The sequence below is a fragment of the Propithecus coquereli genome, unplaced genomic scaffold (genome assembly GCF_000956105.1).
Source record: "Propithecus coquereli isolate 6110/MARCELLA unplaced genomic scaffold, Pcoq_1.0 Scaffold10, whole genome shotgun sequence".
Classification (NCBI taxonomy): Eukaryota; Metazoa; Chordata; class Mammalia; order Primates; family Indriidae; genus Propithecus; species Propithecus coquereli.
Genome location: NW_012133858.1, coordinates 18,917,238 through 19,060,558, shown reverse-complemented (window position 1 = coordinate 19,060,558; position 143,321 = coordinate 18,917,238). Strand labels below are relative to the sequence as shown.

Genomic DNA, 143,321 nt, shown 5'->3' with positions numbered 1-143,321 from the left:
CAAGTTATATCTCCTTTCTTTTGCTGAACAACTCTTCTGATTTTATCTCCACGGCCTTTTGTTATTTCTTTGTGTGTACCCCTCCTTCGCGACCTGGCCTGGTTTCCACTTTCTTTGGCATTATCATTTTAGTTCTCTGGGAAGCTTTCTGCATAACTAACATGTAATCTCTGGGTTCCTTTTAGCTGCTTTATGCATCAGGATAGTTTCATTCTCTTCTAATTTTGTTGCCTTATGTGGAAATGTCCAGTTCTCCTTCGAGAGTGCCTGTGGTTTTCAGACTCAGTCTTTGTGCTTTTCGTCTTCGTTCTCAAAGCCTGGTGCAGAAAGCTTTTAGGAAGGGCCAATATCTGAATCTTGTTTGAGTTCCCGCTTTTCTTCCCTTCTCTCAGGTGGTGTTCACCTTTCTCAATACTCCCTTCCATTCCCCAGCGCCCTTAGCATGTGAGTGTCAAATCCAGTCAGCACCTGTTCCCTGGGAGCCATGCTCAGGGTAACCAAAATGGGGAGGGGACCAGCATCTGCGTCTGGGCCCTGGAGCCCAGAGCACGGATGGGGACACTGACTAGGAGTGTTTGGTTACCATAAGGGGCTCTCTCCTTTCACGGACCCATCTGTTCATTCTCAGACTCCCTCATTCCCTCCAGAAGCTCTGTTTTTGTCTGGGTCCCTGCCAGCTGTGAACTCATAGGGCAGATGAGCCTTCCTGAAAGTTAGGTCAATAGTGGCCTGGTGCAGTGCACCAACTGGTAAGGTACACAGACCTAAAATCAGGTTAATTACATAGAAGGGGGCGAGGGCAAGGCATAGTGATGATAGTGGTGAGTGATGTGCTCTGCCTCTGGACTGGAAAAGCCATATTTGACTAGGGTCTTCAAAGTTAGGAATGTGTTTGCCAAGAAGGGCATTCCAGGCAGAAAAGGATGTGCAGAGGCAGAGGGGGACGCCTGGGCCTGGCCACCTCAGGCAAACTGAGCCTCCATATACCATGAAAGCCCATGGTTTTCTCAACCCTCCACTGGTCTGGATGGACCATGTCAAGATGGCCCTGCCAAGGCCCCTTTCACTGCCTCCCAGGGTGTCCCAGCACTCCCAGAGTCATCTGCTGTCATATCCAAACTTGCCTCTTCAGTGAAGGCTTTCTCCACCCAACCTGGTCATCTCTGGGAGGAGGCTATGGACCTTGTAGCCCCCCTTTCCTCGTGGCTATGACAGTAGGAGGACTCCATGAACCCCTCCTGGGCTCCCCCAAGGTGGGGCTGTTCTCTTGTCCCAGAGGATGCAGCTAAGCTTCCTTTACGTTCTTGGTTAAATTACTTACATCTAGAAAAACTAGAAAATACAGATTAGTAAAAGTGTTCAAATAGTTTAAAAAATCAGGCATGATCCTACCACTCAGAGTTAACCTTGTTAGCATTTTGATGTATATCTTCTCAGATGTATAATTTCCTTTAGCAAATTGGATGTCCACGTGAACATCTTTCAGAAGTACACACAGGTCCTGCCTGGTATTTTAAACAGCTGCACAGTACTCCACTATGCAATTGAACTGTCATTTGTCTAACCCTGGAAGCTGGAGGAAGGGTACTGACTGAATGAACGCAAATGAGTAAGGGCCTCTGTAGAGTCGCCGCTGCTTCTTCTGTGTTCCTTTGGAGCCCCGTGTTTTGAAGGTGGTAGAAAGTGCACTGGTCCTGGTCAGGAGGTGTGACTTTGAATGCAGCCTGTTCCACCCGCGTGTGTGGGTTCCGGGTCCTTCCACGCATCTCTCCGAGCCTCATCCTCTTTGACATTTTTTGAAGTATTTAACACAACTGACCACTCTGTCCGTTGACTTCCTTTCTCTCTCTGGCCTCTCTGATGACACTCTCCAGCCCAGCGTGCCTCCTGTGTTTTACCTTTCCTTCTTAGTTTCTGGAACTGGAAACATGTCCTCTGACCAGCACTTAGATGTCGCTACTCAGCATGGCTCTGTCCTCCCCCACCTCCCTTTCTGCCTCTTCCCGCCTCTGCACATTCCGTTTGTTCCCTTTGGATGACCCATCTAGTTCCAGACATTTAAGGGCTCAAACTCTCTTTGGCCCATCTCTCTTTCCTGAAATCTAGGTCCACATAGTCAACGGCGCAAAGATCATTTCCATCAGAAACTGAGCATTTCCACATCTGAGCTCGCTTTCCCCAGAACTGCACCTCCACTGGGGCTCTCTGTCTCAGTGACTGCTGCCAGAAGCCAGGAGCCATTGTGAGTCTTCTCTTTGCCTTCCACCACCCCCTCTCCAGTGCCCTAAACAACTTTGTTCCTGATGCCACCGGGACCTTCCTCTGGCCCCATCCCCCTCTGCTCCCACATCGGCTGCAGTCAAGCCATGGGGTCTTCCTCCTGGGCTGTGCCCACAGCCTCCTCACTGTTCTCCACCTCCAGATTCTCCTACAATCCACCTGCTCACGGGACACTTTTCTTAAAAAAAATTTAGACATTATTTGCATACAATAAAATGCACATATTTTAAGTGTACAATTGGATGAATTTTAACACATATATTACATCCGTGTAACTACCGCTCCAGTGAAGATATAGAAAATTTCCATTACCCCTTAACATTCCTCGAGACTCTTTTCAGTCAATCCCTTTTCCTATGGGCAATCTCTCCTCTGATTTCATCCACAGCTTAGATTTGCCCAGTTTATAGAAGTTCTCATAAATGGAATCATATAGTTTGCATTCTTTCTTCACTCAGCAAAATGTTTTGAGATTCCTTCATGTTGTCACCATAATTATTTAAAAGTGAGTATTTATTTAAGTCAGTCTCCTGTTAAAACTTTTCATTGGCTCATCAGCCAAATTCCAGGCCCCTGAATGATCTGGCCTCATCTCACACGCTGCCCACCCTTGAACTTTAACCTTTAAGAATACTGAACCATTTGTTCACCTGCACAAACATGGCTTTTCATGGGCCGAATCCTGCGGCTGGAATCCCTCATCTCCAACGCAGTCTGCCTGGTGAACTCCTACTCATCTGGCAGTGTTCTGCTTGGACGTAGATTCTGTGAGGCTTTCTCTGACCTGTTCCCACCCCCAGGACAAAGAGTCTGTCAGCGCCACTATAATGGACTATGTCCACTATCCTCATCACCCCTGAACCCCCACCCTTCATCCACTGAATAGAGTCCTTTCTTGGCATGACTCCTGTGTCTTGCACATTATTTATCACTGTGCCCAGTGTGCTGTACATGTTTATGTACTTGTGTAACCCTGTTGCTATGCTCAGAGGGATAGAAAGATTCATTCTGTTTCCAGAAATTCTTCCTGTGGAAGGACACCCTTGTTGTGTACCCAAGAGCCATTCCCTACAGTCATCTTTGCCAACAGACCCTGATCTTGTTTAAGCAGCCACCTGCCTGGAGATGCCTTTGCCAGTAATTGGTTGAGGAGTGATCTTGTTCTAGCCAAGGAGACATTAGGAGGACATCTTCAGGGGACTTATGGGATAGCTCTTTCTCCCTGAAAAGAAGAAATGAGAGGTTCCCTTTTATGCCTTCCCCTTTCCTCTTGTTTGGGACACTATGGTGTGAGGGTGTGATGTTTGGAGTTGTAGCAGCGACCTTGTGACCATGAGGAAAAGGCCAAGAGAAGTACAGAGACATCAATCCGAACCCTGGCATTACTGAGGATCTAAACAACCCCTGCCCCCACCTTCCAGCTTCCTGTTATGTGAGGTAATTAAATGACTTTACTGCTTAGGATATAATTAGTTGGATTTTTTGGTATTTGTAGATGAAGGCATTCTTAACTGATAAATTTTGTGAGTAAACCTTTTATTTTGAGACACTTGTAGAACCTATACATTTTTATGAGATTACAAAGCACTTTATATCCAGATGATGATGCAGAGCAGTCTGTAGTTTTCTCCCCGAGTGAGCATATCCTGTCTACCTTGAGTGGGCCTCTGGGAACTTCTCCTTTCCATCCTTGTTTCTTAGTCTTTGGACGTTTTGATCCTCACTTAGGAAAAAGGAAAAGGCTTCCTCCTTTGTGTCTGATCCAGGCTGTCAGTCAATCAGTTCTATCTAGATTTCTCCCCTTGGAGCTGGGGAGAGAGGGTTTCAGGTCCTAGATGATCTTCTTAGCAACCCACAAAAGAGGTATTGTTACTTCATTTTGTAGAAAAGTTGAAAGTCAGGTTAGTAAAAAGCCTGATCAAGATCACACTGTTAGTAACAGAGGATCCCCACAGTCCGATCTTCCCAAAGTCATCTTCTTCACACCTTAACACCTGACCTCCTGGGCTTAAGTCATGTTGATTTCAAGCAGGGGGTGGTGCACATGGCTTTGGGTGGTGGCCGTGAAAATGCACCTACTGCAGAGAGTATAATTGACCCAGGTCCCCAGCTGCTGAGGCCACATTTCCCATGTGCTGCCCCCCTCCAAATGCTGAGCACAGCAGGGGGCTAAGACAGGACCAATCCTGTGAGATGCAGGACCTCTGAGAATAACTTTAGCCCAAGGACTCCATGCTGGCCTGGCCAAAACCTTCCTGGGACTGTGCTGAGTCTGGAACTCTGCCCATCAACCCTCCTTCCTTTCCCCTCTTCCTCATGGGGCTCAGACCCACATCCTGATCTGATAGTTCCCACCCCGTCTGGCTCATGTCCCATTTCCCTTCACAGATATTTTCCCCAGTACATCTTTTGTCTATCTAATCCTGTTCTGGGGTCTGGTTTCTTAGAAGACCTGAACCATGTGCTGTGTTTTTTAAAACCCCTCACTCAACCTGGCAACCTGTGTGTAAAGCACCTGGCATACCCTGGGTTGTTATTCTTCTTTTTTCCTCTCAGAATGTGAGTGTGAGCAGTGGCCAGACTGTGAGGCTATTCCTGTCTCCCAGAGGAGCAAGGCAGACCACCCTGAGACCAGGAGAATATGCATGTACCTGAAAACCTATATATCCTGAGGGTCAGAGACACTGAGGGACTCACCTGAGGGCACACAGCTCACGCCCAGGTGCCCACACACATACACACACTGATGCATGGAATGGGGAGAAGAAGTCAGGGTGGAGAGACACGGGGCCAGGATGTCGTGTGGGGCAGGGAAGGGGCATGAGGAAAGCAGCCCCTTCCTGCCCCTCCCACCTGACTTCCCAGGCTGCTCTGTATGTTTTGGTGTCATGACAACTGGCTGTGAGGGCTGCATGTGGAAAGTGAAGCTTAACCTTAGGACGCTGGGGAGCTAGACAGGCCTAGAAGATATTATGTCCATGACCTTCCAGCCTCTCAGCCTTGCCTCAACCTGGAGACATTGCCCAGCCCGTGTCTGTCACGGGAAATGCCTTTCTCTGCTCAGTCTCACTGCCTGTCTAGCCTGTAAGGCTCACCTGCGTGGCTATCCTAACTCTGACCCTGGAATGCTCTCTTGCCTTGTTATGTTTTTCTAAATCCCCTCCATCTAGTCTCTCCTCTTCCTGAAAGCCTTCTCTTATTTCCTCAGTCCACAGAGCCCTTTTCTTCCTCTGAACTCATTGAGCAGTTACCGCACTGTCCGTAGCATTCACATTATGGCATTTGGGTTTTGTCCCCCTCCGCCGCCCCCCGCCGATTCGACAATCTCCTAATGTGTGCTAGACACTGTGCTAAGTGCCAAATGCGCATAGAGGTATCTTGGGGCTAAGTCTACTCCAGGCTCATCAGACTTCAGATGGGAGCAGCAGACCATTTAGCATTTATGGGCCACTTACGCACCACCAGGAGAGGCTCCCATCAGCACCCAAACTAGGCAGGACAGAGGGTGCGGGTGGCAGCTTATTAGAGCCTTGGACGGGGAGTCCAGACAGGTCACTGTCTGAGTCTTGTTTTTCTCAGCTGTAAAGTGAGGATGATAGTACCTACTTCATAGGCTTGTTTTGAAGACAAATGATATGATGAGATAATATATGTAAGGTAACAAACAGTAATTGATGTGTTAGTTCTCTGCCTTTCTCTGTGCCACCCCCACCCCACCCCCACCCCCTGAATCCACCTAAGTACAAACACTGTGCTCCCCTCAGGGCTGTTCAAAGCACTCCCTGTCTTGGATCATGGAGTTAAATAAGGAGAGGCTTGCCCTCTAGAAGCTCACTATCAGCTCATCACACTTGCCCTCACGGAGTCCTCCGTCAGCTTTGGGACAGGAAGTAGTATTCCTGCATCAGAGATGATGGAGCCGGGGCTCAGAGAGGCCAAGTCCCACCCAGGTCATGGAGCTAGTAAGCAGTGTAGTTTATTCAGACTCAGAATCAGGACTGAGATGTAGGATAAGCCCTAAGTAAACAGGGAGCCCTTGAGTGAGAACACTTAATACTGTGAAGGTGTCAGTTTTGCCCAGAGAATTCTATCAATTCAAAACAGCCAAGAAATATTTGAAAAAGAAGTACAATGAGAGGAGACTTTCCCTATCAGATATCAAAACACTACCAAGCTGTACTCATTAAGATAGTGTTGTGCTGGCATAGGACAAGGCAAATGGATCAGTGTCACAGAACAGAGAACTTCAGAAAGGATTCTGTATCAAGGGGAATTCAGTATATGATAAAGTAGCATTTAAAAGCAGTAGGACAGGCTGGGCGCGGTGGCTCACGCTTGTAATCCTAGCACTCTGGGAGGCCGAGGTGGCTGGATCGCTCAAGGTCAGGAGTTCGAGATCAGCCTGAGCAAGAGCAAGACCCCGTCTCTACTGAAAAAATAGAAAGAAATGATCTGGACAACTAAAAATATATATATAAATTAGCCGGGCATAGTGGCGCATGCCTGTAGTCCCAGCTATCTGTGAGGCTGAGGCAGAAGGATTGCTTGAGCTCATGAGTCTGAAGTTGCTGTGAGCTAGGCTGATGCCACGGCACTCTAGCCTGGGCAACAGAGCAAGACTCTGTCTCAAAAAAATAAAAAAAAAATAAAAGCAATAGGACAAACTTTCAGTATAAGATTAATAAATTATGGAGATCTAATGTAAAGCATGGTGACTATAGTTAGTTATACTGTATAGTATACTTGAAATTTGCTAAGAGACTAGATCTACAGTGTTCTCACTGCACACACACACACTCACACTCACACAAAGGTAACTATGTGAGGTGATGGATGTATTAATTAGCTTGGTTGTGGCAATCATTTCACAATGTAATGTATGCCAAATCATCATACTGTATACCTCAAATATATACCATTTTTATTTGTCAATTATACCTCCATAAAGCTGGAAAAAAAGCAGAAGAGAAAAGATGGACTCTTCAATAATATTGTAGAGACAATTGGCTCTCTTTGTGGAAAAAAACCTTAGATTCCTGCTTCACACCATTCACTGAAATAAATTCCAGATGGATGAGAGAGCTAAATGTAAAAAATGAAATCCATGAAACTATTAAAAAATACAGGAGAATTTGTTTATAACCTTGGGGTAGGAAAGGCTTTCTTTAGCAAGACATAAAACACAGAAACTGTAAAGGAAAAGATCACTAAATTTGATTATGTCCGAATTTAAAACTGCTCTATAACAAAAGGCACCGTAAATACTGTTAAAAAGACAAGTGACAGACTGGAAGGAAGTATCTATAACATTTGCAACAAAAAAGGATTAATATTCAGGAGCTATAATGAGTTCCTACAAATAACAAGCAAAAGATAACCCAAAAGGCAAAATGGGTGATAGGAACAGACAATTCACCTAAGAGAGATTACAAATGGCCAATAAATGTATGAAAACATGCCCAGCCTCACTAGTAATCAAAGAAATGCAAGTAAAAACAACACAGAGTTAACATTTTTCACCCATCAGATTTGCAAAATTGAAAAAAAGACTCACAATAGCCACTGTTGGGAAGAATCTAAGGGCAATGAACATGTTTTTCATTGTTGGTAAGAATGGAAACGGTCATGGTGTTTGTACAGGACAATCTGGCTGTGCCCATTAGAATGGAAAATGCCCAAACCCTTCACGAGAGCAATGCCAAGTCTCTGCTGGGATAAATGCTCCAAGTGCACAAGGGGGCACATTCACAGGGGCTCGTGGTGACAGTGGCGGAATTTTGAACAATTAGAAACAACCCAAATGCTCCTTGGTGGAGAAAGGGTTAAACACATCTTTGAATATATACACTAGTAATGGTTTTCTGGAGTCTAAACAAATGAGGTAGACCTTCACATCCTGAAATGAAAAGGTCTCGTTACAGAAGAAAAGCAAGTCACAAAACAATATAAATAAACATGGATGTACACTTTAAAACTATGCACATGAGAAAAAATATTCTGGAAGGGTACTTACCACACTGACAATCCCTAGGGAGGGCAGTGGGATGGTGTGAGAGCCAAGGGGGGCTTTACTTGAACTATATAATTTTTTTTGTTGTGAACATGTAGACGTATTTTACTTACACAATTATAATAATACATTTTAAAAATACATTTAAATAACTAGAAAGATCAGCTGTTACTCAATGCCAAGTGGTTTATGCCTCTACTTTTCAAGCCCTGCTGACTACCGGTGCCCTGGACTTGTTGCCTGGGTCCCATGCCTGGTTCCTAACTGTACCCATCCCTGACCCCTCACACCTTCACTACACTAGGCTCTCAGTCTGGGTTCTTGGCCTATGCCACTTGGCCTTCTTGATTCCTGGTGCCTATCACCATGGGGCAGGAATAAAGAATTGGGCATGGCCATAGCCTCAGGAGAGCACGTGGTCCAGTAAAATAAGAACTTCAGAAAAGATGTGGTTGGAAAAAGCAAGGAATGTTTCTAAGAGGAGGTAGCATTTGAGCTGGGATTTGAAAGATGGATAATTTTTATCCTAACCCCCTCCAATTATGTTAAAAACTACATCACACCATCACAGAAATTTTGAATAACAGACAGAAAAACGATTATCCATAATCCCTTTACCCTAATCCAACAACTTTTGTGAATTCCCTTCAATTCTTTGTGCACAAGGCATATATTGTTTAAGTATGCAATCCAAATAATGTATTCGATTACCATTTTTTTTTTTTTTTGAGACAGAGTCTCACTCTTTTACCCTGGGTAGAGTGAAGTGGTGTCATCACAGCTCACTGCAACCCAAACTGCTGGGCTCAAGTGATCCTCCTGCCTCAGCCTCCTGAGAGCTGGGGGTATAGGCATGTGCCATGATTCCTGGCTAATTTTCCTATTTTTAGTAGAGATGGGGTCTTGCTCTTGCTCAGGCTGGTCTTAAACTCCTGAGCTTAAGCAATCCTCCCAGCTTGGCCTCCCAGAGTGCTAGGATTACAGGCGTGAGCCACTGTGCCCAGCCTACCCGTTTGTTTTTTTATAGACAAGGTTTCACTATGTTGCCCAGGTTGGACTAACTCCTGGGCTCAAGTGATCCTCCTGTCTCAGCCTTCCGACTATCTGGGATTAAGGTACATGCCACTATGCAAGGCTGGTTTTTTTTTTTTAATATAACATTATATCATAGCCCCTTTTGATGTTACTAAGTGATATTTATAGTGATCAACTTTTAATGGCTGTGCAATATGCCATCCAATGAATGTACTAAGATTTAATTACCCATTCCCCTGTCGTTGGATGTTTAGGTTGTTTCTTATTATTAATGCTGCAATGAACATCCTTGAGCATGTAGGCTTTTTTTCCCCTTCGTCCTTTTAGGTTATTTCCTTGGAACAAATAAATTCTCAGAAGTGGAAATACTGGGTCACAATTTATGAACATTTTTATGGCTCTTGAAACATGTTGCCAAATTGCTTCTAAAAGTGTAGTTCCAGAATACACTGAGGGCTTTGTTAGGCAAATATGAGAGGTATAGGAATTGGATGGGGGTCTCAATTCCAGGAAACAGCATGCATAAAGGTGCATTGACCAGGACAGACTTCTGCAATTTATCCCTTGAATGTCATGACATGGCCAAAATGTAGAATTTTATGGCAGGTTCTGTTGGTTGGCAAACCAAGAAGCCACTCTCAGCCTCCTTCTTTCTTGTTATTCTCCCACCATAGAAGGTAAAAGCCAGATAATCTCTTGCCTAGCTTCTTTTGCAGCTAAAAGTGACCATGTGACTCCATTCTGGGTTCTGGGGAGAATTCCTTCCCTCCCTCTCTCCCTTCCTTCCTTCTTTCCTTCCTTTCTTCCTTCCTTCCCTCCCTCCTTTCATGTTTTCAGCAAGTTTATTAAATCTTTCAACTGAGAAGTTCAAGGTTTCTGATTTCTTGATTAAAAGGGAAAATGGCACTGGCATTATCTTTTCTTCTTCCTCACATGAATGCAGATGTAACGCCTGGAGCTGCAGCAGCCACATCAACACTATAAAGTTAGACAAGCTGGAGGATAAAAAGCCAACACAGTGAGGGTGGCAGGAAGGAGACAGAAAGCACCTGGGTCCTTAATATCACCGTGTGTATGGCTGAATCAACACCACCAACCTCTAACTTTTTCACATGTGGGAGAAATAAACTCCTGTTTGATTAAACCATTGCTAGTCAGATTTTCTGTAACTTGTAGTCAAAATCTTCCTAACATATATAAGACTCCACCACTTGGCCTTGTCTCTCTCAGACAGCACCTGGGATTCAAATTCCTGTCCTGATAGACTAGAGTTTAATGCTGTCTCTTGGAACTGGTGACTTGGATCTCTGCAGCCTCGTATATGTACCGTCTGCCCACTGCAGTCTGAGTGGAATCCTCTTCAAGGCTGTGGTTGCTCCCAGAAGGCCTCAAAGTCTGCAACCTGCTCCTGTAGTCTCTGAGCCCTGTTTGTTTTTCAAGAGCAGCCACCAGGCCAGGACCATGTGTACAAGGTCACTGGCTCCCTTTGAGGTCTCAAGAGAATCTTGAAGAGCCCCGGATTCATTTCTGGCCTTTTCCCCTTGCCAACTGTGTAGTCTTGGTCAAGTCACTTAATCTGTCTGAGCAATAATCTCCTCCTCTAAACTAGAGACAGTTAGGGTAGCTGGCAAGATACAGAACTGCAAATCTGGTAACATGGTAAGTGCTTGATGAAGGTCTTCCATCTGAAGACTCAGAGAGGTACAGCAATGAGTCCCAAATCATCATATAGCAGAACTGGGGACAGACTCTAGTGTGCTGAGTCTCCATCAAAGTGTGCTCCAGTGACCATGTGGTCTCCTCTATGGAGACTTGGTGCTAGGAGTGACACAGGGTCTTCCAGTCACTCAGAATGGAAATCACAGCCAAGGGTTGTCCCTGGGCAGGCAACTCTGCTGTGCTGGTGTTCACCACATTCCGCAACAGACTCCCAGGGGAGAGAAGGAGCCTCCGCTTCTGGGCCATGGAGACTGCAGGGCTTGCTTAGGCCTTGGGAGCTGGATGCTGTCCCCAGGCCCCCGGGGTAGAGCCATAGATCCCCTGTGTCCCTCCGAGTGGCCAGAGTCAAGGCCAGCCTGCTCGCTTCCCTCCCACAAAGGCTGCAGCCGAAATTAGGATATGGCTCAGTGAAAGGATTCTTTCCATGGCTGAATGTATTTGAAATTTCTTAGCAAGGAATAAAAATGAAATCCACGAGAGGTTTAATGAATCACTTTAATTGGAAGGAACACAAATATGGGCAAATTGGGTTGTCTTGGACATACTGAATGATGGCAGGAGAGGTTTCCTTCTTAACAGCTCAGAGGTGGAAGCCTTCAGCCCAAGGGCAGAAGTGGACAGGCAGAAGCGGGTGGCCCTGGGCAGAAGTTACTTGCCTTGAACAAATTTTCCTAAACTAGCAATTTGTCAACAATTTCTAAAGAGAGAATAGACGCATGTGTATTAGTGAAACCAGAATGAAAAGATGTAAACGGATGCAGTGTGAAAGTAAATCCAGGGGCCACAGAGAGCAGGTGGTCAAAGGCTGGTGCTGTTATTTTATTCACTGGCCCCTGACCTCAATTTACCAGCAGTGCGGGTCCTGCACCCGCCCCGCCCCAGATTTACCCATGTAGTTACTCACCCTGACTGGTCTCTGCACTGGGGAGGCCAGCTTCCCACCCTGCACAGACTTTCCATCTCTCTTTAATTTAATAGTCACCTGCAGCTAAGAGAGGGAGAGAGACGGGCGGGGGGTGAGGTCCAGGATGAGAGAGCTCTTTTCAGCGCAGCACAGCCAGGTCATTCTGATGGAGTTTCTGCCATCCCAGAATAAGGCTGGAATCCCCTGTAAGTCTGCTCGGCATTGTGCCTGCTTTAGGGGATACCTGACTCATTTCCCCCCATTTCTCCTCACTTACCAGCCTCTCAGACAAAGACCTGTGCTTGGATGCCTTCTAGTTCTGCCTCAACCCCTGAATCCCTCTTGGGGAGCAGCCCATCAAGGGACAGCTTGTCACCTGAGGCCAGGGGAAGACAAAGGGGCCTGGGTGCAAATCCTTATTCTGCATCTTACTCTGATCTCAGCCAAGGTACTTAATCTTACTGAGCGTCAATTTCCTCTTCTGTAATAGGAACCTAATGATCTCCACCTTACGGGCCTAATCATACACGCAGAGCACCTATTTCATTGTCTGGCACACAGTAGGCCATTGATAAATAGTGACTATTGGTGTGTAAAAGCCATTAAGACATATGAAAGTATAAGGGATAGCAACATTAATAATAATTATAGCAATTACCCCACCCTCCCCATTCCCCCAGGCAGAAGGAAGCCAGGAGAGAGGACGATTATAGCCCTTCAGCCCGATGACTGACTTCTAACAGAGCAATTCACGTTGCTCTTTGGCAGATGGGCTCTGACTGATTTCCACAGCAGCTTCAAGACCCAGAAGGTGGCCTGACCCTCTTCCCAGCTGGATGGGGTCCCACTCCTGCCCACCGGCCCCTCCCAGCTGCCCCAGCCCCAACATCCCTTGTGAGTGATCCCTTCTCGTCCCTCCTCTGCCCTGCTCAGCTAAAGGAGGACTGGGCCGCTGTGACCCCAAGAAAGACGCTCACTGGCATTGAGCTTCACTGAGGCAACGCTGAGCGCATTCGGAGGGAGCCGCAGAGAAGGCCCCTGCCTCCTGCTCACTGTCCGCCCTCTCCCCAGGCCCCAGGCTGGGCCGGAAGGACCCCTGCTAGATGTCCTTAGTCTGGCTTAGCCTCTTAGCTGATCCCCCTTTCCTCCCCCACCTCCTCCAGCCTGCTAGGGGTGGGGGACAAGGGGGTTTCTTAATTTCTCCTGCTTCTAATCAGCACAGCTGGGAGGACCAGCAGGCAAGGGCAGGAGAAGGTGAAAGGCCACAGGCCTGATCTACCAGCCACCCAGTCACCAGAGCCCAGCTTTCCTCCTAACAAGCCATGGAGCAAACAAATTATCTTTGTTGTTCCTGGGAAATCTGCAAGTACTTACCCGTGTAATTAGCATCTGTGCCTCGTGCCGGCAGTTCAGGTGAACAGGCCACGGCTAGCCGGTGCCAGGCCGCTTGTAATCAAAACCAAAGCGGCGGCCAGGGTGCTCTCAGTGAAGACGATGTCAAACTCAATCGGGCCCTCACCTGGGACGGCTTCCCCAGGAGCCGTGAGCACGTTGGGGCCTCAGTAGCTCTGAAATGTGAGAAGGGGCTGGGAGCCCAGGGTGGCCCAGCTGTTCCACAACTGCCCCTACTCTGAATCCGGGCAGATGGAGGGCCTGAGGCCTGACACACTGATGCAAAGCCTCGGGCTCAGGGGTCCGTGTTTTAAGCAGCTTCCCAGTGACTCTTAGCACACTCAACGTCTGGGCAGCACTGGGTTTGCTCTACGATCCCCTCGGTCGGTATAGTAGCAACAGTGATGTGTACCATTTATGAATGTGTCCTCGGTGCAGGGGCTTTATCTATTAATAAATCCTCCTCACATCCCCTCGAGAAAGGGGTGAATATGCCCTCTTACAGATGAGGAAACTTGAGAGAATAAACAACTTCCCAAAGTCACATGGTAGCAGAGTTGAGAGTCAAACTAAGATGTGCCCAAACCCTGTTCTGGGCCCTTCCCCAGAGTCATGCCCCACTTGAAGCTCCCTGTTCCATGCAGTGTGGAGGTTAAGTGGAGTCCCTGTACATGGCGTGGCAGCTGCCTCTGTCATGGGGTACAGGGAGGGAACAGCACGGGAAGCTTGAGGTGTCTTGCTGCTGCCCAAGGGGCCAAGCTGTTCTCAGCTTCCTGCTCAATGCAGGGAATAGCACACGGCTCCCTTTGTTCCACCGGGGCAGAACGTGGAGCAGGAAGGACAGGCCAGAGACGGGCAAACAGTGCACACAGGCTGCCAGGACGAGGACAGAGAGCAGAGGCTCAGCACAGAGCCCACAGAGGGAGGCACTCTCTGGTGACAAGAGGTGGCTGGCATTTGCAGAGAGAATACGGGTTGAGGCAGTTCTCCTTGATACAACCGCAGAGGTTGTGTTTAAATGACCCCAAGTGAGTGCACCCTCAGAGACCAGGGGCCAGGACAAAACTCTGGAGTCACCAGCATGGAACTGGGGTCGGGGGAGCCTTGGTGAGAAGCAGCAGAGCTTGGCTGGACAATGTGAGAAGATGTTGACTCCAGTCTGGATAGCACTGAGGCTGGGCTTTCATCAGTTCCTCAGCAAGGAGGAAATTGGAAATTAATATCGAAATCCCACTGAGTAGCGTCCATAGTTTCCATATGTAATCATGCTTGGCTTAGCTAGGTAGTAAAATGTTTATGATTTTCTTTCCAAGGTTGAGTTTAGTCATTCTCAACGAACCATTTAGTTGGCTTCATAAAGTCCTGAATTAAAGAACCCCTCTAGGTGATGTTATAGATGGGTAGGTACCTAGGCTAGGTGGACTGTCACTGGCTGTTGAAGTAAAGGCCTGAGGCCCGGGTTGGGCTGTTCGGGAGAAGCTGTCCCCTCAGAGGGCTGCTTTGACGAGGCTAGGGTGCCACACACCACATGAAGCACTGATTTGACAAAAAGTGGTCTGTTTTAAGGACCTCTGGTGGCATTTGTGATCCCCACACAGAAATTCAAACAGTATGCCCCTCCCTGACGCTTTCAGTAAACTGAGGCATCACCACACAGCCAGCTGATGACTGCAGTGGGTATGGTCACCGTGCTCAGGCAGACACTGGCACTTGTTCTTCCTGCTCCATCCTGGAAAGGGCGAGAATGCAGAGGCCACCTGCCCCCTGGCCCTGATCTTCAGCTCGCTCTATCCGGAAATGTGGAGACAGATTTAAAGGCCCACCTACAAGGTCCGCTCGCCATCTTCCGGGAGCCAGAGGCTAGTGAGGGCAGGTGGGCAGGATGAGGGTTCCATCGGGTGTCCACACACACACACACACACACACACACACACACACACACATAAACAGTTGTACATACACATTCAAACACACAGATGCACACATTCATTCACAAACACTCATAAACAGACCATGCACACATACATACAGAAATAAACATGTACGCACACACACAGAGACACATTTTCTAACACACACTCATACACAGACACAGATAGTAACACACTCACACAAGACACACCCTTAGATGCAACACACAGACACTTGTTCACAGACCCCCACGCGCTCAGACACACGTGCACACACACACTCCCTCTTGGTTGCTCCTCAGACGGAGAAGGTGGGGCTCGGGCTCCCTCTGCCTCTGACTGCTCTGGGCAGAGCCCCTGGCCCAGCACCCGCCTCGGCCACTCGCACACGCGCTGAGGATGCCTGCACACTTGCGCCCGGCCCTGCCTGCCCGCCCTGCCTGTCTGGGTGTCTCTCCCTCACAACAGCACGCCCTCGCGTCCCCCCAAGCACACAGCCTCCGACACAGGCACACTCGTGAACACACGCCCCGGCACACAGAGCATGCGCGCCCTCCCTCTGTCACACGGGACTGCCCTGTCTCCAGCCTCTCCCAGCCACATCCACGCCCAGGGTGGCCCCCACAACCGCACCCCCAGCTTCGGTCTTTGTCTCACACACAGAGACGCCCAGCCCCACGCAGACACCCTGTATCTGTCTGTCTCCCGCATGCAGGAACAACTTGAGCCGTGGCAAGTGGGAGAGGGTGTCAGGCCTGATGGGAGCGGTTATTCTTAGCCCTGTCATTGAACACTTGCACCCCGCCCCAGCTCAGCCCCTGCCCTGCTCATCACCCTCCCCAAGAGGCAGAGCCGAGGTCGGTCTAATCCTCCATCTGTGGAGAGGGAGGGGGGCAGCTGGGATTTATTCCTGCTGCCCCCCCACCCCGACTCTGCCTCCAGCTGCTTGGGAGAGCAGTTGTGTGGGGGCCGGGTGGGGTGGAGGGGAGGGAATTCGCCTTTGAAATACTTGTTGGTCAGCCTGAAACATTTGGTGCCATTGCTGATCCGGTTCTGTGTGTGTGCACACACGTGTGTCAGCGTGTGCACACGTGTGCGCATGTGAGGGGGGTGAGGCACGTCAGGGCTGTGAGTGAGAAGACACTAAAGAAGCAGATTTGGAGAGGGCACGCACTGGGCAGCGTCCTTCTGAGCCGTTCCCTACCCCTTTCTTGCTTTGGAGCTGGAACTGCCACAAACAGATCGGACCCAAGCTCAGCTTCTGCTTGGCCTCATGAGCTGTCAACTCCCAGACCTCGCTGTGCCACCCGGGCCATCTCTAGGCCTCCACATCTCATGTCCAGCTGCCAGGAGGGGAAGGGGAATGGAGGGAGTTCTACCCAGGAAGTCCCACGGACACCCAAACCCAATGTGCTTGGTCTTTTTCTCCAAACATCTCCTCCTCTTCTGTGTTCCCTAAGCTGGAAGCTTCAGACACCCCAACGTCTTCCCTGCCCCCAGCTTTCTGGTCTACCTCAGAAAGCGCCCTCCAAGTATCCTCTTGTCCGCACTCCCGTGCGCACAGCCCTGGTCCTGCTCTTGCCAGGACCGTTGCAGTAGCTGTGAGCTGCTCTCCCAGCCCTCGGTCTCCCTTCCTGCCAGCCCATTTTCCGACAGCTGTGATTTATTAAAAAGTTGAAAGCTAACAGTGTCACTCTCCTGTGCAAAGCCCCTCCCTGGCAGCCAGCAGGTAGAGTCTAGACCCGCTCCTGGGGTCCCACGCCAGGGCCCTCGTTCTGCTCCTCATCCTGACGCCTTTCTCTCTTCCTGAGCACTTCTGTTCCTCTCTGCCTTGACACGTGCTGGTTCTTTAGCCTGAAATGCCTTTTTCCTCTCCTTCACCTTGAATGAATTCAGAATCCAATTCAGATGTCATCGTCACCTGTGAAAACTTCTGCCACCCCCACCTACCTCCATGAGCATAGTTTTGAATCCTCTTTTTGTTCTCAAATGTTTGCGGGAACCTTAATTCTAGCCCTTAAACCACTGCCCCCAAGGGACCCTTAATTATCTGCACCCCTGTGCTTTTGCCAGGCAAGGTCCTCTCATCTGATGCCCTCCCTTGCTTTCCCATTAGCCTTTGTCCTGCCCAGCTGGAACCTACCTGCTGTGACATAGACTCTGGTCCCCCTTCCTTTGGGGTTTTCGGCATGTGGCCCACACTGGGCCTGGATTCTTTTGCCCTGTGCTGCCCGCACTGTGTTCTATGTAGGGGTGTGGGGCCACCCCAGCGAGCTCCCGAGAGGGCGGGGGTGGAGTTCCTGCTGCAGCGCCCCCATGGAGCTCTGAGCGGTGCTGGGCTCACAGCCAGGGCTCAGCGTCTTCAGAGCTGGGGCTGGGGGTGGGGGCACTGAGTTTAAGCTGGGAGAGGGAGGAGGGGAGGGAAGAGAGGCGCCCTCAGCAGGTGCTGAGTGAAGACAGGCTGCAGCCCCCTGGGACTCCACTCACGGAGTGGGGCTGGGGAACACCTGGCCTGCTCTCGCCTGGCAGCTGTTGGGAAAGCCTGTCCCCAGGGGTGATGCCAGAGGTGGGGGGCCCCAGGGGCAAGTGGCCTGGCTGCGGGCAGGCTCTGGCTCTGACTTGGCCTGCTGAGTGTCCAGAAGAGGGACTCAGAGAGAAAGCCAGAGCCAGAGACTGAGAGACAAGGCAGGGACAGTGAGTGAGAGGGACAGAGACAGAGACAGAGGGACAGAGAAACAGAGAGAAGGAGACAGAGACACACACGCCGAAAGAGAGACTGACAGATTCAGAGACAGACTGAGAGATTGAGAAACACACGCAAAGATAGAAGCACAGTGACAGAGTGACAGAGAGAGTCAGATAGCGACAAATGGAAAAGGAGACAAAAAGGAGGGTGGGCAGAGAGGACAGACAGAGGCAGAGAGAGGAGCGGGAGACAGAAATAGGGAGAGCAATCCAGACACAGACACGTGGGTATGGAAGAGCCTGACAGAAGGCCGACAAACGTGTGTGTGCGCACGCATGGAGGAAGCAGGGAGCCACCGGCAGAGACGGGGAAGGCGTCAGGGGAGGAGAAGGCCCATGCCTGGTGCTCAGGGGGCCGGGGCAGGCCTGCGGTGGGGGTGGCAGGAGGGCAGGACCTGTTGGGGGGCTCCCTCTCCTTGGCTGCTTGAGCTGGGGTGACAGGCAGGCAGACCAGGCAGGCCTGAAAGTGGGGCTGGGCGGAAGGGCTCCGCGGGGTCCGGGGACAGCCTGGGCCCAGCCTCCACAGCTCCAGGATCCTGGGCTGCCCCAGAAGGAGCCCCAGGAGAGGGAGCCTGAACCAGAGAATGGCATGTGGCAAGAGGCCCAAGCTAAGCCTTGAAGTAGGAAGGCCCAGCGGCTACTGGGTTCAGAAAAACTTTTTGAACGTGGAGCCTCTCACCGCAGCAGGTAGAAGAGCTACAGGAACCACAGGACTAAGCCCTCAGAGTCCCTGCTTGGAGACTGTATCCCTGCATCTGTGCCTAAGCTGCAGGTAGACTCCCCAGGGCCTTGGGTGGGACAATGGAATGGGTTGCCTGGGCCAATGGCAACCCATTCTATTGTTCCACCACCCAACACAGAGAGCCCATTGGAAGTCCTCCCTGCTGTCTAATTCAGATACCTCTTAGTGCAAGTGCGGCCCACTCAGCTCTTTAGGAGGTTAAAAAAAACCACACAACAAAAACCTCTCCGCTGAAATCTGAAATGCCACACAGTGCTCAGACAAAGACCCCTTTCTGTATAGTTCCACTCCCTCCTACACCTCTTTCCCCTCCCCACCCCCTTCCTTACTGCAGGCTAAATTGGCAGTGGGGAGGTTTTGAGTCAACAAATGCAGTGGGTTGGGGAAGGGAGCCCTGAAGGGGATTCCTGTCTGGGCAACATTTGCTGACAGAGGTTACTATGACAAGGAAGGCCTACAACAGGCCCACAAGCAGCCCCTGCCCCCTGCCTGCTGCCTCTCCCGGTTCTAGCTCTCCACCCTCTCCCCCAACCAGTTCATTCACTTACTCATTCAACCATTCCATCATTTACTCAACTCCACAACCTTTGGACACCTACCATGTGTCCAGCACCTGCTTGGCATTTTTATGTTTACTCTTCCACTTAGTCCTCGGGACAATCCGGTAAGTCATCTGTTATTTTCCCTTTTAACAAAATAGAAGGTTGAAACCCAGGATACTGAAGTGACTTGCCCAAGGTCACACAGATGATGGGAGGCAGAGCTGGGATTTGATCCAAGGTCTCTCTGGCTTCCCAAATCTGTGTGCAGGGCTCTGGACAGCATCAGAAAACCAGGTGCCAGATGCTGAGCTTCTTCAAGGCTGAGACTTCATCATCTTCGGTTCTACATCACTAGAACCGTGCCCAGTGCCTGCACACAGTCAGTGCTCGGTACGTGCTTGTGCCATGAACATTAGCTTTCTGGGGGGAGGGCAGGAGTTAGCAGAGGTGGGAGCTTTGAGAAGAGAAGGCCTTTCTGTCTGGAAGCAGCTGCAGCTGGGTTCTGCAACCCAGGCACTCAAGTGCCTACTGTGTGCCACGCACTGTGTTAGGACCTTTGAACGCAAAGATTTAAAATATCCAACTGTACTTTGCCCTAAAGGAGGTCTTTGTTTTAGTTGAGGAGGCAGACATATAAACAGAGCGAGTTAGCGGTGCCACAAAATACGTACCAAGTGCTGTGGGAGTCCAGGTGGAGTATGGACCTAAATGTGAAAAGTGAAACAATAAAGCCTTTATGAGACAACATAGAAAAATATCTCCATGACCTCAGGGTAGGGGAGGATTTCTTAAACAACACACAAATATAACAGTAACCATAAAGGACAAGATTGATAAATTTGAGTACATTAAAATCAAAAAGTTTTGTTCTTCAACAGACAACATTAAAAGAGTGAAAAGGAAGTCACAGAGTGGGAAAAGATTTTGCAATAAATAAATACAACCAGCAAAGGCTAAAGAACTTTCATAGATGGGTATGAAGGAGATTTACAGCTCAATGGAAAAACTGGACCAAATAATTGAATATGCAGAAATCCAAATGACCAATAAATACAAGAGAAGCTATGCGACCTTATTAGGTATCAAGGAATTGAAAATTAAAATCCCGATGAGATTCTACTACCTACTCACCCAATTAGGAAAAATGTAAAAGTCTGCTAAAACCAAGTGTTGGTGAAGTTGTGGATCAGGAGCTCTCAAAAATATCTCTTTGGAAGCAGCCCGTCAGTACCTAAGTGGTCAAGTGAGAGATACGTGCCCTCCAGCGGTGAATTCACGTACAAGAATGTTCACGGTGGGCATTATTCATGAAGGCCCCAAATCAGAACCAATGAATACCCAACCACTGTAGACTGGATAAACTGAGCACAGGGGAACAGAGAGAAGAGATAACCAATTCTACTGAGGACCTGGGGTTTTCGGGAAGGTGACCTTGGAATTGGCTCTTGGAGGAAGAATGGTTTCTGAGTCAAGGACGCAGGAGAGAGGGCATCCCAGACGGAGGGTTCAGCAAGTGCAGCCCCAGCTAGTCCAGGAGGCAGCTGGGTGGGGCTGGCAGGGAGAGAGGCAGGGAAGGAGAGCAGGGGCGTTTGGACATGTTGAATGTGAAGGCCTCTGTGGGCCATTGTAGGAAATTTGGCTTAAATACAAAAGTGGGAGCTAGTCAGAAGCGAAGAGCAGTAGAGGCTATAGATGACAAGCACTGGGAAAGAAGAGTGGCAGTGTGATGGAAGGCATAGGGTGGACTTGGGAGCCATCTCTGAGACAGAAGAGATAGGACACAGTGCTGGGTGGGGGCAGGGGGTTGGCTGGAGCTGAGGCAGCTCCCAGGTGTCTAGCTGGGTGGTTGGAGATGCCATAACCCAACACCCAGAGATGGCAGAAGGAGGAAGTGGGAGTTTAAGAAAGGAGCTAAGAGGATTAGTTGGGGACATGCTGCTTTGGTGATGCCTGCAGGATAGACAGGTGAACGTCCAGGATACCAGGACGTAGAGCCTGGACACAGAGGCACAGATGCCAGTGTTACTGGAGCAAAAAACTGTGGGTCTAGATGAGACTACTCGGGGGACAGGGCCCAGGCAAGGCCAGGAGCCATAGATGGAGGTCTGGGGAGCCACGATGCAGAGGCAGTGGGCAAGGGGAGAAGCAGGCGAAACAGACGGGGAGCTGATTGCTGATCGGAAAGGAAGAGGAGGTCTGGAAGGGTGGGTGGTGCCACAGCAGCTAAGGAGCAAGTTCCCCCGGGGCTGGGAGGGCGGCCAGTGAAAATGAGGTCTTGGCAACGGGTGGGGTCAGGTCTGTGATAAGCCAAGAGGAGGAGGAGAGGGGACTCGAGGGAGTTCTGGTCTGAGGATCTTTATTTTCTCTGTCAATTATACGTGAGGGGGGAGGCAGCCGGAAACCTGGAAGAGGGTAAAGGTTTAGAACAGGAGCTGACCACCAGGGGCCCAGCAGCCTGGAGGACTGGGCTGAAGTCAGGGATCATAAATCTGGAGTGGCACCAGTTTGCACGGTTGGGTGATTTTGCTGTGCCTTCCAGTAGCCTGGGAATCATGATGGGGAAAGCAGACGGCGGAGTCCTCCAGGGCTAGGAGAGGCAGGGCTAGGGGTGTGGGAATCGAGGGTACCGGGGAGAATGAATGATGTGGCCAATCACGGCAGGTTGGCAGGTCAATAGGGGAGACAGGACAGCCAGGAAGGAGCCAACAGCCTGGCAGAATGCCCCATCCAAGGCCAGCACTCCAGGACTGCAGCCGAATGAGTGGGACAAAACTGGAAAATAGGAGAAATACCTGCGAGTGGAGACCAGGCTTCATTGAAAGAAGGGAAAAAAGTTGTGGCCCAAGAGAAGGATGCTGGAGTTTAAGATTTTATAGGAGACATTCCAGGTGGTATGTGAGTGGCTGAAGTGGAGAGAAGGTACTGGAGAAGGGGAGGTAGAGGAACCAAGAAGTGAGGGTGTTGGGATGTCCATGTGCACATTCCAGGTACCCAGGACCACAGCGGGAGTTGGGAGACAGAGGAAGACCATGAGCCAGGTGCCCAAGTCCTCAAAAGACACTGGGTGACCTCTGGGTGGCTAGGTGATATTGGCCAGGTTGGGTAAGGGGTATATGGCTGGATGGGTGGCAGACAGAGGTGAAGAATGCTGCCTCTCCAGCCTGGCCGGGTGCTATGTCCTGCAAGCTCATCTGACCACTCTCTCCTTGACTTTCATTGTCCTTGGAGCCTGAAAGACTCCACTCACCCCTGGAATAGGCACAGCCCCAGTATTTGTTTCTCTCGCCTCAAGACCGTAGAGCAGAACTTCACCTCATGGGTGGATTGTGGCCCAGTATATTCTGAGGAATCAGTCATGGACACTGGGCAAAGCCTTGACTGCAGCTTGGGATGGTGAAAGTGTGGCTGCTCTGGGCCCAGCAGGCCACCTCCTCTGCCCCTGCCCCTCTCCCCGGGATGTGCAGAGCCTTTCCAGCCTTCAACCTGCACATGGAAAATTAAGCCAATATAAAGAAGTGTTGGATATGAAGGCATGAGCTGAGGCACGATGGTGTCTGGTATCATGGCGGTTCGCTCCACCTGAAGTACCAGATTCCCTTCACCTGCTAGCAAAATCCTGCTCAGACTTCAAGGCCCAGCCCAGGAGGCATCACCTCCTTCCTGATCTCCCCTTCTCCAAGTCAGTTACTCTTGGTCCTTCCATTTGACATCTGTTCCCACCAGTCTTAAAGTTGGTTGCTAAGGGTTTGTGTTTTTTGTAAGACTTCATTCTTGAGGGCAGGGCCTCTGAAGGGGCCATGGGGACAACTCAGCCTGGTCCTTGTGGGGAGGAGCTCACTTTCCAAACATGGTGCTAATGGGTCCCACTGATTTCTGGATCTCCAGGACTAGGATTTGCAAACTGAAGACCCGTGGATCCCAGGGCAGGGTGGGGGCGGGGGCAGCGAAGGGGTGGAGAAGCCACTTGGAGACCCTTTCAAGATTAAAAAGGCCGTACCAGGGGTTCTGATACAATGGGTGGAGGCTGGGGGAAGGGACAGGAGCTCTGAATTTTTGGAAACCTCAGGTGGTTCTGAATCTTACTTCTGGCTGAGAACCACGATCTGGGGAAATACAGTGGGGTGCATTGTGGGACTAACAAAGCAATATGAGAAGACCTAAACTCAGCTGGCCCTGGGATGGGCATAAAAATGACAGTCATTATGAACCCTGCATGCAACCCAGGCTAATCACTGTGAAGCACAGTAACAACGGGACATGTCATTAAAAGGTGTCAGGTCATTTTCTGTAGGCAACATTGGATTATAACTAAACTTTTCAGGACTGGCTGCTGTTCGAGGCACTGAGTGCTAACCACAGCACAAAGGCGCTTTGGTGTGCTTTGAGACTCTCTCATTTTCAACCTGTCTTTGAATCTTCCAGTTTCTGGAGCTAGAGATCCAGAAAGAAGAAAACTAATGCATACCGAGCACCTATCATATCAGGAATTTGGAGTGCTTATCTCATTTAATCCCCACAACTTCCCTATGATGGGGAGCAGTGTGAAGGAAAAAAGGTTCAGAGCAGTGGCCTCTGCTGACTCAGGCTCAAGCCCTGGCCCTGCAGCTCTCTACCGCAGAGCTGGGACAGTCTAACCTCCCCAGCCTCAGTGCCCTTGTCTGTAGAATGGAGCCAAGATGATTATCTTACCAAGCACATGGGAAGTGATTAATCCATTATAGCTCTTTATTAATATCATCTCCACTTTACAGATGAACAAACTGAAGCCCAGCTGTGAACAGCTATAGGTATTTGCACTCCTGTTTGCTGGATGCTCCATGTTCTTTCCTCCACGGCTCCACCTCTGGGCGCCTGGCCTTGGTCTGGGGTGGGTGCCATGGGGCCCTGGCAGAGGCTGTAACTATTCACAGGGACATGGCTCTTCCCTGGGGCTGGGGGCTGGGTGGGGGGAGCACCTGTGGCCATTAGGAGTGGCTTTTATGAGCCTGTTACACCAACTGGCTCCCTCCCCCAGGTCTGCAGCACATTGAAGCTCTTCCTGTTTGCTCCCAAGCAGATGGTGCCGGAGTCTCTCTACACCAACTCCCATTCATAAATCACAGCCGTTCCCTCGATGCCAGAGCGACCGTTCTAATCACGGTGGGGAGAGTGTGTGTGTGCGTGCACAAGCGTAAGTGTGTAAGTGTGTGAAGAGACACAGAGAGAAGTTGCTGGCCAGGAGCTGCCACCTTTTCCCCCTCAGGGACCCTGCCACCCCCGCTACCTGCCCTTCAGCCCACCCTGCTTTTCAGAGAGAAGCCTGGGGGGTCCTAGACATGAGGAGGGAGGCCCTGGTGGGGGTGTTTCCTGCTTTATGTGACACCCCCAGCCCCCTCAAGGGGCCTTAGGACCAGGCAGCCATTCTTAACCCCATACTTTCAGGCCTAGGCGCTCTGCATTAATGGCAGGGGAGGGGAAGTAAATAGTAACAGAGCCCTGGTGTGTCCCAGGCGCTCTGACGGTTCTTGAGGGGTTGGTGAGGGGGTGCAGAGATAGGGCTGGAACTTGGTCCCAATCAGGTCAGCTCTTATCTGCCCGAGGTGAGAGAGAGTGGAGGGGCTGGCAAGAGAGCGACAGGCTTGAGAGAAGCCTGGCGGGGGATCCCTTGCTGGGCAGCTCCACTCACCAACTCCAGAGCCCTCTGAGTCCTGTATCTCAGGGTCACTGTGTGTGACCATTATGTCCATGCATATTCATATACCCAAGTGTGCAAGTGAGCTTGGATTTGGTTGTGGATCTGGGGGTGTTGTGCTTGTGAGTACAAGCAGTTTACAAACTCTAAATCACCGTGAGTACTGTTCACACTGGTGTGCAAGCGTGAATGGGCTCCCGTGTAGGATTCGATTGTGTGAGTCTGGGTGCACGTACAGGATCTCTGAGGCGTGTGTGTCTGTGTTTAGGGTGGGAACAGAGAAGTTACGTGTATGTGTTAGAACCTAGGTGAGCAGGGATGAGATGCGTCTGTTCTTGCCAGGTCCTTATGCAGGTGTTTGGAACAATGCGACACTACATGACCGAGTATACTTGTGTGGGGGACCTGTTCCCTGCACCCTCTTCATTCTGAACCCCCGACTAGAGAGGTGTGTCAGGGGTTCAGACTCTCTCCCTAGTCCCTGGGGCTTCACCTGCAAAGGAGGGACAGGAACGTGGGAGGGGGCAAGGTTACCTCCCCACCTGGGGCAAGGCAGTGTGTGGCCTTCAGTCCTTCCAACATCCTCATCTAGGGATAGTGGCTTCCTGAGGGCTTATGGCTGACCCTCAGTCTGTTTTTACCCAACCTCCTCTTCCTCCAAGTCTGCAGCCCCTCCCTTTGTCAAGAGCCTCCTGTACGTGTGATTCTGCCCAGGACGCTTCCTCGGGTGAGTCTACCCTCCAGGGGGTCCCCTTTCTCCTTCTCCTGCTCCAGACGGAGAGATCCAAGACTTCATGAGTCCATGTCCCCTCACCTGTCTTATGCCCTCCCTCTCATTAAGTGGCGCACTGAGGGGAGTGGGGTGAGACCACCATGACAGATGCTGCTGAGAGGGGACACTTTCATTTTCCTTGCCCCTCCCTCTCCACTGCTCCCCTTAACCCCCCGACACTTCCCAAGCATCTCTAAGCTGTCCCAGGGGAAAGAGCACCGCGTTTGCCACTTGCTAGCTGTGTCCCCAGCCACAACTCATTGTACTTCTCTGAGACTCAGTTTCTTCATCTGTAAAATGGGGATTAAAGTACCTGCCCTGCCTACCTCACAGGATTATTGCAAAAATCGAGGGAGGTCATGCATATGAAAGTAGCTGGAAATGATGACAGACGATATACACGTGCTAGCTATTACTTCTGGTTTTCCTTTTGACTAACCAGTACTGTATCCACTTTGCAGATAGAGAGACTGAGCCTTGGAGAAACTTGACCCTGTGTTGCTCCTGTGGCTTTTGCCAGGGTGCTAGCCCTGGCTGTCCACCTCTCACTCCCAGTCCGTCGGCCAGGGAGGGCCCCGGCTTTCCGCCTGCCCACGCTGCCTGCTCTGAACACTCCAGCAGCCTTCAGGCCCAGCTCGAATGGCACCTCTTCCGGAAAACTTCCCTGGTCCTGAGCAGTGCTGGAGTCTGCTCCTCAAAGGCTTCCTGGCTCTCCGAGCACACAGCTCATGGCAGCTCTTATCAGGCTGCTTGGTAATTATTTGTTTTCCAACACTGTTTCACAATTAGTGTGCAGTTTACAAACACTGACAATGCAGTGTGATCCAGCTACTGCAGCTACTGCAGAGGTCCGCCCAGGTGCCAGTTCCTGCAGGGCCCGCCCTGCCAAGGAAGAAAGCACCCACTCCCAGCTCTTACCTGTGCCCGCCCCTACCCCGGGGCCTGCCCCAGCACTTGGCTGGAGGAGGCACTCGGCAAAAGTTTATTGATGGAAGGAACACACGAACGAGGCAAGGAGCGGAGACTCTGGGAACAAGACAGAAGGGAAGAGATGCTTCTCGTTAACATCTCTTCATAAAAGCCAGTCAGTTCCTACATCCAGCTGGTGTCTGAATTGGGGCCAATCATAAAACAGGGAAGCCCCTGAGGCTGAGGGCAGCTGGCTGGCCAGTGGGCTTTATAAGGCAGTTTTATGGACTCAGCTGAGATGTGGTGATGAGAAGCCAAACTTTAAACATCCTCTTAAAGTTCGCTTTCACTCCCCCGGGGCTTCTAGCTGAACAGAATTGAGGAGAAGACCTTTGGAGGCAGCAGCAGAGGGATGATGAAGATAGCATCATGCGGAGACCAAAAAGAAGTCGGCACTGATTGCAGCAGGAGGGGTGGAAGTCAGGTATGAGGAAGGACTTCCTTCTAGGCCTGGGGTGCAGCAGGGGGTGACGTGGGGTGGGGAACAGACGGAATGACTTGCTCCCCTATTACTCTGCCACCAAAGGGGGTGTGTTTGCTTCCTGCAGGCGTCACTGATCTTTGTTTAAGGAGGTCTGCCACCATCTCAACCTGCTCCCCCTTGACTTCTTTCCTGTTTTGGGCGTGGGCCAGGCAGAAGCTACAGCAGAGGGGAGAAGAACAGGAGCTGAGGGCAGTACCGAGATCAGCTCAGGAGCTGGAGGCCCACAGCTGACCCGCAGCAGCCAGGCCTTGTGAGCCCAGGGGCCCATGGTCTGAGATGGGAAGAGTTTTTTCCAGCTTCCCACATGTGTGATGTTTGTGGGAAGGAGAAAAGCAACCATCCTAAGGAATTGAAGGAAGTGCTGAGAAGGGTTTTCGAGCTGAAAAAAGCCAAAGAGACAAGGAAAGAAAAATCAAAGAGAGAAAAAGCAGAAGAGAAATACAAGAGGGTATTGACATATACGGAGGATGATCTCAGCAATCCTCATGACCTTCCAGGGAGTGATATCATTTTAAGGATGGCGAACCCCGTGTCAGAGGGCCTGTGTAGCTCGCCGGCGGTTCCCCGGCTGGTGAAGGGGGCAGCTGGGTCTTGAACCCAGGAACATCTGATGAAGCCCAGGGCAAGTTCTGTCCCTGTAGACATAGGGTTTCTATGTGCCAGGCTCAGAAGCCTGGCATGGTCCCATCTCCTGTGAGCTCTAATAGCCTGGGATGCTTCAAGCCCCTGGTATTTTGCAGCCAGCTGCAGTCTCCATATCCCCCTGGGCCAGCTTGGGCCTGCTCTCCGAGGCTGGGCTTGTGGCCGGCCTGCCTGCTAGGGGGACTGACAGTTATGCTTGGGGAGAATTGAGAAGTCAGAACCCAATTAAAGGCTTTTCAACTCGGGCCAGAATCCTCAGCCACAGAGAGGGTGCCCTTTGCTGTGGAGCCTCCAGTCTAAGCAGGATTCAGCCCCGGGGTTCACAGATCCTGCCTGCTGAGAGTGGTCAAGGTAACAGAGGGGGAGGGGCGGCCCCTCTGCTCCCTAGGGGACAGGCAAGGGGTGGGCAGGCTGTTGGCAGGAAGGACAAGGAGGGGGGAACCCCATTCATACCCAAGCATACAGGCTGGGGCTGTTCCTCCTACCTGGCCCAGACCCTTCTGATTCCCAGGGCAGAGAAGGGGAAAGAGAAGGAAGGGAAAGAACACCGGGCACCTATCACGTGCCAGGAGCTTTACATGCATTAGCACATTTAATCCTCACCGCAGCGCTGAAGGGAGGGTCATTATCCTCACTTTATAAGGGACAGACACGAAGTTCAGAGGGCGCTCCCCCAGGCCCACACAGCCACTTGGCTGTGGAGCCAAGATTCAAACTCAGGTCTGCTGAGCTCCCAGCCCTGCTCTTGCACTCTGGGAGATGGGACTCGACCACCCTTCCAGAACTTCCAAGCCCAGGGCGTTCCCAGGCACACGCCATGTGTGCATGTGGCCTCTGGGGGCCCGGGCCTCCCAACTCTAACAAACGCCCTTCAGACGTTTCCGGACACTTCCCACCCCAGCTCCAGGGGCCTTGGGAAAACTGGGCTGCCTTTGAAGGGCCCCCAGGCCCATCAGCATCTCTACTATTTCACACTTTCCCTTCAGGATCATCAGATGAGGAACAGCTGGGCCTGCAGATTTATTAGGGTTTTGCAAGTGATTCCATCCGCTCCCCAGTCCCCAGCTAAGCCCCGCCCCCACCCCGCAGTAGCCTCTGGAAAGCAAAGGGAGTGTTTTTTCCAATGCCCCAAACCCACTTAGCTGGTGTGATGTTTGCCTCTCCCACTCTTCACAGCAACTGGGAGCCAGTCATGTTTCTCCCCAGAAACGCCAGAGACAAAGAGGGAAAAAGAAAAAGAAAGGAAGAAAGGAAGAAGAATGAAAGAAAAAGTTAGTTTTACCTCTCCATTTCAGAAAACAAAATATAGAAAACCCCTGGCTGGAGAGAAAGAGACTTGGATTTTCTTCCTGATTCCCTCAGTTCCCTAGGCCTCAGTTTCATCTGTGAAGTGGGGACAGTATCTACGCTGAGTACCTCCAAGGAGGCTACGAGCCTCAAGGCCAGTGTTTTGTGTTTTCTAAAAGCCTGCCCAGGCCCTGCTCCCCGCAGTCCTGCACACGGAAAGCTTAGGTGGGTATGCTGAGCTGTGAGCCCACCTGGACGGCCCACGCGCCTACGCGCCGGAGCAGTCTTCCCACTAACAAGCTTCAGAAACATTGAGCATTTCCCCGCTTTGTTCATCAGGGGTCTCCCGTTGACCTACACCTGTGTGACGTGCATGTGTGGGAGCTCACGACAGTCACGTGACATGAAGAGGCACAGGAAGAGGGTGTTGGGCACAATATGGACGTTCAGTGCCAAACAAGAAATGAAAAGCTCTTGGCCCCCCAAGGGGTCAGAGTTCTACTGTGTGACCAGTTGTTACAGGTGCCATTTGCAAGGACCAGGCAAAGCCTCAGGGAGTTGAGCGGAGGCACACAGACGGATGGTGATAATTTAATAATGAATCACTATTAATCATTTTAATTATTAAAATATATTAATATTTGGTTAACTACTAAACTACTAATGATGATACTTACGAATTAATGGTTCAGGATGGTCACTGCAAAAATGCTATTCTGAAGGAAATTTTTTTTTTTTTTTTTACCAATAGACTAATTAGAAAGCATTTGAGGTATATAACTGTGATTGCAGGAATGATGTCTAATGGGAAACAAAAATAAGTATGCATTTGTCCAAATAAGTATGCAGGTGTCAAAATGCCAAATGTTAGCCTTGACCTCCATGCTTGGCCTGTCACAAAGAGGCTTTGTGCAGCAATGACCCAGCCTCCAGAGTCCACCCAGGTGAGGGCCATAAGGCAACCCAGGCCTGAAGGAGGCTGAGTCCTGCCAGAGCCTGGAGCACGGACACCGAAGAGATGCTGGCTGCGGGAGCTCCAGGAGCGAGGCCGGCAGAGGGTAACATGAGGAGGGATGAGGGTGAGAAGCATGTGGGGAGCTGGCAGCAGAAAAGCTCTCATGAGCCCTGCCAATCGTGCAGCCAAGCACTGCAATACAACCACAGGTATTGAGAAAACAGAAATAGGGTCTCCAGGCTTCTGGCGACATGGGCAGATGAAGAAAACAGAAACTGACAACATGGAGGGATAATTGAGGTCCAGGGGCAGTGTGCAGGCTCGCCTACCCCTGCCTGGAGGAGCAGGGATGGGCCACTAGAACCGGAAAGACAACCGTGCTGCACACCTGTAATTAGGCAAAATGCTTACTTTAGTTTTTTAATAAAGTTGTAGTTGACTCTTTCTGTGATTTGGCTATTTACCAGGTATTTAGTAATTCCTTTGTTTTAAAGTCCCCACTTAAGAACCTTAAGTGTGATGGATCTGCCCAAACTTCCAAGTGTCCAGGTAGGACCATTCACAGTGCAGGGTCCGGAAAAGGGCATCCTGCCCAGTCGGTCCTGTCCACCTTGCTGTATTCAGAATTCCCTACAGGAGTGAGCCACCCACTTTGTAAAGACTTGGGATAAACCGTACTGTCTCCCACATTGGGCAGAGAAGCAGGGCCACCTTACAGAATTGGATCACTTGCTCAGCGTGTTTGCTTAGCAGGAGCCGAGAGCCCAGAGATCATGGGAGGGGAAGGCTTGGGGCAGTGGCCGCCATACTCCTCTATTGGAGAAGGCTTCCTGATGGAGGCTGGCCTTCAAGAGTTGTTTGAATGTGCTTCGAATTCTGCACAGATCCAATTTTTTCAGGCCCTTTATCAACTAGAAATGGCAGTCACCATGGATGTAGGTAAGGGAAGCTGTAGTTAGACCGGATTGAAAGTAAAAGAACATTTTCAAATACTCAGGCATTTCCTTTAGAGGAAGGGGGTGAGGGGAGGGGTTCACACTCTTCTTGGCTTGAATCCCCAGAAACCTAATGGAAGGCCTAGCACTGTCTTTTGTGATCACACCGACCGCGTGGTGTCAGAAAGAAGTTCAATGCTTTAAAGAGCCAGCTAGCTATTCCGTGTTGTAAAATTGGAAAATTCCAGCCACTAAAAATCTCACAATCCCCTGAGTTCTAGCACCCACAAAGCCTGAGCATCGCCATCCACTAGCAGCCAGCTTGTTGGGGGGATGTGCACACAGTAGGTCTCATAAGCAGCCCTGTCTTCCCTGCCCCCTTCCTGGTGTGCGCCAAAAACACTTAAAGTTATTATAACAGGTCAAGTCTCACTCGCAGATTTGTTTAACCTCACACCATGTTCCATGTGAATTCCTCACTCGAAATAACGGTCACTCATTTTTCCCCTGCCTTGAAACAACAGGCACTTCATCGCCCCAGCTGGCAGCGCCAGGCAGACAGGCTAGCTGGCGCTTATGGTCTGAAACGTGCTGCAGCTTGCTCCTGCTCCGTCTCTCCTCCTTCTCAGCTTGTCTACAAGCCACGTGCAAAGGTCTGGCCCATTACTCGATTATCACATTTCGTATGAAATTAGGTATTGCAGGTCTCATGTCATTCAATTAGCTTGGCGCAGGCTGAGGGCATGACTCAGAGGCACTCCCAGTTTCACCTCCCAGTCATGGACTCCTCCTTTATCCTGACCCCTGGGAGACCCCGTCTTGCCAGGACACCCTTCTTCCTCCTGAGGCTTAGGTCAAATGACACTCTTAGTTCCAAAACAAGGGTCTTTTCTGATCAGCCTCAGTTCCCCTCCCTGGCTCCCTGGTGTCTCCTAGAAGCACGCAGGTGAATGACTTCTGCTCTCCTCCCTCCTCTCCCTCAGGTAGCCCTGAGCCTACCCTGGCCCTTGCCGCTTTCTCATTCTTCTCCCTGTCACTAGACTAATGGTTTCTCTAAAAAGCTTCAGCCCTCCAGGCTGCAGTGTCAGCCGCTCTGGGTGGCCCGGCACACACTTCTTCCAGGTACATGTGAGCGTGCTGAAAATCGTGGTCCCACCCACACATCCTGGCCTGGTGGCCTCCCCCATTCTTTGCAGCCTTGGCATTCTGAACTCCCACATTTACATTTTGTCAGAGTCAACCCCAGACTCTCTGTGACCCCCCATTAATCCACAGTGGTGTTTTTGGCCATACCCGCTGTCCTGGAAATGATTTCCCACCATTCCTGAGGCATACATGAGTGCCTCCTTCTCTTCCCAGCACACTTTCCCTTCTGTGCCTGACTGCCTTCAGAGGGGCCAAGACATGCGTTTGGGGTTCATTCGCTTGTACCTACCATGCATAAGACCAGATTCCTTACCTTCAGGATTTATAACTTAGGAGGAGAGGTGAGGAAAAAAAACCCAGAACTAGTAAGAACATGAGAGAAAGTGTCTCTTAGGAGAGAGACGGAGGAAGACAGGATACTGGTGAGGCTTAATCTACATATTCACGCTGGGTCATCATGTCTGAATGATGTCAGGACATCACTGTGGGAAACAGTGAGAAGGACTTTGGGTCTAATGATTAGGTCCCAGGAGACGGGATGAAGTCTCTGAAATAAAGGCAAGATAAAGGATGAATTAGCTGGGGTTTTGACCTGTGTTGCCAGAATTCACCTTCAGCTAGAAGTGAGTGAAGGGACATTGAAAGATTCAGTTTCCCTTCTCTAGCAATAAGCTGAATCAGATCTCTCAGAAAGGCCTTCCCTAATTCTGAGGTTTCCTTTGCCAACAAGTCCTCTTAATTGCTCTAATACTCTCATGACTGTTTAAAGCAAAAAATGTAACATTGTCCCGTCGTTTTATAATATATGTAGATGTAATACATATGATAGCTATCGCATAAAGGATACGGATAACTCTAAGTGAATTGTGAGAAGTTAAGGATGTATTGTAATCCCTCAGGCAATCATTAAGAAACTAATGCAAAGAGGTATCACTACAAATCCAATAGATAAATTTAAGGGGAATTCAAAAAATCCAAAAGAAGACAGGGAAAGAGGAAGAGAGAAATAAAGAACAGAGGGGGCAAATAAAACTAAATTCAACCTTATCAATAATTACATTAAATGTTAATGGACTAAACATTCCAATTAAAAGGCAAAGATTATTGGAATAGATTGTTTTAAAAAAAGGCCCAACTATTTGCAGTCTACAAGAGATGTACTTTAAATTTAAAGACACAAGTAAGGTAAAAATAAATGGATAAAAAATAATATATATTCAAAAGCTGGAGAGGCTATATTAATATCAGATAAAATAGACTTTAAGACAAAGGGTATCTACCAAAGAAAAAGGGGAACATTTTCTAATAATAGAAAGGTCAATTCATCAGGAAAGGAAAACAGTCATAACCATGTATGCAGCTAATAACAGTGCTTCAAACACATGATAAATATTTGAAGGAATTAAACAGAGAAATAGACAATACCATAATCAGAGCTGGAGATTTCACTGGTAAGGGCGGAGTTGCCCAATTTCACCTTCAAGACAAATGGGTTTGGGAGGCCATTCCCTGGGCTGGGACTGGGCTGTGGGCTGTGTGCTGTGGGTTGTGGGCTGTGAGCTGTGTTGAGACACCTCAGGGAGGAGGTTGGGAGGGAGCCAACAGGGAGCTCAATGACAAAGCCTGGAGAGAATCTTCGAGGTGAGGACACTCGTGGTCCCAGGTGGTTTTACGGAGAGCCTATAGCTCAGGCCCCACTTGAGGTGGGGAGGCAATGTTTGAGGGCATCAAAGCTGGTTTTGAAGGGACTGATGACAATGCCCACGTGGCAATGGTCACTTTTCTAGGCTTCCCACTTTGTAGGTCACTTTTGTAGGATGCTGTGGTGGAATGGAAAGCTGCAGCAGAGGCCAAAAAAAGCTTTGCCTCCTTCATTATTAGCTACTCGGGATTGCTTTAGAATATGCCTGCAGAGGTGGGTTCAGGTTTCAAAGACCATAACAACAAGAGCTAACCTTACCCTTAACGGTCACCAACTGGTATTGGGCTCTGGAGAAGCAAGAAGTGGCACTGTGGTTCTCAAACTTGAGCGTGCATTGGAGTTACTTGGAGGGCTTCTTAAAACACAGATTGTGGGGCCCCACGCCCAGAGATTCTGATTCAGCAGGCCTGAGGTGGGATCGGAGGCTGATGCTGCTGGTCCAGGGACATACTTTGAGAACCACTGAGATAAACAGCATGCTGAGAGGGCTTAGAAGAGAGAAGAGTCTTTTTAGGCACACTGAAGCTGTGTGGAATGTCATAGTTGGAGGTGAGGGTAAGGAGCATGACAGCTAGAGGAGACAGCCTAGGAAGCAGGAAACAGAGGGTGCATTTATGGGGCTGGACGGTAATGTCTGTACAAGAAGCAGAGCAGAGGAAGCTAATAAGGTGGAGCAGAACCCAAATCAGGCATGGCCCAGCTTAGAAATGAAGAGCACAGGCTCAGAAATCAGAGACGTAGGTTCAAATCCTGGTTCTGACACTTATTAGCCATGTGACCTGAAAGAGCTTACCTAAACTCTCAGAGCCTCAGTTCCACAATCTGTAAATTGGGGCTAATGTTAGTACCCTAAGGGTCTTTGGTGAGGGATGCGGGTAAACATCTGGCCCAGGCTGCTGCTGAGCACCAGGCAGGGTGTGCACGGCTGGCGAGGCTGCAGTGCTGGATTTTGTGGGCTGATCTGGTGCACATCAGGCCTGGGCTGGTACTTGGGCAACAAGCTAGTCAGATGGCATTTTGTGAAACCCTCCCTGAGGACACCTGGGCTCAGAGTCCTCCTTCTCAAGGCCATCACACTTCTCTAAGCCAGGTTGCTCCCCAGCCCTGCCCTGGTCCTTCCTGAGCCCCCCGGCAGACTCAAGGGGTAGCTGTGGCAACTCCGCCAGGACTGAGCAAGGAGCCTCCGGATTTGTCTGCCTGGCTTTCGGAATTGCCATCCGGCAGCCAACAGAGCAAATGGCAGCAGCTTCTGGATTTCTTTTTTTAAAGCAAGAAAGCAAAGGGGATTAGGCCATCTGCATTAAGGACAGGGAATTCATTTTTCCCCCTGTGTTCTGAGATAAAATGGTTTATTTCCATGAAAATTGAAACTCAGAGATGAATCCTTACTGCAGTGCCTTTTGGACTATGGGCTAAATGGGGAGGGAGCGATGTGCTCGGGCTGGAGAACCGGCAGTGTCCTCCCCGTCTTTTCCTGGTGCCACAGAGGACCCCAGGGTGTGGGCACTGGCTCCTGAGTGGCCCCTGTAGGGCTCTGAGACTCTGCTTTCTGTCTGTGCGGTTTGAATGGAGCTCAGGATAGAGCCAAGCATGGTAAGCATGGTCATCTTGGGGAAGCATAGCTTGTGGTTGGAAATCGTGAGTAAATTTTGAAAAATAGTCAAAGAAAATCTTGTTTAGGGAAGCAAGTTTCCCAGCAAAGGGGAAAAAAAAAAAAAGCCAACTGGCAAAGTCCACCAGGAATAATCAGAAATAGTCTCTGGATTATTCACCTTTGGCACCATCCACCCACTCCCCAATCTCCCCTGCAGCAGGGTAACCTAGAGATACCCACATTAAGGTGATTGTCTAGGAAGACTCAACTGAGACATGAAGCCAAATTCCTGAGCAGTTTCCACTGCAATCCAGATTCCCTCACGCTGCCTTCTCCAACTCCGTCTTCATCCAAATGCAGTTCACATTATGTATCTGCTCCCCGGGGGCTCTTGGCCCTGGCAGATGTTTGTGGCAGAACCCTGGGATTGATCCAAGGGTTAGACCTTCTAGGTCCTGTGTGGGGAGGTACAGCTTAAAGGTGTAGGTGGATTTATCTCATCAGCCAAGTATTGCCTGAGTGAGTGTCTGCATGAACAAAAGAGTAGTGAATTCCCCTCACTTAGCCTTGCAAATCAGTCCCCCAACTTTCCCAGCCCGTGCGGTGGTGTTATTTTCCTCCCTTCAGACTGAGTAGAATAAATGAGGCAGCAGCTCCAGGTAGGAGGAGGGGACCTGGTTTGGGACCCAGCTGAGTCATCCCTACAGCCCTCCCACTTCTCCCCATCCCTCTCCATGGCTTTAATCTGGCCTCCATCTCCCTGGACCCATTAGCCTCTCTACTTCCACTCTGGGTCTCCAAGCTTCTCCACAGAGCACTCCTTTTATAGGTCTCAAACTCCTGGCCTCAAGTGATCCTCCCACCTCAGCCTCCCAAAGTGCTCGGATTTTAGGTGTCAGCCACTGCACCTGGTCTGAGCAGCCCTTTAATAAAGCAAATCTGAGTGTGTTGATTGCTTGGGATTTATGCACAGGAACAACAAAGTGTGGGGCTCTGCAGAGGCTGGAGGGGAGATGGCAAGTGAAGGCTCAGTCTGGGTTAAGTCCCTTCTATAGCCTGAAGGGGCCAGGTGAGCCTTCTGTCTCCAAGCATCAGTTGGTCCCTGCTGATCGGGGTTGGAAAGGACTTGTCTTCCTTCGAGAATGTCACCACAAGGGACAACCTGAAATACTTAAGCTCCTCACTTCTTTAACTACCCTGGAGGAGGAGGATTCTCCTCTCTGAACCCCCTGCAGTGCCCGCTCTGCTCTGCAAGGTGTGGGCCCGTGTGGCTGTTTGTGGAAGGCTCTGAGGCACTTGGGAATACAGCAAGGTCAAGGCAGCTTTGGAGTGGGGGTGAGGATGTATCACATTTCTCTCCCAAGCACTCCCTGACTCCTAGGGACCTTGGAGTAGCTGGAGCTGCCTCTGAGATGTGACAGGCTTATTTTTAGTTTGGATTCTAGCTCACAAGCCTGATTGTTTTTCGGTTTTGTCTAATTTGGGCCAGGTCTTGGTGGTGTCTCCCAGGACCCTGGCTTCGGCTGTTAAGGTCTGCAGGACACCAGCCATTGGGGCAGGGAAGTCCCACCAGCTTCCTGTCCCAGGGCATTGGCTACCCTGGGGCCTGGGCCAGCTGCCCCTGCTAGAAGAGGAAGGAACCTGGGCCTCCCAGCGCTGAGTCTTTGGTGATGTGGGGCGGGAGGGGTGTAGACTTAACATCCTGTTTAAATTTGGCATTAGTCGAATTTTTTAACAGGGGTTATGACCCTCCCTCCTCCCTCTCCCAGGCCTTCCTTACATATTCCTCTAATCAATTTTTAACTTTTGGCTCTAACTCTCCTCTTCACCTTGGAGCTTTGGGCCTGCCCGAGGGAGGGGCAGTGTGCTTTCTTGAATACGGCCTCTGAGCAGAACTGACCACAGAGAGGCTGCCGTGGAGCCCAGGAGCAGCTGGGGGACCAGAGATGGGAAGAGGACGGGGCAAAGTATAGAGAGGACACTGAGGAGTGGAGGGAGGAAGAGGCAGAGGCGTGGGAGCATTGTGTTGTACGCATGTGAGTGTGCTGGGGCTAAGCGTGCTGGAGCAGGAGGGCCAGAGGAAAGGCAAGAGAGGAGGACAAATGCCTAACTACACCGTGGCACAACGGCCATCGAGCCCAGTCCCTGGCCGGCCATCTGGGCAGAGGCTCGCCCAGCAAACACCCAGCCCCTCTGTGACTCCGGGGTGGAGGAGCCCACATTCCTGCCCGGCAAAGGCCTCTTTAATCAAGGCTCCAGATCCTTCCTGCAGCCGCCCGGGGGGGACTGTAACGCTAAACACATTAGTGTGTGAGATTGAAAGGTAACACATTCTCATGGAAGGCCCCGGAACAATGGGCCTCGGATCTGGGTTTCATTTGGAGGAACTGTGCGGTGGGAATTTCTCTAATCAAATAAAAGGAAAATGAAAAACTCTATCGTTCACAAACTTTAATGCTCTTAATTGCATTAATTTGAAAAACATACGAGGTCTTTCTGAGTATAGTGTTGGAGCCAGATAGGGGAGGAAGCTCGGGGCCTGGCTGGGGGAAAGGCAGGGGTCCGATGGCAGCAAAGGGTGCCCGGGAGGGTTGGCCAGTGTGGCTGGGGCTGGACGGATGGCCTGGCAGAGACCCAAGTGACAGGAGGTTAGTTAGGCCTCTGTCTCCCCATGGCCCCTCCCAACCCCGGTATTTCCGGGGCTCCGAGGTGGCTGAAGAGGCCTGAGAGCCTCGTCCGGCCACTTGGCTTGGACCTGCTGCCGTCACTCACTCCTCATCTGCCCAGCCCCGAGGGGGAGGCAGAGGCTCTCTGTTCTGTCAGCGCCCACAGCCCAGGGCCAGCTGCTCGTCTGACACCACACCCCACCCCAGATGCCTCCAGAAGCCCGAACCCAGAGTGCCCCTTCGTTGCCATTCTGCTGTGCTGGGTCTGCAAGTGTTCCCAGCCTCCGCCCGCACGGACCTCACTGCCCACGGAGGATGGACTAGAAAGAGACGACCTGCACGAGGGCTGGAGCCCGTCAGGATGTGATGGGAGCCTCTGGGGCCTGAGAAGTTGTAGGCTTCCTTGCCTGCCCACCTGCTGCAGGGCCTGGAGCTAGTAGGTGCCGAGCCATTTCTCACCTGGACTCCCTGGGCCTGTCCACAGTGTCAGGGCTAAGGGACAATAACTGGGCCCTGCAGAGGGTTGTAGAGCCTGGAGGTTCCTAACCTTTCTGAGGCACAGCCCTCCTAGAAAATCCCATGAGAGCTAAAGCCTGTGCCTCGAAAAGTGCAGACACGCACGCACATGCACACACATGGGTGTGCACTTTAATGCACGTGCGCGCGCACGGGCACACACATGGGCTTGCACATGATCTCAGAGGTTTCACAAACACCCGGAGTCCAGGTCCCAGAAGCCGAGTTCGGTCCTGCTCCTGCATCCTGGTGAGGACTTTGATTCGCTGGAAGTCCTTCCAGGGGAGTGGGCGTCTGCCCGCCGAGGCTGGGCGCAAGATAGGGGAGAGGGTAGCTCTCTGGAGCTGAGGAGGATCTGAAAGATGGAAGAAGTCCAGGCCTGCAACACACAGGAAGATGGCCACAGACTGGGGAACCCACGGGCCTGTCCACCCTTGACCTGCGTGACCTCGAGGCAGTTGAGCTTTGTCTACAGGAATAACATAAACCCCACCAGGACTGCAGTGAGGATTAAACAAGGTATACTGACTTCGTGCAGGGCCAGCAGTAGGGGCTTAATAAGCGCTGGTTCCCCTTGGGCCACAGTCCTCAGGTAACGGTGAGGGGAGTGAGGATGGGCAGTGTGCACAGAGGAGCTTCAGGGCTTTGTTTTTAGTGGCCACTGCAAAGGGCCCTCTTTCTCTGTCCCACAGTTTCCTCCCAGAATCACTGTTGTCTTATGGCACCCTCAACCTGGAATTCCCATCTTGCCCTTGAACTTGTGGAGAGCTCATCTCCTCTCTCGCCTGTTCTGTGCGGTCCTGGGAAGTCCCTGGGAGAACTGACTTCCCTGGGACGTAGGCTGGGGATATGTTATCATTTCTATTTTACAGAAAACAGACTCTCTGAGAGGGTGGTTGACTTGCCCGAGGTCACACGGCAGCAGAATCAGGACTAACATTCCAGACGATGGCCTCCACTTTCTAGCACCTGCCACGGCTGGTCGCTGTGTTGGTCACTGTGTGTGTGTGTGAGCTTGTTGCATTCCACCAGAACCCAAGTGTCTTGGCTCCAGGTCCACATTCTTTCCTGACACCACAGTGCCTCCCAAAGACAAGGATGGAAAGCCAGGAGGCTTCCAGGGCTCTTTTTAAATCTTCCTTTGTGAAGAATGTTGTCAGCCATCAGCCAACACCACTTACTCAAGCTCTGGGCATGGACTAATGAGGGACAGGGGACATAGTCCTTGCCCGGGTGGAATGCAGACTCTCAGGGCAGCCAGACCTGCTGCCCTCCAGGGCGCAACGTGGGTGAGAGGGGATGCCCTGCGTCTCACAGCAGTATCGCCCTCCCGCTGGTTCTGCCACTGACCAGCCCTGTGACCTCCAGTAAGGCATGCCTGTCTCAGCCTCAGTTTACCCATTTGTACCTCAGGGAGCTGGAGGCATAAGACTCTCTAAAGTCACTCCCAGCCCTAGGATTGTAGGATTCTGTGACTTCTGAGAGCGCTGTGGGCTAGCTATGCCTGGGTGCAGGGGCTGCAGTGATCCACGGGGGTTCCTGTGCAGAGGTGCCTTGGTCTGCTCTAATCTTGTGGTTTCATTGTCTGCCAGAGTTCAGAACTCAGGAGGGGGGCGCTCATCTGGGATAAGGGGGAGCCCTGGTGGGAGATGATTTACAAAAGAAGGATGTGCTCAGGTTAGCAGGGCCTAATGGTGTGCTGGGCAGCAGGCAGATGTGTTCCGGAAGCTGGCAGATGTTAGTTCTTAAGAACTTCTGAGGCAGAGTCCTGGGGGTGGGGAAGAAATCTCATGGACTCGTCTCTCCTGTGACCTGATTGAATCCTCCCACCTGGTATATCAGGGAAGAATATTGCTGTCCCACCTCCCCCCCATCCCCCACTCCCCCATCCCAGCTCAGCAGCCCATAAGGTAGTGTAAGTAAGGCCACCTGGCTGGGACACAGTGGCACAGAGATTCAAACACAGGCCCGCTGTGCCAGTGCCCAGGTGCTGTCCACTCTGCCATGCCACCCACACCTACCTCATCCCCACTGGGGAGGGGTGCAAGTTACAGCACTGGCAGTTGAATTCCAGTATCAAGGAAATTCAGAGAAAGAAACCTCAAATGAAAGGGTCACAGACTGAATAACAGTGTGCCTCAGTTTAAGCAAATCCAGTATATCCAAATCTAAAAATAGCTCCTACCGGAGCTCTTTCCCATATGAATTCATTCCCATATGAAAAAGAATCACTGGTTCTTTTCTTCAAGAAGCCAATTCCATTAATGCATTAAAAATACAACTCAAGTTGCCAAATGTGATTTCATATGCAATCCCCCTCGCCACGCCCACCCCCGCATACTTCTCACTCCCGATCCCTCAGGAATACTTCGCCTTGCGTAAAGAGAGGTTCGCCTGCAGTGAGGAGGGCTGGAACCAACATGGCAAACACATGTCCTGGATTTTCTGAGACCGGCTCACGTTCTAATATTAGGTTTCCATTGTCCCATGAGAACGCTTGGAACTATTGGGCCTTGGAGACTGATGCTGTGGTTCGTACGATATGGTCACCATGGAGAGGAGGACACTGTCCTGTCAAACCCATTTTCCAGCCTGGCAGGGCTGAAGGGCTGGCCCGGTCAGGAGTGGGGGGTGACGCTGGGGATCCCAGGGCCGAGTGTATAGGTAGGGGGAGCCGCGTGGGGTGGGGGATGTCGGGTATGGGGTGAGTCAGCTGAGAGAGGCAGCCCCCTGGGTTCCTGGGATCTATTAGTGAGCCTGCCATGCAAAACAGGCAGCCTGCAAAGATGCACGGGCACTCCTCTGCATGGGAAGTGGACGGGCGGGGCCCTGGAAAGTGGCCAGGGAAGATCAGCCTCCATGATTAAAGGGTTGGAGACCAGGGCTTTTGAAGAAAGACCAAGACCGGGATGGCTGGTTATTTATGCATTCATCTCTGGGCCTCCACCCCACCCCACCCCACCACCCAGCAACTCAGACCTGCAGCCCAGCCCTGGACCCCATAGTGGGCCCTGGAGGTGGGAGAGAAGGCAAGAATTTCTAAAACATTGACTGAGCACCTGGGATGTGCCTGCAAGAACTTTAACACACAAACATCATGAATCCTCCCAGCAACCCTATGAGGTAGGAGTTTCTAGCTCCATTTTACAGGTGGAGACACTGAGTTGAATTCTTTGCTCAAGGTCACATGGCCAAATGGAATAAGAACCCAGGTCTTCTGATTCCAACTCATCACGGCAGAAACAAAAGCGACAGAGGGGGGCTCGGGTGAAAGAGTGAGGGTGAGTGTGGGCAAGTCTGACTGAGCCCCTCCAATGCCTGGGTTGTTTCCCCAGGGCTGTTTAGGTGTGAAAAGGTAGTTCTCAAAATAATAATAGTAATGAGCTTATGCTATTTATTGAGTAGCTACTACATGCATGGTATTCTAATCCTTACAACTCCCAAGGTAGGTATTAGTATATAATCCCCATCTCACTGATGAGGAAAGTGAGACTCAGAGATGTTACCTGGTTTGCCCACAGTCACAGAGCTAACGAAGGGCAGAACGGTTTGTTCTGTGTTCAAAGCCCACAGTCCTTCCGTCACCCCACGCCCTGTGCAGCACCCTCCTAGGGGAGGGAAGTCTGGGAGGGTCCCAGGAGTCATTCTGAGCATGTCGCTGGAGCATGGGAGGGTTGGCCCAGGAGGCTGCTGACGGGCTGTTTCCAGCACCCCATACTAATTCACGTGTGTGCTTTGGCACGTGCTGTTGCCTTATTGCATTTTTTTTCAAGTCAAATCCTACCCACCCTTTAGGACTGAGCTCAGATCTCACTTCTTCCATAACTCTTCCCTGACCTCCTAACCACAGCTGTGCCCTCCCCCTCTGGACTCTCTGCCTTTCATGTAGCAGGTAGGGCCCTGGGCCCCCCATTCACCTGGATCAAATGTGTGGAAGAGAGAGATTGAGCTATGCGGAAAGGCTTCCTGGAGGAAATTTCAGAGTGGGGATTATGGAGTCCCAATCTGGGACGCTTGAGTGGGCATGGAGAGATGTTGGTGAGTTGGGAGGGGGGCCAACGAGGCCTGTGCCTCGCCCAGCATCGGGCACAGATGCAGCTGGGGCCGGGCCTCTGCTTCCCCTCGCCTTCCTCACCACAGCGCCGCTCTGTGTTTGGAGGCCTGAGGCTTCCTGGTGGGCACAGCCCTTCTCTTAACGAATGCTGCACAGCTGCGGCTCCACCGTGGTGTTGTGGAAAGCACTTGGGACCAGGAGTCCCACGGCCTGGGGTTTGGTGGCCTCTCAGCCTGTGTGTGGCTATGTGAATTTGGGTAGGTCGGCTCCTCTATCTGGGACTCGGACCTGGCCAGTGAACTTTCCACTGGGCTCAGGAAATACAAGGATCTATAATAAGGTACTCTTGCCCTTAAGAAGCCGTCAGTGTAGAGAGGGATGCGGCCAAGTACACAGATCATTGTACGTCAAGGTAGTTATTTCTGCAATAGAAGGATGGACAGTACTATACTGAGAGGAAACAGGGAGCAACAGAAGATACAGTGACCAACCCTGCAGGAGGGTGGAGGGGGAGAGTCAGAGAAAACCTTACAGAAGAGGTGACATGTGACATCCTTTGAAGGGTGATGGGAGTTTGTTGGACAAAGAAGAGGTACCCCATTGCTGCTTACTTTGAGGTTTGCGGGTTTGGGTTCATCACCTGAGTTCTGTTCCTGTTAATGATGTGCCCGAGGTTACTACTCGGCTTTCAGGGAAGGTCCTGGCACCCCTGTGGAAACTCAGCCCAGGCGCCATCTAAATCCTGGCCAGGCGCAGTCAGAAAGCAGCTCACAAGGAAATGGGTGGCGGGATTGGAATAGAAACCAGAGAAGTAGGCCAGAGGAGGGAGTTTCAAGAAGGCAATATTCAATAGCATTAAGTGCTACAGGGATCAGGAAAGATGAGGGTGGTGAGAAATAAGAAGGTTTTTGGAAGCAAGAAGAAACACTGGAAGGAAATATGTGAAAATGCTAAGAGTGGTTGCCTCTGGGTGGTGTGACAATGAGTGATCCCTTTTCTGCTCTAACGCACTGCTCTGTACTTGCCAACTTTTCTACAACGAGCATTTATTTGATAATCAAGAAATAGAACAATCAAAGCTTGTTTCAGAAAGAAGTCTTTGGTGACCTTGGCAGCAGCAGATGCAGTGGAGTTGTACCGACAAGCCAGATTGCAGGGCATTAAGACAGTGGCAGGGGGTGAGGAAGCAGAGGAAGCGTGCGGAGCGCTCGGAGAGAGGGCTGGCAGGGCACGGAGGGATGAGGATGGTGCCTGGAGGCGGTGGGCAAGGATGTTCGTTCTTTATTTAATGTGGGAGGACTTTTAAAAGCAATGAAATTTCCTGAATCAAAAATCAGGATCTTATAAAGGGACTTTTGTGACTTTTCTGGATATAAGACACAGAAGGAGAAAATGTATTGGAATTTCTGAGACTTTTCCATGGATTGTGGGGAAAGCAGGAAAAAAAAACCATGAAACTGGGGTTGTCCTGGAAAACCTAGGCTTTGTGGTTGTTGAATATTGTGTGGGTTTCCAGCCCGAGGGGAAGGAACAAATGACGAAGTATAGAGAGGGTGCAGGGGAGACCCATGTTCACACAGCATTATTCACAACAGACGAAAGGGGGAAGCAACCCAGTGTCCATCCGCAGAAGAACGGATAAGCAAAATGCGCTGTCTACATATAGGGGAGTATTAAAAAAGGAAGAAAATCCTGACACATGCTACAGTATGGGTGACCCTTGAGGACATTATGCTAAGTGAAATAAGCCAGTCACAAAAGGACAAATACGCTATGATTCCACTTACAGGAGATACCTGGAGTAGACAAATTTTCAGAGATCAAAAGTAGAATGGTAGTTGCCAGGGGCAAGGAGAAGGAGGACTAGGAAGTTAATGTGTGATGGGTACAGAGTTTCAGTTTTGGAAAATGAAAAAAATTCTGGAAACAGAATTTTTGTGGTGATGGTTGCACAACATATGAATGTATTCATTTATTTATTTTTCTTTTAATTGGAAAGACAATGCCATGGAATGAATATATTTCATGCCACAGAACTGTACACTTAAAAATGGTTAAAATAGTAAATTTTGGGCTGGGTGTGGTGGCTCACAAGTATAATCCCAACACTTTAAGAGGCTGAAGAAGGAGGATTCCACAAAGCCAGGAGTTCGAGACCAGCCTGGGCAACATAACAGGACCTTGTCTCTACAAAAAATTTAAAAAATTGTTTAGGCTTGGGTGTGCACCTGTAGTCCCAGCTACTTGGGAGGCTGAAGCAGGAGGATCGTGTGAGCCCAGGAGTCTGAAGCTACAGCCACTGCACTCTGGTCTGGGCAACAGAATGAGAGCCTGTCTGTAAAATAAATAAATAAATAAATAAAAGTACATTTTATGTTGTGTATATTTTACCATAATTTAAACAAAATAAATAAAAATAATTTCTCCTCAAAAAAAAGAAGTAGGGGAGAAGGGGGAGAGCAAGGCCTCCTGGGAGGCAGAATAGCCCCTGGGTGCCCCAGTGGGGATGGTTTTGGAAAAGTGGAAAGAATACTTTGTATTCAGAGTGCAGGGAGAAGGTGGGAAAGGTTGCTTCAGAAACAGAAGTGTGGTGGAGTATGGGGATGGGAATCAGATCTGTGCCCAGGAGAGTTTGTCCCTACCTGCTATGGCTAAGATTCAGAGCATAGGTTGGACTTATTCATTCGTTTATTTGTTCAGTGAGGTGTCGTCCTTCAGCACCAGCAGGACCATCAGTAGATAAACAGCTCCTTCATGTGAGTTAGGGAACAAGCATCCTTCCCTTCCCCGGGAGATATAGTCTTATGGGTGCAGAGCTTAGTAGGTGGACGGTATCTCTGTGGGAGTCGGGGTTTCAACCCCTACCAGGCCACTCAGTTGAGTGTCTCTATTCTAAGCAGCTTACACAAATGTGTCCATCAGCCTTGCATACCAGGCACTGTGTTAGACCCTGTAGAGTTTTCTGAGCTATAGAAGACCAGTCTCTGGCCCGATGTACCCGATGTTTCTAGTGTCGAGGGAGCAGAGGGAAGAGAGAGTCAATCATTCGACAGCATGACCTTGAACTCCATGCACTTGGCTTCTGCAGGGCTCTAAGTCTCAGTCAGAGAAAGGAGTCAGGGACAAAAAAGATGGCAGGAGCAATTGGCATTGGGCATTAGCATTGCAGACCCAGTGGCAGGTCCAGGAGACAGGCGCATGGGGAGGACCAGACTGAAGAAGCTGACAGCTGACCTGGAGTCCAGGCTTGGGAGGGAGGAGGCTGGTTTGGCTGGGGAGGAGGCAGCCTGAGGACAGCACACATGTGGGGTGCTTAGAAAGTCTGCTTACTGCCTGGAGTAACTAGCTGGTACCTGTAGGCAGGCGAAGCCTCTCTGCACTAAGCCTGGTACACAGAGATATGTGGTCAACTTTGACTACCTCAGGATTGTCCCCGGGCGGGATGTCTATAGCCAATTCTAATCAGAGGCTATGTGGCCTGTGCACTGCATCTGCTTATGCTGCCTTCCACACTGTCAGCCCAGGGTAATGCTCTTTGGGCTGTCTATGGCCTAGAGCAACAGATTTGGGGTTTGGGGAAACCAGGGTTCAAATTCCAGCTCTGCAATTTATAAGCTATGTGACCCTGGATAAGTCTCAAGTTTCCTTGCCTGTAAAATGAGTTCGATGATACCATCCTCCTGGGATTTGATAAATATTGAATGTGTTAATATTTATAAAACACCCAGCACAGCTCCTGTGCAAACTAAGGAATGTTCAGTAGATGTCATTTCATGCACACACGCAAGCACTCTGGGATGTCTACATCAGAAAGGTTTGACACCTGGGCCATGTCAGGGGGGCTGGTACAAGGTGGTAGGGCAGGCCCACGATTCCACCTGTAGCATACAGAAAACCATTTTGTTTGCTTGGTCCCAGGTCCCTCTTTGCCCTCGTTTCCCTCCCCCAGCCAGGCTTCTGCTGGCCATGGCACAGCCTCGCAGAGCTTGCCAACCACCAGACACTGCATTTCTAGGATGCTTGTGGTGAAGCGAGATGTGGTACAGTGAGTGGTGCTGCAACGAACTGGGGTACACTGTGGGGAGGTGAGGTCTGTGGGGATAAAGTGGGGCAGGCTGCGAGAAGCGGAGGCACCCCTGATGGGGTGGAGTCCAGTGTGGGGAGCTGAGGCTCACTGTGGTGCGGGGAGATGCTCTAGTGAGGAAACACGTTGCCCTCCTTAGGTGTCCAGGCAGCACTTGGTAGCAGGCTCTGCTCCCTCAACACTAGAAACATCGGGTATGACAGGGCAGGGACTGGTCTTCTATAGCTCAGGGGCTCTCCCAGGGTCATGCTGGCCTCTGGGGATCAGATGTGAATAAACTCTGGTCCCTGCTTGCGGGGCACATGGGCCCTAGTTTCACCTGGGCGAAGAGCCCTCCCAGAAGCATGAACCACACGCTTATGCAGAGCAGAAGGCAGGCGCGAGTTCTGCCTTGATGAGGCTGGCAGGCTTCGCACAGGTGGTGCCCTTCAAGGTGGGGTTTGAAGGAGGAGTAGGAGTGGAGGGACCAGGGGCTGGGACCTTTAGGCTGGTGCTCAGTGGCTTCAGGAGGTTCTGACCCAGGGAAGATGTGTCCTATAGAGGTTCTCCAGGGACCCACAGTGCTATCCTGATTTTCTGAAACCCAGAGGGACCTAGGCAGGTGACAGGGTCTGTGACAGAGCTACAGCTGTCTCTGTTTAGAGGGAGGCGTTGTTCTCCATTTCGAGAACCTGGCTGCGCCCATCTCGCAGTCATAAGCTGTTCATGTCCAGTCAGGGGAGGAGGGAGGCGTGGAGGGAGAGCGTTCCTTTCTCAGGCATGGGATGGGGTGGGCAGGAGGGGGAGCTGGGTAGGCTGGGCCAGGCTGGGCTGTACCGGCCTGGCCCTGGAGGGACCTGCCATTGGGCGGGAGGATGCTGTTTATTTGACTACGATGTGTATTTAAAGGTCTCAGTTACGGTGGGCCCCGGGCGTTCTGTAACAAGCTGCAGCTGTCTGGTTGCTCATTAGCTTTCCTGACATCTTCTCCGGGCTGGTCCTGGGGGAGCAGCCCCTAAGCCCCTCCCTGCAGGCCCGGGCCCTGAAAGGCTGACTTCTTGCCCCCAGCCCTGGAGCTACCATGATGAATGGCACTGCTGCCCCGTGCAGACAAACGTCTTCCTGGAACAAGCCCTGTTTGCTTAAGACAAACAATCACAATCTACTCCGGGGAAAGCTTCCTCCTGGATCGAAGGCCCCTGCCTCACCTGCCACCCGCCTGTCCCTCTGCCTCTAGTCACTGGGAAAGGACACATCGAGAGGCCAGGTGGCTCTAGGCACTGTCTTCAGAATGGGGACAGAGCAACATCTTTGGAAGTGAGCTGAGAAAGAACTAACCCTCCATGAAGACACAGAGAAGAGGTGGCAGCCCAGGAAGGCAGGGACCTCAGCAGCCTCTGTTCTCTGCACTTTCTACCTGGATCTCTATGCAAGTCACACCTCCCCTGGCTTCAGATCCCTCAAACGTGGAATAGACTAGTTTGTTAGATCAATGGCTCTCAGCCCTGGCCACACAATGGGGTCACCTGAGGAGCTTTTAGGAACGACTGTTCAGTTGGGGCCCAGACATTGCCATTTCTTCCCCTAAAGCCCTTGAGTGACTTCTAATGTGCAGCCAGGGTTGGGGGCCATTGGTGTGGGTGGTTCCCAAGGTCTTTATGACTGTATTGCTCATTAGTTCTTCCTTGAAAATTCCTGGCTCCTTAGCAAACACCTCCAGGAAGCCGTTAGTTTGCAGACTGTGGGGTCCCAAAAGTCCCTGCACTAGGAGTTCCTCTTGAACAAAGCCACCTTGAGCAGGAAGGGACTTCAGAGCCCATGTGGCCCAGCTGGGGTTAGAGGTGGCCAAACTGAGGAACAAGGCTTTAATCGGAAGGAATCCCGGCTCACATGGAAAGTGCTTTGTAAACGCAAAGCACTGACACTGTGGCAAGTTATTCCTGGTGCAGATGGAATAGTTGAGGATGGAGAGCAAGCCGGGGGTCACTGAATTGTAGCTACTCTCTGTCTCCCAGCTGAAGCGTAAGCCTCTTAAGAGCAGGAACCAAGTCTCCTTGGTCTTGTTTCTGTATCCTCCTGACTCAGCAATAAATGACTGTGTGGATGGACGGATGGATGGGGCCTTCCACCAGGTAAGTTTCCCTGACTTCTTTTGGGTACTCATCGCTAGGTTTGGCTGCAGGTCATCTAGGCTGTCATCACCACTGTCACTGCTATGAATAATGGAGGGTCAGGGATGAGGGAGGCAGTCAGGTATTGAGAGAACCTGTTAGCCTTGGGACTCAGGGGAGGGCCATTAATAAGTGAGTATCCCACGCTGGTCCTGACAGGCTCCCGGTGAATGGTGAGGCCAGATTACATGCCCATTACGTCCTGCTGTGAATTCACATCTCTCTGAGCCCTGTCACACAGTGTAGCTGAGAATTTCTCACCCTCAATGTCTTTTGGCCAAAAAAGCCATTTCTGCCAAAGGAAGAATATGATCTTAGAGGCCCCGGGTGGGAAGGAGAGGAGCTCAGTGCTGGGCGAGGGCAGGAGCTGGGGCCCTGGACTTGGTCTGCGAAACTCCAGCAAAATCTCAGTTCCCCAAAGTCCCGCCCAACATGCCACAAGCCACGCTTTATTGAACTCCCGCTTGGGCTCACGCTCTGCTGGGCTGAGGGTACAGAGCTGAAAGATAAAGCCCCTGCCCACAAGGAACTTCGTCAAGAAGTAGAAGCTGTCAGGAAAAGAGCAAAGGACTGGTGAACCGCAGAGGAGGACGTGCCCAACAGGGGAGGGATGCCAGGGCTGGCTTCCCTGGGGGGTGATATCTGAGCTCAGTGGGAGTTCTTCAGGGTGGCTTCCAGGAATCTGAATTGCTTCTTAAATGTAGGGGGAACCAGTCGTGCAGGCGGACTTAGGAAGTGTTTGCCCAATGGGCGGCAGGGAGGGCGTCCTAGGCAGAAGGGCAGCATGAGCAAAGGAAGGGAGGTGACCCAAGGGCACGTAGGCAATTGCTAGCAGTTGAATACGTGCAGATACCAGGTTATCTGGGGAAAAGAAGGGGATGTGACTAGAGTGGGAGGATGGAATCGGAATGCCTTTTTGTTAGAAAGGTTTGAAACGATTCCCCCAGGAAGCAATAATCCACTTCAGTCCTCCTCTCTCAGTGCTGATTTGCCCAAGTTGTTGGGAGATCTGGTGCCGATTACCAGGTTTCGGTGCATTAGGTAATGCAACAATAAAATCTGGGTCATTGCAGCACAAAGTCCCCTTTATTTTGACAAGTGTAGTTTTTACTCTGAAGTGTTATCATAAATAATTAAATTATACCAGTAAATGGCTTGTAGTATGCTTTGCTGAAGTAACAAAGTCTCTGTAACCCCAGACACTCAGCCGCTCCTTTGGGGGATTCTTGGCTCAGAAACATTTGGGAATTTTTCAGAATTCAAGAATATTTGAAGTGATGAAGAGAGAGAGGTAGGGCTGAAGGCTCATTCCATTCCATCCTGCTGCCCCGTCTCTCACTGGGGTTCTGCATTCTGTTGTGCCGCATCCTGTCGTTTGACCTTGAGCAGTTTGAATGAGTGAAAGGATCACCCCTCAACCCTAGGCTGGCCTGGGGTGAAGAGGTGTTAGGCGACCCGGTGCACATACTGAGAAGTCTTTTTTTTAATTTTCTTTTTCATAATGCCTGCTCAGGCACCAGGGCACGTACAAGTAGGTACTTTGGATCTTAGAGTGGAAGGGCTGGCAGCGACTGTCAAGACCATCAGACACCCCGCCCCACCCACCACTTCCACCGTTTTATAGACCGGGAAACTGAGGCCCAGGGAAGTGAAGTGACTTGACCTATGGCTTGCTGGCTGGTGGGTAGGGATGAGCGAGCTGCAGAGGGTGAGCGCGGAAGACTCAGAGACCCACGGGGAGAATGTGCTGGAGAAACAGGGGCTGTGGGACAGAGAAAGGAGGAGTCATGGCGGGTAGAAGGAAAGAGGAAACAATGAAGCAGGAGTGAGACTTGTTGGAGGGTGGGGACCTTTGAACCAAGTCTTCAGGAGGAGACCCTGAAGAGTAGTCACGGGAGCCCTCCAGCACCTAGACCTCTGCCCACTGTATCTGGACAGCTCTCAAACTAAGTAAGAGAGAAGTGAGATCCTTGCAGTGGAGAGGAAAAGAAAAGGTGCTGGGGAGGACACCTAGAGGCTGCACGTGCCGGCTGACAGCAGGGCGGAGTTATCAGTCCTCACTCACGGGGAGTGGACGGCCTCTCACCTCCTTTCCTATCCACTCCGTTCTCCCACCCTCGTGCTGCCATCCTCCTGCCTGCCAGACATCCAAGCATCAGCTTCCCTCATCCTCCTTGGGGTGGCAGATAAGGTAGCAATTGGTGGCCAGATTCCATCGCCCCCTCTTTTGGTGGCATTCAGGCCTGTAGGACTCCGTGCAAGGACAATGCCATTCTTAGAGGCAGAACTCCCAGGGAGAGGTCCAGAACCCGGGCTCCCTCAGAGTCTGAGGGCCTCTGGGTGACCCAGCTCTGGGGAGACCATGACAAACAGGCATTCTGGCCAGAGAGGCACTGAAGAAGGGATGGGCCCGTCAGAATGAGGTGCCTGATGGCGCACGTGGCCTTCCCTCCCGCCCTCCCCAGACCGGCTGTTTTTCATAACACCTTTAGTGGAAAGGAAAGCATATTTTTCTAACTCCACGGAACTCTGAGCTATGTAAACAATAGAGATAGAGCTTGGAACAAAAATCACCTACAGGGCGGACAGAGCTGCACCAGAAATCCCTCAGGGGAGGAGGCCGAGGCCCGCGTGCTGCGGAGGGCTTCCCAGCACATGCGCTCGGACATGAGTGCGCCAGGCTGTTGCCCCAGGGCTGCTGGTCCTCCTCTGGGGGCAGGAAAGGCGAAGGCCTGCATCTGGTGGGTCACATGGCAGCTGCGTCCTTCTCCCTGACATCCATGGCGCCCTTCACAAGCAATGTGCAGGATGCGCCAGGGAAGGGGGAAGTGAGCTCAGGTGATCTGGAAACCCCAGCGAGGCCTGTGCCCCTCTGGGAAGCCATCAGCAGCTGCCCGGCCAGTCCTCTCTGCCTCCCACAGACCTATGGGGTTCTAGGCCACCTCTCGGGTGGTTGTGTCTGGGCAGGTGTGCAGAGGGAGAGGTGCCCTGCCTACTAGGTGGGATTGGCAACCGTCCCCAGAAACCCACCACTAAACTGTATCCTTAGAGACCTCACCTCCCTACTGGCCTCTCCCTTCTCTGAGGCACCATCTACTCTGGGAAGCTCTGAACCCCAAGGCTGCACCCTGGAGCACCCGGCTCCTCTGTGCCCTGCTGCACCCTGTTACACTAAAACTTTATCATCTCCTCTGTCTCCTTAAGGCAAGTCTGCCTGACTTACCTCTGTGCCCACTTCCATACATAGTAGGCGCTCAATAAATGGTTGTTGAACAGAACAGGGCCTCTCTAGACCAGGCCTGATGTCCCTGGTCAGGATGGCTTCAGTGGGAGGCCCAGTCCTCTGGCCCTGGCTGCACTTGGCCTAGGGGGACCAGCAGCAGAGAGGCCGGGGAGGCCAGAGTGGCACACTGCCCTTCAGTGGAGCCATCTCTCTTTTCTGTGTGAGATCCCATCTCCTAGTCACCAAGCAGGTCTGTGGCTACTACATCCCCTCCCTGTCAGGCACTGTGGGATGTGTGTGGCCAGGCTGGGAGGAGGGGATTTTAAACAAACAGCCCATGGCCCCAGTCAGTGCCAAGCCTCACCCCACCCCCTACACCTCCCCTCTCCAGGCAGAGGCAGCTCGCTGGACCATGTGACAAGGAGCCTGCCGAATTCATTTAGCAAAAAAGGATTTGGTGCCCTGCCTCCCACTCCCCCAGCCTGGCCAGATAGTGCCTGAGCACCTCTCCTGCTCTCCCTCCCTCTTGGGCCTTTCACCCCCTAATCCACAGAGTGGGGAGCGGTCACGTGGGCCCCCAGCTCTCGACAGGAAGCTGTCGGCACCACTGGCTCGTAGAGAGCCGGCTCCCTCACCACCGGGAAGGCAAGCTGCCTTCCCCCAGCCCAGCTCGGCTGCTCACTGAAACCCAACCCCTCTTTCCAGCTGCAGCTCGAAAGAGCCCCAGGCCGGCCCTCCCCGGGGACCTTGCAGCCTGCAGATCTCACAGTCAGGGAATTTTCCCTGTGCAGTGTTCCAAGCCGGCAGAGCCTCCAGAACAAAGGGCAGGGAGAGACAACAGCGATGGATCATGGATTGTCTCTTCCTAACCTCCCATTGGAGACAGAGGAGACCCAGATGACAAAGGCCATTCCCTAGATCTAGAGGATGGGGAGGCCTGTGCCTTGGGAAGCACTCTCTGGAGGAACCAGGCCCAGATCAGTTTGGAATAGTCCCTGTTTCTTCTAGCTCCCCCAACCCAAGCTTCCTCCCACCCCTGCCAAACTGACCTACACTGGCCCTGACATCCCAGGGTCCACGTGTGTCAGGAGGCCTGTGTCAGAGTCAGGTGCTGCAGAGAAGGGGCCTGTGGCTGGGTAGCGGGGAGGCACAAGTCCCAGAACTCACTGATTCCCTTACGTGGGGAAAAGGCGATTTACAAAAGAAAAGTTGAGCTTTTTTGTTGTTGTTCCTAAGAACAGGCTGTTCCTCAAACTCAGATAATAAACTGTTGTCAAGCAGCAGTCCTGGTGACAGTATAATAGAGTGGAAGGATCCCACAAAACAAGCATTGGTTCCAACCCTGATTTCAGTACCAGCAAGCCACGTGGCTGGTCCAGCTCTTGGGACACCCCAAAACCCTTGTGACATTGACAGGCTGCATTATAAATAACTCATGTGAGCCTCAGTTTCATCGCCTGTAAGATGGGACTATTGTTATTTGCCATGCCTACCTTCATTCATTCATCAAACATTAAGTACCTACTATGTGCCAGGCACTTCGTTGCTAGAGGCTGAGAATTAACAGGATCCCCACCTGAGGGTCACATCAACTAATGGCTATAAAGGTGCTTGGAAAACTGAAATGCTGAAATAAATAGATAAGGACCAGCTGTAATGATCTCATTAACTTTCGGGGAATGAGGCTGCTAAAGCGATTTTTAAAGTTCTTAAAAACAGTTAAGTAAGCCGGACCTGTCTCTGTAATCTGGCCTGCACTATTTATTTGCTTAGCAAACCGTTTCTTCATAGATAGTGCAAAAGGAAAGACTTCAGACCAGCCCGAGGCAGAATTTATCCCAAATTCAGAGTGAGTGGGGTCTGAATTAATGAGGTCTTTCTGTAGCTTAATGTGTAAACCTGGGCTCAGGAAATTTGGCCTTTAGAGCAGGTGCCCTTTCAAATGAGTGGGTTTCATGTGACTATTTTAACTTCAGCTTCATTACCCTTTATGGGCTGCAGGAATGGTGGGGGAGCGGGAGGGAGGGATCTGGTGTGAGTCTGCTTCCGTGACTGGGGAGCCGAAGGAGCCGTAAAACAGCCTCTGGGCCCCGACAGCCTCCTCCCAACCAGGGGCTCAGGTGACCTGCCTACCTCCCCAGCCAGGTAAATTCACACTTGTGAGGCTGGTGCCCGGCTGGGGTTTCCTCCTTCGACCTCTCATTGTCCTTGGACATCTTGCTCTAGCTTGTGGGCTGCCTCCAAACGCCTTGGCTGTCACGGTGCCCTCTGGGGGCCACTCTGTCACTCAAGTCTGTGGTCACTGTCTCCTGCCTCTCGGTCAACCTGAAACTCCTCAGCCCCCACCACCTGCCCCCCACCGTGCATCTTTCCCACCTTCTCTCATTGTCTGCCCAGAAGTGTTCCAGGTCATTTGTCCCTTCAGCTAGTCTAGTACGTTAGCCACCAGCCACCTGTGGCTATTGAGTGCTTGTGGCAGGTCCCAGCTGAGATGTGCTGGAAGTGTAACATACACACCAGATTTTGAAGATTCAGTGTGAAAAAAGTAATGTAAATATATCTAATAATTTTTATATTTACATGTGGAAATGATATGTGGATATATTGGGGTAAGTAAAATATATTATTAAAATTAATTTCACCTATTTCTGTTTATGCTTTCAACGTGGCTACTGGAAACTGTGAAACTGGACACAGGGCTCCCGTCTGCGCTTGCGTTAGATTGGACAGTCTGCTCTGGAGCATCGTGCAGCGAAAGAGCCTGGGCTGGGGGTGGACACATTTCCCTTTCAGTGCTATTTTGTATGTAACCTTTCTGAACCTCTGCTTTCTTTTGTTTCAGATGGGATGAAAAGTACCTGCTTCGGGTGATTATTTGAAGAACTAGATGAGCTAACAGTTGTGAAAGCAACTAGAATATTAACTCAATACATGCTGGTTTCCTTCCCTTTCCTTTCCAAATTACATTTCAAAACATCTCCTACAGCAGTGCTTCTCAACCCTGAATGCACCCAGAATCACTTACGGAGTTTTTAAAAAATATGTCCATGCCTGGACTCCGTTCTGATTTAATTGGTCGGGTGGGGCCTGGGCATTGGCATAATGTAAAGCTCACCAGGTGATTCTAACACAAGGCCAGAGTTGAGAATTCCTTGGAATTCTTGGAAGAAAGAACTGATTGCCCCTTCATCCCTCAATGCTCTGACCTTCTTGTTTTATGTGGTGTCCCTTAGCATTTTACATGTGTTTTGTGCTGCTTTAATGATAACCAACTTTACTGAAAGCCTGCCAAATGTCTGGCACTGTACGTATATTATCTTTAATCCTTACCACAACTCTGCAAGGTAAATTAGATTAACCCCATTCTGCAGATGAAGAAGCTGAGGCTTAGAAAGGTTAAAGTAACTTACTTGTTAAATAAGTAGAGGGGAGCCAGGGGGAAGTACCAGAGTGAGAGCCATCGATCGCTAGACATGCTGCCCTTGCTTTAAATTCTTCAGTAACTAGAATATAAATGTCCAGGGGCAGGGGTGGTTTCTTCCTGGTTGCAACGCATCTCAAAGGATGCCTTCAGTAGCCCCTCGATAAATATTGAATAAACCTTAGAGTATCTGTTTGAGAGTATCTCTGGTTGGTGACCAGTAAGGTTTGGGGTCTGTGCTGCACTCCAAGCAGTGGGCCAGGGTGGTTTCAGGGCCGCCTTCCTTAGGCAGGCCTCTAGCAGGTACAGGAAGGCTCAGGAAAGGACAGCAGGCAGATGGGTTTGTAATCTCACATTCTCCCAAAATGCTCTCCTGGCAACTCTGGCCCAGGAGCACTGTTGAGAGCCCAGGTCCTTCAGGGTCAAGAAGGCAAGAGGCCTGATTTTGGTGGCTCCTGGGTTGGTGGCAGGTGCCCCAATCCCACCCCACCTCTAGACTCCCTCCCCAATATGCCACAACCAAGGGCCAGCTCTGAGTCCATGTAATTTTATTCTTTTCAAAATAGGCAATTTGTTAAAGGCTTAACCAAATGTGATTCAGTTTTTCTACTTTTGTAAGACTTCAAATACAAATGTTCTTAAATCAGAGGTATTAATAAAAGCCTTTGCCTCCACCCACATGGTGGATGGACTCACCTACAGCCAAAAAAAGGACAAAGTGCACAGTGGCCTGGAAAGACAAAGATGATATCACATCCTGACAAGGGTGGGGATATCTGGATTCACATTGTGGAAATGGCATAACTACAATTATTAAAAATTTTTTAAAAATAAAATTAAAGAGGTGGGAGGGAAGGGGGGAAATGCATGAGAATGTTCCCAGTGGTTGTGTTATGATGGTGAAATTCCAGATAATTCTTTTGTTTATTTGCCAGATTTTCTGTAATGTGTCTATATGACTTTCACAATAAAGGGAAAGAAGAATTCCTTTGGGGTGATCCATCCCAACAAATACCGTAGGATTTGATCCGCACTCCTTTATCCTCTGCCTCAGTCCAGGCCACCTTGTCCCCACCCCTTCCTAGGAGATGACAAGAACAGAGGTGGGAGGCTCTGCAGGCCCTGCTGGAGAGCCCGCCATCCCCTGCCCTGCGGGGGGTGACTCGGGCAGTTTCCCCCCTCCCCAGCCGTCTGGCAGTGGAGGATGGAAGGGCTGCATCCTCCTCAGCCCAACCTGAACTCCAGAGACAGGGACCTTTGGGCCCCACAATCATGCCCTTGCCGTTCTGCAGGGAGCAGGAAGGGAAGTGCAGCAGATGCCATCTCTCCCTTCTGGGGCAACCAGTGCCTCCCTGGGTTCAGAGCCAAGCTCTGGAGTAAGCCAACCTTGACCCTTCTGCCAGTGGCGCAAGGTCAGGGCAGGCCTGCAGTGTTCTTCTGGTGCATGCAAGACTGGCGGGTGTCCAAAACTGCAGCTGCTGAGAGTAAACAACTTTCCCATTTCTCTGAGGCTCTCTCCTCTTCTCAGGGTGGTTGGAGACCCCACTCAGCAGCTAGCCCAGCCCCACCCCCACCGGCCTTTTGGGCTGTCCCCAGATAAAGCAGCAATGGGCAGAGTAGTTATGAGCTCTGGACCCAGTCAGATCTTGGTTCAAATCTTATCCAATTTTGCCACTTTCTAAATGAGCAACCTCAGGAAAGTTACATACAGCCAGAGCCTCCTCTGCAAAATGGCATAATAACCCTGTCTTGCAGGGCCGTGATTAGGGTCAGATGAGAGAAAATGGATGCAAAGCAACTTGCACAGGTGCAGCCAACAGCAGCTGCTGTTGGTGCTTCTGTCTTCCTGGCCCCTCCAGAGCCAGGCTCCTGGGGCTGAGGGAGGACACTGGACTTGACTTTAGGGATTGGCCCCTTTTAGTGGTTTGCTCTCAGGGCTGTGCTTGTGGGGCTGGCTTTGGGAAAGCCATGTGACTTCAGCCTGGCTCCTTAGCCATTTCTTTGTGTCTCCTTGGCTCTGGAGGAATGAGGTAATCCCTCAGAAGTGCATTCTTCCTGGAGAATCTCGCTCTTTCTTAGGGAGTTATAATCACTGTCCCTTCTGGAGGCTAGACGAGGATGGTGGGGGCTGACCTTCCCCTGGCCCTCCCCTCCAGCCATGCCCCACTGCAGGACTACACAGTTAGGAGACAGACTCCAGTCTGGAAGGCTCCACTGGTGTTTCCCTGAAAAATGCACACAGGCATTGGGAGTACTTCTGAGGGAAAGTGGCTGCTTTTATAAACTTGCAGCAACATAATAATAATAATAATAATAATTGCTATCATTACACAGCACCCTACAGTTTGGAAAGCACTTTCTCATACCTCTTCTTACTCTTCTCAACAACAACCTTGTGGGTGATATTATTATCACCATTTCACAAATGAGGCCACTGAGGTTCAAAAGGGTAAATGATGCTGAGACACAAATTCCAGGATTCGTGTCTCCTGACCACAAATCTTGGAATTTAAACATGAGTAAGCGTAGTAAACATGAGCTCCATAGGAGTCTCCTGGGGGCCCCTTCCTATATGCTGAGCTCTCCCCTGCACACACCACAAGGAGGTCCTTTTGGTTCTCCCTTCAGCGGAGAAAGGGCACATTTGATTAATATGAGGTGGGGAAAACGAAGGAGGGGAAGGTAATTCTCCCCAGGCATCGGGTGTGAAATTAACAAGCTAAGAAGGCAGATGCCTCTGTGTCAAGGTGGTGTTTCAGGAGTGTGGAGGGTTAGCGGGTGCCACACCTGGGGCCTGTGAGGTGACCTCCAGCAGAATGTGACCTGGTTCTTCCCACAACCCAGCCTCAACACTTCTGATGTACTCTCGTCATTGAGGTGGGGCTAGGGCAGAAGAGAAATCTCTGGAAAGCCTTTGCAGGGAGCAAGACACCCCACTGTGCTCAGAGTGGCATGAAAGGAACTCTCTCTCCCTTCCATCTTGTCTGGAGTCTGGGTTGAGCGTCCATGTCGCCCACCTGCTACAACGGGAGTGATGGGGCAGCTCTGCTGACATCAGCAGAGGGTTGCTGGCGGCCAGCCCAGGGAGGGCAAGGTGGCCCAGGACCCCACTACCTGTGGGGCCCAAACCCAGTGACAAAATCTTGTTTTGAGAGCCTTTGACTTCCAAATTGCTATGGGGAGTGGGGAGCGGGCAGGGAGGAAGGAAGCGAGGTCCTAGCCTGAGTGTCCTGAAGCCGGCCATCGGTTTGGCTTTGCCACTGCCTGTCCCTCTGCCTTCGTGGCCAGCTATGTGGTGGCGCTATTTTCAGCACGAGTGGTAGGAGCACAAATGTCGTTCTGCGCAGTAAGCCAACTTCCTGATGTGAAACCCTAGCCGGAGGTCTCCCCGGGCCCCTCCCTGGGCGCGGGCAGGCAGCAGGCCCTCAGACTAGCTCCTGGAAACTTTATAGCCCCTTGCACTGCTCTGTTCGGTTCCTCTCTCAGGGATTGCTCAAATAATAAAATAAAATATTATAGTAACAGTGAGCATTTATTGATCGTCTACTATAATCCAGGCACTGTGCGAGGCGTTTCATTGATGCGATCTCATTGGTTACCACCCAGTCCTGCTTGTTCTCCGTCCTTCTTGGGAAAGGGGTATGGTATGTGCAGAACAGGCATGTTGTTTCTAGTTCATTAAATTAGTTGCTGATAGATTGATCTTCAGAAAACATCGTTTTCATGGAAAAAATAGATTTAACATATTCTTTTGCTTTGCAGAAAAACTTCCAGAAACCTCAGTTTCAGCCGTGTCCACAGTGGGCACAACCTCTGCGCTCGTGTCACCTATAATTCATAAGCATCTTTCTGGCCCCAGCTGTTCCTCCCATCAAGAAGGCTGTATTTCAGATGTCTGCTTCTCTGCTCTTTCTCCCTCTTGCTCAACAACTGAGGGCTTTCTTGCCAGAATTGGAGGTGCAGAGATTCTGGGTCCAGCTATGGACTGATGGGCCAGGGGGGCTTGGCAAACCTCCCCTCCCAGCCACTGGGGCTGGGACATTGCCCCCGCAGGAGCTGCCAGGAGAGTGAGGAATCCGAGGGAAGGGTGTTGGTGAGGGTGGAAGAGGGGAGCATTCCTGCAGCTGGGGCAGGAGCTGGCCAGCCAGAGAGGCCTTTTTCACGGCCCAATGCAGTACAGCTCTTGTGTTTATGAGCTTTGTGAGATTTAGATCACTCTGTATTAGCCACAGGTTTTTGGGGGTCACATCAAAGGTTAGAAAGCTGTGGAAAGAGTTCTTTCCCCATGAATCACACTTCCCAAAAATGTAAATCTCTGAGAGGAGCCGGCTTGCTTTATAGAGCTGGCAGGAGAAAGGGGACAGCAAGAACTCCTGGGGAGTTTTCCTAAAGAAACCTCTGGAAGGCTGGACAAAGGAATTCTCAGAGAGGAGAGGAACCAGAGAAGAAGAGAGATCCCCTGGGACCAGGTAGATAGATAGGGTTGGGGGTTGAGGGTTGGGTGAGGCAGCAACAAGGCTTCCCCCAAGGCTGCTGGCCTAGAATGACTAGGTCCCTCTACTGCACAACTCCAGGGGGCACCCTGGTTTTTGCAGTGCACAACCTGCACAACCACACATGGCAACTCTATCTTTCCTTATTCCCTCCTGGATGGATTTGGTGTCTGTTTTTTTTTTTTTGAGACAGAGTCTCACTCTTTTGCCCGGGCTAGAGTGCCGTGGCGTCATCCTAGCTCACAGCAACCTCAAACTCCTGAGCTCAAGCGATCCTACTGCCTCAGCCTCCCGAGTAGCTGGGACTACAGGCATGTGCCACCATGCCCGGCTAATTTTTTCTATATATTTTTAGTTGTCTGATTAATTTCTTTCTATTTTTAGTAGAGACGGGGGTCTTGCTCTTGCTCAGGCTGGTTTCGAACTCCTGAGCTCAAACAATCTGCCCACCTCGGCCTCCCAGAGTGCTAGGATCATAGGTGTGAGCCACTGCACCTGGCTCGATTTGGTGTCTGTTTTGTGGGTTCCTATAAAATCCTCCAGATGGTCGTAGATTATCCATGTGCTTATCTGTACCTGTTCCTGGCCACATCACAGTTATATCTTTGAGTACAAAGGCCATATCTTCTAAGCTTTTGCTTTCCAGCCTGGAATATAGTATATGCTCAACAAATGTGTGTGGAATGAATGAATAAATGTTGTTAAGAGAGTACTAAATTCGGGGACTGGTATGGCTAAACCCAAGCATTAGGAACCAGGAAGACCTTTGCTTTCTTTAACTAAAAAGTACAATCCAAATACACCAACTCCTCTAAGATCACTACTTGCATTGGGAGGCCCCCCCCCGGTGAAATTTTGTTCATTTAGTCCCTCCTTCGTTTCTCAAATGCTTACCAGCCCCTCTGTCAGGCACCATGACGGGGCGCCTCTGAGACGCTCACAATCCTGATGGGCAGCAGACAGCCTCATGGGGTGACAGACACGCATGCTGATCATTAGAATGAAGTGGTCACAACCATCAGGAAGGCACGGGTGAGGCAAGTGCAGGGGCTTCAGGACACTGGGAAGGGAGTCACTCATGCACTTTGCCAGAGAGACAGGCTTCAGGGAGGAGGTGGCAGGCAGGGGGTTGGGGGGAAACCATCCTCTGCTCTGCTCCTATCCATGCTTGGCTCTCGAGCACAGAGAGGTTGAGTGTGTACTGCAAGGTCACATAACTAGTAAGTGGGTTTTAAAACCCCATTCCCCAGTTCCACAGCCTGTGACATACCACCACTCGCTTTCTGTGCTCGTGCTCAGGCTGTGAGAAACTCCTCGGCCTCACAGAGCAGGCAGCAGTGGGAGAGGAGGCCTCAGTTGTGGCTGCAGATTTTATTCCCGGGCCAAGCTGGTGACCTCCTGGGCCTCGCTTTTTCTGTGGCTGCCCTGTGAAGGATCCGGCTCCTCACCCACCTCGCTCAACACTTTGACCCTCAGCTGACCTCCTTCCCAGCTCTCCCTGCTCGGTTCCTCGGGCTCTGCCCGGCGACCTTCTTCCTGATGAATTTCGGTGTCTTTGCACCCTCGGGCACCCAGGTTCTGCCCTTTTCCTGGCCACCCTGGCTGGCATGCTGGCCTCCAGGCTTTCATGGGACACTGGGGACCTGAGCCCAAACAGAGTCCCCGCTACCTGCTGCCAGCGTCCCCAGCCAGTCTCCTCTGCCAGGACTTCTGTACGTCGTCTCTTCACTGGGCTCGCCAGGTGCGTCACTGCCTATCCCTGCTTACTGGGCTGCAATATAAGAATTCTTTTCTTTGCCCTCTAGCAACGTGGCTTAGGAGAGAGGGCACGGGCTCTGTAGACAGAACTGCTTCAACTCCTGCATCTGCTGGCTCTCAGAGTTCCTTAACTCCCTGAGCCTTATTTTCCTCATCTGTAAAATGGGACTACCGACCTCAGAGAAATACATGCACCACTATGCGAAAATGCTCGGTTCTGCACGTCCCAGTTTAGGAGGGAAGTGGGAACCGACAGCAGCTACTGCTTTCAAAAGATTTTCACCATTATTATCAGTCTTGTGTGAGCCTGAGGTGCACAGAGAAAGCTGAATTGTGCAGTTTTTGATGCGGAGATTTGAGCTCAATAAGAACAAGTGGCTTGTCCAAGGTCACATTGCTTGTCAGGAGAGAGCAGGGTGAGAACCCGGGTGTTGTGATTCTGCATTCTGTGGTCCCAGAATAATCTTTCCCCCTCTTTCCCTCCGCTGTCAGGGCTTCCTGGCTCTATTCTGAGGAACCCCGTCTCCCCATGCTCAGAATGCCAGTGAGAACGGGCATAATTCTGGCTCTTTCCATGGTCCCAAGCAGACCGTTCAGGTGGAGAAGGATGAGAAGGACCTTCCAGATAGGTGGTGAGGTGGCTGGGGCTCCAAAGTCCTCTTTGAGACCCTACATCCTCTCTGTGGCCTTCTGGGGGCTGCAGAACCCAGCGCCTGGAGCCCTGGGGAAGAGGATGCTGCAGGCCGAGATCCATGCCTCCTGCCCCTGTGTCGCCCAGACTACGCTCTTCCCACACTGCAGCCCCTGGCCGGAGCAGCCCTGTGGCCAGTTGGCAGCTGCCGCCCAGCCCCCAGTCCCGGCTGCCAAGGCTGGCAGCCTCGCGGCCACGCTGCACAACTCCGCGCCTCTCCTTCTCAGCTTATTCCTTCCAGATACACAGTTGCTGCTTTTTATTTGGATCACTTTTCTGTGTTATGGTATTTGGGTTGTTTTTCCAGTCCCTCCCCCAACCTCTGCCTTCCCCCCGTGGCAGGATTCCTAAGAAGACTAGTTTTTGGAGCGAGCTGCGAGCACATCTGCTCTCTGGCTGCAGTGTTCCAGGAGGGCCCTGTCAGGGGGCTCAGGTCTCAGGGAGCCAGGATGTGTGGGGCAGTGGGGGCCTGCAGGCAGGGTTCAGGCCCCTGGCAGTTGAGGCCTTCAGTGGGCACGTTTGCTGCAGCAGGCAGGGCTGAGCCTTGGGGCCTGAGGATGGTGCCAAAGTCCTGGGGCCGTGGCTCGCCAACTCCCTGGCCCTGCTGGCTGTGGCTGCTGGCTCTCGGCTCACATACTGTAGACCAGACTTGTGGGGAGAGAGAAACCAGCAGCCTTCACCAACACCCTGGCCTTTAGTCTTCTCTTTGGTGAGCAGATCTGAGGTGGGGCATCCTGTGTGTGGTAGGCATCAGCGTCAGCGTGGGTGCACACTCGTGTACTCAGGAAGGTGTGGTGGTCGTGTGCAGGCTCGGAAGTCACGGGGCCTGGGTTCCATTCCTGACTTTCCCACCAACTGGCTGTTACTGTGAAGTGGGGATAATACCATGCCTCCCTCATGGTGCTGTGTGAGGGTTAAATGAGTTAATACCTGAAAATACTTCCTGGCACACAGTAAGTGCGCAATAAATGTTTTAGCTATTGTTATTATTATATATGCAATGGGGTGTATGTGGAATTTAGTAGATTTGGGGTGGTGTTTCTTGGACTTCGGACTGTGAGAATTGCTCCCCCGCTTGCTTAAAGTGCTGGCTTCTGGGCCTCACCGCAGAGATTCTAATTCATGGGTGGGCTCGGGAATTTTCATGTTAATCCACAGGCCCTGGTGACGACACACTGGTCCAGAGTTTGATCTGGAGTCATCTGAGGTGTCTGGATGAATAGAGCCTTGGGAAGGGCTGGGGAGTGTGTGCGTGCGTGTGTGTGTGTGTGTGTGTGTGTGTGTGTGTGTGTTGGTGTGGGGGCTGTGGGGTGTAAGTACCCAGGGCAGGGAAGGACTGGATTATTTCCTGGGCTCTGGTATGTCACTCAGGACTGCTTTGCCAATGGAGCTGGAGGCCCCATGAAGGAGCGGAATGGAACGAGGCCGAGAGGCGGTCAGGAGCCCCTCTGGGCAGAGCCCTGGGGCTCTAGGAAGGAACAAAGATTGTTGGGGTCTTAGGCAGGATTGACACAGTCCGACTGAATGTTTTGGGTGGGAACAGCCTAGTTTATAGCCTAGGGCACAGCAGATGGCAAGGAGGGTGCAACACTGCAGCTAGCTCTAGGCCTGAATGGCAGAAGGGTCTATTACCTGAGAGCAGAAGCAGCAGCAGGATCTGGAGGAAGAGAGGGTCCCCCAGACTGAGCAGCTGCGCCCACCCCCTCTGCCCTCAGGCTGGGCCTCTGAGCTGCTGGCAGAGTGTCCACGCCAGGGCCTGGGCCGTCACCTCACCAGCCCAGCCGGGCCATGGTCCGGCTCTGGGATACTGCGGGATAAGGATCAGGCTCTGTCGACTCACCAACCAAAGAGCTTGGAGTCCCTTGGTTTGTTTTTCTCTGCTTTCTCTCTTAGTAAAGATCTTTTAGAAAAACTCTTTGTTTTGACTGGGCGGAGAAAAGAAGGTGGTGGGCTGTGCTAAGGCAGGAAGGAGGGCCTGCGGCCTGCTCTGGGAAGGAGCCTGGGGAGACCAGCAGTGGGCTGAGGGCGCACGGTCGCCTCTCTAGGAGCAGGCTGGTGGGGACAGCTTGGAGAGATCCTCCCCCCAGGACCTCCTTTCAGACGGTGGAGCAGAAGTGTATTAGGCATAAATGAGAGGTGTGCGTGTGCGTGTGTGTGTGTGTGTGTGTGTGTGTGTGTGTGTGTGTGTGTAGGCTTATATGTACACAGGTGAGTATGCCTGTATTTATTCAATTCATTTAACAACACCAAGATATTTGCTGAGTGTGTACTATGTACCAGACACCATCCTAGGTGCTTGGGATACCTCAGTGAACAAGAAGAAGGTCCCTGCACTCGACGGGGACCTCGAGTTTGTGGGAATTTTGTGTCTGGAGGGAATAGATCTGTGCGTCTGCATGTGAGTCCACTGTGCACACGCACGTGAAAGTTGAAGAATAACGACACACAAACGCACAGGCAGACCTGGGTTAGGGACCATCTGCCATTTTCCAGGCATGTGATCGTGGGCAAAATGCTTTCTAGCCTCGATTTTCTATAAAATGAAAAAAGAATCCCTTTTTCTCACAGCTGTTGTGAGATTAAAGGTGAAAATACTTGGAAAGCCCTAAGCAAAGTACCTGATGTATGACAGTTACCAAATGATCATTTTCTTCATGTTTTCTATGGAGTTGGAGGGGATGTTCCTGCATTTATTATTTTTTAAATTTTTTTCCCTCTAATCCCATGACAGATATATTCCTGCTTCATACACCAAGCACGCGTTTGTGTCTGGGTGGAGTGCCCTGTGTGCCTGAGAGGTCTGAACCATGTGCTTTTCTCAGGATGCATCTTGTGCTATAGAGAGATCCTGGGTCTGATTAAGAATGATGGCATTGCCTGGAAAGTTCCATTCCAAACAAGGAGGTCCACTAATAGAGGAAAGAGACAGGTGGTTCAGTCTGGAATCCTGAGTTGGCCCATTAAAGCCTTGGCTTAGGTCTGTCATGAGTCCTTCCAGCCGCAGTGTGACACTTGTCTGCAGTTGTTTTTAGTGCACACAAAGAATACTCCGGCACACCCTTGTTGACACCCACCCACAACTTTCAGCTTCTCTTTCCCAGTTCTATGACGTCTTGGCCATGCTGCTTCCCTCTGAGACCCTCTCTAGATCCCCTAGGTCATTTGTAGAAGTGGATCTAGAAGGTGGACCCAGGACCAGCTCTAAACAGGCAACTGTGGGAGGAGGCCTCCATTGTTGGGTGATCTGCTTGGGACTCCCAGATCCTTGCTTTCTCCCAGAGTCCGGTTCCTATGCTCCTCCCAGTAGACTCTCCCAAGGAGAAAGCCCACGGTGTTGGCTTTGTCCTCTAAGAAGATGACTCAGTACATCTACCCTTAGCCTCAGTGTCTCTCCTCTGCTTCATCTCTAAGTGTGCACTGGATGTCCAACTGCACAACAGAGATTCAGTGTGCCTGAAGCCATGTTCACCTTCTCACCCCCAAACCAGCTCTCCCTGGGCACCCAGCTGTTCTGATGAGTGACTCCAGCACACGTCCAGACACTTCAGCTGGAAAATGCTGAGTCATACCTCCCATCCCCCTGTTTCATTTCCCACAGTTAATCAATTATCGAATCATTTCAGGTTATCTGCCAACCAGTCTTTTCCCACCCCCATTCTTGCTACCACCATTGCACTGGTCAGCCTGGCATCAACTCCTATCTGGACTGTTGCCAAGGTCTCCCACGGGCCCTCCCTGCCTGCAGCCTGCCCCCTTCACAGCAGCCAGTCCATGTTCCCAGGGCACAGCCATGTGCTCGCTGCTCTCCCTCCACCCCTGCCCCCAGCATTCTCTCCCTCCATGGACCCTGGCTCCAGCCTGACTGGTCCCCTTATTGTTCCCAGGAAAACCACGCACTCCTGGTACCCTACCTTTGCTGGATGGAGTTGTTTCCCTCTGTCTGCTGGAAGGAAACATCTCCCATTCCAACCTTTTACCTAAATCCTAACCATCTTTAACACTAGGCAATATCCCTGGCTGAGTTGCACACTAAGATTTTGGAAACAGGATGAAAAGGTGGAGAGAGCTGGGGGAAGGGAACTAAATTGCTAGCAGTTTGTTAGAGGTTGAGAATTTAATTCACCCCTGGGGCAGACTTTTGCTTTGTTTTGGGAAAATCAACAGGAACCTAAAACTGTATAGTCACTGTCAGCCTGAATACAGATGTTCACTGTTCTGGTTCAGCGATGTGGATAGCCATGCCTTGGGAGACTGGGACTTGCCTTTTCTTTTCTTTTCTTTCCTGAGGTTTGAGGAGAGAACTTGTGGAGGGAGGGAGCCTGGACTGGTCCCCATGGAGGTGGCTATTTTCAGCTGAAGTTGGGAGAGTTGCTATAAGAGACAGAAAGCAGAGACAAGCAGCCTCCTGAGGAATTAGAGGGGTCCTAGTACTGTTGCTTTGGGACCCAGGTGACATGTCTTGGCACAGAGCTGAGGAGAAGGGCACTGCGTGCATCCTTGCAGGGAAGCCAGCATGTCTCCAGAACCCCAAGGGCATCAGAGGAGGCAGCCCTGGAAGCTGGGGGCTGCACAAGGAACATCCCCAGCAGAAGGTCCTTTCATGGGTCTCCACCAGCCCTACTTGTGACTGCAGTGGAAAGATGGGTTTGTGACATTATATGACATACCCCATTAGGAGCTCTCAAAAATATTTGAGGGAAATATCATATGGGATAGGCCTTAGTGTCATTATAACTCACTGTTAAAGTAAGTGACAACAATATATACTAGAGGTAGATAGAAAACCATATTACATTGTTAACCGTTGTTAACCATTGCCTCTGGGTGCCAGTATTGTAGAGAATTCATTTTCTCCTTTACAATTTTATGAAACCTGCCAATTTTTTCACTATAAACATTTGTGATTAGAAAAACAAAAGCTGTGGATAAAGAATATTTTATCTTTCCTTCCCCTTTAAGGCTCAGAGGAAGTCTCTGCACTGCCCAAGGCCGCTCCTACAGTAACTCTCCAGTGTGGTGCTTGGCGCACAGTCAGTGCAGATCAGTGTTTAGTCCTTGCTTCAGGTACATGTGGCAGCTCCGCCAGCTCCTTCTGGACACAAAACATCTCCTTCTACTGAGCCCTCCCTTCCCCTCACTCTGCTTGCTGGACCTCCTCTGCAGAACATGCCTGGCCTGCTCCCACCCTGGGCCTCCATACTGTGCTTCCTCAGCCAGCAGCCCCTCCGCAGTCCCCCTAGAAAGCTTCTGGGCCCCTGCTTATGGCCTTCAGTTGTGACTCAAATGTCACTTCTCAGGGAGGCTTTCCCTGACCAAGCTGTTTAAAATTGTATACCTTTCCAGCATTCCCGTCCTCGTCTGGCTTCATTTCTCCTTATGACATAGCTCATCAGCTATCTGCTTCCACTAGGATGTAAGCCGTATGAGGGCAAGGGTTTTTGTCTATTTTGTCCTCTGCTGTAATCTCACCACCTATATGCATGCCTGGCATATAGAAGATGCTCAACAAATGCTCACTCATTTGTTGAATGAATGAATACATTTTATAATAACAAGAGTTACCACATACCAGCTGCTGTGGTAGGTGCTTTAGTAATTGCCTCATTTAGTTCTCACAGTGTTTGAGGTAGGTAGCATTATCTTTACTTTAAAATGAGAAAACCAGAGCTCAGAGAGGTTAGGTAACTCAGCTGACACCACATTGCTGTCACCGAGAAGGGGACTTGCTGAGAAGGGACTGGAGTGCAGATCCGCCTGCCCCAGTGGCCAGGAGCTTTCCATTTCAGGGCTCCTCTATCTTTATGGTTTGGGTATGTGGCTGTCCCTCTGTCCCTCACAGTGCTTGATACCCCACAGGTCTCCCGAGTCTCTCTTAGGCTGAGGCTGCTTATCCCCCTGCACTGATTTCTGCACCGCATGGAGCGCAGGGCTACTGCAGCAGGGCTGCGAGGTGTCTCTGCGGTACCATTCCTCAACAGTGGGCTCTCTCCCAATTAGGGTCCCTACAAATGGAGAAACCAACTTGCCCCTATCTTCAGCCTGGGTGCTCTAGGCTGATATATAATAAAGGAGCAATGCCAGAGGTTCTCTTTTCTCCCCTCTCAGCCCTAATTTTTCCAACAGGAGGTTGGTTGCTTTCTAAGTACCCTCTGAGGACCAGAAGGTTGGAATACCAGCAAGATCTCAGAAGATTCACGTTCAAGTTCTGGGTCTGCCGCTCACTAAATTATGTCATGAACTTAGCCAAGTCATTTAACTTGTGCACTGAAAAAATGGAAGGAATTACTCTTTCCTCATGGTTTCCTTATAGTATCTTAATGTTGTCAAATGTTGAACCTGCCCCACAGGGCTGCTGTGTAGGTAGGTGGCATGAGACAATGTGGTTATCATACTTACACAATGCCCGGTACATAGGTTTAACAAATGCTGGCTGCTACTGTTATTGGTCAAGACTGGTGAGGGAACTGGGCAGAGTCTCAATCAGGTGTTAGGATGGGGTGTGGGGTGTGGATTATGTTTGACCCCTACTCCAATCATCCATTAAACTATTTCCTAGATCTTCAGTCCTCAGACTGAATTTCCTTGTTCAAGGTCACACAGTGGACTTTTAAAAGGCCTTGATTAGAACTTTTCAGAGTATCTAACCTCCTTAGTCACTACGCTGTTTCTGCTGGGAGGTAATTGTTGTCATCTCTGCTGGGCGGCACAATTTGAGGGATAATTTGCACAAGTATCAGTTGGCACCATGACCAAGCCATGAAGCATAATTGCCTCAAGTGGAAACTGTGATTGAGCCTGTGAATTGAGGCCTGATTTGCAGGGACCGCAAATGAGCTGCCACCTCCTGAGCACTATGTGCCTGCTGGATGCTGGGTCTGTAATCAACCTAAGCCTGTTTCCAAACACCCGTTCTCCAAGTTCCTGTGGGTCAAAAGTCCTGACTCTGGTGAGTGTCATGATCCCTACAGAGTCTGTGGCTGAACCGAGACTTTCCCATTGTCCAAGACATGATTCATAGTTTTCAAAGGAATTTCCTTCACTGGCTTTGCTTTCTAGTTGTACTATAGTAAGTATGATTTGGAGTAATCCACCTGCCATCACTCCCTCAACGAAATCCTCCCCACCCCAAACATACATACAGTGTTTCACTCAGCAAGACTTAGTTCTGTTTGTGTCTAAAGGGGAAGGAGACCGGGGATCCAGGCCTTCCTTCTCTTTCATGTGAATGACCATAAGCAATGAGAGAATTCATCCCTTGCCCTTATCATGGCCAATGTCTGCTCCATGCATAGGCCCAGAGGCTACACTCTACTACTTCTGAGAAGTTGATGATGGCATCTGCGATGGGAGGTCTTTCATCCTGAGGCAAGGGTATGAGCCCTGCCAGCCCTTTGTACCATCTGGAAATAACCCTGGGAACCGTATTTGCAGGTCCACAAATGTTATTTCATTATTCCATGACATGAAAGACTAATTTGAGGCTTAGTGGAGACAGCAGACTAAAGATTGAGGAAGCATGGCCTATAAGGGCAAAACATGCTAAGTTTGAGCAAAAGTACACATTCTACATGTAGTCAGCACTCTAACATGGGGAGAGTTGCCAGAGCTGGGATCAATGTTCACAGATAATTCACCAGTTTTATTTTAGCCTCATCTTTACCCTCCTGCAGGCCAGCCAACTTGTCATAATTACTTTGCTATAGCCCTTGTTTATATCTTCAGAGACAGAGGTGTCTGAAGAAAGGGGATGCGTCGGGAAACAGATGACCAAAGTGTGGAAGGAGTCTCAGCAAGGAGGATATGTAAAATAGTGAAAAGTGTGGGCTTTTGACTCACTCAGACTTCAGCTCCAATTCTTGTTCTGTCATAGACTATGTGTGAGATCCTTATAGCTTCTCTGAGTCTGTTTACTTTGTGTAAAATGGAACAGGCGGCATCTATCCTGTAAGACTGTTACACAGCATACAAAAGCTGGCTCATCTTAGGTATTGAATGCTAAGTATTACTATCATGAGTATCTGTAAAATAGAGATATTTAGTAATATCTACTTTGTGATATGATTGTGAAAAGTAGAAAAAAATGCCTTTGGCCTATGGCAATGTTTAATAAATGGCACCGTTGTTAGTCCTTTCTTTGCCGCGTACATACGCGTTTGATCTTGAGCAAACCCACTTCTGCCATCAGTAAAACGGGGAGTATTTCTAATCTACCTCATTATGACAACTGCAGTGGCAACTGGAGATAATCATACATACCTCACTTGTTCCTTGGAGTTGTGGTAACTAATTGAAGGCCAGGAATGGGGAACAATATGCTAGAATGCAATACACTGGACTGTGGGGCAAGAGACTTGGGTTCTAGTCTTGGTACTATGTTTTACCAACCAAATAGCTTTAGGCAAATCACCTGGTTAATTTGACCCTTAGGTGCACATACTCCTGACCTCCCAGCCACTGTGAGAAAATACAAATGTGAGACATTATCATCATTATTGCTCCTTGAGGGCAAAGCCAGTCTTCCCATTTTAATAACTTTGGTACTTAGCAAAGTTGTTGACACATAGTGGACACTCCATATTTTTGCTTGTTTAATGAATTATAAACTACCCAGAAGTTTTATTTTTAATCATTTTTGAACTTTTTTTGCCCATAAGCTGATAGCTTTTGGTCCCAATCTGATTTGTTGGATCCCTGGGCCTATGTCCCCAACTAATTTGTATTCTATGCCAACCTTAACATACTCAGAAATGTTATTTGGACACAATTGACAGCACAAAAAAACTGACATTAAAGAGAAAAGAAAGCAGCTCTTCCAGTTATGGCAGCTGTACAGGGAACCCATCTCTGGTTTGGGTATCACTCCTCTAAGTTCCCTATTATTCTGTGTACCCTCTTTACAGGATTTACCCCCACACTGAAGATGGTAGGCACTGCAGAGGCCAGAGCTGCTTACAGATGACTCTTCATGGGTAGTAAGAATGTGAGGGATGCCTTACAGGTCTCCTCCAAATGGGAGGTGGCAGGTAGAAAGCAGCAGGTAGAAACATGGATGAGGGCACTGGGCTTGCTTGTGCCAGGGGAGGGAGCTTGAAGTAGAACTCCTTGGTAGTAGGAGACATTGTATCCTCCAACCATACTACATAATATTCCAGAACTGTTACACTATTTGATCCCTGAGGAACGTTGTAGAAGTTGAGAGAAGGGAGATGGAGAGGACCAAAATTCTAATAGTCACCATCTTTGTGCACTGTAACAAACTGCCCTGGAACAAGGGCACTGGCAAACGTGGGGTGTTTTCCAGATTTGTTATGTACCAAGTCTTCTCCCCATGTTATTGAGGAGGATCTGTGATCTTAAGTCATTTTTAATACCATCCCCAACCCCTAGCTTCCCCACTTCCATCTTCTTCCTCTAGTCCTTACCTTCCCCTCCCCCAAACCCTGACTAAAGCTAACCTCAAGCAAGGCTCACCCAATCACACCAGATGGGTTAGGTGTCCCTTTGCAGCCTTCAACTCACTGCACTGTAATTTCTGGTTGATTTACTTACTCTCCAATTCTGGAAAAAGTAGGACCTTTATCTTGTTCAGCATTCTATGCCCCAAACAGTGCATCACAAAAAACAAGATGCTCAACAAATGTTTAATTTATTAAGCGTACCAGGATATACTTCTAATTTATCACATTTTATTTTTTCTCTTGATACTAAGATACCTAAGCAAATGGAGGTACATGTCAATCTTTTTTTTTTTTTTAAATATACAATAGACAAAAAGTGTTGGGAGGCTAGACACCAATTATTTTTTTCCCTGGTACTAGATCATCATACTGCTGAGTTCCTTCAAATCATTAAAGTACAGCATTGCTGCATAATCTGTTCAAAAATCACAGAATAAAATGCAGTTTTTCTATCCATTTTACAAAACCAGCAAAACTCTACAACAAAATCCTACAGAAAAAAGTAGACCAGTATCAGTTATAAACAGCATTTTAACAGTATATTAAATATAACAAAACGTAACAAGATATAAAACCTAAATCCTAAAGTTACACCATTTCTACAGAAATAACGACCCTCGCCCCACCTATACTACTTATAATTCAGACATAGCTTCCATAACCACGGCCCCCCCCCCGCTGGCTACCTTTTCACCAGCGGTGAACGGTGGCCCTAGCATTGGCCCTGGCCCTAGCCCTCATACTGGCCTCAGCTCTGGCCTTGGCTCTGGCCCTGTCGGCCTCGTCTGCCAGGGCCTCACCGTACTGCGCTGGCCAGTGTTGGGGTTCTTTCTTATGGAGCTTGGCCACGAACCCCAGGACTTTCATCTTGCTGATTTCCAGGTTGCTTCGGGGACCCCAAGAGAATTCATATTCCGGTGGATTGGAGTGAGGCTGTCTCCTGTAATTGAGGTATCGCTGCTGAACAAAATCTTCCATAATAAGCCTCTTCGGGTACCCAAAGAGAAAGTGATACTTTGAGGGATGCACCCCCAACCGACGCAGCATCTCCCAGACCTGGGCCTCCCTGGCGCTATTACCTTTCATGTAGATAAGTCCCAAGATCATCATTAAGAGACCCAATTTGGGGCCATCTCCTCCCAGATCCTCCTTCTCCTCCTCCTCAAGAGGTTTTAGTTTGTTGATCAGGATATAAGTGTGGTGCTTGCGGTCAAACTGTTTCAGCCGGAAACCAAAAACATACCGCAGATGCTCTGCGGCCCTTGCGATGATCTCCGGGAACAGAGCCTTCAGGTCTCCAATAACGTATTTCACCATCTCGGAGCGGGTGATGGGACTCTTCTTCTTGTCTTTCACCAGCAGGAACTGCACCAACTCCGCCACCGTCCGATTCAGACGGCGGTAGGCCCTGCGCCGGGCCAAGGCTCTGGCTGCCAAGGCCCTAGCGCCTTTCCGGGTGAGGGCGGGCTCCGCAGATCCCTCCTCCCTCACGGAGCGGAGGTCCTCCTTGGGGCTCTCCTGCAGAAGGGGGCTCGGGGCCTCCTCCTGCGAGGCGGTCAGGGCCTGGGGCTCACCATCATGGCCGCCATCCTTCTCCCCCTTGGCCTGAGGCACCGGGAGACCCCCGCTCTCGGGTTTCTGCAACATGTTTTCGGGCAGGCAGGTGCAGAGCGCGTACACCGGCCGAGGGGTGTTTGAGCCACTGCGCAAACCCTGGCGGAGGGGTTGGACAGCGGCCGGGGCGGCGCGAGGAGGACTAGGAACGGCAGCAGAAGGGCCTTTGTGGCTGCTGGGTGGCACCGAACTGGAGTCGGAACCGCTGCCGCAACGCCGACAGCGACCAAGACCTGCGGCGGGGCTGCCGCGCAGCCTCAGTCCGCGCCCGTACGCCAGGCCACTTCCGGCCACCTCAACCAAGATGGCGGCCCCGGTGCGGCGCGAAGCCCCTCCTCTTTCTGCTCCTTCTGTGGTGGGGGTGTGCTCGGGCTTCTGTTGATGGATGGGGATGTGGGGGAGCGTGCGCCCTGTGCTGCTCTTTAGGCTGGAAAAGCTGGGGTAGGCGGGGAGGGAGGAAAGCGGGGGAATGTAACTAGGGCTTTCCAATCCAAGGCATGCCGAGTGGAGAATGTTTCAGTATACAAGGGATGAAACAGGGATGGAGTTCTAGCCACGTTCTTTCGGCAAGTGCTTATTTCTAAGTGTGTATATCTCAGATTTTGAATGCTTTACTGTGGCTCAAGCGCAGAGTGCATGGAGGCTGGGAGATAAGGCTACACGGGCCAATTAGCGAAAGGCCTCTAACAGGGTGCTAGGGAGATTGAAATTTATTCTGGACGCAATGGGAAAATACTACAGAGGGATTTAAGCAAGGGAGTATCTGGGCCAGAACTGTGTCTTCACGTTCTCTGTGGTGGAAGTGTGGAGGATGGATTAGAGTTGGGCCGCCCCAAAATTGGAATCCAATTCAGAGAATTATAGTGCAGAATAGGAACGGGGACCTGGCCTGTTCACTGGGGTACATCCCCAGTACCTAGAGCGGTGACTGGCACATGGCGGCATTCGATAAATATTGTTCAATGGATGATTATGATGAAGTCGGGACAGCAGATTTTACGGGGATGAGAGGAAAATGATACACTGAAGAAGTATAACTGGCAGGAATGGTGACTGGTTGGAGGAAAGGGGAAATTTTTTGCCCTAGTCAAACTTAACTACTTACATGTTTTTTTTTTTCCTTTTTCTTTTTTAAACTTTCTCTCAATTCTTGTCTCTTCTTTCCTTCCTTTCTTCCCTCTCCTCTCCTCTTCCCTCTCCACTTCCTGCCTGCCTGCCTTCTCGTCTGCCTGCCTTCCTTCCTTCCTTTCCTGTCTGAAATGCCCTACCACTTCCATCTCTCCAAATCCTAGCTACTATTCAGGGCCCAGCTTAAACATCACCTTTCCAAAGCCTTCCTTAGTTACCATGCGTGGAAGTTATTTACTGTAATTTCTGAATCACCATAGTAATTTGTATTTATTTAACATCCACATATACAAGCCCTATGTGCTAGGCTCTGTTCTAAGCACTTTTCAAATATTAATTCATTTGATTCTCACTAAGGTAAGTACTATTACCATCATCCCCATTTTATAGATGATTGTGTCTCTTATGGCATAATTTGCTGTTTACTAGCTACATAATCTTGGGCAAGTTACCTAAACCTCTGTCTTTCAGTTGCCTTATCAGTAAAATGAATGTAGTAGTAGTAACAGCATTGTGGAGATTATGCGAAGTAATGAAAGTAAGCATTTAATACAATGTTTGGCACATACTGAATATTCAATAAATGTTAGCTAATTTTACGTATTTTTATGTGCTGATAATGTAGCCTTGCTGGCTAAGTGATATCCCCATTTTACAGGTGAGGTAACACACAAAGAGGTTAAGTAACTTCCCAACATCGCATAGCTGGAATTTGAACCAATGTAATGTGACTTCAGAGACCTGCTCTTAACCACTACATTAATGGATGTTAATTATTATTATTATTTACCTTGCATTGCTTGGCATTATAATTATTTTTATGCTTATATTATTACCCTCTCAAAACCAAACATCCTAAAAGCTAAGACTATATCTTTAACTCTTTTGAAGAGCCTCTCCTAGTCAGTGCTCAATATATAATTGTCAATGAATAAATGATGGAAGGCTTTGCTTTTTTCCTGAGGAAATAACAGTTATTTATTTTAAGTAAATATCACAGACTTTTCTAGATATAAACATGAAATGTTCCTTTTAAAAACTTTTGAAAATGTATGCTCATTTATATTATATGATTTGACAAAAACTGAAAGTGTGTAAATGAAGCAGGAGGTTGTTTATTATAGTCTAGCTTGAGGCTATTATTAGTTTTCATTGTGCCAAACATTTTACGTGCAATGTAATGTAGTCCTCACAAATCCTTACTAGGAAGGTATTATTATCCTCATTTTACAAATGGGAAAACAGACACAGAGGGGTTAAATCATCTGCTCTGCACCACCATTTGTTAGTGCTAGACTAGAAATGAAACCCGGGATAGGGCTACTCTAAAGCCAGTACTCATAACCACCATGCTGGACTGCCTGGTTATCTGTTTCTCCTGAAAGTAGAGAGAGCCACTCCTACCTAATAGTGCTACAGAAAAAAGTATTTCATTTCCATATTTTCTTCACTGCAAGCATTGCTGAGGAGATGTGCAGGAGATATATTGAATGGAAAGAATTTTGAGGGAAAAATCAACACTAATAGGGCTGGATTTTAAAAACCGATGTATAACATAATACTACTCATGAAAAAAGAAGGAACAAACTACTAATACAACATGGATGAGTCTGGCAGACATTGAGTGAAAGAAGAAATATATAAAATCATATTAATGTGATTCCATTTATCTGCTGTTCAAGGCAGGTTAAACTAACCTGTGGGGATAGAAATGAGGACAGTGGGGGCTGGGGGTGGCATTGACTGGAAAGGGGTATCCAGGAACTTTCTGTGCTGATGGAAATGTTCTGTGTCTTGATATAGGTACACATTTGTCAAAACTTAGATTAAACTGTATACTTAGAGGCTATGCATTTCACAGTATATAAATTATACCTTGGAAGTTATAAAAATACAAAAAATTTTAAAAAATGAAATGATAGGGCTTCAGGTATGGGAGGTGGTGAGGAGTGAGAAAGGGGACTGGACTTGGCTTTGCCACTGGCCAATCCCTGGGTGCTACAGTGTTATACACTGGAAGGGTCCTAACCAATCATTTTTCCCCGTGGTGTTGTGCCCACCCTGGACATGAAGGCTTTTAAAACCAATCTTTTCCTAAGCCATTGAAAGGGAGGAAAAGTGTATCTCTTTGGTTGGGAGGATGGCAAAACTTAATGACTATTGAATTGGAATCTTCTTGAGAGAGGATCCTCTGTAGTCTAGACTAGAGTCTTCGAAAGTCTACACTGATTAGTACTGTTTATTATGTGGAAGGGAGAAGGGAGTTGACACTGGAAAAGCAGAATTGCAGGATGAACTATCCTAGAATGTCTAGTACTCTGTGGAGGTGTGAAGAAGGTGTCTTAGCACAAAGTCCTGGACCAGGTCACTCATCCATTCTGTGACCTTGCACAGGACACTGAACCTCTCTGGGCCACTGTTTCCTCAATTCTAGGCCTGAGAACCCTTAATATGCCCATCCCCATGGACTTATTTTGAGGTTTGATTAAGATTATAAATGTAAGCATGCTTTTAAAGTGCTCTTCCGTTAAGAAATAAAATGTTATAGACTTTTTTTTTTTAGAAAGAGAAGTGGTAGAAAGATCCCAGTAATGATGGTGACTGGCCTCTCATACAGACATTTCGGAATGAGCTTACACATTCCTGGTTGAAAAAACTGTCTGGCCAAAAAGATTAAATAAAGAAATGTCAAGTACTGAAACTCCATTTGAGGCCAGTGAATACTTTGGTGGCGAGCCAGGGTTATCTTGTTGGATTCCTTCTAAACTTGGCAGTAGAGTCCTCCAAACTCTTGAATGCTTTCTTCACACAGGTGCTGAGTAACAACTCACCCCAGATCTGAATGGGCCCCAAACTGCATAGGTCCTTGTGGCTTCCCTATTTTTCCTGACAGTCTTGGCAGTGGAGCAGCTGATCCAGCTCAAAGAAGGGATCAGAGGAAGAGCTTTGTCCCCTATCTCTAGGCTGGGACAAAATGAAGGCCAGTTTTGTCAGAGCAGAGTGGGCAGAGTGTGAAGCTTTGGGTCCTATTTGTGTGGCTGGGATTGAGGCAGGATGGCCAGGCGGATGATTTGATCTGACTTGGGTAATGAAAATTGTTTGTTACTGTTTGAAGAGTAATTGTGTAAGCAACAGTACTTCTGTGTTTGGCTGCCTGTGACTCACCAGTGTCTGTAACATAACACCAAAGCAGAGGAGGAGCAGACCCTGGCCTGCAGGGGAGGGGAGAGATGCAGGGGGCAGAGGGCCCCCTACTCATGCACCCCTTCTCCCTTTTCCACTGTCCCGCCCCCTCTCTAAACCTCGAAGGAGAGTTGGCAAGAAGGCATTTGCCACCTGGACACAATGAGGCCCAGTGCGAGGGGCAGGAGAGAGCTGGCTAGGAGCCAGGGCCTTGGTCTGAATGGCTGTTGCCAAGTGGCTGCCAACAGCCCATCTCAATCCCCAAGAGGCTGGGCCAGGGCTAGGGGGGTGGGGAACGCACAACCCCCACCTCGGAGGCCCAACTCACACCATTTGCTGACCGTGATCAGAATGTGCGGGACACAGGGGTTTTGAGCAGCTGAACAGAGCCGTTTCCCGGCTGCTGGCCGCCGGTTCCCTTGGATGAGAGCAGGCTCTCCAGAGTCCCTTTGTTGGCTGCTTGTTATTCCGCACGCACTGAGCACTGTGCATTCATCTTTATTAGTTCTAATTGCTTCCCCATTCTAATGGGATCTTGATATTCCCATACAATTGAAAGGAAATGTATTCATTAAAATAATTCTCCTAACTGCTGCTTCAAGCTGCTCCTCTAAGTGACATTGTCTCTCTAACCACAGCCTGCTGAGGCCTCTTATTAAGACTATAGTCAAAAGCCAACTTTGGGCGGCAAACTTTCTTTGCAGGAGTTTCCAGACACTGAAGAGAGGATGCTTTTAAATCGGCTCACACACAGAAATTGGAGGCAGCTGGTGTAATTGGGGGTGCTGCTTCGGGTGGATGGAGGGAGAAGGGCTCGCCTCCAGCTCTGCCTCCTGCAACAATGACCCTTTTCTGCACTCTGAGTGGCTGGCTTGGAGAGGGCTTTTCCCCTGTCATGTGTGTGAAACTTTTTGTTTATGCCACAAGCACTTACTGGGTGTGTTCTAAGTGCAAGGCGCTGAGTAAGGTGCTGTGGGAAGTGTGGAGACAGAGCTGTAGTCTCAAGGTGTTTATGGTCTTGGTGGGTGGCTCCCAACTCCAAGTCCCTAGACTTAGGTATGAGAGGAAAGGCTGGGAATGCGCTCAATATTCGAAAAGCATAATAGGATCAAGAACTTAGAAAAGCAGGCTATTATTTCATAAATGTGTTTGATTTAATAACCAAAATCTTTCAAGCCATGGGACCATGAGGGTAATACAAGAAGCTTTTTGGGACATTAAGAACCACTGATCTATTTAGGGGAAATAAGCCATCATAAAAAGAATGACTATGTAAACGTGTGCTCTTTATACAAGTGATATAAATAAATTGCTATAGGAGTTTGGAGGAGCAGAAGGTAGTATGTGCTAGGCACTACACAGTTGCTTGAATCTTATTTAATCCCTAGAACAGCCCTTTGAGGGAAGCATAATTATTCCTCATTTTACAAATGGGATCTAAGAGAAGTTAGGTAACATGTCCACTGTCAAGAGTTGGAGTCAGGATTTGAGCACTGACCTTCTGATTCCAAAACGCGGGCTGTTTTCATGGCACCTCCCACATCGTATCTGTCATGGGCGATCAGAGAAGGTCTACTGTGGAAGGTGGTGCTTGATCATCCTTGAGGCTTTTAGGGATGGCGGGTTGTCAACAGGCGAAGAGTGTGGTCCCACAGGAAGCAAAAACACCGAGGCTGGGAAGAAGCTGGCGTATTAGGAAATGACAAGAGTCCAGGTGGCCCAGAGACCGGAGTATGTATGAAGGAATAGTAGGAGAAAAGACAGGTTTGTGACATCCAAGTTGTAAAGAGTCAGGAGTTTGGATTTCATCCTATAGATAATTCTTCAAGGAGGATACTTGAAGCCTCCAGATAAACACAGTATTTCTTTCAGCAGCATCAATTTTCCTTGAGGTGAATAATTTTAAACATCATATTAAAAGAAATTCAGATATATCATGGGGTAGAATGCAAAATTCTCATGAATTTTTAGGAGAAAACAGAAGACTTCAAAGAGAGTTTGGGTGTACATGCAGAAGTTTCAGACTATGCAGTCCCCTGGGAAAACTTAAGGCATTTCTTTTGTCTTCTGTAGGTGTACTTCAGTGGTAAACTTTGAAAAGCACTGATTTTGGATAGAATGTTTTGAACCCTAGAATAAAATAATTACCTGTATTTCAAGAAGGAAGGCAAGAACTTGGAAGATGGGTTGAACAGGGCAAGGACTGAGGGCAGGGGCCAGTTAGGAGGCTGTTGCAATAAACTCTCAGGAGACATAAAGGGCCTGGAGGCTACCTGGGCTTCAGAGCCCACTTCTGTGCCCTGGCCCTTTTGGAGGGGGCTGCCTGAGAGACACCCCACCTTGTGGCTGGTCCTTCCTTTGAAGGCTCAGCAATAGGACTAGGATGGCCAAGGAGACTATAGCAGAAGCAGCCAAAGGAGGACCTGGGCCAGGAATGAGTCCTTATAGAGAACTTTTGTGCGCTGGCCACTTTGCCACTTCACCAACCATGCTGCCCTCCAACTGCCTTCCCGCCCAACAGGACTGTTATCTTACCTGTGGGAGGCAAGTGGCTGGACTGATGATTCTTGGGGATCCCTTCCTTGTTGCAGCATCGAGCCTTCATATGCTGGTGAGCAGTTTTGTTGTGCCCAGTGTGGTGGCTGACACCCTGTGGTCAAGAGAGACTCAAGGGAAGGAAAAGGGGATGGGCATCTCAGCTGAGGACCAAGGCCATGCTTGACTTTTTGTCATTAGCAGATGGAGACAGCCCACCTCAGCGAGCCAGAATCCCTTACTCATATTGCTCTTTTGGGTGGGTCAATTTTTGGATAGTTTAGAATTTGTTTTTTGAAGCATTTTTTAAGCATTAAAAAATAACTTACTGCTTTATTTTTTTCTCAATTTATAAGGGTTTGTTTATTGTAGAGAATTTAGAAAATCTTGACCATCAAAAAGAAAACAACAAAACCAAAATCACCCATAATTTCCTGACATAGGAGTAGCTACAGTGAACAAATATTTTGGTGGATATCCTCCCCAAATTTTTCTTAACATACACATTTTTATTTTTTAAAAATGGAGTCATCTTGTATATACTGCTTTGTATATATTTTGTATAATATATATTCTTCACATATCCCGAATGTTTTACACTAATAAATATTTTTCCGTAGGGTAATTTGTAATGTGTGATTGAAATTATCCCATGAACCCCCATGTCATTTTTAATGCCTATTGTTATATACTTAGTTTGTTTTCAGTTTTTCATTATTAAATATAATTTGAGGAACCTGTGGCTAAATTTTTCACAAGGCAATATTATAAATAATATTTTCTTTTATACAAGTCACCATTTCAGTGCAGAAAAGTATAAGACAAGAAAAAAATTAAACAGCTGTAATCTTGCCATCCAGAAATCATATCTATATGCCTTTCAGTGCCTATCCTCACAGATTTGTTCTGTGCTTGTATTTATATCTATACATAAATACATACATTGAAAGTCTAAGTCTGGTATAGATATATTTTTATTGAAACAATGCTATTTGCTAACCTGCTTTCCCTTAATACATAATAACTATCCTTGTTATTGAATGGTGTTCAGGCCAGGCATGGTGGCACGTGCCTGTGATCCCAGCACTTTGGGAGGTTGAGGTGGGAGGATCACTTGAGGCCAAGAGTTTGAGACCAGCCTGGGCAACATAGTGAGACCCTGTCTCTACAAAAAATTTTTTAAAAAATTATCCAGATGTGGTGGCACGCTCCTATAATCCCAGCTACTCAGGAAGTTGAGGCCAGAGGATCGCTTTAGCCTAGGTGTTCGAGGCTACAGTGAGCTTTGATCATGCCAGTGCATTCCAGCCTGGGCAGGAGAGCGAGATCTTTTCTCTTAAAAAAGTTATCATTTTATTGCTTTCTAATAATATATTGTATAAGTATACAAACATTTACTTATCCTATTGTCTATTTGGATTTCTCCTGGAGCACTCTTCTTTTCCTTATTTTTTGCAAGAGTTCTTTAAACATAAGGATATTAAATTCTTTATTGTGTGCAAATATCTCTCCTGGGTTATTATTTTTCCTTGAGGCTCGTTTGAGGTAAATTTTTCTCTTTATTTTTATAATTATAGAAATAAAACATGATCATCTTACAAAAGTTAGAAAATACACATAAAAAGAAAAATAATTAAAATGAAATAACCCTAAATCCTACCAACTAGAGATAACCACTATTAATATTTTAGAGTGTATCTTTCATTTCCCAATATAGATGCATAAGACCATATAGCTATGATATTTTAAAAAACAAAACTGGGATTTTTCTATATATGTATTTCTGTGACCTACTTTATACACTAAATCCACTTTGAAAATCTGTGTCAGCACGAATCTGCATCATATATTAAATTAATTTTATTTTAAAAATAGACAGTGCTTTCATATATTCAAAAATCAAAACAATATAAAAAAGCATAACTTGAAAATTCTTGTTCCCACTCATGTCTCCATTCACCTGGTTCTCTGATTTCTCCTCCCCTCACCACTTTTCATAGTTATAGTGCTCCTTTTTGAAAATACAAGCAAATGGGAATATATATTCCCCTTCCTTTCTTACACAAAAGTTTACACACTATACGTTATTGGGTACCTTGCTTTATTTGATTTTGTTCCTTGTGGGTTTTTTTTTTTTTTTTTGAGACAGAGTCTAACTCTGTTGCCCTGGGTAGAGTACAGTGTCATCATCATAGCTCACAGCAACCTCAAACTCCTGGGCTCAAGTGATCCTCCTGCCTCAGCCTCCTGAGTAGCTGGGACTATGGGGTCTCGCTGTTGCTCGGGCTGGTCTCGAACTCCTGAGCTCAAGCGATCCTCCCACCTCGACCTCCCAGGGTGCTAGGATTACAGGCTATTTTTTGCTTTTTTAAAGACTATTTTTTGATCAGTTTTAGATTTGCTGCAAAATTGAGAGGAGATACAAAGATTTCCCATGTACCCTCTGCCCCCACACAGGCATCTTCCCCCATGACCAACATCCCCCACCAGAGTGGTACACTGATTACATTGATGAACTTACATTGACATCATTCTCAGCCAAAGTCCAGATTTTACATTAGGTAGGCTTCACTCTTGGTGTTGTACATTCTACGGGCTTGGACAAATATATAATGATATTCACCTACCATTATAGAATCATACAGAGTATTTTCACAGCCCTGAAAATCCTCTGTGTCTGGCCATTCCTCCCTCCCTCCCCTCTGGCACCTTGCTTTTTTTAAAAATAAACAAACAAACAAAAAAACAATAGTATATAGTGGAGACTTTTCCTTATAGGTACCTAGAGAGCTTCCTGGTATTTCATGGTACGTGTGGACCATAATCTCTAACCAATTCCATATAATTGGACATTTGGATTATTTCCAATCCTTTGCTATTACAAACAATGCTATAATACATACATTTCTGTATGTGTGCAAATATATTTTCAGGAAAGATTCTGAGAATAGGACTGATGAATCAAGGGGTAAATACATTAGGAACATCAATAAAAAGTACCAAATTGCACTTCATAAGGATGTACCATTTGTACTCCTACCAGCTTTGAATGAAGGTGTCTATTTCCCTTCAACTACAATTATTAAATATATTTTGAATATGTGCAAACCTGATAGGTGAAAAATGGGTATATCATTGTAACTCCTATATAATTGCATTCCTTTTATTATAAATGATGAACATTCTTTCATATGTTTAAAGGCCATTTGCATTTCTTTCTTTTTTTTTGAAAATGGGTCCTTTTTCTATTGTTGGGTTATTGGTCTTTATGTATAGGAACAAACTATGTATGAGGGTGATTGACCTTTTGTGAAATGAGTTGTAATTTTTTTTCTAGTTACTTGGGTTTTTTTTACTTTGTTTATGGTGTTTTTGTCATGCAGTAATTTTAAGATTTGAATGTAGATGTATTTGTTGGTCTTTTATTTCATGACCTCTGGCTTTTGAATCAGTTAGAAAGGTCTTTACTATTCCAAGATTATAAAGGAGTTCTATTATTCCTCTGGTAATTTTATGGTTTTATTTCCTGCATTTATATCTTTGATCCAGTTGAAGTTTATCCTGGTATACTATGTAAAATATTAGTCCAGCTTCTATCTTTTTCCAGTTAGCCAAACACCATTTATTTAAAAATCTGTCTTTGCCTCAGTGATTTGATAGTTATCAGAGACCAAATTCTCATATTTATTTGGATCTGTTTCTGGGCTTTCTATTCTATTCCGTTAGTCTATCTGTCTATACAGTATCATTTTTGATGGCTACATAGAATTACTTTTTATGTATAATATATTTTACTGATGTACTTTCATTAAACATTCAAATTGCTTCCAATTTTTCAATATTCTAAACAGCGCATCAGTGAATAAAATCCTTGCACACATTTTACATGTGCATTCATGTGTATAGTGGATCAATTCTGTCCTTCGGATAAATTTTTATACATGAAATCACTGGGTCAAAGGTATGTGCCTTCTTAGGCTTTTTTCAAACATATTGCCAAAATGCCTTCCAGAAAGATTGTACCAATTTACACTCCCTCCAGCAGTGTGTGAGTGCTGATTTCCCCTCACCCATGCCAGCCCTTGGTATTATCATTCTTTTTAATCATTGCCAATCAGATCAGCAAAAAAAAGTCTCTCATTGCTGTTTTAATTTGCCTTTCTTTGAATGCTAGTGAGGTTGAATATTTTTTCAATTTATGGTGGTTTTTGATGTACAGAAGTTTTTAATTTTTTTTGTAGTCAAATCTATCAATCTTTTCCTCTATGGTTTCTGCTTTTGTTGACATGTTTAGAAAGTCCTTCCCCATCCTAAGATTATAAAATATTCACTTATATTTTCTTCTAGTACCTTTATGGTTTCATTTCCATATGCATCTGGTATTCATTATTGAATGTGCGAGCTGGGAAATAACTTGTATTATTTATTTATTTATTTCCCGAATGGATACCCAATTCTTTCATCATTGTTAAAAAGCACATATTTGTGTCTGTGTGTGTGTGTGTATCTGTATAACTATTTCTAAAGTGAACATCTTGAACAGCTGGATACTGAGGGTAATCCAGCTCTAGATTTTGGGTCATCATTACAAATAACAGTTATCTTGCTGAATAGGCAGATATGGCACTTTCAAACACGTGTGAGCTTTTGAGTCAAACCGACTGACATTTGACATTCAAATCCAGCTTTGTAGTTCACTGCTGGTGCAACTTTGAGCAAGCCAGACATCCTCCCCGAGTCTTGCTTTCTTCATCTATAAAATGGGCTAATAATACTTATCTCATAGGGCTGTGATGAGAATTGAATGAAGGAGTGTTTGTAGCAAGTGTCAACACACGCCTTACACATCATGGACAGTCAATATATGTCACTCACCCTTCACGCTACAGCTCTCACGCTCCCTCCCCATCAAGTGGTCCTCTCAGGCCCTTGCTGTAAATAGGATATGCTGGAGGGGGGACAGGGCGAGTGCTGTGCTTGCTTTTTATAGGTTTTCTATCTTTACCCTGTGATCAGACTCTCATGTGTTATGTCTTGCTGCTTTTAGTGTCTTTTCATTAGCAGCCTTTCTCTCCCCTTCTAAAAGTGCTGCTTTTAATCTTATAACAGCTAGAAAACCAGACAACTGGATTGTTAGAAGTATATATCAATTAAGAGTAACTGGGATCTGAGTGAGAGCCCGAGGGCCTCTTCTGTTGTATAACGTGGTGGTTCTCAGCTCTGGCTGCACATTAGAGTCACCTGGGGAGCTTTGAAAGCCTATCCACGCCTGGGTCCTACCCCAGACCAATTAAACCAGAATCTCTGGCGGTGGGGCCCAGGCATGGGTGTGTTTAAAAACTCCACGGGCGATTTGAATGTGCATGCAGGGCTGAGAACCATTGGTTGAGAGCACTGGCTTTGTAAGATCTATATTCACTGCAGAGAGGTCTTCCTCTCTGCTTGTCTCCCGAAGTGTGCCCCAAGTTGGGGAGGTCGCTCTATGGAGCAGATGGCCAGATGGTGGAGGTGTCGGGGACGTTTAGGCTGCTGTGCTTGCTAAAGAGAGCAATTCCAACACTGAGGTCTCTGTAAGGGCACATTCCTCTAGGCATTTGGAAATGATGTCAGTTTCTCCTCAAAAGACAGAGCCATCCTAGTCCCCTGCTGATGCAGTTCCTCCTGCCTCTAGGGGCTTCCTGGGACCACCACGATTTTGACTCCTGAAGGGAGGGAGAGATGACGAGAAACAAACCTTGAGAAAATGCTTTTGGTGTTTATTTTGTTTATTTGTGTATTGGTTCACTTTTTCTCTTGGCCCCTTCCCTGTCCCCCAAAACACATGTAGATGACATATGTCAAGCCTGTTTGGTTCCCAACTTTGCTGGATCTGTTCTTGCTGTGGATGGAGCCACTCTCTCCCAAAGGCAGGCTTACCCCCGCCAACTATTGGTGGATCCACTTTGCCTCCTGGCAAAATGGATACAAAGTGCGCTCCATACAACCCACAAGACGGGCACCAACATCATATCTCTTTGCTACAAGATTAGCCTTTATCTTATTTTCAAGTTTTGTTAAGCTAATGTGGGCTTAGCCCATAGACTTAAGAACCCCTTGCAGGTATCTTGCCGGGTGCATCTAAAAGCAGGGCCTCTCTGGCTCCACCAGACCCCATGGGGAAAGTTACCACCTTTACTAATGAATTAAAGCCAACTCCTTCACGCTTAGCAGTGAAGGGAGAATCTCTGTGTGGAGAGGCGTGACTAGCATTTTCCCTTGGGATTTTTCACTCATCATCTCCACCCTTCACCATGCACATACACCCACACACAGGGCACGGAGACCAGGCTGGATTCTTTAGACCAGCCTTTACCACAGGCTGGGGAGAACAACAGAAATAAACAGAGTAACATGACCCCATAAAATCTCTTTATAAGATATGGCTTGATCATGAGGGCTCAGGGCCCACCCTATCCCATGTCGGGGCTGCCTCCACGTGGTCAGTGCCATCGCAGCAGCCCTGGCCTCGGAGCAGACACTGGGACAGCTGCCCTCTTGAAAGTCCAGATGGACCCCCTAAATAAAGAATGACACCAAGAAGGAGACTAGAGTTCCCCTTCTGTCTGGTGCTGAATTCCAATTCCCTGTCTGAGGATCTGCCTCTTTCTGGGATGATTAGAAATGATTGTTCCTTTTAGTGGTAAATAAGACCTCGGACTCAAGCAAGGTTTTGTTGATCATTAAGGCTGCATATGGGAAGGAATGGGGTGGGCACATGCTAGCTGATTACCTCACCTCTATACTTTGACTGATCTTGCTAGACCTTAGGTTTCTGTCTACAAGACACAATGTTTTTACTTTAGATACATTCAGTTGAGAAGCAAAATGTCACAACACTGCAAAATAGTCTGTCGTTTTGATTTGTGACAGAGCCACAGGTGAGCACACTACGGGTTATTTGTAGAGTGTTGATGACTTTCTTTTCAAAGAGGTCCCAATAATTGTCAAGGGAAGAAAAATGCAAGAGTCTATCAGTTTGCAGAGACTTTTCTTTACTTGGAAGTATCTATGACCGTAGCTCTGTCTGTTTTGGTGCTGATTTCTTCTTTACTCTCTTCAAGAGAGACCTCACCCCCTATCAATTGGGGAATGGCCTTAACCCATGGTCCCAACTAAACAAAAATGCAGCAGAACACAAAAAACAGTCGGGTCCAAGTGTGATGTGCTGATAGAGTTTTCAAGTGCGGACTTGTGGTCTGCATTCCTGGAGTTTGCATGGCTACCACCCTATGTTCCTTAGCGTGCTACCTGTTGGATAACCCCATAAACCTTGGCTCATTGATCAATGGAGGCAGTGCTGCCCCCCTAGAGGCACTTTAGAAACATGTGTATTTGTGTTTGTTACAATGGTTGGTAGCACTAATTGGGTGGAGGTAGAAGGGACCTAGACTTCCTGCCATAGCGGAGACAGTCTTGTACAATGAAGATTTGTCCTGTGTTTCATGTGACATTTGAATGCGCTACCAGATGTTTATGGAGTTACAAAACCTCTTTATATTGGTCTGAGCCTAGAACCTAATTTCATTTTGTATGTAAACACTAAGTACTTTTTGCACAGTTTTGTTTTGTTTTTAGAGACAGGATGTCACTGTGTCGCCCAGGCTAGAGTGCAATGGCATGATCTTAGCTCACTGTAACCTCCAACTCCTGGGCTCAAGTGATCCTCCTGCCTCAGCCTCCCAAATAGTTAGAACTACAGGCATGCACTACCATGCCTGGCTAATTTTTTTTATATTTTGTAGAAACAGGTGTCTTGCTATGTTGTCCAAGCTGGTCTCGAACTCCTGGCCTCAAGCAATCCTCCCACCTTGACCTCCCAAGGTGCTGGGATTACAGGTGTGAGACACTGCATCCAGCCCCCACAGTAACAATATACACTGAATTCGTCATGGATGCTACCATAATATAAACTGAGAGAATACTGTACTTTGTGTTGACCAGGAGTTGTTCACTATTTCAGAAAACCACACTACCAACAGCAAAATGTTCCTGGTTTTGGAGTTGCCAAAACAACATACCTCTCTTCACCTACATTTATAGATAAATAATGATTCTACATATCTGTATGAATATATACTACTTATTTAGTCTTGTTTCAAAATATCAAATGTAAAGAAGTACCCATAATGTTCCAGTGAATATTATTTTACTTCTCTTAAATTCAAACTTACTCATTATAAGTAGGTGCAATCACTGGACTACTTCATTGTTTCTTGTATGTAGTTACGCTCAAACATTTCTAGATCACAATGCATATTATTTTATTCTATTAAATTAATAGATTATTTTCCTTTTAGTTTTATATCTTATAGTTAGGGCAATGTATTGATTTAAAAAATGTATGTAGGTGGGTTATATTGTCTATAAATTTCATTTCAGAATAGTAAAAGTGGTCTTATAAAATATTTGACATGAAAAAGGAGTGTGTCTGATAGGGCCAGGATCCACTGCTCTAGGCGACTTCATGGAGGACTTTTTGTTTCATCTAATTTTTACAACAATTCTATGAGCCGGGTCCTATTATGACTACCATTTTGCACAGGAGGAACCTGAGTCACAGAGATAAAGGGAACTTGCCCAAGATCACATATCTGGAAAAGAGGGAAGCCTGAATTCCTGAGCCCTCTCGCTATCCAGTTCACTCTTCTGCCTTCTACCCACCATGCATGCCCCGTATTCCATGATGTGTCCAGGTGCCCCAAGGCCTTTATACTTGGAAGCACACCCTCTGGGCCTACAAGGCTTCTTACAGGGCCCACTGGGGACTCAGACTGGAAGGAAAAGAAATGACTTTTCCCTTTTGGATAGAATTTTAATTGAGTAAATCAAAGGGAATTGCTTTGCATAAAGCAGATCTCCAATAAACTTTGTTGAATGAATGAATGAATGAATGAACTAGTAGTTTATTGGAGAGAGTAGTGACTTTTTTTGGATCTTTTGGAACAGCCCTTGGACTTTTAGTAATTTATTTCAGCAAACTGATGTCAGTTTGCCAGGGGTTGATGCCTAGGTTCACAGGGCTCCCCACTCAAGGAGGGACACTTCATTGCCACTCCTTTTTCCCAGGAAGCACAGCCATTGAAACGGGATGAGGCGCATCTCCCTCACTCTTTCCCCATGCCCACTGAAATGGGTCCCAGGCCCTGGAGTTGGAGGTGTTCTTTAAATACCAGCCTTTCTTTTGGCCCTTTGGTCTGTCATCTAACTGACTCCCTGTGTCCTGGTCCAGGGGATGCCAGCTTTTGCAGGAGGCAACCACGACGGGATGCTGCATTGTGCTTTATGGGTCTCGGACAAGGTCTCACTTTGAGCTGCAGTTTCTTCTTTCCTTCATTCAGCAAATGTTTTCTGAGGGCTTGATTTGTGCCAGAGACTGGGGTGCAGGATGAGCACCAGCACATGATACCCACCATCTTGGGACTCAGATTTAGTGCAGGTGACTGGCTTTTGCAATGATGTGGAAAGAGCTGTGACAGAGGAACACACAGAGGCTCTGGGAGCCCAAGGCGAGGAGCAGCTGAGCCAAACTTGGGAAAATAGGGAAGCTTTCCTGGAGGAGGTGATACCTGAGCTTAGTCCCAAGGAAAGGCTATGATTTGGAAAAGACAAAGGATGAGTGTATTAGTTAGGGTCCCAACAAGAAACCGATGGCACACTTAAGTTAGGATGATTTGAGGAAGGTTAATGTACAAGGAGGTTATTTGCAAAGGGTTTGAGCAGGGTGTCAGGGGACAACACAAGATAGTATAGAAAACGAGGGCTAGTGGCAGCAGAAGAAACGGAGGAGGGCTGGCTACATACCTTGGCATTGCAGGTCACCTTGATAGAAGAAATGACCCCAGCCTGAGCAAGAGCGAGACCCTGTCTCTACTAAAAAATAGAAAGAAATTAGCTGGACAACTAAAAAAATATATATAAAAAAATTAGCCAGGCATGGTGGTGCATGCCTGTAGTCCCAGCTACTCGGGACGCTGAGGCAGAAGGATCGCTTGAGCCCAGGAGCTTGAGGTTGCTGTGAGCTAGGCTGATGCCACGGCACTCTAGCCCAGGAAACGGAGTAAGACTCTGTCTCAAAAAAAAAAAAAAAATAAAAAAGAAGAAGTGACCTTCGTTCGAGGGATCAGCTGGCCTGATGTAACCTTATAGGGAGGGAATAAACTACCCTGACCTCATTCTCTCCTGTCCTCCAATCTCTTGCTAGTTGTCCCCATTGGCCAAACGCAGCCAGAAGCCGGAGGGCGTGGAGCTTGCTGATGTGCTCTATACAGGGCAGTCTTGGGGGACACAGCACAAGGTGGACAGTGGATCTGGAGGGGCAATCAGAAGCTCTCCAGCATGCTGGGTAGGGAAAGAATAGGAGAACTGCTTGTGAAGGCCTGGAGGTGTGGAGGAGTGTATAAATTGGGGAAATTCTTTCTTTATGGCTGGCGTAGAATGAGTAGGGGTCAGAGGTGTCCATCATGAAAGGCCTTGTATGCCTTTCTAAGGAAATTGAAAATTTATCCCAAAGGCAATGGGGGCCACCGAAGGATTTTAGAAAGGAGGTGACATGATCAGATTTATTTTTGAAATGACCACTCCAGCTCTGGGGTGGAGATGTCCTGGAAGCAACACTTCAGGTTAGAGATGGTGAGGCCTGAACTGAGACAATGGCAGTGGAGAAAGAAAGAAGTGGATGGATTTGAGAAACTTTTAGGAAGTAGTCTCAAAACGTGACAAAGGATTGGATGTGGAGGATGAAGGAGAGGGGGGTGTCAGGGGCAATGCCCTGGGTTTGTCTTGAGCTCAGGCAGAGAAAGGAGTCGAGGGAGTAGGTTGGCTGTCCAGCTGTTGCCCCTCGACTTTGCTTTCTGGATTTGGGAGAAGGCTTAGAGTGGCCTCGTTTGCAGGACCTCAGGCTGTCGAGGGGGCTCTGGAGGGGCTTCCTACTCATGCCACAGGTTGGCCTCACCTCAGCTGTTCCAGGAGCAAACTAGCCTAGAGAGCAGGAGAAGCCACCTTTTCCTGCCACCCGGGGAGCCGGGACCTGCTTTCCTCCGAGCCCCTGCCCCTTCCCATATGGACAGGGGATGTGTTTTCCTTTAGCTGCATTGCAGGGCCAAATGAGGTCCAGCTGAGGGGAGGGAGCCAGCAGGGACAGCAGTACAGGCTTTGCAAGCTGGGGTCCTATCATCCCCAGTTTCCTTCCCCTGTCTTTTCTGAAGCCCCAGTCCCCCGTAGGCTCAGATTTCATCACTAGCAGCTCTGAAGAACCTGCTAGGCAGAAACAGGTCCCATTCCTTGAAGTTCTCTGCCCAGAAACCTGGAATAATTTTCTTTTGTTTTAGAGGAAAATGCTGAGGTAGTTTTTCCTGGTCTAAGAACTTGGGTTGTCATGGCAACACGGAGGGTGGGGTGGGTGAGGTGGGGGCTTCTGAGCAGCGTTGCATTTCACATGCCAGATTAAAGGAAGGGCTGCTTTGGAGTTTGCCTCATTAAGACATAGCGAGGTGCTGCTTTGTGGGATGACTCTCTGGCTCATCATTTTACACAGTACATTTTGCCTACATTTTTCTCCTGATGGGCAGTCTTCTGGGACTTCTCCCTGAGAATTTTGGCTCAGAGTCTTCTGCAAGAATTTCAGCTTGTTTCTGGCAAGAGAGTTGCTGGGGGTGTTCCCTTTGTTCCTGTCTGAGGCCTTGTCCTGTAAACCGCTTGCTTACAATGGGACTGCCACTTAAAACAAAAAAAAAGGTAATATATTTATTGAGGTTTTGTTCTGTCTACCGAACGAAAGATGTTCATTGAGCAGCCATTCCTTCCACACTACACTTGTGGCCCCAGATCTTTCTCCCACAGTCTGACCTGGCCCAAGCGCCAGGGCGAGCCCAGCACTGGCTCTGGAGATACCGGGGGTTCCTCCAACTGCTGTCTGAGGGAACCCTGGAGGAAATGATGGTGGAAATGTTTAACCCAGGGCTCTTCTCCTAAGCACACCCTTGCTGGAGGTGGCTCAAGAGTCCTCCCATGGCAGGAGCCGGACTCCCCATTCTACCCCGGTCCAAATCTTCTCTCCCAGACCCACAAAAGAAAACCATGTTAGAGTTACCCAGCTGTCAACTAAAATATTCCCTAAGTCCTCATGTATTCCTTGCAAGTATCTCTTAGGTTCACCTTGTGATTCACGTTCTTATTAACCACAGCCCCCACGTGGTGAACACTTACTGAGAGGCGGGATTTCTGTGCATCGCCTAATTTAATAGTCACCACCAACCCTGAGAGGCAGGTATTAGTGGTCTCGTCTTACAGAGGAAGGAACTGAAGACCCCAAAAGCTACCTTGTCCAGAGCCAAATAGCTGGTAAGAGGTAGAGCCGGGAGGGAACCGGGTCTGTGTGGTGCACACTCAGTGCTCTTTCCACCATGCAACGCGGCCTGCATCCTCGGTCCCCACCCCATCCTCGGCCCCAAACCCCTTGCCCTGCTTGCCAGATCGAGACACACATTGTCGCCTGCACAGCCCCCACTTCATTTCCTCCCTGCTCTGTTCCTGCCAGCACGTGGCCAGTGATCTTCCCAAAGCTCCCCTTTCATTGTTCCCCTGCTAGGCTCAGTCTTGGGGTGCAGAGACCACGGCAATCTCATTCACTTTGGTGTCTATAGGGAGTAGCCCATAGAAAGTGCACAGGAAGTGGTTACTTATTTGCTTACTGAGTCAATGAAAAGATGTCTTTCCTCCACCAGTGTCTTCTTCCCTCCGTCCCTTATTCTTTCTTTTCTCCTCTCCTTGCTGGAGCCACTGGTGCCCTCTAGCCTGCCCTCCATGGTCACATGCAGCTCACCTGGTTCCTGAATCAGTCCTGTCCAGGCAGGTGGAATCCTATCAGAGAGTGAGCGCATTTGCAGGGTACTTCCTGTGGAGCCCCCATAGCTCTGGCTGCTTCTGCTTCTGCAGAGAGAAAGCATTTCTGCTGTGATAGGTCTAAGATCTGGGGAGCAGGGGGACAGCCCTGGTCCCATTTGCCCCCTGGGTTCCATTCCCCCCCACCTACTTCCCTCATGTATCAACCTAGTCCATAGAGTAATCATTAAAACGCTCTTATTGGGTTGGGCTCTTCACATACATTATCTCGTTTCATTGTCACAACAACCCCAAAAGGCACATACTAGCATCTCCATTTTACAGGGGAGAAAACTGAGGCTTGAAGGGATTAAGTCATTTGCTACAGGTCTCAGAGATAGTGGTAGAGGCGGGATTTGAACAGGGGCTTATCTGTGGTCGCAGCCTTTGTGATCTTCCCTTCCTTACCTGAGCTGGGCTTCTGCTGTGTTCTACCCATTTGGCCAATGAAGTCCTCATTTTCTGAGGACCTGACAGTTAGCATAGGTACAATTTTGTGAGCATCTATATATGCCAGAAGCTTCACAAAAGGCCTTATTTAATCTTCATCCCTGTGAAGTAGGTGCTGGGATTATCTCCATTTTGCAGATAAGGCAACTAAGAGACGTTATGTGTCACTGCCCGTGTTGTACAGCTACTAAGGTGGGGGAACTGGGATTCCAACCGGCTTGTCTGAGTGTACAGCCCATGCTCCTTACCACAGGGGCTGGACTCTGGCAGTCCTCTACTCCCCGCCCTGAACCCCACTTCTAGCTGGGATCCAGCCACCCAGAACCAGGATGCTTCTGCCTTCCCACCACTGGACTCCCGCTGCTCTACCCTCCCTGCCTGACGGACCAGCTTCCAGCTCCGCCTGCACTGAGCATGTCCACCGCCCCCTGCCGCTGTGCTTGGCACACTGGCCACGCTGGCAGCCAAGCCAGTGTCTCCAGCCTAGCTTCCTCCACTCCCCAACCCTGCCCTTGCGTGTCTGAGGAGGTCCCCTTGTATGTGTAGAGGTTCCCATGTGACTCTACCACTGTCCCCCCAAGCTGGATGGGCTATGATACCTGCTCTAGTCCCTGCATGGCTCTCTAAGGTGGCCTACGTGAGCTCGACGCCTCTGCCTGGCTTCCTGGGCTTCATGTAGCTCCCAGTGGCAGCCTCTCCCCCAGGACCCTGGGACCCACCTTCTGAGACCAGTCCCTGTGTGTGGCTGAGCCCCACTCGGTGGCTCCGTGGCACTAGGATTTATGCTTCTTATGGCCCCTGGCTGCCTGCTGACCTGCCAGACACCTGCATTCTGCCCTGTTCTGCCATTCGATGCCTGCCTGAGTCTGTCTGCATCGACTCTGGCTCCTGTCTTCCTCCAGCCCCTGGGTAGCATACACTCCTAAGCTTCAGCATCTCCCCACAAGCCCCGGTCCCTGCGTCGTGACCCTTGCCCCATCTGACCCCCTTGATGGGACATTATCTAGCCTTTTCCTTCAACGTCTTTCAACTTGGGCCCTGCTCCACTTAGAGCAGAATAAATCACTCACCTAATCATATGTGCAAGACATCGCGCAGGGCGCTAAGCCCTCCCAGCTGCCCCCTGCGCCCTCCCAGCTGTCCCCTGCGCCCCAGGCCCACCATCACTCACCTTCGTGCCTGTGTTTGCTGTTTTCCTTGATTCCTACTGTGAATACCGCAGCAGATTCCCTGCCCGCCCCCACCTCACCCAAGGCCTTCTGTGTTTTGACGCCTACTCACAGGTCCCTAAGTGAGGGCTTCTCAGTGTTCTTTGCACATGGGGGAAAGGATACTGTTTGTGTGACACACAGGGGCAATTGGATGGACAGCTGGCAGCCTGAGAGGGGCCAGCCAGGGGTCCAGACACCCAGGCCTGGCCCCAAGGGCTAAAGTGATGGATCAGGTCTCCGCTCACCTGGAACTCATTCTGTCAAAAAGCTGTCCTCTAAGCCATGGCAATAAAAATAGTAATAGCCTTCTTTTATTGGATGATTAAAATGTGCTGGGTGCCATGTTAGACATTCTATATACGTTGTCTCTGTGTCTGAGGTAAGTAATCATTATCCCTATTTTATAGATGAGGACCGAGGCTCAGAGACATTCAGCAACTTGCCCAAGGGCTTTGCCTCTCTGAACCTCTAATGTGCTTAAAAAGCACAGTGTCAGTGTTGTGCGATTTACCCTACATCGTTCTCTGTTTCCTCTATACGTGCTCACCTTGTGACAAAACAGGGACTCTTCAGGAGCAGGGCTGTGTCTGGTTCACACCTTCATCCCCACTCTGCGGGTCACACTTCGGTGTTCCGGGATTACCTACTCTCCAGGTCCTTCTGAGGAGCCCAGGGCAGCGTGAACTCAAATGCCTTCCGCAAAGAAGGCCAGACCCTTGCCGTAGGGCGGGTGTTTGGGGAGAAGGAGTGGGATGCCACCAAGCTGCTTGGTGACTGTGGCCTCTGGGAGCAAGTTGTTTCCACGGCAAAGGCTGCAGGAGTTCCTATCTCTTTGCTTCTCCCGAGCAAGGGATCTCCACACACGCGTGTCCCCGGAAGTGGCCTCAGAGGATCTTTTTACTTCAGATATTGGGAAATCTCAAGTATCTCTGTAAAGATGATCGTATCTTTATACACAGCTTCTCATGGCAAGGGTGGCGATCCCTGAGCCAGGGCACGGGTCATAGAAGTTAGGAGTGGGTCCTGTCACCGCACTCCTGCCTCCCTTCTCTCGTGCACGGTAGAGAGCGTGAGGGTCGTGGGACCCTGGGATAGCCGAGCTGGTCCAATCTCCCCATTTTTAGATACTGGAGCCACGGCCTGAGGACCTTCCCTGCGAGGTCACACAAGGACAGGCAGAAGCAGGAGTGGAACCAGCTCCCCCGAGTCCCCACCCTCTGCCTTCCCGTGGAGCGGATCACATCAGCACCCACCCAGTCATTGCTCAGGTCAGGGGTTAGAGGGGCCACTGGCTTTTCTTGGTTGCTTCTTGGTTGGAGGACTTTGTGCCTCACTTGTGGGGATGGGTATTGGTGGGTAAGCCACTAAAGAGGGCAAAAATTCAATTGTGCCCACACAGCCTTGTTGGCCCCTGCAACACTTGGCAAAATGGTGGGCTGGGCTGTTCGTGCTCATCCTTGCCCACGGTGTTCCCGCTGTAGGGAAGCGTAGCAGGAGGGCAGTTGCTTCTATTTTAAGGACTGTAGTTGCTGTTGTCCCATCAGTGGCACAGACTTTCTGGGGAGGAGAGCTCTGTGCTCCTGGGCCAGGAAAGGTGCCTTGCTATTTCTCAGCCCAGCGGGACTAGAGAGTTAACTGAGAACTGCTTTCTCCCCCATCTTCACTATTTCTTCCACAGGGAAGGAGCGAGCACTCTGCCATCTACATATTTTCAGCTGAGTTATATTTTGCATAAAGTAAACTTAGCAAACAGAGAACACAGTGAGAATATATTTGGCTTTGAAGCGTCAGTGCTCTGACAGGCATTTCCTATTAGCTAGCTCAGAGCCGACCAGCCCGGTTGGGTTTTGCTTAAGTGGCATAATTCTTCTGCAGTGGAGACAGCTCATTCATTAGTCATTCCAAAAGCCAGATACAAAATATCCTTCTCTAAGCCAACTCCACCAACCAGCTCTGCAGCCCCGGCGGAACAATGAAACTGTAGGGCTTACTGGCCGGGCAGAGGTCGGCCTGGGAGCCACCTGTCTGCCGGGCTCTGGAGGACAGCTTTGGCTCGAGCCTTTCATTTCCCTTAGGAACAGGAAGGACACATCTTCCGCCTGTTGGCAGAGGCCTTAGGAGCCTTTTGGAGGGTGGGCTCCTTCCCATTTCACTCCTGAGTCACTTGCGACAACGTGAAGCCCTGATTTAACACATGCTGCTTTGTTTTGTTTACGTTTTCTTTCAGCCTGAAGCAAAAGGTGCCCAATGTAAGAGGAAGCATAAGAATGTGCCCCTTCCTGCTTGGGTCTCTCAGCTGAACTCAACCCTTCCTTCACTGTCATCCTGCGTGTTATCTCTTTTAATCCCTGCATGCTGAGGGCTGATGTCCTCACTTTATAGATGAGGATATTGGAGCCCAGAGAAGTAAAGTGATTTGCTAAAGGTCACACAGCCACGGTTCAACCCTGTCAAGCTCTAAAAGGCATCTCTTCTGTTCTCTCTGTCAGGAAGCCTCTTTTGCATGATTAACTGAGATTGAAAATGAAATTACACATGAAGGGAGGGTCCTTTTCTTAATTTTGGAAGAACTAAGAATGCCACTGTATTGCAGGCACTCAGAGCAGGGTGGGCTGACAAGCCAGCCAGGGAGAAGAAAGCAGGGGAAGGCAGGTTGTTCTAGAAGGAAGACTGAAAATGCCCCAAGGTGTGAACCAGGGAGGGGGAGGAGTGCATTCTCATGTGGGCGGAGCTTGGTTTGGGGTGGGTAAGGAGGCGGGGTCAGAAGAGACAGGAAAGGGCTTATTGTGGTTCCGAGGCCCAGCTCACTGAATGGGCCATCTGACAGAGCCTGACAGAGCAGAACGCCATGGGGCAAAGACCCCACTGATGCCCAGTCAATGAGAGGAACACTGGAGGAGCGCCAAGAAGGTTCTTGAGCAGAGGCAAAGGGCTGGAGTTCATGACCACAGCTGGTGGTTAGCGCCAGCCTCCCTGGAGGCCCTAATTAGCATTCCAGGTGGACAAACACATGTACAGGTGCCTGGGCCAATGAGGACTAGGGGAGAGAGACAGGCCGAATCAGAGGTAGAATATATATGCATAAACTAGGAATGAGAGTCTCAGAATCCTTCCAAAGCTGACCTCTGCTTGAAACTCTCGAGTAGTGCCCTCCCTGGCAGTAAGGCCTTCCTCAGACTAGTCTCTACTCACCTCTATGGCATCGTTTCCCACCCTCCCTGTCATCCCTGCACACTCTGTCTCAAACTATTTGTTATTTCCAAACACATGGAGCACTTTCATTCTATCAGCTCTTCCACATGCGATTTTCTCTGCATGTATTTCATCTCTCGCATCCACAGCCCCCCACCTCCCGGAAAACTCCTACTCATCCTTCAAAACCTTACTTAGATGTCACTGTATCTGGAAGACTTCTCCATCTTCTCAGGACACATTTTTCTGTATTCCTAATCCTTTGTCTATAACTCTAGTAAGTCTTTGATCCTACTGGACTGTCAAGAGCCCTGTCCTACTTTATCTCTGGATTCCCAGTGCCCAGTAAAGATCCTAGTACACAGAAAGTTCTAGATCAATTGATAAAGGAAGTGTAGCCTGAATGGCTATGAATTTGAGAACATGTGCCACAGAACCATTGTCCATCAGACCTGGAAGAAAATGTAGAGTTGATCTACGTGAACCACCTCTCTGATGTTTAAACTCCCCATCTGTATTCCCAGCCTGCGGTAATGTTCTACATAAACCGCCTAATCCAGGAACTGGTGTGTGTTAGGCAGTCAGTGAATGGTAGCTGATACTACTGTTGTTGACTCTGCAGTCAGAGCTGTGGCTTTGCCTCTAAGACTCTGCCTCTACAACTTTGGACAAGTCGTTTCAGCCTCCTTAGTCCTCACTGTCCTCATCTGTAAAGTTTGAGATACAACTAGATGTCTTCTTATTGGTCCCTTCCAGCTCTAATAAAAAAAAAAAAAAACCCAAAACAAAACCAAAGCAAACATCATCACTGACAGATCTGGAGGATTCCAGCTCAGAACTTCCTGGTATCATCTCTGATCAGAAACCAGAGAACCAGCCCTGGCCGCATTGGCCCATCTGGGGTGTGCTCTTCCCCCAGGCAGGACCAGTCCTCGAGGAGGCAGAAACTCTTCCTTGCCACACTCCTGGCCAGTCATACTCGCCATCCAGGAGAAGGAGGGAGATGGTCTGTCGTGGAGCATGTGACAAAATCCCTCTTCCTCCCCAAACATCAGCTATGATTAGCTGTGTCCTCACCACGAAACTGCAGGGGTGTGTGTGAGTGAGTCACAGTTGTTCAGATCACATTTATAGAGTGCTTGCATGGCAGGGGGCTTGGTGGCTTTCAGAAATACCCAGTTCCCTTTCTCTACCCTTAGCAATTGTTGAGATTTTAGAATCCAGGATTACAGAGTTTAAGAACCATCCCTTGATGCCTGCCAGCTTCTAGGGGCCTCCTTATACCAGGCCTCTGCCACTCGGAGCAGCTCCCCTGGAGGAGGACAGGAGCTTCCCCTGACACCATCCCCTCACGCCAGCTCCCCCAAGAGAGCTGTCACAGGAAAGACCCAGGCCTGAATCCTCTCTCTTGAAATGCTTTCTCCCTGGTTCCTGCCATGCCCAGAGCTGCTCCGAAGCAGTCGGGCCATCTCTCCAGCAGTGAACCTCGCAACCTCCAGGGCCCCCAGCTCCCTCCACCCCCGTGCCCGAGGCTCACTCTAGGGCTAGGTACTCTGGCCCCAAATGCCCCCCTCACACTTCCTTTCCACCCTGAGACAGGAGACCCTGAGCTGCCATCAGGAGCTGAGAAAGAGGCGATGGCCTCTTCAGTGGAGGAATCGTGGCAGGCAAGCAAGTCCCAACAGGCCGATGCTGGGCTGCGGTGTGCAGACAGTGAGTCACCTGGGTCCCCGCTGCTTACTGGACAGAGGCAGAGTAATGACAATAATAATAGAGACCCAGGGTGCTGTTATTAACTCCCACCTTTCCTCCCAAGACCGTATCTCCTCCATCCATCTGACAGCCCTTGGGGGACAGGGCGGGGCCAAGGGCAGAGACTTTGTTGCCCTGTCTTAAATGGGGGCAGGGGGGAGAAACTGAGGCCGAAGTTATTTTCCACTGAACCTGGGTAGTCCCAGAAAAGGACTCTGCCTCCTGATGTCCCCCTGATGCCAAGAGAGTCCTGCAGCTCCACAATTAATGGTCCTCCTCACTGACAAAGCACTAGGCTCGGGGAGGAAAGGACCCATATTTCTCAAGTTCTCACAGCCTATCCTCTAACCCTTACTTACAACAGCCCTAGGGGGTAGGTGTGATTATTATTCCCATTTTGTGGATGAGGAACCTGAAGTTCAGAGAGGTTAGATAACTTTCCAAGATCACCCAGCAAAGGAGTGGCAGAGCTAGGATTTGAACCCAGGTTGGTTTGACTATGGCCTCTTGGCCTCCTGTGCAGCTAGATCATCCACAATCCAGGATCCCGGGGCCTCCCAAACCCAACTTCCTGGGCCTTTTGGGCTTGGTCTTTCTCCATTGCCTTCCCCTCCTGGGCTCAAGATTAGGGCTCTTCCCAGGGCTCCCTGGAGGCCAGCTTTCATTTTCATCTTTGAACAGCCGTGGAAAAGTAAAGACTCAACACTTTAATTTTGGGGTCTTGGTAATTATCTGGCATTCACCACCCACTCAACTCTACCCACTAGTTATTATAATAGCAACAATAATAATTTAGAGAAGTGATGGTGATGATCACGGTATTCACAGATCCCCCACCAGGGCTGGACAGAGATAGATGCAGCGTTCCCCTTTCTTTTTATATCAAAACAGTGCTGGACTTGGGAGTAAGGAATATTGGAGTCTAGTCAGCTCAGGCAAGGATGCCATATATTATACAGCTGACTGAGCCTCTAAATCCCTCTGGGCCTTCATTTTCCCCTCCGTAAAATGTGGATAAAAATCTTGCAAGATGATGTGCTTTAAGCTTCTTGAAAGAACATCATAATAAGACAACTTTTTCTTTCTCACCACCCCATAGTCCCTATTTACAATGACCCAGGAGTCTGATGCCCATGTGATGCATTACCTTCACGCTCCTATCTCCCACTGTCTGGCTGCCCAGCCTCTTTTCTGGCGAGAGGTCTCACTGCTTGTGGCCCTCAGCCTTGGGAAGGGTGACAGCCTGGGCTGGGGGCATGCGCTGAGCTCCTGGGTGCAGGGGGAGCCTCAGCTTTTCCAGCTCTCATCCTCAACAGTGGCCTCTGCCAAGGCCCTGGAGCTGGAAAAAGCAAGACCAGTGCCTGAGTGCAATAAATGCTTTTATTAGTCCTTTTATTAATGATGGTTGGTATTTGTCGAGAAGCTGGGACAACAGTTATTCCAATAAGAGGATATTAAGCTCCCTCGAACAGGCCGTGTGTATCTAACATGCCCTGGCCCCACCCTCCCGACGCTGCTTGATTACAATGCAGCACACCCCTGGCCTCCTAGCAACTCCAAGCAGGGGCAGGACGGATTGGGGAGGCAGGGATAATCTGGTGTCATTAAGCACAGAGGCCTTTTCAGAGGTTACCGTATGTCAGCAGCAGGAAGCTTTTTCTTCCTCCTGAGAGTTTGGGGAGACTGTGTGACTTTTGCTTTTTTTTTTTTTTTTTTTAATACCACCTGGGACTCTTGGCTATTTTATACCCAGAGCTGCTGGTGATGAGTTGGTAAAGAAGGAGGACCTCCTTGAACCATTCGTTAAACCATTGGAGCCCTTTCCTGGTCTTTGTTTTTAGCCATTTTGCATTATTTTTTATGTAACAAACATATTTATAATACTTACCATGTGCTAGCAGTGTTCTGAGTGCTTTTCAAATACTAATTTATTTAATCCTCATAACATCTCTATGAGGTAGGCATTATAATTATCCCTATTTTATAAATGAGGGAAATGAGGCCCAGAGAGGTTACGTGACTTGCTCGAGGTCACACAGCTAATAAGTAACAGAGCCAGGGTTTAAACCCAGGCAGTTGTCTCCAGAGTCTGTGCTTTTTATCTGAAAATTTAAAACTGAGTCTGTAAAGAACTGGGAAATATTGCCAAAATTCAGCAGTTTTATTTGTACCAAAGGGAATTAGATATTCTCATGTAGGGGATAGTTTAATAAGTTGTAATAAAGGTCCCCAGAATCCAAGTATGTCTGAGTTGAAAAGGTCCTTAATCCTGATCTAATCCTCTGATGAGTACGAGAATTCTCTCTGTGGCATCCTTGTTATGTGATCCCCCAGCTTTTGCCTGAGTATCTCCAGTGCCGGGGAACTCATTACCTAACCCAGCAGACCATTCCAGCTTTGGGCAGTTCTCACTGTTATTAATAGAAAAGAAAGTTCTTTTCTGTCTAAGGCTGGATCGAAATTTAGCTCCCTTTAACTTACTCTCCTAGACCTACTTTGTCTTCTAGAGTTGGGGGAGAAAAAGCTTTATCCTTTCTGTGTAGAACAGCCCTTATAGTACTTAAAAGCAGCTTTCATGTCCCCCTTAAATCTTTTTTTCTCTTTGGGGTTCAACTTCCTTAGTTCTTTCATGGTCATGGTTTTCCATTTGTTTTAATTTCCAGGTTCTCCATTTTCCCGTTCCCACCCCTCTGGTGCATTAGAGTTTGTCAGTGTTCATCTCAAAGCGACATAGAAATGAAACACGCACATCAGGTGTGATCCAGCAATGCTGAGAACAGGAGGCTCACTTCCGTCACCTCCTTCTTTTGTGCTGTGTATTTCCAATCATGCAGCTAAACTCGCCTTAGGTTTTTTGTCACATCATACTCTTGACTCACAATGGGCTTGCAATCAATGTGTAGCTCTTTTAGCTCCATTTTCCAAATTCTGAAATTGTACTGCTGTGCTGGGTTGGGTCTGTTTTTGTTTTTGTTTTTTTGAGCCCAAAGGCAGGACTTCACATTGACTGCTGGTAAATTTCACCTTGTTACATCCAGTTCCTTGTTCTAACCTGTCAAGGTTTCCTTGGAACCTTATTTTTTTTTTTACCCTACTTAATGATTTCCTACTTGATTTTGTATCATCTGAAATTTTGATAAGTATGCCATGTGTGTTCCCATTTAGGTTGTCATCCATTGTTTTTAAAGCTGAACAGGACAATCTTCCGAGATTGGGTTTGCGGAGGAAGACGAGGCAAAGCTGGAGTGTCTCCAAAGGGAAGTTTTCCGTCTGGATCGATGTGAGTGACAAGTGCTCTGCACCTCGAGGGGTGTGAGTGGCTGGGTAACCAGGTAAAGACTCTACAGCATCACATCTGCGTCAGAGCCGCTGGGCCGTGACGAGGCAGGAAGGCAAACACTGAGCACTCCAAGGCAAACACTGAGCACTCGGTTAATAGACCTGATTGTTTCCTCTGTGCCCGCTGCTGACAAGGACTGAGGGTGTGAAATGGAGGATGTCATAAAACAGGAGCAAGGCCCATTGTGAGGACACAAACGGGACTTTCAGATCAGAAAAAGCCAGGTGATTGCTGTAAGCATTAAGACCCCAGAAGTAAAAAAGGCTACATTCCTGGAGCAGAAGTAGAGGAACGGAAGCAGTGCTTCGCACGCTGCTTGGAGTTTGAAGACGATTTTCTCAGCTTAAACAATCATTCCCCTCTGTCATTCCTTAGAAGGCACAGAAAGCCAGAAGAATCAGGCTGAGGCCACTTCATTGGGGTTCAGAGCAGGGGCTCTCAGTTTATCCCAAAGGGCATTGGAGATCAATTTAATGTCACAATCTTGCTACCATTGGCCCTGTGAAGAACCCAGCCCACTCACACACGTACCACAGTGGGTATATTTTTAACTCTCTTTCTCGCCCAAATTGTTCTTTGTCCATTTTGACCCAGTCTTTTTATTTTCTAGTCCCCACCCCTTCCTCTCCACACCACTCCCCACGCCCCAGGCCAGGAATCCAAGTTGGAGGCAGCTGCAGGGTCTCAGGGAGCTTTTTGTCACCTGGGGGAGGGGTAATTCTTGGTAGCTGAGACCATGGGATTTCCACAACAGTCATGAGGCAGAAATAGAACCAGCTGCCACGTCCTGGTAGGACAAGCCAGGAAGCAGGAACTACAGAGGGCCTGGGACCAAGTGGGAGCCCGTGTCTGCGGCAGAATAGAGCAGTGGAGTCCGCACTGCTGAGAAGGCAGTACCCTGTATGCGGCTCCTGTGGCCACAGGGAGAGCATTCTTCCAGGGGTTAAGGGCCGGGCCAGGGGAGAACGTCCCCAGCTCTGTGACTTCTGGCTCCACACCCTAGCCTTGATGCCACCTTGGACTCTCTCTTACTCCAGTACTGCCTGGGTGGGACCTGCTTTATCAGTTTGCTGAACTTGATGCACGTTGCCCACTCTCAACTCAGTAGGTCCATCCCTTCTGCTCCAAGAGTCTGTCCGTGATTGTGGTAAGAGCCACTCCTGCCACCTGCCTCAGCCTTTTGGAGCCCCACTAGGTAGACCACCTCACCTGGCCCCCTTGCCTGGCCAGGGGAGGGTGCCCGGACACTTACCTTGGCTTCAGGTACTGTGCCCAGTAAGATCTGAAGCTCAGACAGAAAGAGGCCAACCTCCAAAGGATGGAAACCACTTATCAGCACAAAGTCAACATTTCCATTAATTTAGTGAGTTGAGACCCTTGTTCAGTTAAGTCATTAAAAAGTAGATGAAAGTAAATAGAATCTGTTTTTTGTCACGTACATCAAGGGAGCACACAAGCAAACGCCCCTAAAGTTTGCCTGATTGAATATTTCACTTTACAGTTTATCTTTAGGTCACATCCATCCAGTTTCTGGCAGAGCACAACTGAGTGATAAAGGTCATAGCATAGGCCTTATTTTTAATTATTATTATTTTCCATCATTGAGCAAATTCTTATTTGCCTGTGGTCTGATTCTTTCAGGCCTAGACTTGTGAGCCTGTGTCAATTTGCAGGGTTGTATTATACATCATAAATAATGTATTACAATTTAGTATAACAATTTCCTACACATTTTCCCCTCCAGATTATCACTAACTCAAAGTGAATTAAAACCCTAAACCCAGGGGTGGAAAAATGGGGTGAGAATGGGGTTTGAGAACTGAAGGATTATCTGTTTGTGTTTTGCTCCAGTGTCCTGGACAGCTTACTGCTCACTGCCCTCCACTGGGGAAGGAGAGGGAAATGGGAAGATAGCTCAGATAAAAACACCAACTCCACCCAAATGACTCAAATGAAGGCATGTCTCAGAGTCTTTGTGTTTTCCTGAAACTCAAGGCCTGAACATAGAGGAGAACTGTCCAGCTGCCTGTGCTCGCATGGGAACCTCATAAATCTTCACAAAGCCCCGACCCCTTCCCTTGTCACTTTGGCTGTGTTTCTTTCTTTGCTGAGGGTCCCCATTTGTCAGAGCAGAAGGGAATTGCATCAGTTTTGAATCAGACAAAACAAAAATAAGTGGACAGCCTTCCTTGGAAAGGAAAAACAAAATGATGGGATTTTTTTTTGTACCACCCCTGACTTATTAGGCAGCACAAATGGTCAGAATTTCAAAATACATGAAGGGCAGAAGCAATGTGAACACTGAATGGCATGGGGGCGGGGTAGTAAAGCAGGGTTTGGACTCAGCCTCATGGTTCTCCCTCTCCCCCTGCAGGTGAGAAGAGACACGTGGAGACACGGAAACAGCAGCACAGGGACAAGCAGGTATGAGCGCGTGTATGTGTGTGTCGGGGCGCACATGCACAGCTGTTGCAACGAGTAAATACTGTATGAGCAAAGTTGACCATGACACGAGGCAGTCCAGGGTAAGAGAAGAAAAGGTGGATGAAGTAGAGGAAAATACTCCAGGCAATAATAATAATAATAATGATAATATAATTAAAGGAAATAATAATAAAATAAGAACCATATGCTGCATCCATCCATTCCATATATATTTATTTATTTATTTTATTTATTTTTTTTTTTTGAGACAGAGTCGCACTCTTTGGCCCGGGCTAGAGTGCCATGGCGTCAACCTAGCTCACAGCAATCTCAAACTCCTGGGCTCAAGCAATCCTTCTGTCTTAGCCTCCCGAGTAGCTGGGACTACAGGCATGTGCCACCATGCCCGGCTAATTTTTTCTATGTATTTTTAGTTGTCCAATTAATTTCTTTCTATTTTTAGTAGAGACGGGGTCTCGCTCTTGCTCAGGCTGGTTTCGAACTCCTGAGCTCAAACAATCCGCCCGCCTCGGCCTCCCAGAGCTAGGATTACAGGCGTGAGCCACTGCGCCCGGCCTCCATATATATTTATTGACTGCTACTCTGGGCAGAGCATATTCTAGACTCCGAGGATACAGCAGGAAAGAAAACAAAGTCCCTGCTTTCATGGAGCTTATGGTCTGCTGTAATATAATATATGTCAGGCAAGTTACACGCATTATCTCATTTATGGATCCTATGAGTTGGTTACTATCATCCCCATCCTACAAATGATGAAGCTGAGGCACAAAGAAGGTTTAATAACTTGATTGAGTCTCACAGACACTGTCTTGGAGACGAGATTTGATCCAGGTCTGTGTGACGCCAGAGCCCCTGCCTTTAACTACCATGACACGACATACCCGCCTCGCTAGCGGAGCACGTGGAAGGAGCAAGCTTGAGTGTTCAAAGGGATGGGCACTCTCACAAGACCACCAAGGAGATCCTAGAGCGGGGACATGTCCCAGAGGACTAGGAATCCCCCTTTCTCTGTGGCCCAAGCATGCGGGCAAACTCCTCCTCCTGTAACAGAGGGGTTTTGTTTCTCTCTCTCTTTCCTTCTTTCTTTCTTCTCTTTATGTTTTCTTCATGTTCTGACCTAAAGCACCACTGGCCCTGCCTCAACTATTACAACTCATTAGATAGATCATTTTTCCCCCTTGAACCTCAGTGTATCCACCGGTAAAAAAGAGGGATTGAATTAGTTAATCTCTAAAACTCCTTCTAGCTCTAGAATTCTATTATTATGGGAAAAAGTCCATTTTGGTATTTCTTCCCCCTCCCCCTACCAAGGGCTTTTTCTGGAAATAATCAGGAGATGTTAAAAACAAAAAATCAGTAGATGTGCAAAAAGAGGTTAACACCCAGAGTAGCATTTCCCATGCTAGGTTCCAAGGATTCTCTTGCAGGGATTCTCGAATTTTCTATGAGAATTTTATTTTTGTGAAACATATTCCTTGAGAGCCCTGAAGCTGTAGAGAGAAGCAGCCCTGGGCTTGGCCTCTGGCGACAGAGGATGAGCAGAAACGGGGGTCGGGACTCAGCCAGTCCAGGTAGTTGCATTCATTTCTTCTTAGAGGTACAGGGCAGTCCCAAAATAGTTCTAGAAAAAGCCTGAGGCTGAGAGAAGTGGAAGGCAGTGTGGCCAATCTGGGGCCCCAAACACAGGGCCTGGGAGGGCAGGTGCAGCTCAGGCTCCATAAGGGACTCTGGGAGGACGTGGCTAGAATGTTTGAGGAATAAGGGGCGTGTTGCCAATGGTAATGTGTGACCGAGCAAGGTGAGACGGGTCCGAGCTTTTCACCTTAACCCTGGCTCACCTCATTTCATGGCCCTCCTGAGCGGTCAACTGTTCTAACGTGAGCTTTGTTGACCGGGAAAGTGAGGCGGCTGTGTGATCCTGGCTGGCCCGATGGCTAAATGCAGCCTGGGTTCCCCGATAAGCTTAGTCAACTTATTAAATTACACAGGAAAAATCGAGCTGGAATATTAATTCTGCACACCTCTTTTCTCTGCCTGGGGAACCTGCTCTCCTGGGTTTTACTTTTCAAAGGCTGAAATAGATATGGAGATTTTGTGCTTAATTAAAGGAGAAGCATGCTCACTTCAAGTCTTTTCAAAACCATTTTGGTTCTGAGCTCAGTGGAGCCAGTGGAGACCCAGTCACCATCTGGCATGAAAGGTGTTAACTCGGAGTCTCTGGTCAACTCTAGACATCAGATCCAGAAACAAAGAGAATTAATTTCAGAGGCCCCCTCGGATGCCCCTCCTCTCCAGCCTGTAAGTTGAGAGTCTTGGCATTGACTTGCCAGGTATTAAAAAGTTAGGTCTGAGAGGTCACCTGCAATGCAGAACACCAGGTGCCGAGCTCACCCAACGGGGCAAGATTATCTTATCAGCCAGGCTGATAAAACTCATGAAAGTCAGGCCATAAGGAGCAAATATTTATAAGCCCAACACCTTCCAGTCTGTAAAAGATTAGGCACAGAACGTGAGCAAGGGCAGAGAAGTGCTTGTTCCTGATCAGAAATTCCCCGGGCTCATCCCGTCTCATGACAAAGAACACATGTTTGAACGTAACTGTGTGGGGGCACCTTCACCCCTATCACCTCACATGGCCTTCACGCCAGCCTGGTGAGGGGAGAATTTTTACCCCCGTTTCACAGTTGAGAAGACTGAGGTTCAGAGAGGTTAAGTGACTTGCCCATTCGCTTAACTAGGGAGTAGGACTCGACTTGAGTCTTCTGATTCCAGAGCCTGTGCGCTTCCCACGGGCAGAGGTGGCCCTGACTGGAGCTCACCTGACTGTCCGTGAAGTCGGCAGCTCCCCAGGAGGCCCCTGCTTTGCCCCACAGGTCCTGCTGTCTGGGCGGATGAGGTGCACCAGTGTCTTACGAAGAGATAAAAAGAGACCACGACCCCTGTGGGCATGGCTGTGGAGGGCTAGAGATAAAAAGAGACCACGACCCCTGTGGGCATGGCTGTGGAGAGCTGTCAGACAGCCCTTGCCCCGAAATACATACATCCAAGTCTTCCTGGAGCTTGCAATTCACTTCTTCGGGTCCCCAAGTCTTTCCTACATATTTATTCTCCCTGGGAGAGATGATTAAATGCAAATACACTTGAATGAGAGGCCCTCGTTGCCTAGGAGGGGTCACTGATTGGCTTTCCTGGTGTGCTAGTGTGGAGAGGGGGTAGGTGGAACCCAGAGGAAACCCCCTCCTGCCAGAGGAGAGGTCAGATCAGATGATCTTACAGGTCCTTCCTGTTGTGAGCTCCCAGGCACAATTTCCTGGGACAGGGCGCCCCTTAAGCCCTTCCCTTCAATCCTTAGCGAGGAGAGTGGATGTGTTCTGGAGGGAGCAACTTCCACACTAAGAGGAAAGGAGGTGAGTAGCTGGGGTCAGGAAACAGCCCGTGGTGGGGCAGGAGGTGAGCATGAACCTGCCAAGTAAGTAACCATGCACAGTTTGGTGTGACCGAAGCCTAGGTCGCAAGAGGATAAAAGATGAGTCTTGAAATTTAGGCAGGAGCCAGGTCCGCTGAGTGGAGAAGCTTGGACTTTATCCTAAGAACAATAGGGAGCCAGCAAGGAGTTGAAACAAGGAAGTGGCATGGTAATACTCGTGTTTTAGAATGTTCCCTCTGGTGCAAGTGCAGAGAGTAGATGGGGGAGGGATGGGGGAGGAGGAGGTGGGGTGGGGGGAGAGACTCCGAGTGTGCTTATTTCTGCTCCCCGCCCTCTTCCTCTGACCTAGGCTGGCCCAGTTGTGACACCTGCATTGGCAGGGGCAATACTAATGGCTGCCATTTACAGATGCGTCCTCTGCGCCAGGCGCAGTGCAGGGTGCTGCACGTGCTTTGTCTCATTTAAGCCTCATAAGAACCCTGTACGGTAGGAACTCACCGCCCATATTTAACAGATGAGAAACTAGGCTCAGAGAGGCTGTGTCTTGCCCTGGGTCACACAGCTGGTAAGTGGCAGCACCAGGACCCAGGCAGAGGTGCACTGCACACAGTCTGCCCTCTCCAGTGGCGGGCGGGGCCCCCGTGGTCAGCTCCTGCAGCAGAGGAGAGTAAGAGCAGTCACGGTCGGCACACGTGCAGGGTGCGGTGGATGATCCCTTTAAACACCTGCAGGTTGTGTCTGCAGAGGGGTGAGGCCTTTGGGAGTGTTTGGGCTTCCAGGGCCGGTTCACTCTTGCCTGGTGGAGGACCAGTGGAGCTGGGTCTGGGGCAGGCTCTGGTGCTAGTGACCTGCCCCATCCTCCTGTCATGTGGAGGAAGCCTTGGGCCTTTACGCACCATTTCCCAATCCAAGGGAAGCCCAGAAGTCTCACTTTCCAGAGGCCAGAAAACCCACTCCCTCCTTCACACCTTGCCTTTTCCTAAAGCGGAGGCAGGGCCCATGGCTAGAGGGCACCCGGAGGTGGTCAGAGTAGGGGCAGTGCGCCCTGAAGGCTGGGGTGGAGGCAAAGGGCAGATTCTCATCCCTGATCCCCCAAAGTCACTGGAGACCCTCAAGTGGAGCGGTGAAATTCACTCACTTTTGGCCAGCAGTAAGGAGCAGGGAGGTTACTTTGCTGAGATCCAAAGCACAGGCTGCTGATCTGGCACTGCCTCAGAGAGCTGGGTAACCTTGGAAAAGTTCCTCCCCCAACTCTCTCACCCCAGTTTCCCCACTGGGTGAGGTGAGCCCTAAATCCCTCACAGCTCTCTCCAGCCATGAGGGCGCATCCTCTCGCCCAGGGCCAGGCTGCTGCTAGGCTGTCCCTGTGCCGTCCCTGCTGCTCTGTGTTCTGCCCCCACCCCATAAGGACTCTGGCTCATCTGGGTTTGCTCTGTCAGTTGGAAGATAGGGCTGGCTTACACCTGCAGTGGGGCACGCTGATTAATTTATTTTGCATCATTTTGCATTACCTGGCTCCAGGGCCTCCAGCTTGACATGCAGATTTATGTAAAAGAGACCTGACATGCAAATGCACCAGGCCTGCCTCTCGTTTTAGTCACAAGCAGGGCTGCGTCCCTGGTTCCTGTCCCAGCTGCTCTTCCCAGGCCCTCGTGTTCTCAGGGGTGCCATTCCCCTCCCTGTGCTGCCTCCCGCCTGGGTCTGCCCAGAGCCCAGGCCAGGGGAGAAGCAAACCGGACAGTGAGATTAGAAAAACGGAGGAGATTAGAGATGCTCCTTTCCCAAGGAGAGCTCCTGGCTGTGTTACTTGTCCAGAGACCCAGAGCCCAGTGCAGAGATAGAGACAGACACATAACGAAACAGAGAGAGGCAAAGTGAGAGAGAGGAAGACAGGTCTGTGCGTGAATTACGCACAGAGGATCAGACAGGAAGATGGACAAAGCACAGAGTCCGAGCGAAAAGCCAAGAGAAACAAACCAAGAGGCAAGGAGATGAGAGCAGAGAGAGATGGGGACAGGAGGAGGGGGCTGCTGAGGGGGGGAGCGGAGGCCAAGAAAGAAACAGATTTCAGGGTTGCTGCGGAGGAAGAAGTGAGGATATAGCAACAGCCTGGCTGGGTGGTGGGGGGAGCGCGGGAGGAGTTGGTGATGATGACAGCTCGATGCTGGTGAGTGGGGAGAAGGAGCCATGGGCGGAAGTGACGGGCGAGATCTGCAGGGAGACACCCGAGCTGCCCTCTTGGAACACTGGCAGTGGCTTGGCTGCGTCAGGCAGGCAGCGCCACCCACCTCCTAAACCCTTGATTTATATCCGTCTAGCTATATTTATACACACATATCTATAGACACACGCACATGTATATAAACCACACAGGCACACGCTGGGTAGAAGAAAACATTATAGAGCCATCAGGCTCTAGGAAGCAAGCTTGTGGTCACCTAGGACCACAGTGTGCCTGTCCTAGAACAGAGGAGACCGGTCTCTGCCTCCGAAGGCCCAGAGGGGAGGGCACCCCCGGTCCCCTGGCTGTTTTAGCCACCAATACCCTTCCATGCCAAGGATGTTCCTTCCACACCCTTCGGAGCCCCACTCTGTCCTGCGGGAGTGGAGAGAGGACCAGCTAGTCTCCTGAACACACTGGACATTAGGTGAGAGCAAGCAGGCCAAAGGGAAAGGGGAAACCCCTCTTGCTCCCCAGCCTCCTTTGTAAGGAAATTGACTTCTGAGAGGAGGAAACCCAGTAGGCCCTGGGTGGGTGGCCTTGGAGTGCAGGGGGAGAGGGCTGGGAAACTCCTATGGCTTTTGTGTAATCTCCAGTCCCCCTCAACCCCCACAGGAGCCCCAGGGAGGGGACAGGAGGGGCACTTCTTAAAACCCAGGATGGCGGCACTGAAGGGGCCCTCAGAAACCCTCCAGCCCAACTTTACCGTTTCATGGGAGAGGGACTGTGGCAGAAAGGTTAGCGCAGGGGTGGGCCAACGGCTTTTCACTAAGCAACTCTGCTTCCCCCATTTCTGTGATTCCCCTGAGTGCCCGCATCAGGGCTGGACACACACGGCCCCCTGGAGAGTGGGTGCTATTGTTGCTCTGAGACAGGTGACCTTCGTACACATTGTGAGAGTCACAGACCCAGACCCTTCTGTGCACTTTTCACTGATACCCCAGGAAGACCCAGGGCTCCACTTGGGTCACCTTTGCCGTCTCATTGGCTAACACCTGCCAGTGTCCCAGTAGATGAGGTCGACAGGCAGCTCAAGCCCAGCGAAGCCATGTCACGCGGGCACCAGCACTTCACCTGGCAGCGATCTGCGTTAGGATGCAGGCTGCAGGAGCCAAGATCGTCTCTAGAGCCACCCCTCACACACACACACCACACACACCACACACACACACTCACACTCGCAGAAGTGGGAGTCAGCCCCTCAGACTCACGTGACTGCCCAAGCCTGACCCAGTCCACTCGTTTCAGCCAGAGGTCATCTGGCTCCACCTGGGCCAGCCCTTTGGGTCACTCTGGCCAGCCTTAAGGGTCACCCTCACGTTAACCTCTAGTGCGGTGATTTTTAGCTTCTTGGGCTGAGAGACCCTCTTGAGAATGTGATTAAGGCCACGAAGGTCCCCCTGTGACCCTGCCCGTGTCCGTAACGTTTTGCGCACCATGTCAGGAGATTCACGGACTCCCCAAAGCTCCCCGTCCAAGACAGACCCAGGAGTCCTTCGGCACCCCCAGGCCTTGGGAAGCCAGTGCTCACGTGTGGAGGCCCCACGACCCCACCCCTTCCAGAGGAAACTGTAGCCTTGACAAGATGGCATTCCAGGACACTTCCCACAGAGTGTCTTCTTTTTCTTGTTCTGCCTCAGAAATTCCTTTTCAAGCAATTATTCCTTCCGTGTTGGAAGTCAGATCTCAGCTGCTGCCATCACCTGGCTACATATCAAGGCAAGCTCAAATGCTGCAACATCCAGAACTCATTTCTGTTTTCGCTTGTACAGTGCCTCTGTCTCCCTTCCCGACACCCCCTCCCACGCGGTCCCCACACCTGACCCCATTTTGCTGTATCTTGAGCCAGGCCTCAGCAGGGCACCAGGTCCTACGTGGTACCAGAAGATGAGCAGAGTAGATGACAGACTCTCAGAGAGATGAGAGCTGGGAGTCTTCTCCCCTCACAGCGCGGGGACACTGTGATGGCCACATTCTCAGAAATGGGCCTCCGAGGGCAGGAGTGGGTAGAAGGACAGAGAAGCCCGAGGAGAAGCAGGGGCTGGGTGGGAGTGACCGGGCCGAGGGTTCTCTGTGGATCCCAGCCCTGCATCCGCCTCCGCTCCTTCCCTGAGGGCTGGTGATAGAGGAGGTTGTGCTCTCCGGGCTCGGGCCTGGCTGTGGAGCTGGGAGGCTCAGTGTGAAGGGAAAGTGCTGGGAGGGCTGGGATCTCTGGGGCCCGGGGCAGGGTAGGGGCATGGGAAGTTCCATGTGGAAGGCCCAGGACTCGGGGTGGGCCCAGGCTCAAAAGAGTGAGAGCAGCCCCCGTGCCAGAGAGGGCTCTAGCCAGTCCAGGGGTGGCCCAGGCATCCAAACTGCCTTGGATGGAGAAAGCTGCTTAATCTCCCCATGGAAATCAGGAAGTTGGAACCCACACAGCTGATTACGAGGCCAGAGGAGCGATTTCAGAGGAAAGATTAAAAGAATTAAAGTCTGCTCAGGAGGGAGTAAACAAGAGGGAGCTGGGGGCAGGTGGGAGCTGAGGGGGCTGTCTGCATGCAGCACCCAGCGGGGGTGCTTCTGGGCTGGGGCTGCAGAGCCTGGCTGAACTGGGTCCATGGGTGAGAGTCAGGCCTGCCATCTGGGGGATTCTGCCAGGGCAGAGTGAATATCACGGGGGTCTGAAGATCCATGGGGCTGTGAGAGGAGATAGCAAGAGGCCAGGGCCAGAGTCTAAGCCCAGATTTCAGGTCCATTCTTGGGGGGCTGTGGGGAGCTGCTCTGTGGGATAAAGCTTGGTCCTCTCAACTATCGCTCTCCCCCAGCCTTGGAAACTCCAGCCTCAAACCTTCTGGCTAAGCAGGAAAGAAGAGCAAGAAATGCGTATGGCAGGTGGGGTATCATTAGCAGAATGTGTCACTGAGGCCATCTTGCAGGTGAGGGGCAGGGATGGGGCTGTTGTCTCCACAGATCCTAGGTTGAAAGACAAGGACAGTCCCGAGTAATGGCCTTGCCCTGCTTCATGCCTAGACAGGAGAGGCAGGGCTGGAGCACAGCTGGGGCTCGGGCAGAGATTCTGGTGGTTTCTCTGCTCTGCTGTGTGCTTTAGTCACACTTATGTGCACGTACACACACACACACACCACTCAGCCATGCTTTCTAACTCGTGTATTCTCTCTCTCTCTCTCTCTCTCTCTCTCTCTCTCTCTCACACACACACACACACACACACACACACTTAAACATACATTTAAATAACTTGCAGACGTATATTAGCAAAAACATTCCATCTGGGCTGGGATTTCTCTCATTGCTTTGAATCCCCCTGGGTCTTAACTTGAAAAAAAAAAATAGGAAGAGGCAAAGATTTGACTAATGTTGGGTTAAGGTTTTTTTCTTTCTCCTTTCTTTCTTGGTTACTGACTGCCAAGAATTTATGTTTGTAAAAGGAAAAGAATTAACTGTGTTGATTAAGAGGCAAACTCCCTGGATATGTTCTCTCTTAACCCTTTGGTACCCTCTCAGCAAGAGATATGGGGGTTCTCTGGTGTGGGGCTTGACATCCCTGGACTGGAGGCCCAGAACCTTCCCAGGGACTGCTTCTCCCCAGAGGGAACTTACAGAGCAGAGGCAAGCTGGGGCCTTCTGGCATGTAAGCGTGTGTCTGTGAGCAGATGCGTCAGTAAGTGGTGTGAGTGCCTGCGTGTGAGCGTGGGTGCTGCGAGCTAGCATGTGGGAGGGGGCGTGAGCACACGAGCATGGTGACTGCACACGCATGTCTTTCACCAGACGCGGGCTGTGCTGGAGTCTTGTAGCCTGCGGGCTGCACAGTAAAAGTCCAAGAAGGTGAAGGAACCTTCACCTTGACCAAATTAGCAGGAACTGATGTGGCAGAAGCAGGGGCCTGAGGGTGCTTAGCATAAAGCAGGTAAGCAGAGGTGCTGGGGGGTGGGGGAGACTTGGCCAAGGAAGCGGGTTCTTCCTGATATCTGGCAGCTGTTATCACTAGTATGGAGTAATCACAAGACTAACCCTGGGCATTGATTGGTCAGTGTCCTTGCGTGGGGAGTGTGTGTGTGTGGGGGGGATTTTCCCTCTTTCTTGCCCACCCAAGCACACACACAGGGTCTCCCTTTCCTTTTTCCTTCTACAGCTTCCCTGCCCTCAGGAAGAGCCTGGGCTTCTTGCTCCCAAGCTAGGACGGGTTTTAGCATCAGAGAGCCTGATGCCTCTGGGAAAGGGAGGCCTCTGGAGTTGAGGCTGAGGGGTTTGACCGGGGAGAGTGTGTTGGGGGCAGAAAGAGAAGAATAGAAGGTCTTGCTGGAGCCCCTGAGCTTCCTGTGTGTGACTCGAACCTTACAGAGCTACTCATGGTTACCTAAGCCTATGCTTGGCCTCGCTCCTCCCAGATTTTGCACAGACTGCTTCCCTCTGCCTGGAGGGACCCTCTGTCCTTCTTTTGGTTAGCTAATTCTTACTCGCCCTTCAAGTATTAGATGCCACCTCCTCCAGGAAGTCCTCCTTAGCCCTCACACTTAGTTGTCCCCCCCTTATACAACACCACCTGGACACAGGTGCACTGTCCCCATGATGTCATCCTTACATCCTCTTGTCTTTCTTCCCCACTGGACCCCACGCTCCTTGAGAATGGAAGCACTATCTTCTTTATCCTGAATCCCCAGTGCTTAGTACAGCCCTTGGCACACAGCGTGGGCTCAACCAACACTCGATGAGTTGAATTGAAGGCCCTTGACTGCTGAAAGCAGCATTAGTCACACCATATGCTGTGAGCTACAGTGCTTTGTAGACATGTCCCCACTTTGACATTTACTGCAGACCCTAAAATTACTTACACATATATTTGATCCTCTCAATGTTCTGTGAACCCCTCATGGCAAAGATTCAGTCTAGTCCTTCCCAGGGCCTAGCACAGCATCAGATAAATGGTAAATGCTCAATAAAGGTTGAATGAATGAAAGAAGGACCAACACATGCTAAATACCCAAGAACATGCACAGAGTAAGCTCATTGCAGCTGTAAATGATTGCTAAGGGCTATAGGAGAGAGGAGACTGTACCATCAGAGCATAGCTGAGAGGAGGGAGGAGAAACATTCAGTGAGCATCTACTGTGTGCCACACTGCCCCAGGCATCTGGGACTGGTTCTGCTTTATCCTCACCTTCATCCTGTGGGGAAGGGGCACTTACTTCATTTTATATATAAGGGAATCGAGACCAAGGGAGGTTAAGGAACTTGTTCATGTCACTCAGCTGGTATAGGTTAACCTGGAACTCAAACCCAGGCCTGTCTGAACATCCTTCATGTTTCATGAAGGATGTGGATTTCGAGCCATGTTTTGAAAGATGAGAGGGACACAACTTTGTAGAGAAGGATCTCAAGCCCAGGCAGGGGGAGAGGACGGACGGTTCCCAAGCAGGATGAATGCTGGCGCTCTGGTTCCGTAAGCACAATCACATATGCTTCAGTGTGACCAGGAAGCAAGGAGAAAACTAATATGACAAGGGACAGTGCGACTGTGGAGGGAGGAAGGGGAGCAGAGAGCAGTCACAGAAGTCCTCTCAAGAAAAGATCTTAAGCCCAGTCTTGGCAAAAGGAGCCAACACAGATATAGTGCTCACTGGGTGGTAAGCACTGTGCTATGCATTTTGTTAATACATTGAATTCTTAAAACAAGGCTATGAGATGGGTTCTACTATTATCCACAAATACAGATGGGGAAGTGGAGGCCCAGAAAGGTTAATAACCTGCCCAAGGACGCATGGCTGCCTAGTGGTATACCTGGAGTTTGGACTCAGACACCTAGTTTCAGAGTCCGTGCTCATGGCCACTACACCACGGAGGGAAAGCGTGGCTGTGGAGGGCCTCCAACGGGTAGAGGTAGACATACGTCAGCCTGCCAGGCTTGAGTTCAGGAGCGTGACTGAGGTCTGGTCGGAGGGATAGGAGGAGTCATGTTTAAGGAAAGATTTAAACCCCAGGCTGATGAGTCAGGAAATCAGTTGAGACTGGAGAATACTTAAAAGTGGGGACACAGGGACAGAGCAAGCAGTCTCTGGTGGGCTAAACTTTTCTGTGCGTGTGGAGAACTTGTCTTTGCTACAGGGACTTTAGGGTTCACCAATCCATCCACCCTGTCCCAGCCCTCATGAGGGAGGTATGGTCCTCTGAGGGGAGCCCAAGGGGTGACAACTGTGTGGGTGGTTACTAAGCCTCTTCCCTGGAACAACTCTAACCTATTTCCTCTCCCACCTAGCTGTGAGCAGGGGATCCGAGCCAGAGACAGCATGCAGGGCCCTACCTTTGGCCTTGAGCTTGTTCCTGCCAGACACTTGCTGCCTTAGAAGACTGGGGACAGTCCCTGCCTAGGTGGCCCCCCTTCTGTGACCTCCTCTTTTTCTGCATTCAGGGCAGGTCCCTTTGGGGACCCAGGTAGCTTGGTAGCTCGGCTCTGACTTCTCCCTAATTAGGAGGGAGATTGCCTTCTCCCAGACACTCTCCTTTGGTAGTCTTGGTGGGTTGATGTCACTGTTTGAGGCCAGCTCCATGCCTCTGCCCAGAAAGCCAGAGATACCTGGGAAGAGTGCAACAGCCCAGCTGTGGGCTGATGGAAGAGCATGACTCCCACACATTGTCCCGGTCTTGTGGCTTGCTTTATGGAGAAAGGAGGAACTTTGCATTAGAACACTCAGAGATACCCACACCCATGTTCAAGAGACACTTTCTACCCACCTTGGGAATTGTGGGTCTGGCTTCCTGGGATCCCCCTACATCTTCTCTCACAGTCACTCCAGAGCAGCCTCCAGCCACCACTACCAGCACCCCCAGGCAGGAAATCATCTTAAAACATCCCCTCACACAACCCTTTACCTTGGCACAACACCTTATAGTCACCAAGCATTCTCACAACCTCAGCCCATGGATGAGGAAAATGAGACAAACTTAGGGACTTTTGCGAGTCGCATGGTTGGTGAGTCACATTGGTTGCACGGTTACAGTTCTAGACACTGGGACCAGAAGGTAGCCCAGTGTGGGGAGGGGGTGGGATCTGGGCTGATGCAGCCAAAGATCTGGAGGAATTGGATGAGTGAGCACAGTTCCTCTGTACCCAGAAAGTCCCACCTTGAATCACCTGCCTTTCCCTGCCCGAGACACCAGCACCTTCCCCAGTGAGCCGTGTTGAATCATCTCCCTTTTGCTGCCTCCCAAGGTGCTCTCAGCCAGGCCCGCCTTCTGGTTTTCGTAGGATCTGACTCAAGGTAGGCAGTATCCATGGAACCTTCTGGTGTAGGGCTCATATCTAAACAAGAGGGGGCATTTAGGAATTATTTGTGAAAGAACACTGGTAACAACATTTGACCTTTTCAGAGAAAAGGGACACACAGTTTATAGTGGTGGTGGCAATGGTAATACCCAATTACATAACAACATCAACAATTAGACCTTGCATTTCTGTAGCAACCGCTTCCAAAGAGCTCTAAGCATTTTCAAGTTTATTAGGCTATTTGATCTCATAAAAGTCCCACAAATGGGTGGTGATGATTATTATTACCATTTTATAGATGAGAAAACTGAGGCCCAGAAAGATATAAGTGATTTGCCCAAGGCCTCACAGCAAGGCAGTAGGAAAGCAGGGCTGGGTCTATCCTGTTTCTGGAAGTCTCTAGGCATTTCGTATGTGGGACTCCCTCTTGGTGTCCTCATTCCCGTGAGGTAAGGTGTGCACAGACGAGGTGGCTGGCAGCAGACTCAGAGAATTTTCCTGCAGGAGGTCACTGAGAGGTAGTGAGTCAGGTTCCTTTATTTTGAGGTCAGTTTCCTCTTTCACTTCCCCAAACAATTGTTGGGAAGTGAGCACACTTGTCACCCATTCTCGGATCAGCAGCTGAGGGTGTTTGCACAGTTGCCCCTGAAGGTTTTAATAGTAGTGATGATCTGGAAAAGGTCAGTGCCTGTGCCTGTCCTGGGACTCCTGCCTTCCTGTCCACCACCCCCCCGGGCCAGGTGTGGGGTCCTCTCCAGCTCCGTCTGTTACCACAGCCTCCTCACTGGTTTCCTGACCTCAGTCAATCTTTCCCATTCATTCCTCTCCATGACTGACCATCCTAAAGTTCTCCCTCCGCCTCTCAGAAATTGTCAGTAGAATCCCATGACTTCCAGCCTCAGCTTGGCACTTGAGGCCCCACCCAATCAGGTCCCAAACTACCTTCCCACCCTGGGCTCCTCCCCGTCATCCTCCTCTTGAAACCCTGTCTTTAGCCAGACTGGAGGACTTGCCTAGACATGTATTGTGTTTTCCCAACTCCACAGTTCCCTTGGCCTGGAAAGCCACTCCCACCCCTCTGCCTGCTGGATTTCCATCTGTCCTTCAAAGCCTATGACAAATGTGACCTCCTTCATGAAGCCCTCCTTGATTCCACCACAGGAAATGAGCTCTCCCTCCTGAGGTGTCTCACAGCACTGGTATGTAGACCTCTCTCTACGTGCTGTGGTGATGGTTGAAAGCTTTGGATGTTTGTATAGCTACAAAGATTGCAGAATTCTGCAATACCATGTGTGTATGTGTGTGTGTGTATCTGTGTGTGTGTGTGTGTGTGTGTGTGTGTGTGTTGGTATGAGGGGTGAGCCCAGCTCCATGGAACACCTGTACCTCAGAAAGGGATGAACACTTACTGAGTTTGGGGTGTGTTGATCACTTCTGCTCTGCCAGTGAACAGAGAGCCAGTCGTCAATCTCAGTGCAGAGAGAACACGCACAGTGAAGTCTGTCAGCACACTTGGAGGAGGAAAGAATAGAGAGAGGGAGGAAGGGAACAAGTGTGCACGGCTCATTTGCTACATTCCAGGCACTGCATTAGAGAGGAAACTGCGTGTGAACCATGTGCTCACTTAACCCTCCCCGTAGCTGAGCGGTAGGAGTTTTATTGTGCCCGTTTTGTGGACGTGTACCGTTTGGGTCAGGTTCCCAGGACGCAGACTCTGTGAGGAAGACCTCCGTGCAGGCTAACTGAGGAGCAGCCCCTGTCAGGGAGTCATGGACAGGATCGGGTGGAAAGGGACGCTGAACTGCAGTGAGGCTGCCGCGGAGCCTCAGCTGCTCCCACGGGGTGCACCGAAGCTTGGCGGCCCTTCAAAGACGGTCCCCCATCGAGACAATGGAGCTGGGTCCTTGTACCCTCTGGAAGGGGGCATAACCTGGGCAAGACAGCTCCCTTCAGCCGAGGACAGTTCCTGGGGAAGGACAGCAGCCACCACACGTACACCGTGGGTGAGAGAAACACCTGCCTCGCACACACACAGCTCCCTCGGCAAGTGGAAGGGTCAGAGGTTGAACTCGGCCTGCCCGGCTCCAAAGCCCACAGGCTTTGTCCTGGGGCGCTGTGCGGTATTCGAGCCATCTTGGAAGTCAGCCTGGCGTGCACCGTCAGGTACAAATGGAGGACTGCCCAGAAAGATCCCACGAAAGGAACAGTCTCCACTGGTGTCACATAATAGTAATGAGAAGACAGGTACGGATCCTTTAGCTACTGGTATTTTCTCTTACTGTCTGGTTCTTAGTCACACTTTGGAAACTTTGATGGTGGGATCTAAGTGTTATATTCAAAGTGTTTAACAACCGGGTAAACCCTCAGGACACCAGAGCAGATGCTGGCTGGCTGGTGCACCAGTGTGGCTGAACATTAGACCTGGCGGGGTCTAGAGGACAAGGCTGGTGTCCCCCTGAGGCCGTGTGCTGAGGAAGACTCCTGGGAAGGGCTTTCTTCAGAAAACAAGGCCGAGAGATGCAGATCTCTTGACTTAACTAGGCCCTCCGTTCGGCAGACAAGATGGAGGTACGAATCTACGCTGTGAGCCTCGCCCTGTCGCAGGGACTGTCTTAGTCAGCTCTGAATTCTCCCATACCTAGCCAGGAAAATCTGTGATGTGAAATCTGTACGACTGTGGGCAAGGCACCAAGCATCCTGTTCTGTGCCTTAGTGTTCTCATTCGTAAAATAAGAGCGACAAACTCTGTTTCTCCTTGAAACTGGAGAATCTGGTGAAGCCCCCAGGGGAAGGGAGGTGAATGGGCAGGGCCTGGGCCTCCTGCCCTATGTTAGCCGGAGCAGCTCCCCTTGTGTTTGTTTATGCCTCCATACGGTTTCACTTAAACCCAGCATTCCTCAGCTAAAAACAACGCTTGGGAACCACCGTGCTGCATGATATCTGAGGTCCCTTACACACAGCTCTGACATGCTCAGACGTGAGTAAGTGGATGAATGAATGAATGAATGAATGAATTCTTTGTGTGCCTGGATAACATAGGCCAGTCCCGGGTCACACCTGTTCTTGGAGCAGATGGGCAGCTGTCCTGGGTAGTTTGGAAATTTACACAGGGGTAGATCAAACGCTCTCCTGATGTCCTGTCGATGGTGGGGTTCTCTCTGTCTCCGCCACCACCACTGACAGTCTCCTCCCTTCAGACATCCCAGATGCCACCAGGTCTGAACTGGAAAGTCATCAGCGGCATGTCCTCCTGGACTTGTCTTCTTTGACCGTCCCAATACGTTGACTCAGCTGAAAGAGATACTGACAACAGCAGCAGAGTCACGCCGGTTTGGCAGAAGAATGATTGGGTTTTCTCGGTGTGTGTCCTGGGGTGTGGCACCAGGTCTGGCTGGCTTCAGTTTCTTCCATCACAGGGAAAGGGCTCCCAACTTTGGTCTTGCCTCTCATGGCCACCATTCCTTCCTATCTCCTCCTTTCCTTTCCTCCTTCCTTTCATTTCTCTAAAGCTGTAGTTCTCAACCTTGGCTGCACGTTGGAATTGCCTAGGGAAACTTAAAAATTACTGATGCCCAGAGATTCTGATTTTGTGGTTCGAGGTGTGGCCTAGGCAACAGGGTTTTAAAAGTTCCCTAGGTGATTCTAATATGCAGCCAAGGTTGAGAACCGCTGGTCTGAGGACGTGGAGTAGGGATTCTAACCCTTCAGCCTCAACCGTTTCTTAGCCCTGGGATTCAGACCGTCTGCTGGATTTGGGAAAGCGCAGGGCACAGGCATCTACTGGCAGTGGGAGGAAGGAAAGGGAAGTGGAGAGAAATATACCTCATCACAGCCCCCTGTCCCACTACCCTGTGAGGCTCAGAGCGGTTAGTTCTGCTGGGTGTCCAGGCGACAGGGTGTGACAGAGTGGGGGAGGACACATCAGGACATAGCGAGGCTCCAGTGCACAGAGCACACTAGGCCAGTGTCACTGTTCCAGGGCCTCAGGTGCTGCAGGAGACGATGCTCTGGGCATGGGCAGCAGCATTCTCACAGGGCAGGCCAGCAGTAAGGCCCACCCTGGAGTGACTGTGGGCAGCATGGCATCAAAGAGGGGAATGGGGTGGGGAGAGGGAACTTTTAGTAAGACAGCACCCACTCTCACTGACAGTCCTGCTTACAAGAACACACAGAGCACGTCCCATGGATCCCCCAAATCACAGAGTAAGCCTCTGGCACATGGGAGCAAGCACAGTGGAATCTGGCCACCTCATTGCTGGGAACCCATCTGGACTTGTGGGATGGTGAGGTCTGGGGACATTGGGGTACAGATATAAGCCACAATCATGAAACTGTCTGCTGCTGGTGGTCGTGTGGCAAGATCCAGCAGGCATTTGCAAACCTTCTCTGAATTGCCCCCCAGCTGGGTCAGCTGCCCTGGACAGTTTTCATTACACACGGTCACCGCGCAGTCAGGGTCTTCTCACCTCAAGGCTTTTCTGCATGCGTGTTCTGTGTGAATTATTTGCTTTACTTCCTGTGCAGGTTCTCTCCCTTTTTTTGAAAAATCACATTCTCTCTTAAATTAGAAAACCTCTTTAATTGCTAGCAGGAGCTAGGGTTCTGCTCCTTGCATGGACAATATCATTAAACGTTGGAAAATAAACAAACTGGAAAAGTTTAAGACGTTTTCAAACCCTTTGCTTCCCAGAGGGCGTCTGGGGCCCCGGCCGGACAAAGTTCTGCTGGCCCAGGTTTATACTGTGTTGATGACTTAACCCCTCCAGCTGTGAGAAGCCAAACTGACAGCGGGTTGTTTTTCCTAAACTTCCCAGGATCGCAAACTTGATTTGGGAGGCATTTGCGCTGATTTGCGCCGAGGTCTCCAGCGACTGCGCTGAGCTTCCTCCCCGGGCAGACTGCATGACGGGAGGGGGCCAGTGGCTCTTGTGGCCGACAGCTGCTGTAAACCATCGCTGTCCTCCAAAGTTATTCCACAGGGCTGGGGGAGGAGAGGGGAACTGTGGGAGGGGGTGGTGTGTGAGAACATTTCTTTCCATCTTGCTGAAATGTGAGTCTAATGAAATGATAATGAGGTTGTGGCCTTTAAGCTCCATTGAGCTTCTTGTGCATTGTAATTTTACCCAGAGTGGGGCCAGTTTTTGAAATGATTAAAACTATCGATTCCTGGGCCTGTGTGGCTTGAATCAGAATTCATTAGAGGCCCAGAGGTGAGGGATAAACATTTCTCCCCAGTTCAGCCAGGAAACAGACCCCAGCTTGCGTGAGTCTCTGGCTGGCATGGCTACTCCTGGCGCTGCTGGCAGACAGGCCACTAATAGGATCTGTTGTCCATAGAACCAGTTACGAAGGTCTCAACCAGGAGTCCCCAACCATTTTCCTGGGACTGCTTTCTCAGGTTAGAGGAGGGAGGTTCTCTATGTTTCTTTAGTCTCGGTTCTATTTTCTTACAGGTATTGTAAGTGAAATGTCTTCTCCATGAAAAGAAACACACAGAAACACAGAAATGCTCCAAAGTTTTGACCCAAAAGAGTACCGGAAGGAGAAACTCCAGCTGAGAGTGGCTGACAATGTGGCCTGAACTCGGGCCTCCAGAGTACCATCTTTCCCCGGCTAGAAAGAGAGGTTTATTCCTCTAATTTTTGTCACCACTGTGCTGGCTCCCAAGAGCTTAAGACCACTCCTTTAAAGTTCTAGGCCAAGGTCTCTAGGCTCAAATAGGTTGGCATCTTAAAATATAAACTCACTTCATATTCAACAAGGCCAAAAGGAAAAGAATTAAAGAAAATGTCAACAGCATAAGGATGGGCATGTTTCCAAAGTATAGGTGTCTTGTTTTACCCTAACTCTGTTTTTTGCCTTAAAGGGCTTCAGCAATTCGTGAACACTTGGCCTGGCTCCCACTCGTGTCCATGTGGGGAGTCACCACCTTAATTCCCAACATCTTAAAACTAGTCAATCTTCCATCTTGGCCTCTTCTGCAACTAGCCTAAAAGATTACATTCTAACAGCCCACCTGGGGCCTCCTACTCACCTGGAGGTTCTGGTCTGAGACGCAGGCTTCATCCACAACAGACTAGGGCTAGTGTAAATGACTTTAGGGGACAGCTGGCATGCTGGGATGCTGCCCTCCACATGGAGCAAAGCAGCCTGGACAAAACCTCCTTGACCCCCAACACCCTCCTTTTATAGCCTTGCTGGGCAGTTGTGGTCATAAAATGCACACGGCAATAATTTTATTCAGCCTGGAGCACCAAGGTCACACACGTCAACGATCATATCCATGTTTGGAAAATGATGTGATAGATCTCCAATTTTTCTGCTCACCTTTTACATGTCAGCTCAGGCATCACCATCCTGAGACCCTCTCTCATCACCTGCATGGGGCGGGTGGGGTATAAGCCTCCCTCTGGCTTTCCAAAGCGCAGCGGGCCTCCAGGGCCCCCCATCCCACGCGGTGTTATTATTCTCATGGATTCGTCTGTGTGCTTCCCACTAGACTGTGGACTCCTTGAAGGCAAGGTTTGAATTTTATTCCTTTTTGCATCTCATTACGTAGCACGACGCCTGGCCCTTCCATAGCTGGGTAAACGATTGTCAGGTGAATGAGTGAAGGGAAGAATCCACGATTAATGTCATTTGATTCTCAGAACGATCTTGTGAGCCGAGCAGAAATATGAGCTCTGATTTCCTGGAGAAGAAAAAAAAAGAAACGGAGGCTCCAGGAGGGTAGGACTCCTGGAGCTGGCGCCAGGGCCGTGGTGCAGTCTGGTAGCCGAGGGAGGCTTCGCTGCCCACACGCGCGATTCCCACAGGCACCGGGTGTTTGAGGGTCGCTCCCGAGGTGCCTCCTACACAGGTGGTTCCCAAGCGGTTCATATCAAGGTCCCTTTTATTACCTCCCCGCCCCACCCCCAGCACCCAGGCTTTGAAAGATTTGGCCTACCAAATGAACTGCAATTATGCGGTAATAAAGGCTCCATTTTCTCGTTTTTATTAATAAAAGACATATGCGACACGCCACTCAGAGCTTTCAGTGGAGAGTTTCTCCCACTAGGTTAATAGAATTCCACCCAGAGGCAGACGGTTAGCAGACCACCTTCTCGGGCGGGTGGGGGTCGCTGCGCCGCACTTGCAGCCCTCGCCCCAGCCGGAGGAGGCCGGGCCCACGCCGCCGCTCCGCTCGCCGCCCATCCGCGCTGGAGCCAGCAGACCCTGACTTCTGGAGAAGCGTTACTGCGATGTGTCAGCTGCGCAGGGAGAGGCCGGAGTGATGTATTCCAAGACCTGTCAGGAGAAAGGGTTTACAGTCAGTTAGGAACCGTAAACTCCTTCCCGCGGAATTGCCGGTGGAATTTTAATTCTCCGTCTCCCTCGGTCTCTGCACTTCCTTCCACTCCCGGCCCGCTCCCCGATGCGTATGGAACGGGGCTCCTGTCGGAGGGTCCCTGGGGAGAGCGCAGGGCCTCACTCAGTCCCAGTGTCGTGGCTGAAAGTGGGAGGTGACATTCAGGGACTTGGCTGCGGCCCTCTGCAGGCTCGCTCTCCGCTCTCGGGGCCTCCATTTCCTTCTATGGCAGCTGTGAGGCCCTCACTGCAGGGGCCTTGAAGGGAGAGGAAAAATGGAACCCTAGCCTGTCTCCTTTCCTTCCTTCAGGCAACAAATCCATCTTGAGGGCCCACTGTGCGCTAGGCAGGGCGCTCAGGGACCAGACACCGCACTGTCCTCATGGCACCTCTTCCTGCTGCTGCTGGATGCTGGCCACCCCTCAGACGGCAAACACCAAATGGAGAGGAGGAGAAAGGGGGGGAAGAAGAGAGGAGGGCAGAGGGAGGAAGAGTTGGAGGCAGGAGTGACCTCAACGTAAGAGTGAGTAAAATAGGACAACAGGTTCTGAATGATTTGGGAGGCCCAAATGACACTTCTGCCCATCTTCTACCAAAAAAAATTCTCCCTCACCGCTTAAGCTGCTTGACATTCTGCTATCATTCAGAGTCATTCTGAACGGAAAGCTTTTGTTCTTTAAGAGCTGCCTCTGAAAATGCGGCACCCCACCCCCACCATCAAAGTGTTGCTGCTTGAGTTACACTCCCAAGTCCCTAGAAGGAACGCAGCCTCCTGAGATAGCAGGCCAAGAGTGGGGGACCAGGGGAACCTCCAGAGGGCACAGATGAGCCACACACTTCCCCGCCCTGCCTGGGCGCGGCCCCAGCGGCAGCCATGCCATGAGCCGTTGTCACCCACGCAGAAAGAGGGTGGAATGGAAGTCCTTCCCACAGACGAGGGCAGGGCCATGTCTCTTGCTCTCTACAAATCCTTAGCACTTGGTATTGAGTCTGCCACACAGTAGCTGTTCAATAAGTATTTGCTGCATGACTGGAAGAAGAGCGCCATTCTCTAGCCACTTCCTCACTCAAGGTGGGCTTTGACCTTTCTGGAAGGCACAGAGGGGAGGGAGGGAAAGAAACTCTTCTCTGCTTGAGGCTTGCTAGCCCCAGGCTCTGTGCTGTGACCTTGTGTGGTGGGCACACGCACATCCTCCTGTCTCTTCTGCGGCGCCCACATGCCCCTCTGGCTCTGCCCTCTGGCCCCTCAGCTCCCTTGCCCACTGCCCCACTGAAACCACGCTGGCAAAGGGCAGGTAGTCTCCCGATAGAGCTTCTGGAAACGCACCTTCGGCCTTATTGATGGTGTTGGGCTCTGTGGATTCCTCCTTTTCTCTTGCATCTCCCTCCTTCCTCAGTCCTATCCTCCCCTCATTCCCTGCACTTCGCTGACCTTGGTTCATCTGTCTCCTTTATGGCTTCTCTTTTTCTTCCCATTAAAGGGAGCCCCATAATGCGGGTCTCAACCCTCTTGTCTCTGGGTAATTTGTCCCCCCCCTTTTCCCTTGTTACTTCCAAACCTACATTTCTTGCTCAGACTTCACTCTTATCGAACCCTCTAATTCTACAGATCCAACTATCTTCACCTGGGGATCTCAGAGGCAGCTCTTCCATGACCAAACTCAGCATCTTCCACCGGCTGTTTAATATAATCTCTGACTTCCCTCTTCCCTCCTTCTCCACTAAGCCATGTGCAATCTGACGCTAGTCCCTATGTCCTGGTTACCTCTGTGGCTCCAGTGCCCAGGTCATTCCCTGGCACATGAAAGGCATCCAGGAACGTGCGTTGAAGAATGACCAACACCACTTAGAAGACGCAGCCTCTGCGGGATCGGTTTCCCTAGTTTCCCCTGAAATGTCTCTTATCTGTTTCCCCTAAGGGAAGGAGCATCCCGTGCTACGATTCTCAAGACCTTTGGTTGTTTTAGGATAATCAAAATGGAACTGGTGACAGATCTTCGTCCCACAGGGAATTCCTTCGGCTAAATTTGGGGGAAGGGACAAGGGGTTTGGGGGACTTGCCGTTGTATCTAGGTCTTCCTGCACAGGGCTGGATTTGCATATGTTAATATGGAGAACTGGAATAACTGTTTAATGAGAAGCAGTGGGCTATGTGGGTGAGCGGAATTCCTTAGAGTATTTTTTTCAGATGTCTTAATTCACCCTCTCTTTGTTGTATTTGGGCAGATCCAGGTGTTTGCTTTGAGTTGGTCCTTGTCCGACTCCCCTCCCCCAAATCTCTGAAACCACAGATCTTATTAGATGCCAGGCTTAGCCTTGAGTCCAGAGGGAGGTGGTGGGGCAGGAGGGGTGCACTGCCTACCTGGAAGCAGCCACAAGGAGATGGCTTGAGGGAATCCACCCCAGGCCAGGCCAGCCCAAGCCCAGAGGTTGGGAAGGGATGTGCCTGAGGGGGAGGGGGAGGAGAGGATAGAATTCCAAAGACAAGAACCCTCTATGGAGACAGCCCGCTGGGCTTCCAGCCCTCCATCTGGGTTCCACTAAAAACACATTTGTGTGTTTCTGTTGTTCTTAAGTCTGGGTTTATTTCAAGGGAAAAATTATAAAGAAACATCTCTCCCTTTATTTCAACAGCAGCTTGTGCTTGGGTAGATTCTCATCTGTTTGGCCTGTCCCGCCTGGAGGGCTGGGGTGGGGGTCCCAAGAAGCCCCAGGAGACCAAGGCGCCAGGCTCTGCTTGCGGCCAGTCTCCCAGACCAGCGGGTCTGTCACAGGTTCTTACCTTCCCAGCTGATAGAAGCAACAATGGCCAGAAGAGACCTTTGGTGGCTTGAGAATGAGAAGAGACTGGGGGAAGCACAGGGCAAGCAGTGACCTGGGAGATGTCCACAGACAGCAGCCCCACCACTATTTGATAGACTTCCTCTCTGAGCCCCAGGCAGCATCTGGCAGGTAACCACCCAAGTGAGGCTGAGTTTGCCCAGGAAGGAAGCCAGAGGTGGCATCCAATCCTCCCAAGAATTCAGGTCCCAATCCAGTCTGAGAATCCCCAAGATTACCCAGAGCCTCTGAACTTGAATCAGCCCAGACCTGAGTCACAAAGAATGAACGTCAGAGCTAGAAAGGCCCTGAGCTATTTCACAGAAGAAACTGAGGCCCAGAGAGGGGAAGCTACTTGCCCAGGCCACACAGTGGGTCAGTGGTGGACTAGTTCTGCATCTCAGGCCTCGGTGTTATCTGGCATTTTTCTACCCTGCTGCTTATGAGGGTAGGCAAATGGCCAGATCTCCATGGAGGGGTCCAAGAGCTCTAATGAACATGCCCATTCATGGACTCACACAAACATGTGCACGTAACATGCACACTGGCCTTCGCACCCTTTGGCAGAGCTTACCAGTGCTTCCTCTGGACACAACAAGGTTCTCTCCTCCAGGTCATCTCGGGCACTCAGGCTCCAGGCAGACGTGGAGACTCAGGACACCATGGTAGATGGTCCTGTCTTTGCACAGAGCCAGTGCCAGACACAAAGAGAGAATCTGAGGCCCAGACCCTAGGCTCTGGCCTTCACCCACCAGAGAGTAATTCTTGCAGAGCCCTCTGCCTTCCTCTGTCTGAGAAGGGCTCTGCAATGACTTGAGTCACCTCCTTAGGAAGGACTTGATTGCCCCCTGGTGGCCGTGTCTGACATCTCCACCCCAGCTCCCCTGGGCCTCAGTCCCTTTAAGTTTTCACAAATGGGCATTGAGTGCCCTGCTGTGAGCCAGGAAACGAATATGTGCTCTCCCTGAAAGAATGAATGACCATCTCCTACCCCCTCAAAGAGATCAGTTGACAGTAGAAGATTGACATGCAAAGCAAACAATTACAATACAGGATGATTAGTGCTATTAGAGACGTAAGTTTAGGGTGCAAAGGAAGCTAAAAAAAAGAAAGGAGGAGGTGGGTGTCATTTCAGCGCCTCAGGAAGATTCCTCAAGGAGTGTGGGTTGACAGGCTTCCCAGGCTACTGCGAATACACAATCAATAATTAACATTTATTTGTCCAAGAATTTACAGTTTACCAAAAGATTGCACTTGAATTTCCCAGTTTATCCTCCCAATAGTCCCTTGAGGTGTACATAATTGTCCCCTTTTTACAGATGAGGGCACTGAGGCTCAGAGAAGGTAGGCGATTGCTCCAAGTCACAGTTTGGTAATTGGCTCTTATTTGATTCCTATAATTCTCAAACTATTCCCAACTGACCAGACTGCTTACAGGGAGGTGGGTGTACCAGGCAAGTGTTGCAGGCAAGGGTCAACCATCTCTGCCACTAAAGAGTTGGTAAGTTGGGAGTTTGGACAAATAAGCAGCTCCCTCCCATCCCCAGGGAGCTGAGCTCTTCTCTCCCGAAGCTACACAGTGATGCCTGGTGAGCCTGACACAGGGCAAATGCAAACTGGAGAGTCCTGGGCTTGGTGGCCGTGTCACATTCTCATCACAAACCTGGAAGTGGTGGGCATGAGAGGGGGATGTTTAATTTCCTCTTTACCACCACCAGGCACACGGGTAGGCCAGAGCTGGGAAGCTCGGGGTGAGCATTGAAAGGCCGTGGCTAGGTGGGATCCTCAGGGCCACAGGCTGGCTAGGTGGGCAGGGGGCATGCCTCTAGGAAGAGCCTCATCTTCCACAGCGTCTCCATGGCAAAGCACAAGCTGAAGGTCCCAGTGGACCCCCTGTTGAAGAGAAATAAAAAATCTGGTGCAGCTCTTTAAAAATAGGCAGGTGTCAAGTGGCCAACAGCAGTACAGCACAGCCTGGGCAGCTCTCCGGAAAACCAGCCAACACTGCCAGCCTTGCAGAGACAGACTGGGTGTTCCTGGCCGAAGGGGGATACAGGTCCAGGTAGGTGCCCTCTCATCCTTGTGCCCTGGAGCTAGTTCATCCCGGCTCCTGCTGATTCCTTCCCCAGAATGCCTCAACAATCTCACTGCTCCCGCAGGGCCCAAGCCCTGTCACCCTTGGCTTAGAATCCAGCTTTGTTTCCAAACTGTTCTCCAGCTGTCTTCTCCCCACAGCCTCCCTCAACAGGGCAGCTTCAGCATCCTTGCCTGCCAGAACCAGGGCCTCATACCTACCTGCTGGGCTCCCTCAGGGTGAGGCTGGGTTCCCGGATGTACAGACATCCCATAAGGGTGAAGGCTTTCCCTGGAGGGGACTGGAAAAGGCTGGGGGGCAAGAGCTTGGCGGCAGAGAAGTCCCAGTGTGGCAAAGCACCAAGGTGGGCTGTGTGCGTGGCTACTGTGCAGGTCACGGTCAGGTGATGCTCTCCTGGGGCTCAGAGTGACTTTCACCTCCCCTAGGGATTCTCCAGTGAGCTCTGAAATGGGATCCAGGACAGGGTAAGCCCAAGGGCAGGACTCAATGCAGAAGGTCCTCTGGACCAAAGAAATTGGCAAGAGTTGGAGGCTTTAGCCTCAGTGAACCTTCACTGACAGCCCACCAGCGGCCCAACACTGGGGTAGGCGCTTACCATTTAATCCTCACCATGTCCATAAAATGATGGAGCTTAAGAGAGGTTAAGTAACTGGCCCGCAGCCACAAACCTAGTAAGTGACAGAGCTAAGATTCAAACCCAGGCTTTCTAATGCCACTGTGGTTTATTACAAGAGTGTCTTTTGACTTTGCTAATTTCTGGACATGATGTGAGGCCTTTCATGAAAAGAGTCAAATATTTGGGAAGCCAAATATCAGAGAGAAGAGTAAGTATTCTGTGTAAGCGGATTGCCCCCGCCGCGGAGCCTAATTTCCCTGCCGGCTCTGCCCTATCCCAGGACACACATTCCCTGCCATACGTTTGGTTTCATCTGTGCTCTCTGGAACTGCATTTTCAAGGACTCCATCACTCTCCGAGCATACAAATGTCTCTCCTTCATTTTTCCTGTTAAGCAGATTTAAAGAATGAACTAAGAATCTTGGCCACCATTAATTTCACAGCTCACAATTATTTGCATCCCCTTTTTTTGCTTGAGTCATTTTAAAAAGCCCTTATGATTCCTTTAATCCCCTTTGGTAGAGCAATTCCATTCTTTTCTCTCTTAACCTCCTCTCTCCTGAATGTACCCCTCCCCCTGAAAGCTTTAAATAATGCAGCAAATTCTTGTTTCATTTCCTTTGCTGTTTCCAGATGGATTTTTCTCCCCAGAACATCCCTGGGAATCATTTCTGTCAGACGCTTCACTGGGTGTCCCTTGGTCTTTACATCCCTCTGTCCCTCTTCTGCACCCTAGCCCCCGAATTGCAATTTGCTATTTTAATTATAGTCTCTCTTGCCACACTTGAGGTTTTTCCCTCTTCTCAGTCTTCTACCTCGCTTAGACTTTAATCCTTTCTTCAGTGCAGAGAATTGATTAAGATTTCTAGATTCCTCTGAATTTGCTTCCTTGAGGTTGAATAAATTCTTCTTAGTCTGTGTATGATGCTGCTTGTATGGATGACGAGTTAAGTCGCTGAGCAGCAGGGCCGGGAGGTCCAGTCTGAGTGCAGGTGGAATCAGCACCGTGGAAGTGGGCGTCCTGTGGTTTGTCTGGTCCCTGCAGTCCTGCAGCTGGGCTCTCTAAGACTGGACTTCTGCCCCAAGGCAGCCAGCTGCCTATCTCTGCCTCCCTGGCCGTCTGATGAGAGGTCCTGGAACTGTCTGTCTTTGGTTCCATGGGTTGTTCCTTGCAGGCTGGGCCGGGATTGCCCTGACCACAAACCATCTGGGTCACCTGCAGCTATTTCCCAGGTGACTGCTGGGCCGGTGGGCCGAGGCTGCAGCTGGAAATGAGTCTGGACAGGAAGCAGAGGGGGAAGTAACCTGCGTGGCCAGAAAGTGGATGAGACCGGCATGCAAGGGGAGGCCCAGAAAGCAGTTCTCTGGCACATTCCAGGCATAAAGGTTGAGCTACTCATCGTGGAGAGGAGCTCCCGAATGCTGCCACCCATCCTGTTTGGGCTCACAAACCTGTCCCTGTTCTGTCCTTCAAGCAGGTATGTAGGTCACTACTGGTGAAGGTCATTTACCTTGAGGGTGTATGAACTTCAGCTTTGAGCCTGGCTCAATCTGAAACATGGGGTGCTCCACAGTAGCCTGAAGTCCCTGGGAAAGGGTGGTCAACTTATAGCTGCTTAACCTGGGGCAGGTCACATCACCTCTCCAAACCTCAGGGCCGATATGAGACAATGTGCATGACAGGCCACCCACTTCCTGGGCAACGCTGGTATTATCATGCAGATAAGGAAATGCAAGAGACATGATCCATCCATTCATTCATTCCTACCTCATTCTAAAAGACTTTTAAGGCAAGAGACACTGCTGGAGGACTGCTATCCTAAAGAATAAGATAAGGTCTGAGATTGTCTCCAGTGGGGGCAAAGGAAGTAGACGAAAGATGGCCCTGGAAAGCTAAGTGACCCACCCCCCAAGGTGAGGAGGGCGCTGCAGAGGAGGAGGCCCCAGGGACATGGTATAGGATCACTTGGAGAAGTGGAGGGGGGAAGAGGGGCCGTACATTCCTAATGAACTTGCCTGCTAGTCCCAGAGGGTTGCTGCACTGGGGAAGTGCAGGCACAGACCTTCTAAGATGTCTGGAATACCAAATAAGATGGCACAACATGAGGCAAATAAATGGTTCAAAAGCGTGGAGTCATATAACTCTGTAAATGATTCTGACACCCAGTAGTTGCACTGTGTATTAATGCTTTTATGTGCAAAGGACTTATTTCAGTCTTACACTTTCTTTATATACACTTTCTTTAATAGTACCGGGGCAGTAGCAGTGCCACGGAGTGGCTTAGGAGAGGTGTGTTTCGTGCCCCTCATCTTCATGAATCATTCCCCTATGAAAATCATGTTTTTCAGCACAAGTAGTGGGTGTCTTTTGAATCTTATAGAAAACGTGAGTACAAGCCTCTTTAGAAAAGTTGCTCTTTATGAGATCTGTAAAGAATCATCAACTGAATTCCTACCACAGCTTTGAGACAAGCACCCAGCTCTGCTTCCAACCAGATTGCTGTTTTTGAGTCTGTCTTAGGCAGACATCCTAGAGTCCCCACTCCGGGGGTCCTCACCATGCCCCAGGGTGAGCGGGTGGTGGCTGGCAGGAGGGAGAGCTCCACGTGGTCAGAGTTTACAGTAGGGATTTCAGCTGGGCTGGGCATGGGAAGGCAGGGGCATATTCCCTTGGAGAAGAGGGCAAAGACGACAGCGGAGACGGGAGAGAACTTAGCTGTTTAGAGGGAGGGTGTCTGGAAAGGAGGAGGGGAGGTGACCGTGGGGAGACAGTGGCGGTGCTAGATCGAAGGAGGCAGATCTGTCCTGGAGCAGCCTCACCAGTGGAGGCTTCCACTCCAAGGCAAGTCGGGGTGTGACTGGGATTTTAGGAACATTAGTCATATAAAGAACTGGAGGATGGGAGATTGGTCAGGGAGGTCAGTTAGGAGGCTTTGGTTATGAGTCCTGCATGGGAGGCAAGGCTCTGGCCTAGCGTATATGGCATAGAAATAAAAGGATAAATACTAAGCGAAATGAAAGGGTCATGGCAATAGGAGAGGACAGCCCACAGGTGGGAAGATTTGAAGGCCAAAAGGAGAAAATGCCCCAGAAGGATGTCCAGAAGCAGGCACAACATAGGTACTATGTTCCCAGAAGAATTCCCAGAAGGGGACTAGTTAGACTAGTTACCACTATCCAGCCCTTGCTCATATGGCACAGGAGCAGCAGAGAGGGTTTCTACAAACCTCCCCTAGGAAACAGCAGAACGAGGCAGGTAGGGGTTAATGTGGTTTGCAAGTAAACTGAAGATTAATCCTCAACAGTACTTAATGCAGGGTAAAACATGATAAATTATTCACATCGTATGGTGTAATGAGCAGGTTGACTCTGTGGCACCAGGCCTCTTGAGCTGTATTTTACACTTAGGTTCTCCTCTTATTCCTCTTATTTAATCATTTTCAGAACACCTGACTTAAATAGGTGTTTCAGATCCCATTTTTTTCCCCCTGCAAAAATAAATTAGATCATACATGTCATCTCATGACATTCTGACATTTACCATATTCTTGCATTAAAATAAACATGATTAGAAAGAAAGGAGCTCAGGAATTAGGGGGAAGGGGGAAGATGAAACACTTTTCCGAAGGTTACCCTTTCTGATCTTCATCAAAGAAGGTCTGTTCTATAGAGAGGCTAAAGAAAGCTAGCTCAATTGCATATGGGATACTTCCAATTTGTGGGTTTTTTTGTTGTTGATTTTTTTTTTTTTTAAGAGACAGGGTCTCGTTCTATCACCCAAGCTGGAGTGCAGAGCCATGATCATAGCTCATTGTAACCTTGAACTCCTGAGCTCAAGTGATCCTTTTGCCTCAGCCTCCTGAGTAGCTGGGACTACAGGCATGTGCCAACAACACCTGGTTAATTTTTCTATTTTTTGTAGAGACAGGGTCTTGCCGTGTTGCCCAGGCTGGTCTCAAACCCCTGGGCTCAAGTGATCCTCCTGCCTTGGCCTCCCACAGTGCTGGGATTACAGGAATGAGCCACTGCACTCGGCCCCAATTTGTGGTTAATCTTTATAAATTAAATCTGCTTTTTACAGCTGACCGGGATTCTCTCTCCTGTGGAGCTGGGTGTCTGGGCAGAGGTGCTCATAGCCCTCTGGGGTGTCTGTAAAATGTGCTGTGATGAATGGGGCTTTTGTAGCCAAGAGCCTCCCACTCGTGGGCAGCCTTTCAATGGCCCTGAACAGTGGCTGGATTTCTGCTCTGCCTAACTCCGGCAGCACCCCCAGGAGGTGGACTGACATGGGGCAAATGCTCAGAGACTCCAGGTGGAGGAGGAATCAGCTAGGACAGCCCTGGGAGACAGGACAGAGGGAAGCACAGGAAGAAGAGGTGGAGAGGTAGCAGAGGTGGTGACCCCACAATCAAGCAAAGGCAAGCTGAGGTGGAAGGTGAGGGGCAGGGGCACAGCCAGGGTGGGAATGAAGCTTTGGGAGAGAGAATTAGGGCTCCCAGAAAGAAAAAAGGAGCCAGCAAAATGGGAAGAGGTTGAAAAGAGAAGGAATGGCAGGAAGAATGTGGGCAGCAGAGTTCCAGTCCCCAGCGATTCTGATGAACTAAGCTAAGCTGGCGGTAATTTAACTGAGTAGCCATCACTTCTTATCCTGAGCCTGCTTCTTTTTGTATACAGCAGGACACACAACACACACACACACACACACACACACACACACACACACACACACACACGAGTGTGTTTCCTATTTCTTTATTGCATCACTGTCTGTGAAGTATTTGGCAAACTCAAACTGCTTCCGGCCCTCCCCACCCAGTGATGTTCTAGACAGGTCTACCCTCTCTTTTTCTTCAACAGGTCCAGCAGGGTGTTTTGGGGTTTAATTGTAAATACCAGACAGATGGGAACTAATAAAATGTTAACAAAGAGGTGGGCTCTGTACATCTCAAAAATGAGGTTTCAGTCCCCTGGGTAGCCCATTCAGCATGTCCAGTGAGATCTGACAGTGGCCCGGACCAGGAGTTGTTTCTGTGCAATGGGCCAGCACAGCGAGGAGCGGCTGGGGCATGGTGCTGGCAGCCATTTCCTGCAAAGAGAAGGCGGTCAGCAAATGTTTAGAAGCAGTTTCTTATGGCTATTCAGAAATGACCTCAGAAATTCCAGATTTTGTTGGGGGATGGCAGTGGTTCATATATAGTATGTTATATAAGAAATCAGAAAGAGGGAGAGAGAGAAAGAGAGGCAGCCCACATTTCCAAATGGCTACAAAAAGCTGAAAACTCTCTGACTTTCATCATTGAGGCAAGAGGCATCTGATGTTTAACAGTGGTATGTACCAAAAAGAGTGAGCATGACGGAAGGAAGAAACCCAGCAAGTCTTTTGAGAGGCTGGCAGGCAGGCCCAGAGCTAAGGAAACACCAAGCTCCAGCTCCAGCTGAAGTTGCTAAGAGCACAAGGAGGGTTTAGCTGGGTGTGTGTTGCCGGGCTTAGACCCACCACAGTCCCACTTCCGGCTTCCCGAGCAGTTTCATCAGAGCTTCCCTACTAGTCCTACTAGTCCTACTACTTCCCTACTAGTGGATGGTGAGACTGGATGTCAGCTCCAGGGTCTGGAATGTTGCTTGTCCTCCATCAGCGTGGAAGGGAGGTCCCCTCCCCAGATCTCCTGGGCAAGACAGTGCCGGGCACAGCCAGCAGTGGTGCAGAGGCCTGAAACGGGGCATTCTCAGCCATAGAGGCAGAAGGGCTGCCAGGCCACCTTGGAACACAAACGGTGCAGCAGAGCTATGAGCTGGAAGGAAAAATTTGTGGCATTCTCTCTCAGCGCAGCCCTTCTGAATGTCTTACTTAAGGTTGGTCTTTATTTCATTTGATCAATTAAACAAAATCAATGTTTATTGAGCTGACATTTAAAGACTGGCCCTCAGAGAGCTCACAGTCCAGTGAGTCCAATCCAAGGAACAGACAAGTGAACTTATCATCTCGTACTGATATAGGTGCAATGACAGATATTTCAGCAAGGTACAGAAATGACATAAGAGAGGAAAGAAGTAATATCTGGCATAGGTTTTAAGGAATAAATAATAAAAAACCAGCATACATTTATTAAGTGTTTATCATGTTCCAGACCAGGCACTCCCATTTTATAAAAAAGTAAACACAGGCACAGAGGGCTTAGAAAAGTGACCTAAACTAACATAGCTAGTAAGGGGGAAAGTAGGATTCGACGCCACTACATTTGACTGCCTTTCTAAGATATTAAATGATAAAGGAGTTCACCTGGGAGAAGAGGTGGAGGGAAGCATTGCAGGCAGAGGGAATAAAATGTGCAAAACATGGAGATCAGATGGCACGTCCTGGGAATGGCATGGAGCTCGGTTCTACAGGTGCAGGAAGTGTGGGGGCAGGAAGAAGTAGACTTCAAGGCTGGAGAAGCAGATGGGGGCGGCTAGGCCATGTGGGGTCTGTGAGCTTAGACTTCATGCTTTTGTTATGTGGCATCATGGAAGGATTCTTAGAGTCACAGATACACCTTCGAGAAAGACCACTCTGGGCCATGTGTGGTGGCTCATGTCTGTAATCCTAGCACTTTGGGAGGCCGAAGCAGGAAGATGACTTGAGGCCAGGAGTTTGATACCACCCTGAGCAACATAGCAAGATCCTGTCTCTGAGAAATATAGACAGATTAGCTAGGCATAGAGGTGTGTGCCTGTAGTCCCCGCTACTCAGGAGGCTGAGGCAGTAGGATCGCTTTAGCCCAGGAGTTTGAGGTTGCAGTGAGCTATGATGATGCCACTGCACTCTAGCCTGGGTGATAGAGCGAGACTCTGTCTAAAAAAAAAAGGAAGGAAAAGACCAGTCTGGCTGTAGGATGACTTGGAGTGATGGGGGCGAAGGAGAACAGTTAGGAGGCTATTACAATAGTGAATAATGCGCTAAGGCGGTGAAAGGAGACACCTTTATAAAAAATTTTTTTGGAAGACTGAATGAACAGGTCTTGGCGATTGACTAAATTTGGGGAGTAAGGAAGTGGGAGATGTCAAGGGTGAGTCCTAGGCTTCTGGCCTGGGAACTGCTATGGCCAGCAGTGGGGGTAGAAAGAACAGGTTTACAGGAAGGTGAAGGCAGGGAGGGAACCAGTAAGTGCACTGCCGGCCAAATTGCACTGGGGGTGCCTGAGGGACTCCCAGGTATGTAGAGAGCTGCAGGCAATTGGATACACAGACTGGGATGGCTGCTGGCCATGGTTCCATCCTCTCTGCCCTGTCCTGCAGACAGTCCCTCACTGGGAGCACAATGACAGGACACATTAGTGGAATCTGGAGTTGGCAAAGCTGAGTGTGATTAATGCAGAAGAAATGAAGTCAGTATTGGATGGCAACGAACCCAGACTCTGTCAGACACGGCAGAAAGTGATCAAAGAGGCCAGAATGAAGGTGGTAATGGATGTTCAGGATATTCACTCTGCTAGACACTGAGAATTCTTAAGTGATTTGAAGAGAGGGGAATTCAATAAATGTACAACTATCTTTTATTTTTAGTGTCAACCCTTAGTGCAATACAACAAAATTTGTCAGTTGCCTTAGTCATTGATTCAACATTTATTGAACACCTACTGTGTGCCAGATGCGTTTATAAGGGTTACGGATACAGCAGTGAACAAGGCAAAAATCCCTGCCATGAGAAGCTCATCTCCTGGCCCGGAAGGGTGGGAGAACACATGATAAGCAAAAAAAGAAATAAAATATATGACATTTGGGTATCTACTAGCTTAATATAACACCTTCATGCAAATTAGAAAAAGACCAGTCTTGTGTTAGGTACGAGGCAACCCTGTGGCAGGGCCACGGCTTGGCAAGCAGAGTCTGGGCCTGCTCTTGCTCAGCCAGGCACCCTACCGGCACAGCTTTCTGTGGTGGCCTCTGTAGAATACCAGCTGCCTAATGGGGAAAGGGAAAGCAAGATAAGGGAGACAGGTGGTAAAGGGGAAGGGGTGTTACAATAAAAAAGAGGGTGATCATAGAAGGCTCAATGAGAGATGACATTTGAGCAAAGACCTGAAGGGGATGAGGAAGCAAGCCATGTGGAAGATTCTCAGGCCTGGGGCACAGCCAGTGCAAAGGCTTGAGACAGGAGCACACCTGGCTGTTTGAGGAGCAGCAGGGAGGCCAGTGTGGCTGGAGGAGGGAGATTATAGGGGAAAGAGGAGAGGACCAGTTTGGAAAGGCAGCCGGGGGCCAGAGAATGCCTCCTAGGCCACTGTAAAGACTTTGGCTTCCACTCTGAGTGCAGTGGGGAGCCTTGCAAGGATTTTGAGCAGGGAGCTACATGATTTGACTTACTTTTCAATGAGTTCCACCTGGCTGCTGGGTTGAACATACTGAACAGGAGGGGAGAGTGGGAACAGGGGCCCATTGAGGAGACTACTGCAATGACTACGGTGAGAGGTGATGGCCACTCAGGCCAGGGAGACAGCAATGGAGGTGAGGAGAAATGATCAGAGTCCAGATACACTTTGGAAGGCCAGTAGAATTTGTTGATGGGTTGGATGTATGGCAGGAGAGAAGGGAGACTCCAAGTTTTCCGACCTGAGCAATGGAATGATGGAGTTGCCATTTATTGAGAAAGAGAAGGCTGTGGAAGCAAACATGATCAGGCATAATGTCAAAATTTTTAATTTAAGCAAGAACTTGTGGATGTGTAAAATGGCCCTCCCTTGTAATAGGCTCTGACCATTGCAACGACCCCAAATTACAGAGGAGAAAACTGAAAATAAGATTCCTAAATCTTGCCCAGTTAGATAAGTGACAGAGCCAGGATTCCAACAAATCTGTCTGACTCTAACTCCTGTGCACTTTGCCCCATACTGGATTGTCTCAGGGAATTCTCTCCCCACCAAGGATCCAGACAGAAACGAGACCATGAGCTGCTCAGGAGCTGAGGCTGTTTCTCATTCACTTCTGTATTCCCAGTGTGAGGGATTTGGTTGGAGGAACCAGTCAATAACATTCCTCTTCTCAGCTCAATTTTGAGACCTATTGAGAGACAGACACAGGAGTCATGCAGATGGACAGAAAAATCAGCTTTCTCTTTGATCACCTTGGAGTGGAAGATGATGGCTGAGTGTGCAGCCACAGTGGGCTTCCTGATGTTTTCCCCCGACCTGGCAGAGCTTGAGCACTGCAGACCTCTTGCTGGAATCCTCACCTAAAGAAGCAACCCGAATGCAGGTGTCCCAAATGCAGACTGGCTCCTAGAGAGGAAGGGAGAGGAAGGAGTTGAGCTTCTCTTGCTCAGATCTTTCCTTCAAATTCACTATCAGATAAATTACTTCTCCTTCCCCAGGGAGGAGCAGGGAGAGAGGCCAGGAGGGTTACTCTGACTGTAGTCCTTCCTAATGGAAACAAAAAGCACAGAAATTAAGGTACCCCTGCCCCACCCCCAGCCTAGCATACAATAGGTGCTCAATAAGTGTTTATAGAATTTTTTAAATGGCTAAAATACAAGCAAGCACTTAACTATCTAGCAAACACTACAGAAGGCACTCTACATACACCTTCACTTCTCACTATAATCCTATGAAGTAGGCACTATTTTTATTTCCATTTTACAAATATGAAAATGGAAGCATTGAAAGATTTTGTGCTTGACCTGGGGTGGAGCCAGGATTTAAACCAGGTGGCTTGTCCGAGTCAGAGCACGCAGCCAGCACAGGTCTTCCCCTCGTTCTGCTGTGCTGGTGAAGCTGCCAGGAGATGAGGGCATTGTCGGACATCAGTATGCAGTGCGCTGGGCACCTAGCAAGCGAGTAGTCCATTCTGCCTGTAGTCCAGTTGGGGTTCAGAAGGAGTCACTGACAGTCACAGAGAGAAGTGAACAGTTGACGCAAGTCTTGAAAGACAAGTAGGGATTTTTCAAAGGGACAAGATTAGGGGAGGGAGAAAATGGCACTCTAGATGGAGGGAACAGCTTGGGCAAACATCCTGGGACCTGAACAACGTTTAGGGAGTAACAAATGGGCCAGATTGCTCAAAATGGAGATCACAAAATGGCGGCCCATCCTCCAAATTCAACCCACAGACATGACTTGTTTGGCTTATACTATGCACACTACATATGTGTATATACACACACGCACACATTTAAATTGCCCTGATATTTACAAATTGAGTGATTTCACAAAACACTGAACTTTTGGCTTTCCTTGAAAAACCAGAAGATAACCTTAAGTAACCCTAGGCTTGGGTTCCTATATGTCTATCTTTGTTGAGAGCTGAGAAGCTGCTACCTCCTTAACGTGGACATGTGCTCCTCAGTTTGCTGCAACCGCCACCACCATCCCCTTCACTCCCCAGCACCTGTCTGTTTCACCCATTTCCTTAACTAATCTACCTGGCTCCTATGAACGTGTGAGTTTGTGACCCCTCGGCTAGATGCTCAGACCAAGTTTTGAAGAGCCTGGTGTGCCAGGTCAAGGAGTTTCACTTTTATCCTGAAAACATTCAGGAGCCTTGAAAGGTTATTAAACAGAAGAGCATGTGATGGGATGAGTGCAGAAGACAGGATGGATGGGAGAGAGATGGAAGCAGTGTTGAAATTATTAGGCACAAGGGTACAGATGGATCCTCCTGGAGAATTCCTCTATTGGAAGAAGCAGCAGCAGTTCTTCCAGGAGGGTCATTGTTGTGGGCACTGGACTTGGAGTTAGAGGGCCTGAGTTAAAGCAGAAGAATGAGTGGTCCTCCTTCTTTCAAACACTGTTACCCCCACCTCTCCAGTAGGTTCCATCTGCTCTGTTTAATAAAGTATTCAATAGAAGAAAACAAGCAGAAACCTGGGTCTAGGTCCTGGCTTTGCCATTTGTTCCATTTATCTCTGGCAAGTCATTTAACTTCTTTGAGCCTCAGTTTCTTCAAGTGTGAAAAAGAAATAACATTACCTAATTTGCAGAGTGGTCGTGAACATCAAATGAAGAAAGGTGTTCGAACACGTCTATAGATGGTAGAGGTCCTAGGGAGAGTAGAGCGTTACTGGGATTGATATTACAGGAAGACCCCCTCATACACCCCATGTGGGGCTTGGCACTGTGAGTGTCAGACCTCTAGAGGTGTCACAAACCATACATTAGCTGGGGTTCCTGCGGGGACTTTTACCAATGACACAAGCCACGTTAAGCTGCGTGAACAAGAACATATGCGTAAGTACTTACATCCCATACCTCTCCCTCCCCACCTCCCTCATATACACACTCACATCCCCCCTTCCCACACACACACACAAAGTCTGGTGCAAGGGAAAAGCCCAGCATGTGGTCTGAGCTGAATTTGGCTTCTGGGTTTGGGGCAGGGCAGAGGGATCCAAAGCCCCTTTGTCCTGCACACACATCATGGTGACTTGGGCATAGAGGCTGCACAATCAGTCTGGCTGCATTCTGCCTCTCCTCTCCTCCCTCCCTTCTCTTCTCTGCGGCTCCCTCTGCCCCTCCCCCACATCTCCTGCCCTGCAATCCATCACAGCTCTGTGTCCATGCCCTCTGTGACCGCGTCTCTCTGCAGCACTACTTTTGCATTTTGATGTTAAAACAATATTTTACCCAGTATATGGCAGCACTTGGAGCCTTTGCAAAGGCCTTTCACATCTGTTATTTCATTTGATCCTCACCAGGTTGCTGTCAGGTAGGCAGGAAAGGTATTATTAGCAGGGGTGGTAGTCAAAATATTTAACAGCCCATATACTAGGGGCTCAACCAATTGGAATGGATGATGGATGCAGGCCATGGTGCCGGGAGGGGGCCCTGGGGTGTCCCCACATAGTG

The 143,321-nt window shown here is 49.6% G+C and overlaps 1 protein-coding gene across 1 annotated transcript; it reads right to left on the bottom strand.

Annotated features, from left to right (window-relative positions):
* Positions 1-72,253: 72,253 nt before the first annotated feature.
* Positions 72,254-73,782, bottom strand: LOC105807170 (melanoma-associated antigen F1). Its single transcript, XM_012640473.1, has one exon. It carries the CDS (start codon positions 73,595-73,597, stop codon positions 72,641-72,643), a length of 957 nt encoding a protein of 318 aa, XP_012495927.1. The 5' UTR covers positions 73,598-73,782; the 3' UTR covers positions 72,254-72,640.
* Between the last annotated feature and the right edge of the window lie 69,539 nt (positions 73,783-143,321).

What these genes read in the sequence shown, in the direction of transcription:
- LOC105807170 (XM_012640473.1), bottom strand. Translation starts at nt 73,597, where the DNA reads ATGTTGCAGAAACCCGAGAGCGGGGGTCTCCCGGTGCCTCAGGCCAAG.